This window comes from Cibotium barometz, chromosome 27, assembly GCF_041138505.1.
Source record: "Cibotium barometz isolate CiBa-2024 chromosome 27, ASM4113850v1, whole genome shotgun sequence".
Lineage (NCBI taxonomy): Eukaryota > Viridiplantae > Streptophyta > Polypodiopsida > Cyatheales > Cibotiaceae > Cibotium > Cibotium barometz.
In genome coordinates, this window is record NC_141072.1 from 1,353,403 (window position 1) to 1,497,581 (window position 144,179).

The 144,179-nt window shown below is 46.9% G+C and overlaps 2 protein-coding genes across 5 annotated transcripts; one reads left to right on the forward strand and one right to left on the reverse strand.

Annotated features, from left to right (window-relative positions):
- Positions 1–2,442: 2,442 nt before the first annotated feature.
- LOC147622983 (FAD/NAD(P)-binding oxidoreductase family protein) lies at positions 2,443–101,496 on the reverse strand. The gene is made up of 9 exons (XM_086821007.1): positions 100,636–101,496; positions 100,215–100,490; positions 61,236–61,362; positions 5,090–5,151; positions 3,864–4,097; positions 3,628–3,749; positions 3,345–3,483; positions 2,980–3,154; positions 2,443–2,883 (listed from the first exon to the last, which is right to left on the reverse strand). The coding sequence occupies exons 1-8, from the start codon at positions 101,494–101,496 to the stop codon at positions 2,996–2,998; spliced, it is 1,980 nt and encodes a 659-aa protein (XP_086677133.1). The 3' UTR covers positions 2,443–2,883; positions 2,980–2,995.
- On the forward strand, positions 101,432–117,953 carry LOC147622984 (S-adenosyl-L-methionine-dependent methyltransferases superfamily protein). 4 transcript variants are annotated; one of them, XM_086821010.1, is made up of 10 exons: positions 101,432–101,563; positions 101,761–101,827; positions 101,992–102,057; positions 102,545–102,593; positions 116,174–116,267; positions 116,409–116,534; positions 116,680–116,780; positions 116,881–116,955; positions 117,145–117,237; positions 117,355–117,953. In XM_086821010.1, the coding sequence occupies exons 3-10, from the start codon at positions 102,029–102,031 to the stop codon at positions 117,763–117,765; spliced, it is 978 nt and encodes a 325-aa protein (XP_086677136.1). In that variant the 5' UTR covers positions 101,432–101,563; positions 101,761–101,827; positions 101,992–102,028; the 3' UTR covers positions 117,766–117,953. The 4 variants fall into 4 exon arrangements, with proteins under 4 accessions (XP_086677136.1, XP_086677135.1, XP_086677134.1 ...); XM_086821011.1 differs by lacking the exon at positions 101,432–101,563 and adding an exon at positions 101,578–101,663; XM_086821009.1 differs by lacking the exon at positions 102,545–102,593 and having other exon boundaries at positions 101,436–101,563.
- Positions 117,954–144,179: the final 26,226 nt, after the last annotated feature.

The following is a 144,179-nucleotide window of genomic DNA, read 5'->3' on the forward strand; positions in this document are numbered from 1 at the left end:
GCTCAAAGATGAGAATAAAAAAGAATGAGGATCTATTTATAGGTGAGGGAGGCCACTAACTGAGTCTAACTAAGTTCTAGAATTTTTCAGCGTCACTGGATTTGGATAAGATTTAGACCAGTTTAGTTCCCATTTTGATCCAGTTTGATCCAGGAGAGGAGAGATAAAAAAATCACACCTTTTTTTATTTAAAAACACATCCACATGTGTGAAATAGACACCTACCTTAAAGTCTCTCCCCTCCTTACCAAGGTGTCAAAATGGTATAATTATTCTAAAATATCTCATTTTTTTAGTTTAATATCTCATAGTTTTTAACTAATAAACCTTGTACTCAATCAACTCTTCATCTTATGTGAGTATTTACCCATTTTTGAGTATTTTCTTTTATTCTTTGGATTTATGTGAGCAACTCTTCATCTTATGTGAGCATTTACCCATCTTATGTGAGTATTTACCCATTTTTGGGTATTTTCTTTTATTCTTTGGATTTATCTCATCCAAACACTTGGATTAATCTTATTAGCCCATAAGAATCTTAATTGGACCATAATTCAAAATTTTCAAAAAATCTCGACCCTTAGGCTAAGTTCTTTTAAATCATTTTTAATTGATTCCTAATGCACTTTGGAGAATTTATTTTGAACTTCTGTTTCAGGGAAAACCATTTCAGACACTAGGAGGATTTTTATATCCAAAGATATCTCAATTTTGGATTATCTCTCTCTAGATATTTTCTCTCTAGGACAAAACAGGGTAAAACAATATCTTTCTTTTATTTCAGAGAAATAATTACAAGAAAAGAAGGGGAGGTTCTTACACCTTTATACCTCAAAAGTTGGAGGGAGGAATCTTACATCCTACCCCACTTAAAAAATGCGAGATGAGGATATCTCGCAGGGTGGAGTATAATCTCTTTCATCTTCTTCTTCTTCTTCTATCACTTCCAGCGTTACTGCTTTGGAAGTGGACGGTCGATTCAGGAACTTCTCTCTTTGACTTCCCTTTTCTGAGGCGGAAGTCTTGCATTACTTTGAATTGAAACTGAGGGTTGGTTAGAGGGTCTACCTCTGGGATTTCCCTGATTTTGGCGGAAAGGAACCTGATTACTCTGGAAGGAAGGAGCTGGAGTCTGGAATCTTGGTCCTTGATTTCCGTGCCCCGAAGACCTTGATTCAAAAGGAGTTGGGCAATCCGTACTGCAATATCTAAATCCTTGACAGTTATAGCATTTCACTTTCTTGTTGAAGGGTGGAACTTCTGAAATTGAATTCCAGGGGATTGAGTTCCTAGAAAAGGACCTTTCTTTCATTTTAGAACTTCCCATAGCTTGAGCTTGATGGGCTGATGTGACTTGACTCCATGAGGAGCATACATTTCTTTGCTAACAACAGCGTGTTGTGCATGCTTAGACACACCTAGAGAGTTCCCACTCTTAGGCCTTACTAGGAAGCGTATGACAACACCCCCCCCACTTAGAGGAGGTTCTCACACTTGTATAGGAGGAGCTAGATATCCTATGTCTTTTGGACATATCTACACCGTGGGTTGCTCACCAATTAGCGGAGATCTTTTATGCATGGACCCCTCTACTCCTAGATGCCCATGTCCATCCACGACGATGTATCATAGATTATGGGAGTGCAAAAGCACACAGAGGATCTAGGTATCTATAGCCCAGCTCTTGAGAAGATCGAGGAGTGATCCTATCTCTATTATGTGCTAGTGCATGGTTGACTCTATTGGCTCGCATCTTCTTTTTGAGGACAAGAGGGCATTATGTGCTATTGCATGGTTGACTCTATTGGCCCACAACTTCTTTTTGAGGACAAGGGGGCATTACGTGTATGAAGGGGCATAACTCAGCGATGTTTGCTTCAAGATATCCCCTTGTTACGATACACACCACCTTCGACACCACCTAGGAGATTATTTCATCTAGAAGACCAAGTGCTCTAGAGGCCTTTTAGGGTATTGAGGTTTATGACACCTGAGAGTATGAGGGATCAGTTTTTAATGGCCTCCCTCCTTTTTCCCAAGTCCCCTAAGTGGCAGTGTCTCACCTAAGGATACATAAATAAACTTATCTTGATGACTGCTAACACAATAGCACGATGAAGACCCTATGCCTTGGAAGACAACCACACACAAACATACTCTCAAGCATGGTGATAACCATGCTTGCTTCATTCAACCCATAGACAATGGCCAAATTAAAAAACGAAAAAAGTTATAAACACCATCTTGTCATTGTGTTGTTCCGTGGGTTTCTCTTTACTAATTAAGGATTTAAGTCCTTTCCATGCCTATTGTAATCTTTAGGACTTGTAATGCACCTTTTTAGACTTGTTGATTCCTTCTGTCTTAGGTCCTTGAAACTATTCGAAATGTTGAAAGTGCTACTGGTGGTCTGTGACCAACAAAATCAGAACGCAAGAACCATTGAAATGACAAACATATCTCACAAGAGAGCTTTCATTAGATCTAAATTTACATTTCCAATGGCACTCTCAAAGCTTCAAGCTGCATGAGATTCATTGCTTGGTGAACTGGCCACTCATAAAAGAAGGGCCCAAAGCACATCAAAAGGCAACAAAGAGATTGCACTCCGCCTTCAAATTGAACTGCCAACATCATTTTAGGGAGGAGCCATGGCCACGATTCCAACCCTGTACAGGTCAACTTGGGTGCAAGGCAATGCATCATTCTAAGCATTAGCTACTTGAAGCCAGCAGATCTCCAAGAAGCTGTTCTCAAAAACATCTTACAGAAACAGACATGATCAATGGCCATATCTGGTTGGGTGCTACAGGATCACACCAATCACAAGCACATCGCCAAATTGCTACAGGCTTCTCTGCGCTCTCCACTTTGATAATGCGTCTATCCAAATCAAAGCAAGCAGTCAGAAACTAAAGCCCCCTTTTTTGCAAATACCCAACTATATACACATCATAATCCAAAAAATAATATGTGCACCTCTTTGTTGATTCCATTATACTGTACTCAGCAACTGTGAAGTTGCTGGTTGGTGTGTTGATTCTTGACCAGAAAACTGTCCTATATCATGGCCAATGATCGGTGACAGCTCGTGCTCCAATCCAATGCTGAACTCATCAGGATTTGAGCCCCTTTTTTCACAGAAGAGAGAAATCTGCAAAGAACCATCTGATCTTACATTGCCACATTTGTTTGTAACACACTTATTTCATAAGCTGGCCATGCAATTTCCAGGGCATGTGTGCATGTGTGTATGCACGTGTTTGCCTTAAAAGGCCAAACCTGACTCTTGCATGCATCTGAAGCTGTGGGTCAATTTCCTTAGAGCCAGAAATGAGACTTACTTGATTAGCCATGGCCATGCCACTAAGAGCTGCAGCCTCTAGATTGGAACCAAGAAGCCAGTCCCCACAAATTCCTACCCGCCCATAAGCATCAAAGATGCATGGAACATTTGGTGTGTTAAGTGGAAGAGCTGCACCCCTGTTCACAAATAATCAGCAACAAGGTTAGCTGATGTGTTTAAGTGAGAGTATGGGGTTGACAAAGGAGATATATATTACTATAAGATGAAAGAACTTTCAATAAGGAATCAAAGCCTTCATTAGGCAAGTCTGGGCATATCACCAGAGCTGGACTTTCATATATAGTGGGGCAGGCAATGACCCTTCTTTGAGACCGAAAGCTTTTTCAACACCTTGAATCATCTCTCTTTTGACTCTTTCTGCTCTCAATGTGGGGATGCTTTCCTGCAAAATGGATACCAAGAAAGCTTACCTTGAGATTTGAAACTTCAAGTTCCAAGTGGCATCCTTGTTGAGTCCCCCACTTTCATTACAAAATTTAAAGGTGTAGGATGTTACTTGGGGGACTTTGTTCTTTTTCCCATATTTAGCCGTGCTAAAGAAGGTCCAGCAATGTGGGCCATTTCTCTGTGAAGGCTGCAGCTTGGTTGTATTATTCCCCATCCATGATAGCGCATCAACACCTGTGACAAAAGCCCCGTCCACTTGTATATTCCCACTGTGTGAGCTAAGAGAAGGTAGAGGCTCATCAAATGCTGCCATCAGGGCCCATATCGAGCTAAGCTCAAGTCTCTGCATCGATAGAATCAAAAACAAAATTAGTACAAGCTAAATTAGGTACAAATCATTCTAGTGAGATTCACAATTTTGTACCAGCCTTGGTGAAACACCTCAACCATAGGTAGACAACTAAAAGAACTAAGTTCCTTCTAGTGAGATTCACAATTTTGTACCAGCCTTGGTGAAACACCTCAAGCATAGGTAGACAACTAAAAGAACTAAGTTCCTTCTAGTGAGATTCACAATTTTGTACCAGCCTTGGTGAAACACCTCAACCATAGGTAGACAACTAAAAGAACTAAGTTCCTTCTTGCAAATTAGCGGCTCTCACTACTGTAAATAGCGAAGTCACAGCTAATGAGGCGATAGCCCAAGTGGTGAAGGTGTTTGCCTAGGACCAGGAGATCGAGGGTCTCGGCGGCATCGCCTATGGGCAGTGAAAAACGTTAACTCAGGAGGATCTTGGGCCTTAGGGTAGCTGGAAAAAAGGGGGGGAAAAAGAGAGGAAAAAATAGCAAAGTCAAATATATATATATATATATATATATATGGGAGGGGGATAGATTTTGAAAAAACTTATTTGCAGAATCTATGGGCCACCACTTTGAGCAATAATTTCAGTAACAATGACTGCAGATATTACTCTTATGATTGTATGTTCCTTACTCCAAGCAAGCATTGCACCTCATGATGCTTTTTAGCTGAGCATGGTTGATTTACTTGCATTACCTGAGCATACATTGTGAGATAATAGTATGTCAACAACACTGCTTAGCACTAACTTATCTGGTTTCAACCAATGAGACAATGTAGTGCACCAATTGATGTTACCGTACGTGGCATAAAACCATTTGCACCACCCTTTCAGAATTCAGTTCAAAGATGTACAAGTGAAAGTAACTATAGATTGTACAAGGACAACTGATTATTGATGATGGCAAGAAACTTATAAAAAGAGAAGGGGATAGGTTTTACTTTGGAGGGAAATAAAAGTGATGCAATACCTTCATCTGTTTGGCAACTAGAGGAACTCCAATTGGTGTGAGTAGGCGATTAGCACATTTTCCTAAAAACAAGGCAAACCTTTGAATAAATATGAATCATCAGTGGGAGCTGCAATTCCATGTGTATAAAGACTCATGAAAATCAAAAGCCATTAGAAATGACTTATCTCTATCTCCACATTTAAAAGCATATTTATTTACAATCATTAGCTTAACCAACATAACCTAGGAAACATCCTACCTTGTGTTTCAAGCCATGTCTCCTTTAACATCATCTAATCTTCGAACATTCTTCTGTGCATACCGGATCCTATCAATATAGTTGCTAAGCACCTAACCTTGGGCTAAAATGGTTTGATGGTCATAACACAATACTCACATGACTCATAAAATGCTGGCAAAAGCCCTTAAAATCACATTGATCCTTCAGCTCTATTCTAAGCATACTAAATCTTCTGGACATGATTGTGACAAACACCATACCTTGGACCAAAATGGCATATGAAGTCCTCAAGTTACTTTATAGTGAGGCATAATGACTTCGTGTCCTAAATGTAATGGCCAAGAAGCTACAAGTTAAACTTCATGAGAAAATGCATATACCTTACACTCTATGATGACAATATTTGCATACCCCTTATAATTTTTAAAGGCTAGGATGAAAGTTAGCACTAGATAGAAAAATAAATCATATGTAGTTATCCTCATTCCCCTGAAACACAACTCGTTTGCTTGAAATAGAAGATACTTGCTTAACAGTAATGAGCATGTTGCATGATAGACTTTGACATTCAGAAGCTATGAAATCGCCCACAAAAAAATAAACAAAGCAACACTACCTGCATGGGCCTCCATATTACAGCCACATGGATACCTTGTAACTCTCTAGTCACATGATCATTTCTTTGTATGGGTAGCTAGTTTGTTTTCTTTTCCATAAGCTAGTCATTTCATGAATTTATTGTAACACTTTTTCGACCTCATAGACCCTTAAGATTACATTAATATCTCTCTGAAACTAGTTCCTTAAAAGTTTTAATTTCTTTTTCATGGTTCAGATTCATCATGAAAACACTGTAAACCTTTCTGATCTCATAGACCCTCTGGGTCCTTTGAAGACGTTAATCTCTCTCTCTCTCTCAAATGAGGATCATTCGAGAGGAGGAGGAGCAACATAAAGAGAAGACATCTTCATGGGCGAAGCGGAGAAATGGATCGAGGTCGCCAAGAAAAGGAAAGGTTAAGAATCGCCACCCATCCCCACTCCCACCATCATCAACATGACCCTTGAAGAGGAGCAAAGGAGGAAGACCCGGGCCTTACATGTATGAGTGTCCGGTCTAAAAGACCGTGATGATGCGGAAGGGGAAACCAAGGAGCTCTTCTCTATGATGGGCATTGAAGCCACGCACACAAAGGCATGGAGAGTGGGAAAGAAGAGAGAAGGTAGTGGCGAATCTTCTAAGGAGAGAGCACTTATCATTCGTTTCCCCTCCATGGAAGCCGAGGACTTCTTGAAGAGACGTCCTACACTCAAGAAGACGGGAATATTTCTTGGAGATGACCTCACACTCTCGCAACTTGCCCACATGAAAGAAGTTATGCCCGAGATAAGGGCAGCCCGAGAGAAAGGGAAAGTGGCCTTCTATAGAGATGGTAGAGTGGTGATTATGGAGAGGCGCTCTTGATGACGGCGCGAGACCTATGGGACTACACTCAAAGTTGCTACTTGGAATTGTAATGGATCTCTACGCCTTGATGTAGGGGCTTTTGAGGATAGTTTCACTGGGAGGGACATCATCTTCTACTGTGAGACGCATCAGGCTCCTCGACAGTCCATGCCACATGTTAGTGGATACCGATGGGAGACAGCACTGGGAGAGCATATGATCATGATGGTTTGGTAGCAGAGCACTTTATTCATGCCAGAGATATGCTTGCAGAGCTTATTGCTATGATGTTTAACCGAGCCATGTGTGAGGGTTTTCCTGAGACTTGGAATATGTCCACGATTGTGCCGATCTTCAAGTCAGGGGATTCCATGCTTCTTGGGAATTATCGTACCATCATGATTGGTCACACATTGGCTAGATTATATGCATCTATTCTTGAGCAGGAGTTGAGTAGATGGGCAGAGAGAGAGGGCATACGTGCATCAGGGCAGGCAGGGTTCAGGAGAGGTTTCTCCACTCTTGATCATATCTTGACACTCAGAGCTATTATTGAGGAGGGCAGATTATATGGCAGGAGGATTTATTGTTGCTTTGTGGATTTCCGCAAAGCTTTTGACACAGTACTGAGAGCCAGACTGATGCGCAGACTACAGGAGATGGGAGTGCCCACAGAGCTGATTTGGGGAATCATGGCTTTATACAGGACAGTTGTGGGGCAGGTACGTACTACCCAGGGTATATCTGAGATGGTTCACTCCACTATTGGGGTGAAACAGGGCTGCCCCCTTTCTCCCACCTTATTTGGGATGTATGTGGATGAGGTTTCGGACTATGTAGAGCAGGAGGGTGACAGAGGAGCACAGCTAGCAGGGACATGGATTCCGCTGTTATTGTATGCTGATGATATTGTGCTGATCTCAGATTCTCCAGAGGGGATGCAGCGTCATTAGGATGCATTGCACACGTTTGCACAGGACAGTGGATTGTCTGTTAACCTTGGTAAAACCAAGGTGATGGTGTGTAACACCACAACACAGTGGGTTAGGAGGTCAGTACCCACCTTTACATATGGTCAGGAGACAGTGGAGTACACAAATGCATATACTTACCTTGGTGTGGTTTTTAGTGGCCCACTATTTTCCTTGAGGAGAGCAGCGGAGACCAGATTGACCAGAGCTTATGCAGCATTGGGGAGACTAGAGAGGATAAGTTCGCAGGTTCAGTTTCAGGAACCTCGAACAAAGCTCTGGCTCTTTGACACTTTGGTCACTTCAGCCATGCTGTATGGAGTGGAGATATGGGGACCCTCAGTGGATCACCACAGCCGAGCTGGTAGCACTGATGGATGGAGACGTATGGAGAGGCCCTTGGTTTCTATGATTTCCCGGATGATTAGGGCCAAGGCCTCCGTACCACATGATATTATCCGTGCAGAGATGGCTGCCCCCCCATTGGTAGTAGAGGCACTCACTCGATCAGTCTCCTTTATACATAGCACTTGGGCTCTCCCTAGAGACAGATATGCTCGCTTAGCCCTGGAGTCTTCACGACAGTTGGCATCACAAGGAGACAGATCATGTTGGTATGCACAGATGACAGCTTGGTTCCAGCTGCATGGCTTTAGTATGGACAGGCTACCTCCATTTCAGTACTCCCTGGATGCACCCTCCCTCTCTCTCACACGGGCAGAGATTACTAGACTTATCAGGCAGGACTTGATTCAGCTGGACACTAGGAGGACATGGATATAGCCCACACACGAGCTTGGTACGAAGATGGCTTTCTATAGAGATCATCTTCTCCAGCTCACGGAGGATGGGTTTGTGATTAGACCTTGCTACATGGATACTCATCTTTCTCATGGGGTGCGGTGTGCTATTGGTCAGATGCGCACATCCGCACACCAGCTAGAGATTGAGACTGGCAGATTCAGAGGAGTACCAGCTGAGGCTAGGATTTGTCAGCTATGCCAGATGGAGCCAGAGACAGAGTTACATTACATATGTCAATGTCCAGTATATTATGAGATACGAGGCCGTTTTCACTGCCTGTTTAGAGAGGGTTTCGGACCACTTTCTAGAGTCATGAGATACCAGGATCAGAGATGCCTCGGATTATACTTGCTGGAGCTTCGTAGACATAGAGAGGGTCTCTTGAGAGGGAGGGGATCAGAGAGGGAGAGACACCTACAGAGGCAGATTACAGACTTCTTTCGACCAGAGATTGAGCAGTCAGGCCAGCAGGCATTGCAAATAGCCCCAGAGTATAGCCGCACCAGAGGTACACTGATTGATTGGGCTATAGAGCTGGGGCGGTCCAGGCGCCCCAAGATGAGAGGCCCATCTCGACATCGGCGGAGACTACAACAGAGGATTAGGACCATACTAGCACGGCATGGGAGACGTCCAGTCAGAGTACTCACCATGGAGGACATTGAGGATATATCCATCGACCGATGAGAGACATCTTTGGATAGTGATGTGTATGATGCTTACCTTTGTTGCTGGAGTTTTCCTCCCAGATGTTATCCAGTAGGAGCTCCTAGTACCGTACTTTTCCTCATAGTTGTTTCAGTTTCAGTTAGTTGTTTAGTTGTTTTTAGCTTTTCTTACACAGACATTGTATCAGATCCACCAATTGTTGTAACCTTTTTGGTCTCATAGGTCATTTTGGCCTTCTGAAGACGTTAATATTTCATTTCATTTCTCTCTCTGTGTGTGTGTGTGTGTGTGTGTGTGTGTGTGTGTGTGTGTGCAGTCCCCCCCCCCCTCGCCCGGCGCCCTCTTTCTTTCCCCTCTTCTACTTTTACAATGACCCATTCCGCCAAATGGAACGGAATGAGCAGGAAACTAAGCGGCCTTGAACGCCATGTCGCTAGTCCAGAAGAGAAAACAGGAATGGCAGCATTGGTCCTTGAGGGCATCCTTGCTATCAAAGACATCCTGACATACTAAAAAAACAGGAATGGCAGCATTGGTCCTTGAGGGCATCCTTGTTATCAAAAACATCCTGGCATACTAAAAAAATTATTACGAAGCCCATACTGGGGCGCTCAAAGGCCAAATCACAACATGGGAAAGGACCTCCTTAAAAAGGCTAACCAGGCATCCATCCACGAGGCCCTGAAGTTGAACTCAAGGAATTCAAGAAGGAGAACGACAATTTACACCCAACAGGCCAAAACAGAGATTCTCAGAGTTTTGATGGGAGTGTATGGGGCTCCAAGAGGAGATGGTAGCAACAAAAGAGGAGGTCAACGAAACCTCCAAATGGGTGGAGGTAATCAAGAAGCAGAAAACAGCCCATAACCCCAATGCCACGGCCATCATGACAGCCACGCTCAAGAAAGGGAGGCATCACCAATTTAGGCTTTCCACGGAAGGGTGATGGACCTACGAGGGAAACTCACCAAGAGAGCATGGTGATTCTTTATGTAGGCAAAGGGGTGTCACCAATGCCCCTTTGTAGATGCACCGTGAGCCAGGAAGGATTTGACTCAAGTGAGGCCTCTCCTCAAGAACGCGGAATCCTGTTTGGCCTTTCTGAAGAAGAGGGCCACCATCCAAGCCACCAAAATCTACCTTGGAGATGACCACACACCCCTACAGGTGGAGCATAGGAAAGTTAGGATGGCTCATGTCATGAAGGCTTGGAAGGCCGGGAAATGGGCGGTAGTCTACGATGATCGCTGCGTGGTTATTGCTTAGCACCGCCACAAAAAGGGGCATGAGGTCTGTGAGACCACTTAAGCTTGACGGATAGCCACCTGGAAATGCAATGGCACCTTATGGTTGTTGGGTATTTCAGAGCTAGTTGGTGTGAACACCGTCTTTGGGTGTGAACAGCCCTAATTAGGTTATGGTCAAAACATAAGGCTTGATGCCTATAGAAGCATGTACTTGGATGGTTCTAATGAGTATCATCTTGGTTGTGCAATCTCTCTCTTTGTCACATCTCTCTCTTTTTTTTTTCGTGAAATGGTGTTTTATATTATATGTAAAATGTACATCAGCCACATGGCTCACACAGAACCTATGGCCCCAAAAAAACCCCCACAAAAGATCCTCTAAAGGATCATGACCATGCAAACCTGTACACTAATAAGAAAGCCTCCTAGCCAAATAAGCATCCCAGATAAAAGCATCAAAGATGAGCCAGCCGAGCCGCCATAGACCATCACGAAATAACATCGGCATCCAGTAGTTGAGCTGAGAGAAGAGAAGAAAACTACCAAAGCAACAAACCGCGGATATGTAGAATGTGCCCATGTATTCCAGACAAGGAATCAAAGATGAACCCATTCCGTGTAGTCCAAATATGCCAAAGTCCTGTCCATCTAAGGAAATGGAATATCACAAGGTGACTGTGCGAAGTAATGACTTGAGGACGAATCCCAAATATCCACTGATGAGCCGAAACAGTAGACCTCTCTACTGCCTCCCAAACGCGAGAGACAAAAGACCAAATCTGACGGGCCACTGGACAACTCATGGACAGATGCATAACTGTTTCAGTCCATGTCGTGCAGAAGAAGCAAGAGGCCAATGTAATTTTACGACGGCTGAGCTGATCCCGTGTAGGTACCCTCCCACCAACATCCTCCAAATGAAAACCTTACCTTGGTAAGGGAGTTTAGACTGCCAACCACGCATAAGAGTTGTCTGCCACCATGATTTAGACTTGTGCAATCCCCACACCTTATTGGTCTTGGCTGAAACCCAATCTTTCTCTGATACGAGCTTATGATAGACCTGGTTAGCTGAAAGTGATATCAAGTCACCAGATTTACATAGTGCCCAATCAAGCCAAGGCTGATCTGCAAATGGCCGAGGCAATGGAGTAAAAGGCTCAACTGCATGCATGATGTCAACCCATAGTGGCTGAAATGTCCGAGGAACCTTAAAGTGCTGCCGAATACGACGAAACGAATATGGCCTGTCACGACCAAGTATCACAGCATCTCGGATTCTAACCAAGCCTAACCTGACCATGCGGTTGAGTCGTATGCGTGAAGCATCTCTGTCTGGCCAAACAATGACACGCGACTCCACAAATGTTTCGAATTGCAAAGAGTTCAAAAGTAGTCTTTCATGACCAGGATCCCACCGAGTCAATAGTAGAACTTCATGCCAAGAAAGGAGAATATGCGATAAAATGTGAGAAGAGCGAATACAGACAAGATGAGCCGCATTCACAATGTCCCACCATGAAGCCTGCACACGTGTCCGTCCATGTGACAATCCCTCCAACTCAATCAAGTCACGAGCCATGAATACCCAAGGCTGCTCCTGCAAACACATATCCTGAAAAAGCGCCCACCTACGCGCCACCATATGCAAGCGGACATCCAGTAAAGCAGCCCCACCCATTCTTTTGGGCGTCGTAATGTGATTCCAAGCTATCCATGTTTGACCCATAATATTTCCTTGCCTCTTCCACAGCATAAACCGAATGGGCAGTTAGCATCCCGCAAAGCATCAAGACGTGCAAGTAGTTTAAAGCGAACATATTGTGCTTCCTGCACCCTAGATAGCTCCTTTTTCAGCCATTCTATGGCATCCACAACTTCAGCATCCATAGAGTCAGTAAACATGAACGCCTGCAAGCCCTTTAAAAGCGACTCAAGAAGAGCCACATGCTGTTTTTGTATAGAGGCATTAGCAAGACCATAATGCCGTGCTAATTTCCGAGTGTTGGTAAGGAACACTGGCCAAGCATGATAATCAGCCATGGACACTCTTGTGGAGAAATGTCGTATCAACTGACGCATATAAACATCAAAAACTTCATGCTCCAAAAAAGTGTGATTTAAGCGCAACGGCAAGCGTCCCAACAAGCCTTTATATGCATCCACAGGATGATAGACCATTTCAAACACAAGCGGCCAATGATCCAAGAAAACCTGTTGCTGATCAACCATCATAGTAAGAACCTCTGGCAAAAAGAGATCTTGATGTAAAATATACATCCTACCCAATCTAGCATAAGTGCCCCGAAACTGTTGTGAGGCATAAGTGTAACCCAAGATCACATGTCTTGTTTTAGCGACCTTGCTGCAAAAGCTTCCCACGCCATTCTCTCCGGGCCATCCATTACAGAATGAGGCGACCTGGCTTGCTCCCTGGAGACACACATATTAAAGTCTCCCATCACACACAAAGCCTGGATGAGAGATTGAAAGAGCACACAAGTCATTCCACAGCAAACGGTGTGCACGAGCATTATTTGGAGCATACACCCCTAACAACCAGAAAGGCGTATCATCCCAAACAATCTGTATCACTAGAAATCTTCCATGAACATCTTGAATCACAAGAGAAGGCTGAAACTACGAACGAACAGCAAACATAATAACACCTGGCTTGCGAAGCAGGATGTCATCTGTAGAAAACATGAAACCCCTTATATACATAGGCTTTGCCAGCCAACTTATGCTGCTTATGTTCAACTGCACACAAAACATCCCAACCATGACAAAAAGTTGTACGCCAAAGCCTGAACTGCTTTTGGCGCGAAGAAATACCCTTTACATTCCATTGTACAATTTTCATAAGCCTTCCCAGAAAAGGAATCAACAAGGCCGTGTACTAGGCCCAGGACAATCTGCCAAATCACGAACCTTTTGAAGCATTGTATTTTTAGACATGGTAATTGTGATCTCAGACTGCCCTTGGAGTTCCCGAGCACGTGCCGAAGGGTAATGACCATCCCATGGCGAGATGACCTCACCCTTCGAACCAAACACAAGAGGTAATTGTTGTTGTGCTTCTTTTGTTAGGCGACTTCTAATAGGATAGCGTTCTACTCTATCCACCCCAAGAGCCCCTGTACCCTGAGAAAGTTGGCCTCCCGGCCTCTCAATCCTGGTCTGTTGGCTGGGCACCTGAGCCCAAAGGGCGACGAGCATATGTATGTAAGGGCCCCTGATGAGTACGCAAAGGCCCCCGCCAAACAGCATCTGAGAAATCCCCCCCGCGGGGCAACAAATCGTGTCTTTTTACCACGTACTTCCACCCATGGCTGCTCAACCTCATTCTGAACATCCACATGTACATCCATGTGCTGGGCATCATGTAAAGGAGCATCATGCTCATCTTCCACGGGCAACTGGCCATCAACGATATCCTTGGTAGCAACAACTTGTTCTTTCTTAGGACATTCGGAGACAAAGTGGCTCTAAGACAAGGCAACAACGGAATACACCCAGTAAAGAAGAAGATAGCAGCACGATCATGAAAATCTGCTAGCTGTTGTAGCAACAAAGGAGTCTCCATGCATACATCAACCACACCACCATTATCTACTACAGCCATTTGCACGCTATTTGCCTTCACATATTCTTGCAGAAGCTCACCAGTGATCTGCAGCAAACGTGCAAACTCCGGAGAAGGTACCTGAGAACTTTCCTCTGCATTCTCTCCAACATTCACCGGAGTGTAGCTTGCATCAACATCAAGCCTTTGACGTTTTTGTTGCTCCGAGGCATCTGAAGCATAACCCACATTCTTCTCGATCATCTCCTCAATAAGATCCATGTTAAGGCTATTGGCAGCCATGCCACCAACAGCAGCCGGGTCATCCAAATCCATGTACAAAAGCAAAGAAAACCCATTCTCTCAAACCCTAATTCAGCACCTGAAAACCCTAATTCAGCACCTGCAAACCCTAATTCAGCACCTGCAAACCCTAAATCAATAGCTCAACAAGCAACTCCGAATATGATTGTAATCATGACAACAGTTCTCCTTCAAGATATCTTACCCCTCTCCCTCTCTCTCTCTGTCTGTCTGTCTGTCTGTCTTTGGGAGAGTCCGATGCCCAGGAGGCTTGTCCGACACAGTTGCTAGCACCATTGGTGTGAAGCAGGGGTGCCCGCTCTCCCCCACGCTCTTTGGGCTCTATATTGATGAGGTGGTCGATTACATCACACAGGGAGGAGGCTCTGGGGTTGAGCTATCAGGTATTACTGTCCATGTTATGCTTTATGCTGATGACATCGTCTTGGTATCCGACACGCAGGTTGGGCTTCAAAGACACCTTGTGGCTCTTGATGACTTCTGCGCACAGCAGGGGCTCACAGTGAACCTTGGGAAAACCAAGGTTATGATCTTCCACACTTCACCCGCAGTCAGGAGCCACACTACTCTCACATTAGCAGGAGGGCGGGTCGAGGTGGTGAGCTCTTATGTTTACCTTGGCATCACATTTACTAGCTCAGCTGGACGCTTCTCCATGGCTCAGGCAGTCCGAGACAGAGTGACCCGGGGGTATGCAGCTCTTGCTGGCCTTGAGCGTCAGTGTCATCAGGCACATTTTCAGGAACCCCGCACGAAGGGGTGGCTCTTTGATACATTAGTGACACCAGCCTTGATGTATGCAGCGCAACGGTTTGGGCACCAGGGCTTGCAGCCTCCACATGGGTACAGCTGGAGAAACCACAGATCTTGATGCTCTCGAGGATGATACGCAGCAAACCATCCGTCCTGCACGACATTGTTCGAGCTGCACCACCTATGGCAGTGGAGACATTGTTCTAGACGATCTCCTTTATATACAGGATGAGGGAGATGCCCATGGAGAGATTATCCCGCCGAGCTTTTGAGGCATCCAGACAGCTGGCCGAGGCTGGACACACTGGATCTTGGTATGCACAGATGCTACAGTGGTTCTCACATCATGGTATAGACATTGAGCGGTTGCCACCTTTTCAGTATGATCAGTCTGCTCCACGGGGTTACCTCTCTCTCAATGAGAGGAACAGAGTGATGAGATAGGACATATGGCAGCACTACATACAAGAGACATGGACAGCACCAGAGAGCCCACTACCACCGAAGATGCTGTACTACAGAGACCACTTTATGAGCATCTCAGGGGATGGGTTTATACATCGACCACGGTACATGGATGTATACATGCCACACAGCTCTCGCGTTGCTATTGGACAGCTACGAGTCTCATCACATCAGCTAGAGATAGAGGCTGGGAGAGCGGCACGGATTCCTAGAGCTGAGCGGATATGCAGATTGTGCCGCGAGGAGGTGGAGACTGAGGATCACTTTGTATGTAGATGTAGAGCCCACCAAGGGGTCAGAGATAGATATGCAGGATTGTTTGAGGAGCACTCTTCACTACATCAGTTGATGGAGGCCTCGGACCAGCGACAGCTTGGCAGACTACTACTAGAGCTTCATAGTTCTCGAGAGAGACTCCTCCAGACACCCGCTCCCACTAGGGGTGGGAGACAGTCCCAGCTCACAGATTTCTTCCAGAGAGCTATGCCAGTGCCAGCTGATGTACCACGTGGGGTGACCACACAGAGAGCAGAGGAATTGAGAGCCAGGAGATAGAGATGCGAGCGAACAGGCGGGCAGGGGCGAAAAGGGAGAGAGAGACGGGGGGCGCAGGGGGGCAGCGGGAGGGGTGGGCGCAGCGGGAAGAGAGAGCGAAGACCACAGGAGGGCAGCGGGAGGGGAGAGTGAAAAGAGAGAGAGAGATGCGAGCGAACAGGCCGGCAGGGGCGAAAAGGGAGAGAGAGACGGAGGGCGCAGGGGGGCAGCGGGAGGGGTGGGCAGAGGAACAGCGAAAGAGAGAGAGAGAGAGAGAGAGAGAGAGAGAGAGAGAGAGAGAGAGAGAGAGAGAAATGAAAATGAAATGATATATTAACGTCTTCAAAAGGCCAAAATGACCTATGAGACCAAAAAGGTTACAACAATTGGTGGATCTGATACACGGTACTAGGAGCTCCTAATGGATAACATCTGGGAAGAAAACTCCAGCAACAAAGGTAAGCATCATACACATCACTATCCAAAGATGTCTCTCATCGGTCGATGGCGGATATCCTCAATGTCCTCCATGGTGAGTACTCTGACTGGACGTCTCCCATGCCATGCTAGTATGGTCCTAATCCTCTGTTGTAGTCTCCACTGGTGTCGAGATGGGCCTCTCATCTTGGGGCGCCTGGACCGCCCCAGCTCTATAGCACGATCAATCAGTGTACCTCTGGTGCGGCTGTACTCTGGGGCTAGCTGCAATGCCTGCTGACCTGACTGCTCAATCTCTGGTCGAAAGAAGTCTGTAATCTGCCTCTGTAGGTGTCTCTCCCTCTCTGATCCCCTCCCTCTCAGGAGACCCTCTCTATGTCTACGCAACTCCAGCAGGTACAATCCGAGGCATCTCTGATCCTGGTATCTCATGACTCTAGAAAGTGGTTCAAAGCCCTCTCTGAACAGGCAGTGAAAACGGCCTCATATCTCATAATATACTGGACAGTGACATATGTAATGTAACTCTGTCTCTGGCTCCATCTGGCACAGCTGACAAATCCTGGCCTCAGCTGGTACTCCTCAGAATCTGCCAGTCTCAATCTCTAGCTGGTGTGAGGATGTGCGCATCTGACCAATAGCACACCGTACCCCATGAGAAAGATGAGTATCCATGTAGCTGGGTCTAATCACAAACCCATCCTCCGTGAGCTGGAGAAGATGATCTCTATAGAGAGAGAGAGAGAGAAGAACGAGAGAGGCAGGAGGTGTTACGGTTCACTTCTTGGAGACCTCCGAATTCTCGTCGAGATGAGAACTCCTTGCTTGCTTGCCGAGGTGTTGAGAGAGAGAGAAAGAAAGATTTTAGTAACGTCTTCCAAAAGACCGAACTCGGCCTATGAGACAAATCAGTGTACCTGTGTGGGGTATCCTCTGTCATCCCAACAAAATGAAAAAGTAATGAACTAAAAAAGCTGAATCTGGGTGTGCAATAAGTACAATGAGTGGGGGAGGTAATGGAGCTCTACTACTAGGAGAATGCAAAGCTATATGCATGGAGTATACAATCATGATATGCAACCTAGCTAGCTCCATCCTGTACCATACTGGGGGTATAGAATGGTATACATCAATGAAGGGAGTGTCCACAGCTCCCTGAAGAGCATGCCTGGGTCCGCTCTTAAGCGAGCCAGTCGCTCCACACCCTCTCTCTCAAACTGAGCTCTCATCTCTGTCATCTCTCTCTGGTATAAGCGTGGTGTCCGAAAGCCAGGTGTCCTCTGTCTCCTGCGGGCTCTGAGTGTCTCTGCTCTCTGGAGAGTAATTCCTTGCTGTGTAGGGGCTGGGAGTGGGGTGGATCTCTGAAAAAATGTAGTAATCTGTGTCTGTCGTCCCCTCTCTCGAGCTGTCTGTGCCTGTAATAATGTCTCTCTTCTGTGACACTGTATGTCTAGAATGAATCTCCCCAGTATGTGCTGGTCTGCTGCCTCAAAGATCTAGCGTAGGGAATGTGGCTCTCTGAATAAAATGGGATATCTCTCTCTCATGGCTGTATATGCTCTGCATCTGCATACATAATGCTCCTCACTCTCCACCTCCTCTCCGCACAATCTGCATACCCTCTCCTCTCGGGGGATCCGTGCTACTCTGCCAGTCTCGATCTCCAATCGATGTGATGAGACTCTAAACCGACCAATAGCTACTCAGGAGCCGTGTGGTAAAAAGGCCTCCAGGTATCTAGGCCTCTCTATAAATCCATCATCAGTGATACTCATGAAGTGATCTCTGTAGTATAGCATCTTCGGTGGAAGAGGCTATGTAGGTGATATCCATGTCTCTCGTGTATAGAGCTGCCATAGGTCTTGTCTCAATACTCTGTTCCTCTCACTATGAGAGAGACGGCTATGTGGTGCATCCCTATCGTACTGGAATGGTGGTAGATGATCCATGTCTAGGCCATGCTATGAGAACCAATGTGTGACCTGTGCATACCATGATCCTCTGTCTCCTGCCTCAGCCAGCTGTCTAGATGCCTCAAAAGCTCCGTATGACAATCTGTCCTGTGGCATCTCTCTGAATCTGTCTAGCAGGCATATAGTCTGGAATATGGCCTCTACCATCATAGGAGGCGCAGCAAACTCTCCTCGGATAATGTCATGAGGTACTAACGGTTTGTTGCGTATCATGCGTGCCATCATGAGGGCAGATGGTCTCTCTATCTGTGTCCACTAATGGGTAGCAAGTCCTGGCGCCCATACCGCTGCTCCATACATCAGTGCCGGTGTAACTAATGTGTCAAATAGCCACCCCTTCGTCCGGGGCTCCTGAAAATGCACCTGGTGGCACTGTCTCTCTAGCATAGCCAATGCTGCATATCCCCATGTCAATCTGGCTCTGGCTGCTGAACCCACGGTGAAGCGCGTGGCTGCTGCAGAGAAGGTAACCCCTAGGTACACGTATGATATCACCACCTCCACCTGGCGTCCTACGAGAGTGAAGGTCAGCTGACTCCTACCCTGTCTCGATGTATGAAAGACCATAACCTTGGTTTTCCCAAGGTTCATAGTAAGACCCCTCTGTGTGCAAAAATCATCGAGTGCACGTAGATGCTGTTGTAGACCTCTTGGAGACTCAGACACTAATACAATATCATCAGCATAAAGCATAATATGTATTGAGGTACCTGCTAGATCAACTCCATCTCCGCCTCCCCGTGTAATGAAGTCAGCCACCTCATCAATGTATAACCCAAATAGCGTGGGGGAAAGTGGGCATCCACGCTTCACACCAATGGTGCTAGCAATAGTCTTGGACATACCTCCTGGGCATCTGACTCGCCCAAAACCTGCTCATATAATGCATAGATGCCCCATGTCATATCTGTTGGTATGCCAAGAGACTGCAGGCACTGAAAGAGCCTCTCGTGGTACTGTGTCAAATGCCTTGTGGAAATCCACAAAGCAGCAGTAGAGCTTGCTCTTCCTCACTTTGGCTTGATCAATCATACATCTCAAAGTGAATACATGGTCAGTGGTACAAAAAGCTCTCCTGAACCCTGCCTACCCTGATGAGCGTAAACCTGCTCGCTCAGCATATAAGCTAAGCTCTTGCTCCAACATTGCACCATAGAGTTTGGCCAACACGTGGCCAACCATAACCGTCCTGTAGTTGCTTGGATCGAGCATATCCCCTGTTTTTCGGATCGGCACAATGGTGTGCATCGTCCACTCCGCAGGCAAACCCTCTGCTAGTGCCCTGTTAAACAGGTGTGCAAGAAAAGGAGCCAAAGAATCTACTGCATATATGAGATGCTCACCCTGTAGGCCCATATGGTCGGCGGCCCGTCCATGCTGTAGGTGGGATAGCTTACTTTACCATCGAGTGGGTAAAGAAGCTAGCTATGGTAGGTCGAGGCTCCTGTGGCTGAGGTATAGGTGGCTGCTGTGGGGCGTGGTATAGGCCCTCTGCATATGTGTCATGTCTGTGGGTCTGCAATGGGTGTCGGTGTCCGGGGCTCTCTGAAGTGCCGCCATGAGATAGGGCTATCTCTACTCATGAAGAAATGAAAGATCTCTAGCTCCTGGATCTCTGCGAAGGCCCGCCTTTTGAGGCGAGTAAGTCTCCTCATCTCTCTCCTCGACTCCTGCTGTGTGATGGCTCCCAAGGCTCTCTGTATGCGGAGCCGTGAGTATAGGGTTCTGCACTCGTCATACCATCTGTTCTAGGGCATAGTCCCAGATCTCGCAGGCTCTCCTGAGTGGACACGATGTGGGAAGCTCTGTAATGCAGTCGTGTGTAGGAGTGATGCCAGCTGGGCTGTAATGGTATCCATAGGTGCCAGGGGATCCATGAGTAGGAGCCCATCCTATACTCTGCCAGTGTATATGTCTGCCATGTCATGTGTGAAGTAGATGGTAGTGTGTGGCGTCGGTATGTGGGGGACTGGTGATACAGGTGATCCGGCTAGTGAAAATGCCAAGTATGTATGATCTGCCCCAATAGGACGAGGTGGGATGGAGAATGAGGTGACAAGCTGTGATGCCTCCAAAGATCCCATAATGTAGTCCACCACCGTGCCTCCGGTCTATGTATGACCCCCATGTGGGAAGCATGTCAGCCCTCCTGATCCTGGCCACTGTAGCATCCCTTTATAAATAACGAGACGATGCCTGGCTCCCAACTCTAGTAAGTGGTCCCCATAATGTCCTCTGTCTGGTCCAGTGTCCTCTGATGCGCGACTAGCCCCTATCTCCTCTGGATCCACAGGGTGGAGGATCTCCATGTCATCATAGTCATACACCTCACACTGTCTGCTCTGTGTGTGGGCATTGAAGTCACCCGTAAGAGATACTTCCCCTAGTGTAGAATAATGCATAATCTCCTCTGACAGACAAGTGTATGGCGAGGCTCCTGTCCCCTCCTCTTGTGGCATGTCCTCTGTAATGACGTAGGAGGATCGTGATGGAGGAAAGTAACATAGGGCTGTGTATATAACCCTGTCCTGTGAGAGCTGTAAGCTGATCCACATGTATCTGGCCTCTAGATCCTCTACTACCACTCTCAGACTCCCCTATAGCTCCCGTCTGAATAGAACTGCTACTCCCCCTGACCCTCTCGAGGTACCCCGGCGTGTGGTCCTCCTGTATGGTGACTCCCACTGGAATCCCTCTACTCGAGGTAGCCCTCTCTCTGGGCTCTGATGTGTCTCTGTCAGAAGTATGATGTCTCTCCCCACCATACTGCCATGTGTATCTCTGTCAGTGGCCTGGTTTGTGTCCCATAGGCCCCAAACCGCTAATCCATGGGCCGGCCATCAGTGATGACCCGACCATCTCAATAGAAGGCCTTCTTGCCTTCTCTCCTCGCGTGTAAGACTCGTGGCATGCAAGCTCTCCTATGCTCTAGCTGCATCCTCGTGAGATCATCATCCAAGAAAATAGGAGCTCCCTCTAAGCCTCGTAGTATGACCCTCTTCCTCATGAAGGTGACCCTCTCCGTCTCTCCTGCAAACTGTAGGATGAGGGCTCGTTTGCGTGTTGAGTCTTTCCCGGCTCTCCACGCTTTGGTGAAGGGGAGAGGGTCCTCTTCCCTATAGCCTAGCTTCATGCATAGAAGCTGTCCATCTTTCTCGGGAGTGGAGTTGATCCTCCTCTGTGCGTGAATGCACAATCATATCATCAAAGAATATGCCCACAAACGCTCTATGAGGCCGGAAAATCCTGTTCATCATCTTGTTAAATGTGGCAAGAGCATTTGTCAAACCAAAGGGCATGACCAAGAACTCATAGGAGTAAAGCTTCTCAAAACTTCTTATTATAATCCTCAAGATTTTCACACTTCGATGCATCCAACTAATGCCATGCTGTCATTACATCCATCTCAAATGTAGATGTGAGCCACACGGAAGAGAACACCTGTTTAAACTGTATCCAAGTAGATGGTGCTATGCCCTGCAAAAGAAGAGTGGACCACCAGTGCAATGCATTGCCCTTGAGAAAAGTCGCATCTTTTCTCACCTTAGAGGATTCCGTGTAATTTCCACAAGAAAAAGCCGCATCAAACTGCTATAAAAAGATAAGTGCCTTTTAGCTTGTCTTTGGCCTCGCTGAAAGTGTCAAATTTCACTGCAGCTCCCCCTTCCTTATAATCCTTCGCCTTACCCATAGGCGTTAGATTATCCTAAGGAAGTGACTTCACAAGATTGCTACCCCCAGCATTCATGCCCATCATAGGGTCAACATTGCCAGTTCCCACACTTGGCATATCATACATCCCTGCTGATCCCCCCATGTTTCCAAACATACCACTATGCATACCGGGCTGCATGCCCCAATACATGTTTCCTTGCATTCCGGGCTGCATACCACCATACATATTCCCCTGCATACCAGGCTGAAAATTAGCTCCAAAATTCCCTTGCATTCTCATGCCTCCCTGAGGGTATCCCCCGGTCATTGATTGGAACACGAAACCACCACCAAAATAGCCTGGATGCATAGACTGTTGCGGAATAGGTGGCTGTCCAAAAAAGGAACTCTGTGGGTTTGCACCAAAAGTGTTTTGCATGTAAGGAAACGGTCCAAAAGCAGGATCCTGTGGAGCTGGGTTCCTAGAACGCTCTTTCTTCTTCTTCTTCTTAGGTTCAGAAGGGACTCTCATAAATTCAGCAAACTTCTCACTTTGTGTGAGCTGCATAGACTGTTGGAAATAAGTGCACACTAGGTGTACTCTTTTCCTAGTCTAGTTTAAACTTTTGTCTTGAGTCTTGTGTGTCTGCCATGTAGCATCTTATTTGTCCCACATATCAGCTTGGCTACTATCTCTTGTACTACACACCTATATATTGTGGGTGTCACATCATAAGAAGTATTCAGCTTGTGTCTTGTCTACACTCGTCTCAAGGTAACTCTTTGTCCTTCAATCTTGTTGTTATTTCATTTCTAGTCTTCTAGTTTCTAGCTCTCGCTTCCATATTTCTACATGGTATCAGAGCCATTGCTGCCTTGCTCCTAGAGATTGAGGAGAGGGAGGCCAAAAAGAGAAGCCATGCCCTCTCTCTCTTTCCCTAAGTGCAAGAGAGTATGCTCTCTTTCCTCTTGAGGACCTCTACTACCTACGTGGAGAAGCGACATCTTGAAGAGGAGGCATCTCCATCTTCTGCCCGTCTTCTCCACGATTGCTGCTATTCAGGCCGTCACCTCTAGTTGCTGCCGTTCCTGTTCAGGCTGTCTCTACTGCTGTAGATTTGCACGCCACTTCTGCCCCCTACAGCCGCTCTTCTCAAAACAGAAATCTGCCACCATTATCTTGCTCAGTTCCGCTCTTATTCTCAACCACCACTCAGCCTCGCAGGCCTGAACTTCTTACTGCACGCTGTTATTCGTGGAGAGAGAGCTAGAGCAGCAGCCGACCAGCATCTATTTGCTACCGACTTGCTGCTGCAGCAGCTCAACAAATTTCCGCCGTTTTTTTTGGAGCCGCCTCAGCTTTGGACGTTCATCATACTACCCTGATGCTTTTCTTTGGCTGCCTTCTTCATCGACTCAAGGGGCTGTCTCTGCCGGGGATTTATTGGGCTTGAAGAGTCTACAAGGTACTGTGCATTGTCTCCTTCAGTTTGCTGGGCAGTACTTTTGCAATTTGGATCTCTTCTTTCATTCATTTCTGCAATCTTGTAAGGGAATAGACACTGCCCTTGCATCTTAGCAAGAGGTAAGACCTTCCCACATGACCTCTTCTACTCATTCTCTCATGTCTATCGACAAATTCAATGGGTCCAATTTGGCAAATCAAAATCAAGTGCCATCTTATGAAAGGTCCTTGGGACGTTGTTCACCATGCTGCTCCCGAAGATTCCGACATTGAGCAAGTTATCACTTACGTTCCCACCACCAAGAATGACAAAGCCTATGCTATCATCTTGCTCGATCTTGGAGATGATTACATTCATCACATCTCCGACATACATTCTGCTTCTCAAGCATGGATCACTTTGGATACCCTTTTTGGACCCCGCTCTAAAAACTCGAAGATTGCACTTATGATCTCATTCTTTGATCTACATATGCAGGAGGGAGCTACTATAGCCTCTCATGTCAATTATCTTCGCAGTCTTATGGTTCAGCTTGCATCAGTGAAGTCCCCCGTCTCCGAAGATATTGCTATTGCTGTGCTTCTCAAGAGCTTACCTGACACCTATGCTACTCTTGTCACTACCTTTAAGTATCACAATAACCCTACTCTTGAAGGTATCATCAATGCTCTCCAAGAAGAGGAAAGAACTCAACAACAGAAGGTAACTGACACTGCATTTTTAGCAAAGAAAGGAAGTTCTAAGGTAAGAAAGCCTTGCACCCATTGTGGCAAAACTAATCATATGGAGAAGGACTGCTTCAAGGCTCATCCATGCACCATTTGTGGCCGTGATAATCACCGGGAGAAGGACTGCTACTCTAAACCCTCTACGTCAGCCCCTCCATCTACCTCAGCCCATGTTGCTGCAGCATCTCCATCAGTAGATCTTGCTGTTCATTCCTCATATGATGAGGAGTGGGCTTTCTGATTACTTCATCTTTCTTCGATGATGTAGGTCAAGGGGTTCTAGTGTCTTATTCATTCTGCTTTTGGACCTCTCTTGTCCCTACCCAAGAGGCAGAGATTGCCCTTGAGGAGGGGATGTCTTCAAGGTCCATCTGTTTGTCTATAGTCTTCTATCTATCTAGTCTTGTCTGTTTGTCTATTTGTCTATCAATCTGACTGTGTCTTGTTTTAGATCCATCTTGTCCCTACCCTTGTGGACCCATATGAGGATATCACTTGACGAGGGGTGTCTTACGATCTTGTCTTATGTTTCTGTCTTTCAGTCTTAGTCATTTTATCTTAGTGTCTTGTCTGTCTTTCAGTCTTGTCTTTTGTCTTCCTCCTAGTGTCCACTTAAGGAGGGTGTTGGAAATAAGTGCACACTAGGTGTACTCTTTTCCTAGTCTAGTTTAAACTTTTGTCTTGAGTCTTGTGTGTCTGCCATGTGGCATCTGACCAAGCCTCTCCTCCATATACTCCAAGCCTCTCCTCCACCACCCTCCATCTACTCCAAGCCTCAAGGACCAAGCCTCTACTCCAAGCCTCTCCTCCACCCTCCTCCACCCTCCTCCAAGCTCCTTCCATCCCACTTGAGCCTCTACTCCAAGTTCTCTTCCTCCAAGCTCTTCCCATACTTCATCTTCTCTACGCTCTCTCCTCTAGTCCACCCTTTAGCCCTTCTCTTATCCATCATGCCTCGGGAGAAGCATGAGGCTTTTGATTTGCATTGCCTCAATGTGGATAAGGACACCAAGAAGTCCAACTCCCATCATTGGACATGCCGATATTGCGGCAAGTCATACACCAGTGGAACAACAAGGCTTCTCCAGCACCTTTCAAAGATTGGGGGACAAGTTGCCCCATGCAAGGAGATTCCGCAAAGCATTGCCGATGACATTTCGTGGAAGATGAGCGGCGGCTCAAATTCAAGTAGAGCATCATCATCAACATACGCACCGGCACCACCACCAGCACCACCATCGGCACATGATGAAGCGGCCACCGGCTCTTTCATTGGTGTATCCTCCACTGCCACTTCCACGGATGCACGGTCGCCTCTGCACCGGGCAAAAGGCAAAGGGTGGTGGGGCGTGAAGGGGTGCAACCCTCTCTCCACCAAGTCACGGGTAGTGTGAGAGGTTCGGTTGCATTCCTTAAGGAGCGGCAACGCCTTGCGGAGATAGAGATTGCTCGCACCATTATTGAATGCAATCTTGCCTTCAATGTACTCCAAAAGGAGCAATGGAAGAAGATGGTGACAGCGATTGCGAATGTGGGCCCATGTGAGGGGTGGACGGGGGTCTCTTACACGGCTATGCACATGAGGAAGATTGATGAAGAGAAGGAGAGAATTGATCGAGCCCTTGACCCGATTCGAGCCGCATGGACGAAGTATGGATGTTCTATTCTCACAAATGGATGGAGTGATCAAAGGAAGCGTGGCATTATCAACATCCTTGTGTCTTGCCTGCTTGGCACATACTTCTTGCGTGCGGTTGACACCGGGAGAAGGGGGAGAAAGACTACCGGGAGTTTCATCTACCGCCATATTAGGCAAGCGATCATAGAGGTAAGCATTTTTTTTCTTAAGTGTGGCTGATTTTGTCATTTTTGCAAAGCCCTCAACTCATATGATTTATCTACCATGTAGGTTGGGGCTCAAAACGTGGTGCAAGTCATCATCAACAATGCATCAAATTGTCGACGCATGGGCCGCTTGCTTGAGGAGGAATTCCCCACCATTGTGTGGACTCCATGTGCGAGTCATTGCATTGACTTACTCATGGAGGATGTGGCGAAGCTCGGGTGGGTGAAGAGGATTGTGCAACAAGCTACATCTATTGTCAACTTCTTCATGCTAAAGGTGAAGGTGCTTGCTATGTTTCGTGAGCATAGCAGGCTTGACTTGAAGAAGCCATCGGCCACCCGCTTTGCCTACATGTGGCTGGTTTTGGAGCGTCTATACGATGTGAGGCCCGCCCTTCGCCAGACAGTTGTTTCCACCATGTGGAACGAATGGGATGAGCACGTCACTGAAGAGGCCAAAGCCATGCAACGCTTTTGCCTAGAGGAGAGATTTTGGACTAGAGTCCGAGCAATTGTCATTGCTATGACTCCATTCTATAGGCTCTTGCGGATGACAGATTGCGAGGGGTCCACCATGGGCCTTCTTGTCCACTTCTTTAGAGCTGCCCTTGTGGAGTTGGAGGCTTGCACAGACATTACATTTGACAAGCGAGCACAAATTATGGAGATTGCACAGAAGAGATGGAGGTGGATGCACAAACCAATCCACGGCTGATGCGCCTGCACATACAGCAGTTCTGCCCGCCTGCAACCCTCTCCAAAATGAAGAGAAGAAGTTCCACGCAGTCCTGCAGCTTGTCTCCGTGTATGCTCTTTCTCCCACGCCTTTTATCAGCGCTGTCCGCCTGTTTTCAGAAAGACTCCCACGCCTACAGTCAGCGCTGTCCGCCTGTCCACTATCCCTCCAAAAGCAGGTATCCAAGCGGCGCAGCCTGCAGCCTGTCTGCATTTTTCTTTTTTAGAAACTCCACGCTTTAGCCAGCCAGCCGCCTTGCTCTTTCTAAAAGCAAGAGAGAGAAAGAGGGGAGAGAGGCGTGTACTTCCAAAAATGGAGTAGCCCCTTCTCTCCATAAAAATCCTAAGGCCCTAAGGCCCTTTTAAATTTATTAAAACTTATGCCTAGGGGCCATCCAAGGTTAAAACATTAGAATATTAAATCCCTTGGTCCCCCTTCTTTTTTTTCTTTTTTCTTTTTTTGGAAAAACGATCCTTCTATTAGTTAATGAGAAGACGCCATAAAGCTACAAAGCTCACCTCACAAGGAGGGATAATAAATACAGTGAACACCGGAGCTCCACCCCCGTGGCTGGCCGCTCTCTGGGGGGGGGCTACCTAGTAGTACATGCGGGAGGTGAGAAGAGCCAAACTGGAGGCCTGTAGTGCCAAGTGACATCTTCGCCCCTCGCGGTGAGGAAAGGGCCAGGCTGCCAAGTGCGGAGGAACGCCTTGCGGCGATCTCTCATGCGATCCGAGTTGCCCTGAAGTTTCCCCCAGTGTCCTCTCAAGGTGTGAATGATGTCCACCCAGAGAGCCTGTATGACCTCCGCCGGTGGAGTCACCTGGCGGTCTATGGCCTCCCTGCATCGGGCTCTCCATATGTGCCAAGCCGTCATGCTGCTGATCATCTCCCATCTGTGCCCGTCCCCCTCCTCGGAGACTGCCGAAGAGAAGTCTGGCGTCGGAACCACCGCCATCACCCTGTCAGAGACCTGGATGGTCACACTGCCAGGGATGTCCTCGTATCCAAGGGCCGGGCCGCTGTCCGTGGCCCAAGCCACCGCAGCCCACGTCACCATCATCTCACCTGGCGAGCCTGCAAAAACCATCCTGAGAGCGCGCTGCCAGACCTACTGTGCCTGTGGGCAATCCAATAAGCACTGCCGCCGCTGCGACTCCTGTGCATGGCCGCACCGAGGGCAGGACGTTGGGTGTCTGCCAAAAGCTAGCCAAGCCCCCACAGCCAGTCCTCTATGCGCTGTAAGCCAGAGAAAAAGCGTCACCTTCCGGGGCCGGAAGCTGTCCCAAAGGCGCTGCCAGAAGTCCCTAAGGAAGGCAGGGGAGAGCCCCTGTCGCCGCCAATGCTCGGCCGCCGCCGGGTGCCCGCTATCCTGTGCCTCTGGATCCGCCGCCCCAGCCTCGCTGTGTACTGAAAAAAGGGGGTGCCTGGGCTGGCAGGGGCCAAATAGGGATCTTGCCAAAGCCACTCACCTGGATCCCACTGAAGGCGAATAAGAGGCCTGCTGTCCCAAGCCCATAATCTCCAAGAATAGTCCTCCCTTATCGAGGCCGGTGAGGGGTCTACATGCCACTGTCTCTGATGAAAGCCGACCACCCGCACCCTCTGAAAGATACAACCCTGGAACTCATCCAAATCTAGTCGGGTCCTCTGAAGCTGGCCTCCCTCTCCCACCTCGAAGGTGAGTGGGGCGACTCTCTCTGCTGAGCTGCAGACCGCTAGAAGCATCTCATGCCGAGTAAAGACGCCCATCCACTGTGGAGGTGGAGGGTCCTGTACTGGAGTCCGCCACTCCCGGGGGATGGCCGCCTCAATGTCCTGCCTCATCAACTCTCTGCCCCTCATCCCGCTGAGTCTCCTCTCCTGAACCTCTAGAGGCAGCTGTTGAAAACATATCCAGTCGTCTAAGGACCGGGCTAGGCCGGAGCTCAACGGGCCCCACGACACATGAGATCGCGATCCAACCATATGACCACTGGGAAGTCGGATCAAGGGGTTCCAGATCATTGGCTGCCTCAGGCGCTCCTCATCGGTGCCCAGGGGAGTCTGGAAGAGTGACGGCCTCAGATGCTCCCAGGCCCTCAGAAGGCTAGCTGCAAAACGCTCCTCGAAACTAAGGCCCACTCCTCTGGATCGCTGCTCTGTAAAGATCCACCTGATGCTGGGGGTCCAGGGGCCGCTAAGAGAAGGAGTGCGGCTGAGAATCCTGGAAACAAGAAACTCCTTCCACGGCTCAGCGCCTGGTAGGAGGCCACGAACCACCAACTTGCCAAGCAAAGCTCGGCTTTGACAAATAGGATCAACTATGCCCAGGCCGCCTCTCTCCCTCGGCTGAGTGATCACAACCCATGCCACCTTGGCCCTGGCGGGCCGCCCGTCGCCACCGGACCAAAGAAAGTTCCTGATGAGCCTCTGCACCTGGCCAATGCACGCCCGAGAGAAGGCCCAGCAAGAAGTGATGTACCACATGGTAGCAAGCAGAACCCGGTTGGCCACAACCACTCGACGAGCCAGAGATAAACGAGCGGTACTCCAATACAGAAGCTTCTTCCGAATGCTCAGAAGAAGGGGGGCTATCTGCTGCTCCGGAGATATGTCAATGCCCACATAGCATCCCAAATAGCGCACTGTAGTGCCGGGGCACAGAACTGACCCACAACCCACACGACTTGTGCCAGTTGATCAAAGCGCCCGAAGCTCTGCAAAACCTGTCCATGGCTGAGGCGAAGCGGCGGAGGTTCTCCTCCCCTCCCTGAAGATAGACAGCAGTGTCATCCGCAAACTCCGAGTCTAGGAGCTCCTCCGAGGTGCGGATGGGGAGCTGGAGGCCCCGCAAACTTGTATCCTGTGCCGTCAAGAAAGTGCTCATGGCCTCCGCCACAAAAAGAAAAAGAAAGGGCGCTAAGGGGCACCCCTGCCGCACCGAGCACGAGAGCTGGAACCTCTCTCCGCACACGCCCTGTATCAGCACCTGGCTGTGAGCCGATGTGTAGAGTGCAGAGACCCCACGGATCCACTGAGGGGGGAAGCCCATCCTCTCCATAGTGCCTTCCAAGAAGGCCCAGTCCACCCGATCATATGCCTTCTCGAAGTCGAGAAGGAGCACTGCCAGATCCTCCTGCCGAAATCTAGCCAAAGCCGTAGCCTCCCAGAAAGAGAAGATGTTATCCAGGATGCTCCTATCCTGGATGAAGCCTGTCTGCGTGGAGTGGATGATGTCCGGAAGGTGAGGCTGAAGCCGCCTGCTGATCGCCTTAGCTAGGACCTTGTAGGCCGTGCCTAGCAAGGTGATCGGTCTCCACTGTCTAATCTCCAGTCTGTCTCCTCCCTCTTTGGGGATGAAGTGAATCAACCCCTCTGCCATGCTGTCCGGCATGTCTCCCGACTCCATGATCTCCTGGAATGCCAATCTGAAACCCCTATGCAAGAGACCCCAGTACCTCTGGAAGAAAGCCACTGAGAGACCGTCCTCTCCTGGGCATTTGCCCCGAGGAAGTGCTTGAAGAGCCGCCTCCAGTTCCGTATCCGAGAAGGGGGAGAGAAGGGAGTGCTGCAAATGGGCCGCCACAACCGGTCTCGTGAAGCTCCAGACTGCCTCCCAAGCCTCTCTCACCCTGTCATCTGCTAGCTCAGCAGAGAGCAGATCCCTGTAAAAATCTGTGGCGATTGCCCGAACCCTGGGGGGATCCACCACTACCTGGCCATCAGCCTGCCGAAGACGCCTGAGACCCTCTCGTCTGAAGCGAGGCCCTGTCACCTCAAAGAAATCCCGAGTCACTCTGTCTCCAGCCTGTGTCCAAAAAGAAGCCCGAGCATGGAATCGGAACTCCACCCTCCTCTCCTCGATGGATCTGATCTCTGTGCGAGCTGACTCCATCTGCTCTGAAATCCAAGGGCTCGTAGGATCCCTCTCCTGAAGTCTCTGAAGGGAAGCTAGACTCCTCCGCAGGCTCCTCTCCTGCTCTCTGAAAGCCTCCAGACGGTCCAGGGCAGCCTGTCTGAGCATTCTACTGATCTCCTGCAAACCCCTGTCAAGATCGCTGGCTGCCGATCCTCTCCTGAACTAAAGCTCCTGCCAGACCAGCTCAACTCTGGTCGCGATCTCGGGCTCCTCTATGAGACAATCTGGAATCCGGACGCTCTGGCCTCGCTCTCCTCTCGTAGGGTCCTCGATCTGGAGAAGCACTGGAAAGTGGTCTGAAAAAGAAGAGCCTGCAAGTATACCCACAGTGCCACCTCTATCGCAAGCCCACTCATCAATGTAAAACCTGTCGATGCGGGAAAGGTTAACTCCTGTGGCCCGTCTATCGGAACGTGAGAAAGATAAACTCCCCTGCATCCTGCCAAACTCCGAGAGAGTCCACCGATCCTGGCCTCTCACCTGCAGCACTAGCTCCTCTATGAGACAATCTGGAATCCAGACACTCTGGCCTCGCTCTCCTCTCGTAGGGTCCTCGATCTGGAGAAGCACTGGAAAGTGGTCTGAAAAAGAAGAGCCTGCAAGTATACCCACAGTGCCACCTCTATCGCAAGCCCACTCATCAATGTAAAACATGTCGATGCGGGAAAGGTTAACTCCTGTGGCCCGTCTATCCGAACGCGAGAAAGATAAACTCCCCTGCATCCTCCCAAACTCCGAGAGAGTCCACGGATCCTGGCCTCTCACCTGCAACACTAGCTCCTCCCAGGCAGCGAGCTCCGGCCCATGAATGGTCTCCTAGCTGCCCCCCATCCTGTCCTCTGCATCCTCCAAGCATGTTGCGATCCCCCCCTAGGCACCAATGGTCTGCCATGGGGAGGGACTGCCTAATGGTGCTCCAGAACTCAGCTCTCCCGGTCGCCCCATTAGGGGCGTAGAAGCTTTTTTTTTTTCCGAGAAAAGATCCTTTCATTAGTTATGTAAAAAACGCCCGTAGGGCTACAAAAGAGATCTCTCCTGCTCCTAACAGAGAGAAGAGCAGTGAATACATCATGGCAGCCCGGGAGACTCTCCCTAGGTGCTGCAAAATACAAAAATCAGTCTAAAGGACTGAACGGCTAAATCATACAATGGGGGGGGGGGAAGAGCCAAACAGGAGGCCTGTAGTGCCAACGGGGGGATCCCGTGTGTAGGGTGTAGAACGGGCCGCAGCGCCAAGTGGTATGAAAGGCCTGGCGCCGTAAGATCGCCTCATCCGAGTCTCCCCGGATGCGGTCGTACTGTCCTCGCAGGGTGTGGATCAACTCCTGCCAAATCCCTCGAACAGTCTCTGCTGGTGGCTCCAATCTCCCCTCAAAGGCCGTGAAGCACCGGGCCCTCCAGGTGAACCAGATGGTAAGGCTGCTGAGGAGCTCCCATCGTAAATCCCTCTCCTGTGTCCAGCTGGCGGACGAGTAATCCGGTGCCGGAACCAGGCGAGGCTGGCCCCTAATAAAGCTGATGGCCTGACTGCCCTGCTCCATCTCATAGCCCATAGCAGGCCCTGACGAAGTCGACCAAGCAGCGGCACCCCACGTAAACATACCCTCTGGAGAGAGGGGGGCCAGAATACGCAGCATCCGCAGCCAAATCTGCTGAGCCTGAGGGCAGTCCCAAAGGCAATGTCGCTGTGTCTCCATAGGGTGGCCGCATCGGACGCAGGCCGCCGGGAGACCGCTGTAAACAAGCCAAGTGCCAACTGCTGAGCCCCTGTGGGCGACCAGCCACTGAAAAGCCGAGATCCTGCGGGCCTGTCGACTAGCCCAGAGCCGAGCCCAGAAATCCTCCAGGAACTCCTGTGATAGTCCCTGCAATCGCCAATGCCCCGATGCCGCTGGAGAAACCGTCCTCCTCGCCGTCAAGATATGCCGTCCCAGCCGAACAGTATACTGGAAAAATGTGATCTCTGTGGCCTCAAGGGATGCATAAGGATCATGCCACTCGTACTCTCCGGGGTCCCACTGCAGCCGGGCCAAGGGGCGCGCTGCATATGCCCATATGCGCCAATCCGGGAGCACGTCAGCAGGGTCGGGGTCAATATGCCACTTCCGAGAAGCGGCAGCCACTACCCGAATCCTCTGAAAGGTGCACTCTGCAACCAAAGGCGACTCCACCTCCACTCTCTGGAGTCGGCCCTCATCCTGAATCTCATAATAGAGGCATCTGCCATCCTCAGTGCTAGCTCTGACAGCAATCAGGATCTCCAACTGTGTGAAGGCACCCATCCACCGTGGGGCCACTGGCTCGAGAGGTGTGAACCACTCCTCTGTAAGTGCCTCCCGAATATCATCCCTCATAATCAACCCCCCTCTGAAGTGACTCAGCCTCTCCACCTGGGTCTCCTCTGGTAGACTGCAGAAAGCCTGCCAGTCTCCAAAACTACGAGCTGGGCCTGCCGCTAAAGGTCCCCAGGCTAGACGAGGCCGAGAACCCAGCATATGACCCTGCTCTGTACGAACCGCTGGGCTCCAGATGAGCGGCTGCCTGGCCCGCTCCTCAACACAAGACGGAGGCCGCTGAGAGAGCCCCGGTCTCAGTAGCTCCCAAGCTCGCAGGATACTCAAAGCAAATCTGTCCTCCCATCCTCTACTGAGGCCTGTCCTCCTCATCTCTATGAATATCCAGCGAATCTCTGGTGCCCAAGTACCCCCTGCAGGAGGCGCCCGGGCCTGCAGTCGCTGCAAGAGGAGCTCTTTCCAAGGCTCAGCGCCTGGAAGCAACCCCCGAACAATAAGCTTCCCCAATAAGGCTCTACTCTGATCGACTGGATCTATAATGCCCAAACCGCCCTGAGCCAACGGAAGTGTAATAACTGCCCATGCAACCTTTGCCCGGGCTGGCTGACCGTCCCGCCCAGACCACAGAAAGTTCCTGATCAGCCTCTGTACCTGGCTGATGCAAGAGCTCGAGAAAATCCAGCAAGACGTAATGTACCACATAGTCGCTAACAGCACCTGATTTGCCACCACCACCCTCCCAGCCAAGGATAGTCGAGCTGTACTCCAATACAATAGCTTCTTCCGAATGCTCAGAAGAAGCGGGGCAATCTGCTGCTCGGGTGACAAATCGAGGCCAATCTGGCATCCCAAATACCGCACTGCTGTGCCGGAAGGAATCCATCTAAAACCGGGGTCCGGACTCCATGCCGGAGTGGGAGCACTACTGATCCAAAAGGCCACTGTCTTGCGCCAATTGATCAATGCTCCCGAAGCTGCACTAAAAACCTGGAGCGACTGCTCTGCCCGAATAAGATTGGCCTCTTGGCCATGCAAAAATAAGCCCGTGTCGTCTGCAAACTCTGCATCAAGCAAATCCTCCCCCCGGACTGGGAGCTGAAGTCCTCTCAAACCAACCTCCTCTGCCGTCAAATACATACTCATAGCCTCCGCAAAGAAGAGAAAAAGGAAAGGGGCGAGAGGACACCCCTGACGGACTGATCTGGTCAGCTCAAAACTCGGCCCCCGACCTCCTGCAATCAGCACCTGGCTGCGAGCTGTGGAATACAAAGCTGCCACCCCTCTGATCCATCCTGGCTCAAAGCCCAGGCGCAGCATAGTGCCCTCTAAGAATCCCCAATCAACTCTATCGTATGCCTTCTCAAAATCGAGAAGCATCACGACCAAGTCCTCGCCAAGAAACCTAGCTCGGGCCGTCGCCTCCCAAAAAGTAAAGATGTTGTCAAGGATACTGCGCTCCTTGACAAATCCTGTCTGAGTAGCATGAATCAACTCCCCCAGGAAGGGCTGGATCCTCAAACTCAAGGCCTTTGCCAAGACCTTGTATACAGTATTGAGGATCGTAATAGGCCTCCAATGCCGAATGTCATCCGATACTCCCTCCCCCTTGGGGATAAGATAGATCAAGCCCTCTGAAAAGCTCTGCGGCATCACCCCAGTGTCCAAAACATGCTGAAAGCCCCTGCGGAGGCCTGGCCCCAAAAGGTCCCAATAGCGCATAAAAAAGGCCGGCGTCAGTCCGTCCTCCCCTGGGCAACTATGTCACGGCAGGACCCTCAAGGCCTCGGCAAGCTCAATCTCTGACAGAGGCGCACCTAGAACTGTGCGCATATGGTCTGTGACCCTCCTCTGCACATGGGCCCACACTGTCTGTCTGCATACATCTCGATCCTCAGTGGCCGGCTCCGCTGAAAGCAAGTCACGATAAAAAGCAGTGGCAATGGCTCTGATCTCCCCGAGCTCAGTAGCTATCGATCCATCCGGTCTACCAAGCTGGCGAACCCCTGCTCGCGCATGACGGGGTCCAGTGATCTCAAAAAACTCCCCAGTCACTCGATCACCAAGCTGCGTCCACTGAGAGGCCTGACGACGATAATAAAACTCATGTCTCTGCTCCTCTGCCTCTCTAACCTCCTGGCGTGCCTGGCTCAGCTGGGACGCCACCCACTCACATGCAGGCTGCTGCTCCTGAAGGCGCTGTAGCGAAGCAAGGCTGCGTCTCAGCCGTTGCTCCCGCTCGCGAATCTCTCCCAGTCGTGTCAAAGCTGCAGCGTGAAGAAAAGAGCTAAGATCAATGAGTCCCTGGGCACACTGGCCCGCTGCATCCTGGTCAGAGCACTGACTATCATGCCAGATCCTCTCAATGTCCTCAGCGAGACTGGGGTCTGCAAGTACCCTCTCTGGGATCCTCAACTGCAAGCTGGGCTCCCGTGTCCCCTCCTCCAAAGTCAGTATAACTGGCGCATGATCTGAAAATGAGGTGCCAGCAAGAATGCCGACGGAGCCCCCTCGCTCCCCCAACCAATCGCCCACATAAAAGCGATCAATCCGAGATAGATTAGTCCCTCCCTGCCGGCGATCCGACCGAGAGAAACTAAGACTGTCCTGAGACCGGGAGAAAGCCCCATGCTGCCATGCATCAGTGATCCTCAATGTCATACAAAACCGGTCCCAAGCTGCAAGCTCCGTGCCGTGCACTGTAACATGACTGCCTCCCACCCTATCTGCCGGGTCCTCAAGCATGTTGAAGTCTCCCCCAACACACCAATGTGCGGCCTCTGGCAATGCATCTGTAACCTGAGTCCAGAACTCTGCTCTGGCACTAGCATGATTGGGCGCATAGATGTTGAGCACACCCAATAGCTCATCATGCATCCTCAGAATGACATACTGTGCTCTACCAGGCACAATGATCCCTCGATCCACAATGGCCTGCCGCCATGCATCTGCAATAACCATGCATACTCCTCCCTGTCCTCCCAAAGGACCAAACCCTGCAGACCAGAAAGTATCCCATCTACCAGGCATCACCGAACCATATCTCCGGATCCTGCTCTCACCCAAGTGATGCTCCTGCATCATCAGAATGTCAATGCTGCCACCAACCAGGCATCTCTGTAGCTCCTGCCTCAAGCAGCCTCGATAGCGTATAAAGTGTGCTCCGCCAAGGCCCTGTACATTCCATGAGATGATCCTCATGGATGTCCTACTGAGGTGGAGGCTGTCTCAGCCGTGCGGCGGGCCTTCGCAAGCGGCTTGGATGGAGAGTAGTCCCCATCCGAACGGCTGCGAGTCTGCCCACCCGGTGTACTGCAAGTATCCCGGATCAGGCGCCAGTGGCTGTGACCCATGACGACTGCCTCCTGCTCGGACATAGTAACCTCGTGAATACTCACATATCCTGGGTCGCGTGCCAAATCTGCAACTATGCGCACGACCAAATGCCGAATCCCGGATGTATCCACTCCCTCGGGATCCAAGACAAAATGAGCCAACTCCCAAAGTCGGCCTAGCACATCTGTAACCTCCAAGTCGCTCATGTGGTGAGAAAACTCAACTGCCTGAGTCTTCAACGTGCTGAGAGCGAGCTCTAGAGTCCACTCCCGATCACAAGGTCCACATAGAGGGAACGAGAAGGCCACCGCTGAGTCTAGTGCCTCCTCCCCGCGGGCCGGGGGTATCACTACATGCACTCGGATGGGTGCTGGCTCATGGGGGCCCTCTGCTCCAAAAAGCCGTGTAAAGGTATAATCAAACGCCGCCGAGCGCTGTCGAATGCCGAGACGACTCAGCCGACTGCGGATAGATGAAATCCGTGAGGCCCTAATCGGCATAGGTCTCCTCTGTGATGCTCGAGCGAGGTCAGTGCTCAGCGCCCTCCGGACTGCAGGTGAGCGCCAGGGAGCTGCCAGAACCTCCCGGGAAGGCGAGGCGGGCGGAGGGGGAGGAGGGGGAGGCGAGGGAGGAGGAGAGGGAGCCGCTGCCGAGGCCGGAGCGGGGACGGGAGGAGGCGAAGGCGGAAGCGAGGCGGTGGGAGGGGATGGGTGTGGGGGAGGTGAAGGAGGGGGAGCTGGCATCTCCTGGTCCTCGGTCGCTGCAGGGGTCTCCTCCTGAAGGGGAGCAAATCTGTTCCTCACGGGAACCCAGTGAGGCTGAGACTGTTGCTGCTGCTGCAGCGGTACCGGGGCGTGCTGCTGTGGCTGTCTCCCTCGACGGCGCCCCTGTCCAGGCTGCCACTCCGAGGTCTCTGTGGCCTGAGCAGGTGTCCCTGAGGCAGCCTGCCGAGCCGAATCTGTGGGCGGGCCATCCGTGGCCTGCTGCTGTGGTGAGGGCCGAGGTCTCCTGCGAGGGCAGGCCTTGGCCAAATGACCGACCTGCCTGCAAATGAAGCACTGGTTCGGGAGCCCCGAGAACTCCACTCTCTGATCAATCCACCCCCCCCCCTATCCTAGGTAGCTGAATGACCTTAGGAAGGGAGGAGATGTCAGATACCAACACTCTGACCGAAGGTAGCCCAGCTGCTCTGGCCACCACTGAAGCTGCTGAGGGGCCCGTCTCAAGAACCGAGCCCACCAATGCTCCGAGCCTGGAGAGGAGCGGAAGATACTCCCGGCGGAGACCAGGGAAACAAACTGTAATATGGAAGAGGCGCTCTCCCTGCTCCGCCGCAGCTGGGTCAAATCCATGCTGCCAAGGCCTGAAGAAAGCCCGAGCACCCCTGATATCCAGAGGACTCATGGCAAGGACCTTGGCAACGCTCTGGGCAGCCTCGAACTCGATCTGATAATGTCCCCGGCCCAAGAGCTGTACATCAAGGATCTTGCCCACATCTGCAAGAAGGCGAGCCTGAAGTAGATCCCTGATCTCCCCTCTGCTGGGGCGAGTGCCGACTATACGGCAGATGGTGGAGTGAGCCTGAAGGCGTTCCACCTCTGCGGTGAGGCTCGCTTCCTCTTCCGGCGAAAGAGAAAGCCTGATGGGGATGACCTCGGGGGCGGGCGAGGGGGCTGCGGAAGAGTCCCTCTGAGGCGAGGCGGGAGGAGTCTCCATCAGAGTCTGAAGCTCAAGCGAAGGCGAGGCGAAAGCGAAAAACCCCAGCAAGAAGCGGGCTGCACACCAAGAGGCGGAAGACGGATGACGAAGAGGAAAAAAAAACCACAAACCCCCAAGGGGGGGAAGGCAGCGCGACAGAGGAGGGAAGGGGGGGGGGCGGCGAACGCGAGAAGGAGAGGGGGGGGGGCGCTGCTGAATGGAGGCGGGCGAGATGAGATCGAGGCGGCGGGTGGGTCAGCAGGCGGAAGCGGGGGGGGGATGGCGAGCAGGTGGAAGCGGGGGGGGGATGGCGAGCAGGCGGAAGCGGGGGGGATGGCGAAAAGGCGGCAGCGGGGGGGGGGGGAACAGGCGGAAGCGGGGGGGGGATGGCGAGCAGGCAGCAGCGGGGGGGGGCAGGCGCAATGGCGCAGAGGGGAAGGGGGCGAAACAGGCGAGAAGGGGGGGGGCGGCGCAGCAGCGAGGTAGGAGAGGGGGGGCGCAGCGGCAAAAGGGGGGGGGGGGGGGGGGAACGAAGGTGCGCAGAGCTAGGGGGGGGGCGGGAGCTTCAGCGAGCGGGTTCAGGGGCGTAGAAGTTGAGGAAGCCAATGCGGTCTTCCCCAACCCGAAGGATGATCCACTGCGCTCGACCCTGAACCAGAGTGCCAGAATCCACAACCTCGGATAGAAACTGCTCGCTGACTGAGATGCATTCTCCACCCTGGTTCCCCTGGGAGTCATATGCCGGTGACCAAAAAGTGTGACTCCTGCCTGGCAAGATCTTCCCGCAGGTGCGGGTGCGCCCGGCACAAAGGTGGTGCTCCTAGATGAAAAGGATATCTATGGGCCCTCCAACGAGAGCCCTCTGGATCTCCTGGCGAAGTCTGCCCTGAACAATGTAGCAGCGAGGTCCACCAAGACCCTAGATGTTTCATGAGAGGATCCTCATGGATGAGCTATGGCAAGTGAAGCAGCCGCCACCCACTGGCTCACCACTCTCAGCCGGCCCGGATGAGCTGCCCTCCACTCTGTGAGTCTTGGGCGCCAGCTTGGAGGGAGAATAGTCACTGTCTGTCCGGGTGCGGAGTCTCTCCAAAAAGAGGGTGACCTGTCTCTGTGTCCAGCCCCACTCCACCTTCGCCCTGTCAAGGGCATAGGCGTGAGACCAATCCTCTGCATATATGTATCTAAAGGTAGGCTGCATCCTCGGGGCGGCGTGGAGGAGAATCAGCAGCACCGCCTCAACTGAGGTGTGGACCGGATCCGCCCGCCAATCTCCTATACCAAACAAGCTCATGCGGGCTGAGGTCCGTGAGTCCCAAGTCACTAAAGTGGTGAGAAAACTCCAGTATCTGAGATCACGCAAAACTTCCTCTATAGAGTTGCAATCCCATGGTGTGTCTGGGGCAACACTGAGAGGAAAGGAGAAGGCCACCGTGCTACTCACCTCTGAAGGAGGACGAGAGGGATGGCACACCACGCATACCAGTGTCTCGAACGGGCCAGCATCCAGCTGGAGACACCTGAAGAAACCGTAATCCACTGGGAGCCCCATCACTCGCGGGGGCCCCCCTGGAGAGAACTCTGTGGCAGGCGAGGCTAGGATCGCCATCTCCACTGGCCCGGAGTGGCGGTGGAACAGCCGCTGAACTGAACTCTGGCCTACCCAGCTGCGCTGCCCCGGGGCAGTGGGTGGTCTGGAGGAGTATCCTGGAGAGGCCGAGGGAGGGATGGTGGCTCGCGGAGAGGAGGGGGGAGAGCAAGGAGAGGATGGAGAGGCATCTGCCAGAGGAGAGGTGTCAAGGGGGGCTGCCGGGGGAGGCGGGAGGTGGGGGCTGGGGAGGAGAGGGGGGGGTGGAAGGAGTGCTCTCCAAGAGAGGGGAAGAGGGGCTGGGGGTCGCGGAGTGCGGCCCGGGATCCTCAGGAATCTGCTCCATGGAGGGGGCGGGGCCCCCCGTGGGGGGAGGCGGGAGCAGGGTCTCCACATGGGGGGCTCCACCGACGGCCTCAACGGGCACTGAGACTGAATCCTCGTCCATCGGGGTGGGACCTGCTGGCCGCCTATCCCTGACTGGAGCATAAGTGCGGGTAGGTGCCTGGGCGCCAGCCGGAGTCGCCTGTCCGCCAGCCTGTGCTGCCTGCTGGCATCTGCGACGGTCCCTGCAGGCCGGGCGTTTCAGCTGGCGAACCTCCTGCCATCCGCCAGCCTCCTGGGTCTGCGCGGCATCCTCCGCCTGGGCCTACTCGTCAGATGATGGCGCCTGCTGACACGAGCCAGGGATGTCCGGTCTCTGAGGTGGATGGCCATCCCTCGGGCCTCCTGAAGGGGGTCCAGAGGCGGCAGAGCGTGAAGGATGAACCCCCTTGCGGGGACAGGCGTGTGCGAGGTGGCCCATCTACGGACAGATGTAGCACTGGCCGGGAAGGCCCGAATACTCCACGCGTTGTATCAAATGTCCTCCAGAAAGACAAGGGAGGAGGATCGTCTTCGGGAGGGACTCCAGTGACGGAACCACAACACGAATGGCCGGGAGTCTGCTGCCCGAGCTATCACTGAAGCCGCTGTCTGAGGCGTCTCCACCACCTGCCCGAACGCCTTGCCAATGGATGACAAGAGGGGCAAGTACTCCCTGCGGAGTCCAGGAAAGCAGATAGTGATGGGGAAACCTGTCGCTCCTGCTAGCGGGTCAGAAGCGGGGTCGAAACCGTGAGTCCATCGCGCCAGGAACGCCCGGGATGAGCGGAGGGCAATGGGGCTCCGAGCCAGCACCGTCTGAGCTGCCTGGGGGGACTCGAAATCCACCTAGTAGTAGCCACGTCCCAAAAAATCGACGCTGACGATCTTGGCAGGCACGCCAACGAGGCTGCCTTGCAGAAGGTCGCGAAGCTCTCTCCGCATCGGACGGCTACCCACTAACTTGCAGACCAAGGAGGAGGCCTCAAGAGCAGATACTGTGGAAACAAACAACTGATGATTTGCATCTGTGAACTCCAGACGGAGACCGGAATCGGCAGGGGTAGTCGGAGCGGCTTCCATGGAGTCCTCCAGAGGGAAAAGGCCAGAGACCGGGGTCACCAACGGGAGGGACACAGCCCTACGTGGAAACGGCGAGGCGGAAGGAGAGAGGATAGCGGGGGCGGAGCGGGGGGAGGGGGGAGGGGGGAGCTGAGGCGGGGGAGGAGAAGGGCTTGCAGCGGAAGGAGAGAGGATAGCGGGGGCAGAGCGGGGGGGGTGGAGGGGGCAGCTGAGGCGGGGGAGGAGAAAGGCTTGCAAGCCCTTCTCCTCCCCCGCCTCAGCTGCCCCCTCCACCCCCCCCCCCCCCGCTCCGCCCCCGCTGTCCTCTCTCCTTCCGCCTCGCCGTTTCCTCGTAGGGCTGTGTCCCTCCCGTTGGTGACCCCGGTCTCTGGCCTTTTCCCTCTGGAGGACTCCATGGAAGCCGCTCCGACTACCCCTGCCGATTCCAGTCTCCGTCTGGAGTTCACAGATGCAGATCATCAGTTGTTTGTTTCCACAGTATCCGCTCTTGAGGCCTCCTCCTTGGTCTGCAAGTTAGTGGGTAGCCGTCCCATGCGGAGAGAGCTTCGCGACCTTCTGCAAGGCAGCCTCGTTGGCGTGCCTGCCAAGATCGTCAGCGTCGATTTTTTGGGACGTGGCTACTACCAGGTGGATTTCGAGTCCCCCCAGGCAGCTCAGACGGCGCTGGCTCGGAGCCCCATTGCCCTCCGCTCATCCCGGGCGTTCCTAGCGCGATGGACTCACGGTTTCGACCCCGCTTCTGACCCGCTAGCAGGAGCGACAGGTTTCCCCATCACTATCTGCTTTCCTGGACTCCGCAGGGAGTACTTGCCCCTCTTGTCATCCATTGGCAAGGCGTTCGGGCAGGTGGTGGAGACGCCTCAGACAGCGGCTTCAGTGATAGCTCGGGCAGCAGGACTCCCGGCCATTCGTGTTGTGGTTCCGTCACCGGAGTCCCTCCCGAAGACGATCCTCCTCCCTTGTCTTTCTGGAGGACATCTGATACAGCGCGTGGAGTATTCGGGCCTCCCCGGCCAGTGCTACATCTGTCGGGAGATGGGCCACCTCGCACGCGCCTGTCCCCGCAAGGGGGTTCATCCTTCACGCTCTGGCGCCTCTGGACCCCCTTCAGGAGGCCCGAGGAGTGGCGATGGCAGGAGGTTCGCCGGCGGAAACGCCTGGCCCGCAGGGACCGTCTCGCAGACGCCAGCAGGCAGCACAAGCTGGCGAACAGGCGACTCCGGCTGGCGCCCAGGCACCTACCCGCACTTATGCTCCAGTCAGGGATAGGCGGCCAGCAGGTCCCACCCCGATGGACGAGGATTCAGTCTCAGTGCCCGTTGAGGCCGCCCCCATGTGGAGACCCCGCTCCCGCCTCCACCCGCGGGGGGCCCCGCCCCCTCCATGGAGCAGATTCCTGAGGATCCCGGGCCGCACTCCGCGACCCCCGGCCCCTCTTCCCCTCACTCGGAGAGCACTCGTTCCACCCCCCTCTCCCCCCCCCAACCCCCCCCTCCCGCCTCCCCCGGCGGCCCCCCCTGACACCTCTCCTCTAGCAGATGCCTCTCCATCCTCTCCTCGCTCTCCCCCCTCCTCTCCGCGAGCCACCATCCTTCCCTCGGCCTCTCCAGGATACTCCTCCAGACCACCCACTGCCCCGGGGCAGCGCAGCTAGGTAGGCTAGAGTTCAGTTCAGCGGCTGTTCCACCGCCACTTCGGGCCGATGGAGATGGCGATCCTAGCCTCGCCCGCTCCAGCCTCCCCTGGGGGGCCCCCGCGAGTGATGGGGCTCCCAATGGATTACGGTTTCTTCAGGTGTCTCCAGCTAGATGCTGGCCCGTTCGAGACACTGGTCGCGCCCTTGCGAGTATGCGTGGTGTGCCAGCCCTCTCGTTCTCCTTCAGAGGTGAGCAGCACGGTGGCCTTCTCCTTTCCTCTCAGTGTTGCCCCAGACACACCATGGGATTGCAACTCTGTAGAGGAAGTTTGCGTGATCAGATACTGGAGTTTTCTCACCACTTTAGTGACTTGGGGCTCACGGACCTATTGCAGACCCGATTACACTCAGCCCGCATGAGCTTGTTTGGTATAGGAGATTGGCAGGCGGATCCGGTCCACACCTCAGTTGAGGCGGTGCTGCTGATTCTCCTCCACGCCGCCCCGAGGATGCAGCCTACCTTTAGATACATATATGCAGAGGATTGGTCTCACGCCTATGCCCTGGACAGGGCGAAGGTGGAGTGGGGCTGGACACAGAGACAGGTCACCCTCTTTTTGGAGAGACTCCGCACCCGGACAAACAGTGACTATTCTCCCTCCAAGCCGGCGCCCTTGGTCCTCCTTCACACTTGGGGATGTCCACACATGTTACCATTTGTCCGGGCACCCAAGTATGAATCGTGAAATATTTATCTTGCTCACCGACCACCATGCTCACACTTATGCTGTACCAATTTTACAGGGTCATGACACAACCACCCCTTCGTGCGGGGCTCATGGAAGTGTGCCTGGTGACACTGTCTCTCTAGCATGGCCAGTGCTGCATACCCTCGTGTGAGTCTATCCCTGGCTGCCTGTGCCATGGTAAATCTTCTTGGCGGAGTCGTAAATGTAATCCCCAGGTCCACATATGACTCTACCACCTCTACCTGTCCTCCTGCTAGTGTGAAGATGGCCTGTCGTCGAACCGGCCCTGAGGTGTGGAAAATGATGGCCTTGGTTTTCCCAAGGTTCACTGTAAGCCCTCTCTGTGTGCAGAAGTCGTCGAGTGCATGGAGATGGTGCTGTAGTCCCATCTGCAACTCAGAGACCAGAATAATATCATCTGCATATAGCATAATGTGGATTGTGGTACCTCAGCTGTCTACCCCGTCCCCACCACCGTGACCAATGAAGTCAGCCACCTCATCGATGTATAGCCCAAATAGTGTAGGAGAGAGTGGGCATCCTTGCTTCACACCTATGGTGCTAGCAATAACATCAGATAGCCCCCTGGGGCATCATATGCACCTGAGGACCTGCTCATATAAAGTATAGATGCCCCAAACCATCTCTAATGGGATCCCCAATGACTGTAGGCGCTGGAACAGTATCTCTCGTGGCACCGTGTCAAATGCTTTGCGGAAATCCACAAAGCAGGAGTATAATCTCTTCTCCCGCGCCCTAGCCTGGTCAATCAGACATCTCAGAGTGAATATATGGTCAATAGTGGAGAAAGCTCATCGGAATCCAGCCTACCCTGGTGCTTGCAGTCCCTCCTTCTCTGCATATGAGCTCAACTTTGCCTCGAGCACAGTGCCATAAAGTTTGGCCAATGTATGACCAATCATGATAGTCCTGTAGTTGCTTGGGTCTAGCATGTCTTCCGCTTTGTGGAGAGGCACGATGGTGTGCATCGTCGACTCAGCTGGTAGGCTCTCCACTAGTGCCCTATTAAAGAGGTGAGCAACAAAGGGTCCCAGTGTGTCAGCTACATAAATAAGATGCTCACTCTGTATACCTATGTGGTCAGCCGATCTTCCATGCTGTAACTGGCGGATAGATCTCTCTACCATCGAGGCGGTAAAGAAAGTAGAGGTGGTAGGGCGGGACTCCTGTGGCTGTGGTATGGGTGGCTGCTGAGGGATATGGTAGAGGCTCTTTGCATATGTGTGTGGATCCTCAATCAGGGTACGAGGGCGAGGCTCTCTCATCCTGCACCATGCAATGGCTGCATCTCTGCTCATGAGTAGGTGGTATATATCCCAGTACTGTGCCTCCTCATATGCACGCCTCTTACAACGTGTGAGGGTCCTCATCTTTCGGCTCACCTGTCTCTGTGTAATGGTCCCTAGTGTTCTCTGGGCACGGAGGTGTCTATATAGGTCTCTGCACTCATCATCATACCACCAATTCTGGGGCATGCTCCCAGATCTATCTGAGTGCAATGTGTGTATGATGGGGGAAGCTTCCGGTAATGGCCGTATGTAGTAGAGATGACAGTTGGATGGTGAGTGTGTCTAGAGGTGACAAGGGATCCATCTTGAGTAGCCCGTCATATACATGATGCTCATACATGTCTGCCAAGTCATGGGTGAAGTAGAAAGTTGTATGCGATGCCTGTGTGGGTGCTGGTGTGGAGCTCACCAGTGACAGTAAGAGGTACGTGTGATCCGCACCAATAGGACAAGGGGGGATGGTGAAAGATGTCACTGCCTGTGTGTTCTCCATGGACGCCATGATGTGGTCCATTGTGCTACCCCCCCTGATGGTGGAAAGCATGTCAGTGCTCCTAAATCCTACCACTGTCTCATCCCGTTATAAATAACGAGATGGTGTCGGGCTCCCAGCTCAAGTAAGTGATGAGTGACCATATCTGGTGTTATCCGGCCCCATGTCCTCTGACACCCTACAAGCTCCCGTGTCCTCCACCTCTAGTGTGTGCATCACCTCGGGGTGCTCGAAATCATAAATGTCGCACTGTTGGCTCTGTGTCCGTGCATTGAAGTTCCCCATAAGGAGGAGTTCCCCCAGGTTGGAGTAGTGTATGATCTCATCTGAAAGGGCTGCATATGGTGACTCTCCCAATGGCCCTGTGTCCTCCTCCTCCCCTCTACTCTCCTCCTCTGCTGTCATGGCATATCTCGATCCTCTAGGAAAGAAGTAGCATAGAGCAATGTATAACACCCTGTCTGTCGAGAGCTGCAGTCTGATCCACATGTATCTAGCCTCCTGGTCACGTGCTACCACCTATAGGCGCTCCTATAGCTCTCACTTGAAGAATACCGCTATACCTCAAGATCCTCTCGATGTGCTCTGCCGTGTGGTCCCCCTGTATGTAAACTCCCACTAATAGCCCTCTACTTTGGGTAGCCCCCTCTCTGGGCTCTGGTGCATCTCTGTAAGTAGTATGATGTCCCATCCCTCCATGACCTCCTCCATCCTCCCAGGATGTGTCCAAAGTGCTCCATTGTAGTTCCAAACTACTACATGTATCTGTGAATCTCGATCCTCCATAGCCAATGTCCCATAGGCTGCCTGGCGCTAATCGGTGGCCTTGCCATCGATGATGACACGGCCATCGTGATAGAATGCTCTCTTGCCCTCTTTCCGGGCCTATAGGACTCTCGGCATGCATATTTTCCTATGTTCTATCTGCATCCTTGTAAGCTCGTCATCCAAATAGATGGGATCTCCATGTAATCCTCGTAGAATCACCCTCTTCCTCATGAAGGTGACCCTCTCCGTCTCTCCTACAAACTGTAGGATGAGGGTTCGCTTGCGTGTTGAGTCTTTCCCGACTCTCCATGCTTTGGTGAAGGGGAGAGGGTCCTCTTCCCTGTAGCCAAGCTTCGTGCATAGAAGCTTTCCATCTTTCTCGGGAGTGGAGTCGGGTGTCTCGGCTATACCTATGACTTGAATGTTGAGGTGGCGGGCCTGCCTCATCTTCTCCTCCTCAATGGTGGTGTGAATGATTTGATGTTCTTCCCTTTGAGTCTCCTCCCTCACTTCTTTACGGATGTTCTTCTTCACCACTTCAACCCATCCTGACTGCTTGGCTTTGAGTTTTCCCTCCATGTCCTTTGTGATCTCCTTGGAGATCTCTTCTTTGATGGCCGTGAGAGTGTTGTCATTGATCTCCCCTTCTTCCTTCTCGGTGTTCTTGACCGCTACCAATTCCACTTTCAATGCACTCACCTCCTCCTTGAGTGCCGTGTTCTCTTGTTCAAGGTCCGTGACCCATGCTTCAAGGGCCATGATGTGCCGGTGTAATTTGTTCTCCACCTCATTGAGGTTGGAATCGGATGTCTTCTTGTTCTCCTTGATTAGTGCCTTCAGAGCTTCAATTGGAGAGTCGGAGCCATTCCTCGAGATTACTCTATAGCGCTTCCCACAGGTAGGGAGTAGCGAGAGAGAGAGAGAGAGAGAGAGAGAGAGAGAGAGAGAGAGAGAGAGAGAGTTATGTTGCTGCCTTGGGGGCCTGACGAAGGGTGGGTGGGATAACGGAGGCGGAAGGGAGCAGCACACAGGTGAGCAGACAGGGAGAGAGGCAGGCAGCGCAAGTGCACATGTGGATACAAAGCAAGCAGGCAAGGAGGGAGACGGGCAGTGCAACGTGCAGGTGGGTGCAAAGCAGGGAGGTGTGGCAGCGTGCGAGCAACGAGGTGCAAACGCGAGCAGCGCGAGGCGCGAGCAGGGGTGCAAACAGGTTCACGCCATTGATGAGGCGAAGGGAGCAGCACACAGGCAAGAGAGAGAGAGAGAGAGAGAGAGAGAGAGAGAGAGAGAGAGACTTGAGTGTGTGCCGGAGGGAGGGAGAAATGAAATGAAATGAAATGTTATATTAACGTCTTCAAAAGGCCAAAGTGACCTATGAGACCAAAGTTACAACCATGTGACATCTGATACACTGTCTCGAAAAGAAAAGAAAGAACTGAAGGTAAGTATCTAGCCCCACAATACATCAGTAGGGGGCATCCGGAAGCAGCAACTAGGGAGAGTGGGAAGCTAATGCTACTAGTCAAAATGGGGTACATGAGTACATGGATACATGAATACATGAATATGGGGGAGTACAAAAGTGACAGTGAGTACAATAGTATATGGCTGGAGTCGTAATCATCCTAGGAGCTCTAGCATGGGTCTCTGCCGGATGGCCTAGATATCTACCATAGTGAGATGCCTAGTCGAACGAGCTCGATCCCTCACAATGATGCTCTGAATCCTCCGGTGTAGGCACTGTCTCCGATGTGAGGATCCGCGAACCCTCGGGCATCTAGATCTGCCCAACTGGATAGCTCTCTCAACTAGATTCCCACGGAGTGCCCGTTGCTGGGCTGTCGGCTGTGTGTCCTCCCGGGTAGTCCCTCTAAAGAAGTCAGTAATCTGTCTCTGTGTGGACTCCCTGCCAGTCGAGCGTCTGCTCTGCATATAGCTTGGCCAGCGAGTGACCAATCATAATGGTGCAGTAGTTAGTCGGCAGGCTCGGATCTCCAGACTTGAGTACCGACACAATCGTGTAAGTACTCCAAGTCCCAGGAAACCCCTCACACATGGCTCTATTAAACATGAGAACTAGCAAGTCTACAATCATCTCTCTAGCATGCATGAAATGCTCGGCTACAATGCCCTCATGATCCTGTGCCTTCCCTGTATGCAATCTGTTGATGGCCCTCCTCACCATCTCTGCTGTGAAGAAGGTAGAAGTGGGTGGACAAGGCTCTAGAGGATTCAGTAGTGGTGGCTGCTCTGGTACTGCGTAAAGGGAGGCTGCATACTCGCCCCATGTATCTGGAGAGGTAATGGCCAGAGGCGGGGAGTACTCTCTAAGCAATCTGCAGGCCTCCCAAGAATCTTGACTCAAAAACAACTGATAGATGTCTCTCTCCAGCCAAGCTAAGAAAGTTCTCTTCTTTCGCCGAATGAGGGATTGGAAGATGACGCGTGACTGTCTATATGTAGTAACACCTGTGGCCACCTCTCTCTGTAGCCGGGCTCTGAGCTCCCTACAGTCATCAAAAGGAGAGAGAGATTGGAGCGTGTGCGGGCGGGAGACAGAGAGGAAAGAAAGAAAGTCGCATTAACGTCTTGAAACGGCGAGAGAGAGAGAGAGAGAGAGAGAGAGAGAGAGAGAGAGAGAGAGAGAGAGAGAGAGAGAGAGAGAAGTGCAAGAAATGAAAATGAAATGAAATGAAATGATATATTAACGTCTTCAAAAGGCCAAAATGACCTATGACACCAATAAGGTTACAACAATTGGTGGATCTGATACAATGTCTGTGTAAGAAAAGCTAAAAACAACTAACTGAAACTGAAATAATTGTGAGGAAAAGTACGGTACTAGGAGCTCCTAATGGAAAACATCTGGGAGGAAAACTCTAGCAACAAAGGTAAGCATCATACACATCACTATCCAAAGATGTCTCTCATCGGTCGATGGCGGATATCCTCAATGTCCTCCATGGTGAGTACTCTGACTGGACGTCTCCCATGCCGTGCTAGTATGGTCCTGATCCTCTGTTGTAGTCTCCGCCGGTGTCGAGATGGGCCTCTCATCTTGGGGCGCCTGGACCGCCCTAGCTGTATAGCCCGATCAATCAGTGTACCTCTAGTGCGGCTATACTCTGGGGCTAGCTGCAATGCCTGCTGGCCTGACTGCTCAATCTCTGGTCGAAAGAAGTCTGTGATGTGCCTCTGTAGGTGTGTCTCCCTCTCTGATCCCGTCCCTCTCAAGAGACCCTCTCCATCTCTACGAAGCTCCAGCAAGTATAATCCGAGGCATCTCTGATCCTGGTATCTCATGACTCTAGAAAGTGGTCTGAAACCCTCTCTAAACAGGCAGTGAAAACGGCCTCGTATCTCATAATATACTGGACAGTGACATATGTAATGTAACTCTGTCTCTGGCTCCATCTGGCATAGCTGACAGATCCTGGCCTCAGCTGGTACTCCTCTGAATCTGCCAGTCTCAATCTCTAGCTGGTGTGAGGATGTGCGCATCTGACCAATAACACACCGTACCCCATGAGAAAGATGAGTATCCATGTAGCTGGGTCTAATCACAAACCCATCCTGTGTGAGCTGGAGAAGATGATCTCTATAGAAAGCCATCTTCGTACCAAGCTCCTGTGTCGGCTGTATCCATGTCCTCCTAGTGTCCAGCTGAATCAAGTCCTGCCTGATAAGTCTGGTAATCTCTGCCCATGTGAGAGAGAGGGAGGGTGCATCCAGGGAGTAAGGTGCACAAGTGGGATGATGGCAGAAAACAGGCTGTGAACACAGAGATGGGGGGTACCAGAAGAGAACAGACGACAGAAGAGTACAGACATGTCACAAACCCTACATTAGTTTTTTACTCTGTGTGTGTGTGTGTGTGTGTGTGTGTGTGTGTGTGTGTGAGTCAGAGAGAGAGAGAGAGAGAGAGAGAGAATCAGGCGGGCTGTGCGAGCGAGGCTTCTGCGGCATCCAAGGGTGAGCGTGGGCAGCAGATCGGGTGGCTGGCTCATTTTCTACCGATGCTAAGGCCTCCTTCCTCGACAAAAAGGAGGTCATTGATCGCCTCCTCCAAGCTTCACCTGACAGTTGGTGCTGATTTAGGGTTTGCAGCTGCTGAATTAGGGTTTGCAGGTGCTGAATTACGGTTTTCAGGTCTTGAATTAGGGTTTGAGAGAACATGTTTTCTTTGCTTTCGTACATGGATTTGGATGACCCGGCTGCTCTGCTGTTGGCGGCATGACTGCCAATAGCCTTAACATGGATCTTATTGAGGAGATGATCGAGAAGGATGTGGGTTATGCTTCAGATGCCTCGGAGCAACAAAAAACGTCAAAGGCTTGATGTTGATGCAAGCTACACTCCGGTCAATGTTGGAGAGAATGCAGAGGAAAGTTCTCAGGTACCTTCTCCGGAGTTTGCACGTTTGTTGCAGATCACTGGTGAGCTTCTGCAAGAATATGTGAAGGCAAATAGCGTGCAAATGGCTGCAGTAGATAATGGTGGTGTGGCTGATGTATACATGGAGACTCCTTTGTTGCTACAACAGCTAGCAGATTTTCATGATCGTGCTGCTATCTTCTTCTTTACTGGGCGTATTCCGTTGTTGCCTCGCCTTAGAGCATGGTTGGGCCGCTTGGTGTCACTTGAGGCACTTGAGGAGATTTATGATGGTCCGAGAGGCTTTTATGAAATACTTTTTCGCACTTCGGAAGCCCGTAGGGTAGTCTGGGAGTAGGTGCCACTCTTTTTCGATGGGCAGTTGGTTCATATGGTTCCATGGAAGCCTATGACAAAGTACCAAGATATGTTGCGCCAGGCTTGCCCAGTTTGGGTTGAAGTGAAACAATTCCCACCAATGTTTTGGCGTGTTTTACCAGGTCTCATGCGAGGTATCGGTGATGTCTTGGTGGTGCCTCGAATGACATCTAGAAACCGAAATCGTCTATGCATGTTGTGGGATGCTGGGAGACCTAGGCCGACACATTTGCGTGTCAATATCGCTGGGCTGCAGCCTTTAATGTATGAATTGAGGTGGGATACATTTGCTGGCCCACTGTTTAAAATGTGGTGAGATGGGCCACTTTGTCTCCGAATGTCCTAAGAAAGAACAAGTTGCTACCAAGGATATCGTTGATGGGCAGTTGCCCGTGGAAGATGAGCATGATGCTCCTTTACATGATGCCCACCCAGCACATGGATGTACATGTGGATGTTCAGAATGAGGTTGAGCAGCCATGGGTGGAAGTACGTGGTAAAAAGACACGATTTGTTGCCCCGCAGGGGGATTTCTCAGATGCTGTTTTGCAGGGGCCTTTGCGTACTCATCAGGGGCCCTTACATACATATGCTCGTCGCCCTTTGGGCTCAGGTGCCCAGCAACAGACCAGGATTGAGAGGCCAGGAGGCCAACTTTCTCAGGGTACAGGGGCTCTTGGGGTGGATAGAGTAGAACGCTATCCTATTAGAAGTCGCCTAACAAAAGAAGCACAACAACAATTGCCTCTTGTGTTTGGTTCGAAGGGTGAGGTCATCTCGCCATGGGATGGTCATTACCCTTCGGCACGTGCTCGGGAACTCCAAGGGCAGTCTGAGATCACAAATACCATGTCAAAAAATGCAATGCTTCAAAAGGTTCCTGATTTGGCAGATTGTCCTGGGCCTAGTACACGGCCTTGTTGATTCCTTTTCTGGGAAGGCTCATGAAAATTGTACAATGGAATGTAAAGGGTATTTCTTCGCGCCAAAAGCAGTTCAGGCTTTGGCGTACAACTTTTTGTCATGGTTGGGATGTTTTGTGTGCAGTTGAACATAAGCAGCATAGGTTGGCTGGCAAAGCCTATGTATATAAGGCGTTTCATGTTTTCTACAGCAGCGGACATCCTACTTCGCAGTCAGGCGCTATGTTTGCTGTTCGTTCGCAGTTTCATCCTTCTCTTGTGATTCAAGATGTTCATGGAAGATTTCTAGTGATACAGATTGTTTGGGATGATACGCCTTTATGGTTGTTAGGGGTGTATGCTCCAAATAATGCTCGTGCACGCCGTTTGCTGTGGAAGGACTTGTGTGCTCTTTCAATCTCTCATCCTGACTTTGTGATGGGAGACTTTAATATGTGTCTCCAGGGAGCAAGCCACGTCGCCTCATTCTGTAATGGATGGCCTGGAGAGAATGGCGTGGGAAGCTTTTGCAGCAAGGTCGCTAAAACAAGACATGTGGTCTTGGTTGCATCCAGATGAAAGGGGTTACACTTATGCCTCACAACAGTTTCGGGGCACTTATGCTAGATTGGGTAGGATGTATATTTTACATCAAGATCTCTCTTTGCCAGAGGTTCTTACTATGATGGTTGATCAGCAACACGTTTTCTCGAATCATTGGCCGCTTGTGTTTGAAATGGTCTATCATCTTGTGGATGCATATAAAGGCTTGTTGGGATGCTTGCCGTTGCGCTTAAATCACACTTTTTTGGAGCATGAAGTTTTTGATGTTTATATGCGTCAGTTGATACGACATTTCTCCACAAGAGTGTCCATGGCTGATTATCATGCTTGGCCAGTGTTCCTTACCAACACTCGGAAATTAGCGCAGCATTATGGTCTTGCTAATGCCTCTATACAAAAACAGCATGTGGCTCTTCTTGAGTCGCTTTTAAAGGACTTGCAAGCGTTCATGTTTACTGATTCTATGGATGCTGAAGTTGTGGATGCCATAGAATGGCTAAAAAAGGAGCTATCTAGGGTGCAGGAAGCACAATATGTTCGCTTTAAACTACTTGCACGTCTTGATGCTTTGCGGGATGCTAACTGTCAAGCTCATCGCTTCTATGATAAGTTGCATCAAAAACATATGCGTGAGAATATTGTTAGGAAATGGATGCCCAAGGCAACCTTGTTACTCAACCTTCTGAGGTTATTCAGCATTGCATCAGCTTTTATGAAGATTTGCTTGCCCCTCGAGAGGATGTCTCGCCGGCTGTCCTGGCTGCAAGGGAGGCATTGTTTGCTGAAGTACGATATCAAGTTGACCCTGATGTGGTGGTTCAGCTTGATGCTCCTGTTACTCAAGGGAAAGTGGAAGCTGTTCTCACCAAACTTCCCATGGGAAAGAGCCCTGGTTGGGATGGCTTGACAAATGAGTTTTTCCGAAAATATGCTGATCAGCTTGCAGAGCCTTTGACGCTTATTTGTCAAAGGGTTTGGGATGAGAGATATATGCCTGCCGATTGGAAGTTGGGCATACTTCGTTTGTTGCCCAAAGTCCCTTCGCCTACTTCTTTGGCTCAATGGCGCCCGATCTCACTTATGGGTATTATGTATAAAATCTTTACAAAGATTTTTGCCAATCGCTTGCAGAAGGTGCTTCCTACTCTTATTCATCCATATCAATATGGATTTGTGCATGGCAGGAATATTTTGCATAATATTCTTAATGTTGAAATTGGAGTGGATTATTCCAAGGCAAAGAAGCAAGAGATTGTGATGGTGCAGCCGGATCTTGGAAAAGCTTTTGATCATGTCAGCTGGTCTTTCCTTTCTCAGTTAATGACAGCCATGGGCTTTGGTCCCAAAATGGCTAATTTGGTGCATTTACTTGGCTCTGGCTCTATCACGTGGATTATGCTCAATGGAGGACTTTCGGATGGTATTTCTCTTACCCGTTCTCTCCGGCAGGGCTGTCCTCTTAGCCCTCTTTTCTTTGCCATTGCTACTCATCCTATGTTATCTCGCCTAGATGCTATGGCATCGCATGGTGAAGTGGTTGGTTTGCATCTCCCTCATGGCAAGCAATTGGTTGCTCAAGCCCTTGCGGATGACACTTTTATGTTTCTCAGGGCCGAAAAAGCCAATATAGATCGAGCAATGGAAGCTTGGAATAATTTTGCATTAGCTTCTGGGCTGAAAATAAATTCAACAAAATCAGCCCTCATTGTATGCACGGAATTTGATCTTGAGGCATTAGGGTGGCAAGGCCGTGTGTTGCATACAGGAGACATTGTTCGTCATCTTGGGTATCCGGTGGGTGTGGATGTGCACCCCCAAGCGCTTCTTGCTTGGATTTCTGCTCGGATCTCGGATAAATTTGTGTATTGGAAAGCTCAAGGGTGGCCTATGCACGTGAGGGTTAAGGTAGCTCAGGTTATTATGCTTAGCATGATTTCCTATTTTTTGCCTTAGCTACCTTAGACGCACAAATCTCTTCTCCGTTTGGTTGCTCCCATTCGGTTTATGCTGTGGAAGAGGCAAGGAAATATTATGGGTCAAACATGGATAGCTTGGAATCACATTACGACGCCCAAAAGAATGGGTGGGGCTGCTTTACTGGATGTCCGCTTGCATATGGTGGCGCGTAGGTGGGCGCTTTTTCAGGATATGTGTTTGCAAGAGCAGCCTTGGGTGTTCATGGCTCGTGACTTGATTGAATTGGAGGGATTGTCACATGGACGGACACGTGTGCAGGCTTCATGGTGAGACATTGTGAATGCGGCTCATCCTGTCCGTATTCGCTCATCTCACATTTTATCGCATATTCTCCTTTCTTGGCATGAAGTTCTACTATTGGCTCGGGGAGGGATCCTGGTCATGAAAGACTACTTTTAAACTCTTTGCAGTTCGAAACATTTGTGGAGTCGCGTGTCATTGTTTGGCCAGACAGAGATGCTTCACGCATACGGCATGGTCAGGTTAGGCTTGGTTAGAATCCGAGATGCTGTGATATGGTCGTGACATGCCATATTCGTTTCATCGTATTCGGCAGCACTTTAAGGTTCCTCGGACATTTCAGCCACTATGGGTTGACATCATGCATGCAGTTGAGCCTTTTACTCCATTGCCTCGGCCATCTGCAGATCAGCCTTGGCTTGATTGGGCACTATGTAAATCTGGTGACTTGATATCACTTTCAGCTAACCAGGTCTATCATAAGCTCGTATCAGAGAAAGATTGGGTTTCAGCCAAGGCCAATAAGGTGTGGGGATTGCACAAGTCTAAATCATGGTGGCAGAAAACTCTTATGCGTGGTTGGCAGTCTAAACTCCCTTACCAAGGTAAGGTTTTCATTTAGAGGATGTTGGTGGGAGGGTTACCTACACGGGATCAGCTCAGACGTCGTAAAATTACATTGGCCTCTTGCTTCTTCTGCACGACATGCACTGAAACACTTATGCATCTATTCATGAGTTGTCCAGTGGCCCGTCAGATTTGGTCTTTTGTCTCTCGCGTTTGGGAGGCAGTAGAGAGGTCTACTGTTTCGGCTCATCAGTGGATATTTGGGATTTGTCCTCAAGTCATTACTTCGGACAGTCACCTTGTGATATTCCATTTCCTTAGATGGACAGGACTTTGGCATATTTGGACTACACGGAATGGGTTCATCTTTGATTCCTTGTCTGGAATACATGGGCACATTCTACGTATCCGCGGTTTGCTGCTTTGGTAGTTTTCTTCTCTTCTCTCAGCTCAGCTACTGGATGCAGATGTTATTTCGTTATGGTCTACAGCGGCTCGGCTGGCTCATCTTTGATGCTTTTATCTGGGATGCTTATTTGGCTAGGAGGCTTTCTTATTAGTGTACAGGTTTGCATGGTCATGATCCTTTAGAGGATCTTTTGTGGGGGTTTTTTGGGGCCATAGGTTCTGTGTGAGCCATGTGGCTGATGTACATTTTTACATATAATATAAAACACCATTTCACGAAAAAAAAAAAAGAAAGGTGCGCAAGAAGCTGTGGTGGCATCATCTTTCCTACAAAACGCAACGTGCGTTGGCCAGCTAGTCGTGAGAGGAAAACGGAAAGAAGAATCTTTTTTTTTTCCAAAAAAAAACCTAAGGTTAACATAACCTTATGACTTTGAAGGCTCAGTGTCAAAAGTTTTTGTGCTTCATGGAAATTTATTGTGCTACACCACATGCTCATGTGACACCAGAAGAGGCATCTACACTAGGACAAGCTACTACATCGACTTTTTGTTCATCATTATCCCTACTGGGGTCCCAACATGCAGTACCATAGAAACGCTATCGTAAAAGGGCATCTTCACTAACTTTCCCGAAAGGGGGGATCTAGAAATTCCCATCTTTATTTTTTATTTCGTGTTTATGTGCGTGTGTATGGGTTTGTTGCCTAGGGTGTCCCCCAAAAATAAAAATAATCTCTTATGTGTTTTCTCGTGTCATTTTTTTTATGTTTTTTCCTGTTTGTAAAAGGCAATGATCTTATAAAAAGTTCCATTCCCATGTTATTCCCTGGTTGTAGCCAGCCGGGGGGGAGGGATGGTGAGGGGGTTGGTGAACAACGTGTCGGCCTCCCTACACTCGGTCTTACCCTGATAGGCGAAACTTTGTGACCATGGCATGGGAGGTGCTGATCTTTGAGGCAATGTGGATGAAGTAGGTGCTAGCAACTTTTTTGCGTGAGGGTCTCACCTCCTTCGCTCCGAAGGGGAGTTTGTTGGGATGTCGGAGCTTCTATGTGTGAATCAGCCCTTGTAGTGTTTTCCTGTGTTCAGGTGAAGAACCACCTTTTACGATTGCGGTTTGAGCACATTCTATAAAGGCTGAGTTTGTTAGTGTGTGTGAACCCACTCTTAGAGTGGTTCACTAAATATCTAGATATTTTATACTTCTTGACATAAGCAATGATGTCATGTGTCTTCTCCCCCCATCTCCCCTCTTCTTCTCTTCCCCCCCAGGCCTTAAGAAGGAATACCTTCCTCTTCTCCCAGTGGATTGGTGGTGCCATTGGGAGAGTGATGGAATAGCCCCCCCACTGCTGCCTCGACACTCACGCGGCAGCCGGGATTCCATCCTTTCACATCTATGTTGCCTCACCGGATTGAATGCCTCATGCTATATCTATTCCATGCCTTCAAAGGCGACCCCATCATTCAATAGGTGGAGTATTCAAGCCTTCTGGGCCAATGCTTCATTTGCAAGCAGATGGGACACAACCAGAACTTGCCCTCGGCGACAATCCAATAGACCACCTCTCCCTTCCCCCTTTATCCTCGCCACCAACTCTTCCCACCACGACAGTTCCTTCTGCCCCGTCCTCCTCTTCAGATCCCGCCCTCCCCCCTCCCTCCGCCTCTCAAAGCACTCTCATCATCCTCCAGCAGCCCCCGCCCCCTAGCAGAGACAGAGAGCAAGTTCCGGTTGCCGCTTGATTCATTGTTTATCTAAGCCAATCGAGATGACGATTTCCGCTTCCCCGATGAGGGCTCTCCTAGGTGGGCCCCGCAGGATCTTGGGGTTGCCTATGGATTATAGTTTCTTCCGATGTCTTCAAGTGGAAGGGACAAATATGTTTGAGGAGACAGTAGCCCCCATTCGGATATGTGGTTGTTTTTCACCATTCTAGACCTCTACGCCAGAGCATGGTGCGATGATCTTCTCTTTCCCTTTGAGTGCAGCCCCAGGGACAGAGTGGGACTCGGAGTCGGTGGCTGCCGCCATCTAGGTACACGCTCTCCCACCATCTTCACGACCTTCGCATCACCGACGTACTCACCCATCTATGGCCACTGGCTAGGATGGAGCTTGGAGGCTCAACCCCCCACAAAGACCAGGACGAGGAAATGGTGGCCTCCAGTGTTGTTGTTGCAGTACCTCTCCCCCCTTCTTATAGGTACCTCCATTGTGATCGATGGAGTTCAGAGTATGCATACTTTCGCGCTCAGACACAGTGGCGTCACATGGAGGACAAGATTCGTGCCCACTTGGTGCGCCTTCATCCCAGGACGGATTGTGATTATTCCCCGTCAAAACCCTCGCCCAAGACTCTTCAAGTGGAGGGTGAGGGTATTTCTGATAGTTCCGCCTCCCACAGAGATTGATATGCGGATAGTCTCATGGAACATTCAAGGTTTAGGGGGGCCTTAGTGCTTCTAGAGACAAGGGTATTTCTGATAGGTCCGCCTCCCACAGAGATTGATATGCAGATAGTCTCATGGAACATTCAAGGTTTAGGGGGGCCTTAGTGCTTCTAGAGACAAGGCCTCCTTAGAGGAGAGCTTCAGAGAACTACAGTTGGGGGACTTATCAACATTCTTTTCCTCCCGGAGCATCACCTTCCCAAGGGGGCACCCGCCGATGCAGGAAGATTTTACCAAACAGAAGTCACACTTTCTGGCCCCCATCCTTTGGCCCCTCACAGATGCAGGGAGGAGTTTGTATTTCTGTCGGTGAGCAGTTTGTGCTAGCAGTGACAAGCTCAGGAGTCATAGTTCCTGGGCGAGCACAATGGGTTACCATTTTGATTGGAGAGGATTGCGTTGGCTTTCTCAATGTTTATGCCTCGAATGCTACTGCAGGTAGAACTCTCTTTTGGAGCACAGGATCCTTGGCATCTTCCAAAGTTTGGGCATAGCCCTGGGAGCCTTACCTTCCCGCGATCAGTGGATAGGAGGAGCACCAGCCCCAACCTCTCTCGACTTGACAAGTTTTATGTTGATGAGTGGGCTTGCGAGCTGAGGGGGCATGATCGGTATCTTGGCACGCACTACTTTTTCAGATCACGCTCCGATTATTTTGTCCTTAGAGGACCCCTTGAGGCAGGACAGGCATGCGAGCTTTAGGATTCCGGACAGCATCATTCAAGACCCTGAGATCTGCAGGATAGAGGAGATATGGGGAGGACTGAATTTTATTTCAAGCTCTGCTGCGTCCGCATTGGATGTGGGCCTGGGGGAGATCAACAGTCTCTTACAGGAGGCAGCCCAGAGCAGATTGGAGGGATTTCGGGAGCAGGAGAGGAGTCTGAGGGGGGCCTAGCTTCTCTACAGTGGTTTCAGGAGAGTTCCCAAGATAGCCCTTGGATTGAGAGTCAGAGAGATCCGAGCATCCCTTAGAGGATTTCAGTGGCTGCACCTTACAGAGGGTGAGGGTGATCAAATTTCAGGCATGGGAATGGCACATAGACCCACCTCCGGCCAAGGTGGTCAAGGAGAGATTCTGGCGACTTTGGATATGGGAGTGCTGACCTCTCACGCGCCTCCAGTGGGACCCGGGCGAGTGGACTTAGCATGACCCCGCTGATCGGGAGGAGACTCTAGGTGCCCCTTTCTTTGCATACACAACGCGGCTAGGCCGCAGGTTCCAGATGCCAGAGATTGATGGTACCCTGGCAGCAGCAGCATTGTCAGTCTCACACGGCCTCTCATAGCGTTTCCTTTCAGATTTTTGGAAGAGGCTTTGGGACAGTTTTCGGCCTAGAAAGATCACCCTCTTTCTTTGGCTGATGGCACATAGGAGTTTGGCAGTCGGCACTTGGCTGGCCATTGGAGGTCGGCCAGCAGCTTGTCCGAGATGTGGCCACCCGCAGGAGTCTTAGCGACATTGTCTTTGGGATTGCCTGAAGGCTCAGCAGGTTGGCGGAGGATTCTACACATCTTCACTATGGACAGGACCTCGACCCGGATCATCACATGGGGCAAAGTCACTTGGGACACAAAGACTGGGTGGTCCAAGCTTACGAGAAGGATGGTGGAGGACTAGCCCTTCAGGTCTCTCACCACTGCATTTTGGCAGTACCAGTCACAGCCCCACCTATAGAGCACTGGCCACCAGGCTCATGCCAAAGATGGGAGATTTGCAGCAGCATGGCAGCCTAGCACATATGGCAAGCTCAATTCAGCGAAGCCATTAAGGGTACCCACACTCCGCCAGCAGAGTCTATTAGGAGCATTTGGCTCGACATCATTCATACCCTCCGCGATCAGTGGGGGTAGCTGTAGGGTGACCGCATGCGGAAGCGGCGGGGAGCCCTTTTTTCACTGATAGACGTGGTGACCCCACTTGGCATGACAAACCACCTGTGTGGTTGTTGCCCCCTCCTCCCCCTGTATGAGATAGCCTTCTCCTCATAGAGCGGCCAGCTGGAGGAGAACCGTCTCTTTCCCCTCTTTCGATTTCTTGTTTCCCACCCTATACATGAGGCGAGTTTGTATGTAGCCCTTCATGGTTGTTTTTAGCCCTTCGTGGCTAGTTTTTTCAGTAACTAATAGAAGCATCTTTTCCCAAAAAAGAAGAAAAAGAAAAAAAAGAAAAAAAAGAAAAAAAAAGCAATGATGTCATGTAAATGAGCCTACATGGCTATAAAAGCATTGTACTTGGTGAACTATCACACCAATCAAATCATCATTGAGTCATGCAAATATTCTCTCTTAAGTTCTTGTGCAAGTGATTATGAGTTGCTTAGTACTATGAGTTAATTAGTTTCTTAATCCTCACTTAGTCTTAGTCTTTTTCTCACATCATGGACATCTTCCATCCCCTTTAGCTGTGTTGTAAATATGAGCCCAGACAGATGAGGTTCTTCTGCTGCCTTCTTTATTGTACACACAGGGTTTTATCTAGTACATTGACCCTGTCTATCCTTTCAGGAGCTAGTCTTTTACTTTTTTCATGTTGTACTCTCTCCCTCTCTCTCTCAACCCCCCCCCCCCCCCCCCCCCCGCCCCCAAGGGTGGATCCCACACCATTGGATTTGTCAATAAAATCCGCAAGCTCATCTGTATCAAGAGGGGACAACCTTCTCATGGCCAAGAAATATAAATCACCAATACAAGTACATCTAGGTGATTGGGGAGAGCCATACGCTCTAAGCAATAGAATTCTGTGAGCCATTCTGCAATACACCAAATTTTTACACTTGGAGCCATCATTGAAGAAGCCAAACACACACAACAAAAGCTGTACTTTTGTTTCATGTATTTTCACAAGCCCTTTGACACAGTCCCATGAGCTCTGCAGGATGAGATCATATGGGCCATCTTCACACTGTATGAGGAGGTCAGTGGATGACAAGTAGGCGCACAGCAGCAGCTTTCATAGCCAATATACAACATGATTAGGGTGAAACAAGGCTGGCCCCTCTCTCCTACACTCATTGGGCTCTATATAGATGAGCTCATAGAATTTATTGACAAAGTGGGTGGTGAAGGATCTATAGCTCAGACTTTCGTCTCTATCCTCTTTTTTGCAGATGATTTTGCTCTATTGTCACATGCAGCGACAACCATCGAAGAAAGAATTACTCTCAACACTAGCATACACAATAATCAAAGAAACATTTGCTCAGAAAGTCCAATACATACCATTATGTGCTATAACAACAATATCAAAGTCTCCATGATCTTTCTCATTCTCAGTGAGGTGCCATATACCATCAGCTTCATTCAATCTGCTTATCCAACAAGGTCTTCTTATCTCAATCAATTGCCTCTAAAATAGCCAAAAAAAAGAAGATTGCATTAATCTCTCTCTCTCTCTCTCTCTCTCTCTCTCTCTCTCGTAGTTCTAAGGATATGGGCCATTACATCTTCTCAGCCTCTACACCCACTACACGTGGCACATGCACCCTACATTGTGGGGCTATGTGACACACTAGCTCAACATTCTATGTAACATCGTACAATATTAATACCCTTTATAGGATTATTTGTCATATGCCGTGGCCCTATTGTGAGCCCCAGTACAAGTTATGTCAGGCACGAGCTACGTAGATCAGTCTCCCAAGCCTTAGGCAACACCTCTGCCATGGCATAAACCTCAACACGAATAGCCTAATCCCTGTTTAGGACAGCAGTTAGGACAGCATCCAAAGCATTAGCAAAGGCTAGGACATGATCTTTTGAGCCAGTCGGCAACATCAAGAGGCATTACCGCCACCGGCAGCATGGATTGCATCAAGGCCACACATGTGACGCTGCCAGCATTTAATGCTGATCACCTCATCAACTCCAGATCCAAGACATGCTCCACAACCATTGAGCTACCTTTCCACGTGACATAGCTGAGGGAGACTTCTCGGCCATACTCGTTAGCCCCATGCTTGATATTTTGGAGAGTGGTATACCATCTACATAGAGCTGATGTTGCTCTCATGTTTCTATGTTCTTAGTATTCCATGATGAGCTTCCATGGACAGTTTTCTATCACCCCAGTGAGATAGCTATGTTTATGTTTTCTTTCTGTTTTATTTTCCATTCCATGATGAGATATGCCATGGACATTATTGTATCAATTGGTCTCATAGGCCCATTGGGTCTTTAGTAGACGCTTAATCTCTCTCTCTCTCTCTCTCTCTCTCTCTCTCTCTCTCTCTCTCTCTCTCTCTCATTCATCAATCGTTCTCTTGCTCATCCCACCAGGGACCAAGATTTAGTATCAGAGCACAATTGCACAACTGATCCAAGCGCCACAGATCTGAATGCCATTGCTGCTGCCATCTGAAAGGCGAGAGCCACTGTTTGAGAGCCAGTTTTGCCACCCATTTCCCGCTGGTGGCACTAGTGTCGAGCTCTCCTCCTTTGCCCAACTACATGGCCATTTCCACCGTTGTTTAGCCCATCTCTGCCTCTACGACTTACACCCCCCCTGCCCGCGCCTGCCTCTGCCACCGCCTGGGCAGTCTGGAGGGACAAAACCTGCTGCTACCTAGGTCTTGGAGTTCTTTTGCACACCTGTTGTCTGTTGGTCAGACTTGCATACCTGCTGCTTTATTGTTCAGAGGTCTCCATCATCTCTCAAGCCAATAAAGTCAGAGGTGCTGTTGCTTGAAGATCTGCATCTTCTGATGCCTACAAGCATGTTGGGTATTCGGAGCCTCGTGTATGTGTGCGTGTACCACTGTTTGTGTACCTGAAAAAGTGTGTGTGTGAACAATCCCTGAAGGGGTGTGAATGCTTACTTGTGTGCAAGTGTGCTTAGTATGTGAAAACTTACTTATGTGCAAGTGTGCTTAGTGTGCGAACCCCCTAAGAGTCTAGAATTGGTATCAGAGCGATCAACTTCTCCACGTTGCTTTTGTCAAAATGGGCAGTGGAAATGAGACAAAGTACTGAGAGCAAAAAGTACAAAAACATATGAGAGGAGAAGGCTGTATAAACTCTGCTTTATACACCTGAATCCAGTACAAAACTGGTGTGGGGGGATGATATGTTATATATACATGTAGAGGCAGCCAATCGGCCAGTAGGAACTGGGCCGACAGCCCCTGAATGGATCCCCCCACGACTGGATAATATCCAGTCGGCCAGCACCAGATCAAGTCGGCCAGCAAAAACTCAGTCGGCCAGCCAACAGATCAAGTCGGCCAGCAGTCCCCCTCGACTAGCAAAACTGGGAAAATATAGACAATGAGGAAAAATGGAGAAACTCCTACACGGGCGGGCACACCCACAACAATGGCTCTCACTCCCTACTGAGTAATATAGTAGGAACAGGAGATGATTGCTAATAGCCCCTCTCAGCTCCTGGATGTGGAACCAACTCTAGTGAGCTAGAGTGCTGATGGAGTATCAGCTGAGGTAGAGGCTTCGTGAAGAGATCCGCCGCAATGTCCTTCGTCGAAAGCAAGATGTCACCAACCAAAATCTTCTCATGAACAAAGTGATATTGTATCTCTATGTGCTTGGTCTTCGGAGACTGACTCGGTCCTTTGTTCTCCCTCCAGTGTTATAAAAGAGTCCAAGATCCTTAGTACCCTGCAGATACCCCAAGATCCCCAATCCTCCGTCCCAATGAGTCTTCAAAGTTTTCTACATAAATGAGCTCAACAGCCCCACTGAAAAAATCAAGTTCAATCTGATGTTCAGCAACCAAATCAATGAACCAACAAGCTTCCGATACAAGGAGGCATCAACCTGCTCACAAGGATCATGTACATTAAGTTTGGTATTCGAGTCCATCGGAGATGGAATAGGCTTGCAGTTCTCCATCCCAAAGGGCCAACAACTCATGAACATACCGCTGCTGAGAAACAAAGAACCCCCTTTGGGTGCTGAGAGTTCGAGAATGCCACAAATCATCGAGCTGAGTACCTGGAAGAGAAGAGAGTGCTGAGAGTTTGTAAATCCCATTCTCCACTCCGCCTTCCCAAACAACCTGGCTTGTTGCTTTGTATCAAAGAGCAACAAAATGCTCATCAAACTCCACCCACATGCCAATCTTGCAAACCTCATGCACTGAAAAAAGATAAAAGCCAAGCGATGGGACAAAAAGAACCCGGGAGCAATGCTTCCCCCCTCTGCCACATCGAGAATGATCTCCAACCTGCCCTCACTGTGAATCGAGATAGTGGATTTGTCACCAATAAAGATGTGACATGTTTGCCTTCGAAGATCCTGTAACAACTCTCTGGACGGAGTCATGTGCCCGAAAACACCACTGTCTAGAATCCACTCTGGAGTATCCCCAACAATGAGACCAACCACCTCCCTGCTCGAAGAAGATGAAGCTCCAGTGTCCATAATCTCTAAGTGCACAAAAGCTGGACTCGTCACGGTTGCAGCTGAGGAATCTGCACCTTTCTCTGTGCTCCACTGAGCACATTTCCTCCAATAGTGACCCTTCTAGCCACAATGGTTACATGTCCGCTCGGCCTTCAAGGCATCACGATCCGAGTGGGGCTCCTGCTCAGAAGACTTTGCCTGTGAAGACTTCCCTTTGCCCTTCTTGTTGTTGTTGTTGCAGCCTTTCGACCGCTGGTTAATCAAAGCCTCAGAACCTCCGCCCTGTGGAGGGTTCAAAAACCGCTCTTCTTGGTCCAATACCATCGGCACAAGCTCCTCCCATGTAATGGTGTTGAGCCTCCCACTGGTGGTCAAAGAAAAATAGAAAGCTGAGTATTGAGGGGATAGATGAGACAGCAAGGTGATGGCCATGTCCTCTAATGATATCTCCTTCCCAGCTTGAAGAACCTCTTGCTAAAGAGCTTGATGTGCTCTCGCATCGTTGAAGACTTTGCAAGATTCATCACTTGCATCTTCACTTCCAAGGAAATCCTTTTCATGGGCGATACTTGATTGTACAAAGAAGCCAAGTGCTGCGAAATCCCTCGAGCCAGCATCATGTGTTTGATGTGGTTGATCACTTGGGGTGTCCAATTAAGGAAGATGAAAGAACGCACACGGGCATTAACACGATCCCGTAACTCTGTCTCATCCTCCCGCTCTTTCTTGGTGGATAGTGAAAGCTCCTCCTCTTCCAACTTTGGCCTTGGAACTCCAACCACAATGAAATCAGCCAAATTATAAGACTCCAAAACAAATTCCATCATTACCTTCCGATGCCAGTTCCCATCCAACTGTCGGTCCATCGGGAACGTCGGGAGGGTGGGGATCTTCCCATGTTTCTCTGCCGTCTCGAGCAAATTTGCCATCTCAGGGGTTTACTTGGTCTTGTGAAGGGAGGCTGGGTGGGAAAAAAAAAATATAAAGAAGAGGCTACAAATAAACGCAATGTGGTTGACCAGCAATGATGCCGTCTTCTACCTTCTTCTCCATGTCCCGTACAGCCCAGAAATACTCCAATCAGCACCAAACGCAGCAGTCCCGAATGCTCTCACCGTCTCTCAATCTTCAAGCCACCTAGCGCTCTGATACCATGTTAAAATGGGAAGCAGAAATGAGACTAAGTACTGAGAGCAGAAAGTACAGAAATGCAAGAGAGGAGAAGGCTGTATAAACTCTGCTATATGCACTTGAATCCGGTACAAAACTGGTGTGGGGGGATGATATGCTACATATAGATGTAGGGGCAGCCAGTCGGCCAGTAGGAACTGGGCCGACAGCCCCTGAATGGGCCCACGACTGGATAATATCTAGTCAGCCAGCATAAAAGCCAATCGGCCAACACCAGATCAAGTCGGGCAGCAAAAACTTAGTCGGGGCACTAGTCGGCCAGTAGGAACTGGGCCGACAGCCCCTGAATGGGCCCACGACTGGATAATATCTAGTCAGCCAGCATAAAAGCCAATCGGCCAACACCAGATCAAGTTGGGCAGCAAAAACTCAGTCAACCAGAAACAGATCAAGTCGGCCAGCACATACAGTCCCCCCACGACTAGCAAAACTGAGAAAATATGGACAATGAGGAAAAATGGAGAAACTCCTACACATGCGAGCACACCCACAACAATGGCCCTCACTCCCTACTAAGTAATATGGTACAGACAAGATAGGAGATGACTGCTAACAGCTTTTACTACAGACCTCCAGAAGCGAGCTATTAAGGCTTTATACGCCCGATGCTCTTCTAGTGTTCAGCTCACTGCCTTTGCAGAGCCTGCATCCACATCGTCTTACAGACGTGCAACTCCGCCACTATTGTCGCCTGACAAAGCTTCTACGTGGCCATCTGCTCGTTTGCAATCGCATGTCCTCAAACGTGTCTCTGACTATTGCTGTTGTGCATGGCATGTTGGAAGCAACGTGTCGTTGTTGGTTGATATATCCCACATAGTGAATTTTGGGGTTCAAATTGAATATATATATATATATATATATATATATATATATATATATATATATATATATATATATATATATATATATATATATATATATATATATATATATATATATATATATATATATATATATATATATATATATATATATATATATATATATATATATATATATATATATATATCCCTTCATCCCTCCAACACCCTTTACGGGTGTGGACTCAAGGGATCAAAAGGGTGGAGGGGGGCCCTTATGCCATGTCTGAGGCGTCCTTGGGTGTGTGTCTTGCTGCACTGAACTCTGATCCGACATGGTATCAGAGCCGTGTGGGCTTCTTCTCCTTGCATGGTGTTGGCGCTGCTTGGTGTAGGTGCTGTAGGTCGTGCAAGCGAGCAAGGCTAGGCACTGGTTGGTGGATAGGGCTACTGTTGGTATGCCAGGCAGACTGAGGCGTGTCTGAGGCGTCCTTGCCGGTGTGTCTTGCTGCACTGAACTCTGATCCAACATGGCCTCTAAGTCAGAGTTGGGCACCAGTTACATGAACCTCTAAGCCAAGCATGATAAGCCTCTGAGCCATGCAAGTGTTGAGCATCTGAGCCTGTTGAGGCCAAGCTCACCAGCCTCTGAGCCAAGCTTACATGAGCTTCTGAGCCTGAAACTAGAACATGCCAAGTTTGGACCAAAGTTGGAGCATGTGTATTCCTGCCTAGTGAAGGTTCCTCATCACACTTCCAACTTTGCTACGAAGGGGGGTTTGTTGGGTATTCGGAGCCTCGTGTACGTGTGCGTGTACCATTGTTTGTATACCTAAAAGAGTGGGTGTGAACGCTCAGTTATGTGTAAGTGTGCTTACGTGTGTGAACCCACCCTTAGGTGGATAAGGTATTATGTGTGAATAAAGACAGCAGTGATGTCAATGGCCATGCCATGTGTCACTCACCTAGTGCGTTTGATTGACTGAAAAGATAAGGTTTACAACCTACAAAAGGCATGTACTTGGTGTAAGCTCTACATCATCAATCAATATCATTGAGTTCATGCAATTTCTCTCTCTCTACATCTCGTTTTATCTGTCCGTCCCACATCTCCACAGAAGATGAAGTGCTTCAACCCTCCATAGCATGCACCTACGCTAACCCTAATAGTCCACTAGGCATGTACTCGTACTCTTCTCTAGCTTGTGGTGGTTTCTCAGTTGCCTGCACAGTCACAAGAGGAAAAGCAAGGTGGGAACTGTGTTGGTTATTCAAAGGCTTCAGTATCTTTATGGCTTTGTGGTGAGCATAAAGAAGAGAAAAGAGGAAGATCAATACACACCAGCATCTTTTTCGCAGAGGTAAACACAATTTTGGGCCTTCTTTGCATATATCAGTTTCTTGGGCAAATCAAAGGCATGTCTTGTTTGAATTTTGGGGATTCTTGTTTATAAGGGGAAATCAATGGACTGGGAGCATCCCGGGCACTCTTGTTTTAGTGCAATCTTGGTGCTCTATAGCACACTTCCTAGTGCTAGTATATCACACATGTCGGAGCAGCTAGTTTCAGAGCAGCCAGATGCTCATCTTCCGGAGCAATGACACTCAGTTAAGTGCACATCTAGACCTTGGTGCATTTTGGTCCCGACATCTTAAATCTAGTATATTATCGATGCATTTGGTACATTCCCAATGTACCTTACACATTCCAGGTGGTGTTAACACATTCCAAGTCTTGTGGCATCTACTTCCGTTTCTTTCTTATTTGCATTAATGGTGTTTTGAAGCTCTCATCACGAGGGGCCTCTTCCTATACGCACTAAAAACTTGCAATAAGGAAATCCAGTATGCATGATAGTGTAGCATTCAGGCCACGTGGTGTTCATAAGCACCAATTGCCATCATCATACCATTCGCCACCTGCAAAGCATACCTTCTGATATCTTTTGGATACAGGTTCTCGTGGCAAGAGAGTAGCACATGCTTGGAGTGGTGCACGTACATGAGGGAACCTTAGAAGAGAAGATCCTTGTGGAGCTGAGTACAAAGCAAGTGCGACACTCAAGCATGAAGATGAAGCCAGTGCTGGACATGCATCCTTTGACTCGTCAGTAGCAACAAGCCAAGCTTCAAGGGCAAAGAATAGTGGACTTTATGTATCTGAGAATCCGTCTAGCCACATCCAAGTGTGGCTTCTTGGAGCTTGCAGAAACTGACCCACGAGTAAACTCCAAAACTTTCGGCCAAGTCTTGGACTTCCTATCATTTGGGACATAACTATATACATACCCCCGTCACCACATTACCACTACAGGGGATTGTTGAAAATATTCACATTCATAGTAGTGAAAAAGTGTAATGGGTTAGTAAATAAGCAGGCGCTACGTGGTTGTGTAAACTAGCACTTGTTTGTGTGTGAACTAGGGCTTAAATAAAGCAGTTCTAGTGTGTGTGAACAACTGCTAGTGTGTAGGTTCATTTATGTGTGGGAACAATCCCTTAGAAGGATCTTATGTAAGCAATGATTTGTAAAGGTGACACCTCTTAGGGACACTTGGCATCATGCCTTGGCATGTGGCATGTGGTGGGCAACATATGCACACCCCTTGAAAAGGGGGCCTCTCCTATGAAAAGGACCAAATAACATAATACAAATATGCTTCCCACGACTCTTGTGCGCTCCCCTTAATCCCCTTGCTAATCCTCCGGAGCTCCCCACGAAGATGCACTTCTACAGATATCACTTCCTCACACTCATTGAGGATGGATTCATCCAGCAGCCGAGCTACTTGAGTGTTCACATGTCCCATGCCATGCGGATTGCGATTGGCCAGATACGGGTTTCATCCCACTGCCTCAGAGTGGAGACAGGTAGAGCTGAGCGCATCTTCAGAGTCCAGAAGCTCATACGGAGACCCAGAGAGGAGAGGATCTCCGACTATGCCACACAGAGGTTGAGACGGAAGAGCATTACATATGCCGCTGCCCAATATACTATGAGATCCGCGGGAGGTTTCACTGTCTATTGCCTGGGGGATTTGGTCCACTCTCCAGGATCATTGACTCCCAAGACTAGCGTTGCCTAGGCCTCTTCCTGCTTGAGCTTTGCAGACACAGGGACACCTTCTTGAGAGACCTTCGGCCCCAGCCACCCCGCCCCCTCCCTTACCAGCCAACCATCACCAGTTTCTTCCGGACCCAAGAGGTGGAGGACACCGACATAGTGGATCTTGTGGACCCTCCACGAGCTGGTCTGGACCTACCTCGCCCGAGAGGAGTTACCTCGGACCGAGCCTCTACACTCCAACGTGCTCGACGCCCTCAGCCCCCTCATCGGCCACGATCACCTCATCAACTCTACAGATCTAGGACATTTATTTTCCATTCCATGATGAGATATGCCATGGACATTATTGTACCACTTTGGTCTCATAGGCCCATTGGGTCTTTAGTAGACACTTAATATATCTTTCTTTCTTTCTTTTCTCTTTCTCTCTCCGAAGAATTTGCATCATCTATATGGGGAGGAGGTGCAAGGAGCAGCAAAATTGCATTGCTTCATGTAATCACTCTTACTCAGCTCAGACAGGAGCTTCAACGAGACCACATAGTCACCTCGCCAAATTTTGGGGGATTGGGGGACTCTCAAGCGGGGGCTTAAAGTCCGGGCCTTTAGTAGACACTTAATATATCTTTCTTTCTTTCTTTTCTCTTTCTCTCTCCAAAGAATTTGCATCATCTATATGGGGAGGAGGTGCAAGGAGCAGCAAAATTGCATTGCTTCATGTAATCACTCTTACTCAGCTCAGACAGGAGCTTCAACGAGACCACATAGTCACCTCGCCAAATTTTGGGGGATTGGGGGACTCTCAAGCGGGGGCTTAAAGTCCGGGCCTTTAGAGAAAAAGATAAAAATACAAAAATATGCACCGTCTTTCATTTGTAACGGGTTAAACACTGACCTTGCTGATGGCTATAAAGCAGGATTAAGGCCTCCCGTGATTATTTACTATCTATCACTATGCACATAGATCATTTTCCAAGGTGCATACACTCAACCTTTGGTTTCAAAAGCAATTGACGAGGGCGTCAATTCCATAAAGTGGGCGTGTATGTGAGCTGGGAATACTATCCAAGGCCCTTGGTGGGAATACTATCCAAGGTCCTTGGTGCCTTGGGGGTACGCTAGCTCGTGCCAAAGAATTTGCATCTATATGGGGAGGAGGTGCAAGGAGCGGCAAAGCACGGACCCATGTTAGGCAGTTTAAAACGCACTCATGCACCAGGTAGGCACATTAGGCCTCCCGTGTTGCCGTGGGGGTTCCTAGGTGCCGAGTGCCCCGGGGGATGCCCTCCCCACCTTGACGGCGATCGGGCTGAAACGTGGAAACGGGACCAAAAACGGTGGAAACGGCAGACCGATGAGCCGTACCGTGCCGACGGGCCGACACGTGGCCACGTCGGCGGATCATGGATGGTTGACCAATCTTGAGGTGAGGGTGTGCCTCCACAAACTAAGTATATAACTTAGTTTGATTCACCTTAAGAAACTAAGCTCGAAACTGATCATTTTTCATATATAGCATGTGCCCAAATTCCATCGTTCGGGCCCCCGTCGAGAATTGCATTGTTTCGGGACGCCTCGCGTTGGCAGGTCGAGGTCCCCACGGGTTCGACCAACCACACCATCCTCTGCCTTGCTTCCCACTACTCGAGATAGGTATAAGCAATCATGGGCAAATTCCTTCATCTTGAGGCTCAAATCTCAGTCGGCAACTTTGGTGCCATTCGGATCGTGGCCGTCACATAGTCTCCCCAACTTGCCGTTTTTGCCATTTTTTGACGTTTCCACCATTCTTGCCGTCCTGGCATCACACGCCTTGCATAGGCTTCCAAAACAAACCATGCTCTGATACCAAGTGTCACAGGGCCGAGCAGAGCGGGCCCGTGACGTCTAGCCTCGGGGCGGCCTTCCACAAACCATAGTCACAAGGGACGGAAGGGACGGACTGTTGGAACGGAGGGACGCCGAGTCGGGACGGTTCAGCAAGGGACGCAGCAAGGGACGGTCGGACGTCCCCCTAGAGGCGGCCCTCACAAGGGACGATGAAGGGGGACGGCACTGTGGAGGGACGGCAAGGAGCCGTTGCGCGCAGTCAGACTGGTTTTTTTTTGCCTGTTTTTGGCCGTTTACGGGGCCGTTTCTAGCCGTTTGCCTTGGCCGTTTCTAGCTGTTTGGGGAGCCCTTGAGCCTTTGAGGCTTGGCCCTTGGCCCTTGCCTCTCTCTTGCCTTGAGGCTTGGCCTTTAGGCTTGAGACTTGGGGCTTGTACCTTCGGCCTTGGCCCTTGAGGCTTGGCCCTTGCCTCTCTCTCTCTCTCTCTCTCTCTCTCTCTCTCTCTCTCTCTCTCTCTCTCTCTCTTGCCCTTGCCTCTCTCTCTTGCCTATCTAATATCTATATAACCATGAGCATTCACCATCACCAGCCATTACCTCCACAGAGATTTGGGGTGAGTATCCAGCATCCCTGTACACCACACTAGGACAACCGCCCTTGCCAGACCCATCGGAGCCATGCCCAGAGACATGTGCTTTCTTTACTGCTGAGATGGTGAGGAAAGCTATTGACAGGATGAGGACTAGGAGAGCATATGATCATGATGGTTTGGTAGCAGAGCACTTTATTCATGCCAGAGATATGCTTGCAGAGCTTATTGCTATGATGTTTTAACCAAGCCATGTGTGAGGGTTTTCCGGAGACTTGGAATATGTCCACGATTGTGCCTATCTTCAAGTCAGGGGATCCGATGCTTCCTGGGAATTATCGTACCATCATGATTGGTCACACATTGGCTAGATTATATGCATCTATTCTTGAGCAGGAGTTGAGTATATGGGCAGAGAGAGAGGGCATACGTGCATCAGGGCAGGCAGGGTTCAGGAGAGGTTTCTCCACTCTTGACACTCAGAGCTATTATTGAGGAGGGCAGATTATATGGCAGGAGGATTTATTGTTGCTTTGTGGATTTCCGCAAAGCTTTTGACACAGTACCGAGAGCCAGACTGATGCGCAGACTACAGGAGATGGGAGTGCCCACAGAGCTGATTTGAGGAATCATGGCTTTATACAGGACAGTTGTGGAGCAGGTACGTACTACTCAGGGTATATCTGAGATGGTTCACTCCACTATTGGGGTGAAACAGGGCTGCCCCCTTTCTCCCACCTTATGGATGAGGTTTCGGACTATGTAGAGCAGGAGGGTGACAGAGGAGCACAGCTAGCAGGGACATGGATTCCACTGTTATTGTATGCTGATGATATTGTGCTGATCTCAGATTCTCCAGAGGGGATGCAGCGTCATTTGGATGCATTACACACATTTGCACAGGACAGTGGATTGTCTGTTAACCTTGGTAAAACCAAGGTGATGGTGTTTAACACCACAGCACAGTGGGTTAGGAGGTCAGTACCCACCTTTACATATGGTCAGGAGACAGTGGAGTATACAGATGCATATACTTACCTTGGTGTGGTTTTTAGTGGCCCACTATTTTCCTTGAGGAGAGCAGCGGTGTTAACCTATGACGGACATTGAGACGTACTATGTTTTACGTCATGTAATTAATTTAAATATTCTGAGTCATGGGCCGGACTTGTCGGCACCATATGTAAAGGATAAAGGGATTGGGTGATCGCCGATGAGAGGCGCACCTTGAATGTTAGCAGGATAAGGGTTAGGATCGGCCGGCCATGTATGGGCGCCCATGTGTGAACGGCCAAGTCACCTATAAGAGTCAAATGTAACCCTAAAACTCTCATTCTCAATGTGTTGAATACAAGAGTGCTCTTGCCTTATCCTCTTGGCTTCCTTCTCCTGCGTGTGTGTGTGAGAGAGAGAGAGAGAGTGAGAGAGCGATCGAGCACTGTGTAGTGGCACGGCGGCGGCGAGGCGGTAGAGCGGCGGCGGCGGCTCCTCCTTCACTACGACGCGGGAATCCTTCACGGCGGTGGTTTTAGCGGTGAGTGACACATCTTTGCATTCTGTTTGAGCTTGCTTTCTTGGTTATATACTTGCAGCCATTCGTGGCTCGCATAAGGTGTTCGGCAAGTCCCCAGCTACGACTCATGCGGCAAAAGCGCACATTTTTGGCGCCGCTGCCGGGGAGATGCCCTGCACCAAGCTCCAGTTTGCAGCTCGAGCTGCTGCGTGAAGTGAAATTTACACTGTAGGAAAGACGACTGTGTGTTTGTTGTCGAGGTGTTTTCATGTTCTGCAATCTGTTTCTACAATTCTGTTTCTTTTGTTTTTTTTCCGCTCCGCGTGCGGGCGTGCGTTCTGTTCTCTGGTTTTCTAAGTTGGGAGGGAGATTTCTGAATCCCCAGGCCTGCGCTGTGTGCGAACTGCGCCGCGGCTAAGTCTAAACCCTAGAAAGAAACCTTAGAAAACTTATCGCCAAAAAAAAAAAGAGAAAAAGAAAAAAAATAAAAAAAAGAAAAAAATAATTTTTAAAAAAAATAAAAATAAAAAAATAATTCTTTTTAAAGAAAAAAACCAAACATGTGGAGAGGAAATATTTTTTATTTGGAGAAAAAAATTTTGAAAAGAAAAACCTCCAAATGACCCCGACCCCGGCCTCGGTCTCGGTCTCGGTCTTTTGATATATATATATATATAGGAGAGTGAGCCTCCATAGCTTTCTTTCAAGTGAGAGCTTAAGGGAAGTGGAGCTCTATATGTAGCCCACCCCCCAAGGAGTGAAGTGAGCATGTGGGATAAAGCCTTCACCCTTTCCTCCACAAGCAAATAGGCCTGCACCCCTTCCCCCACAAGAAAACAGACTGTTTTGAGGACCACAGGAGCTCTGGATAGGCGAACACTGTACTGTAAAGCATGCTAGGACCCTTTAAATGATACGCTCGTTTCGAGCTATCACACACCCTAGTTCAGGTTCGACCATAAGTAAGGGGGTTAGAAACATATTAAAAACAATATAAAAACAAGTAAACACGGGGTGCGAAACACCTAAGAGACCACTTGGGTGGGCTTCAAAGATAGTCACCAACGCCCGTAGGGTACCCACGTCACATGCATCTACGCTCTGGTCGTGTACTAGAGCCTGAGCCACTAGAAAGCGTTTCAGTTTACACAGGCTCACACAATCCCTCCACGTTAGCATCCTGGCCTTCAGTTGGAACCCAGGGAAGTGCAACCCAAGATCCACGAATAGCGGATAGTGACTCGTCCTCTGACTCAGAAGACAGGGAGGGACACCCTACCAAGAACCCTGAGGAGACAAGCCAAAACATGCCAGTTTGGGCCCCACAACCCGCATCTAGCATGTTTAGTCGTCTAATAGAGACCTTTAGTAGAGCTACACACTCTGAACATGCGACAAGCGAAGTAAATGAAGAAGGAGGGGTAGTAGATTCGCCATTCACATGTTATGTAGACCCTACCCTCCCAAAGAGTGTCCATGTGGATATTCTACCCACTTCGTTTAATGAGGGTCCTACTGAGCTACCACCTTCCGACGCGCTTCCTAAAGTAGAGGTCCCTAGAAGTCAATCCATAAGAAGTGACATTGCGTCCACTTCAAGAGAACCGTTTGGCACTCCAAGTCTAGATGGGATATTTCTCAATGAAAATTGGGAATATGATCTACACACAGAGACTCTAACTGACCTATACACGGGTTACACATACCATGTAGGTTGTGGATAGAAGTCCTACGATCTACATCTAGCGCCACTAATCTAGAGGAGCAACAACAAATGATATGTGAGGTTATTCATAGAATTATCCAAATTGAGAGGCAAAATAGGGGAGTGAACTTAGTTTCCACTGGCCCTATGAGATTTTTGGATACAGGCAAGGCCAAACAACCAACCCTATCACAATTGGAGACTCCCTCGGTGAGTCCCATAGACCGTTCATATGTTGTTTCGCCTGGAGTCTCAATGCAGGTTGAGCCCACGAGCAGTAACTTTAGCTTTCCAACCTTGGCTCAACTTTCCATTAAGAAATCCACAATGTCTATCCCAATGATGAGCATAACGGAAAGTGCACCTCTTACCGCTGTAGTTAGTACGACGCCGCTACCTAGTGGAACAGTACATACAACAGTGCGTGCCAGTGCCTATCGACCATATGTATCATGCTCATGTAGCTCCTACGCCTCTTAGTATGCCAATGGCGTATGCTCCACGACCGCCTTATCACAACCCTTATCCAAGAGGAGCTAGGCCTAGTCACATATCATATCCTACGTCGGCTGCCTACATACCCAGACCAACGTCAACTCCTATCAACCAGGCTATCCCAAAAGTGCCTCCACCAGCTATACCTGCTCACCTAGGTGATCTCGCAGCGTTTGCTCAGACGATCGGACGATCTATTGCGGAAAACATGCGGGGCATGCCTGCGAGGGAACCTAGAAGCAAGGCAGTACAAGTGGCTAAGCTCACTCAAAACTTCAGTGGTAACGAGGATGTTAGGAAGCACATTGAAGTCTTTGAACACGTGTGTGATTCCTTGGAAGAGCACAATGAGCTGCATAAGTGTAAAGCCTTAGGCTTAACCTTGAGTGGGAAGGCCGGAGATTGGTATCGAACCTTAAGGGTTAAAGAGCGCACTCACTATCCCACTCTCAAGAGATTGTTCTTGAAAGAATACATACGTGAGGGTGTGCTTTGGGGAGTAGCATCTCAACTCCAAAAAGTTGAACGCGAGGAAGGGGAGTTAGTGAGAGACTTTATTAGTCGATTGAAGCATCTAAATTCTCGTTGCACTCCCGATGAGCGCTTCAATAACAACCAACTGCTCGATAGATTCATCCGCGGATTGCGCCACGAGGACATATACAATGGCTTAGTCATTAGAGGTCTTCCAACGTGGGAAGCAGTCACTGCCAATGCAATCCACTTAGAAGACAACTTGATGATTGCAAGTAAAAAGGTGTCTTCGGAGACAAAATCCGTTAGTTCGCAAGTATCTGGGCACGAGCCAATGACAGTAAAACCTATTGCCAAGGAGTCCAAGATATCCGAAATGTCTGTGACCGACCTTACTAAGACTCTCCAAGAATACTTTAGGAGTAATTGAGCCCCTCAAAATAGCCATATGTATCCAAGAAGAGAGCAACAATGGTGTTCGGTTTGCTTAGGACCACATAGCACAAGTGAATGTCCCACATTCAAAGTCAAATTCAATGGGAATTGCAATGCATGTAGTAAGTATGGCCATCAATCTAAGGATTGCCTAGTACTTAAGCGAATGTTTGGCAAATCAGGCACCACTAGCGTGGTCAAACACACCTCAAGTACCCGCGCTAATGCCTGCGCAACCTGTCGAGCAACCGTCACAGCACATAGTTCCAAGGAACCCGAATGCAGTCCAATCTGTGCCGTTACCACCGCCAGTGCTAGGACCACAACCTCCACATCCAAGGATTACCCCTATGAACCAGATGGGTTGTGAGTCACATAGTGCGTGTGGGGATTATGAAGAGGAGATAGACCCCACTGCTCCATATGGGATTGATACGTTTGAAATGACTCCCCAGTACTACATGGAGGATCATTTCGGGCAAGTCAAGCCTGTATATCAAGCGGCTGCTCTCGCCACAAGAGGACAAAACCTTAATACCTTGGCGAGGAGACCATCTCTTCAATGCTACGATTGTGGTGGACCGCATCGTGTAGTAGAGTGCCCTAATAGGCTACAGAAGATCGCTACTCAAATGCAACCAAATCAAGGGAGCACATTGGGAATGCCCGTACTTACATGTAATCGTTGTGGCATAGATCATTTGATTGCTCAATGTCCACATAATCCTAGTGCACCCAAGATTACGCCATTGAATTTGGTTGAGGTCACCAACCAGGCACGAGAAACCACACCCGTTGTACCCGTGAATGTAGTTACACGGTCAATGCTTCAAAATCAAAACTACATTCTCGAAGAGAGGGATACTGCATCAATTGCTTGAGCAAAGAAAAAGAAAACGCGGCGGAAGAGATCGCTTAATGCCACGAGCTCCAAGCCTAGTTCAAAGACTAACATAGGGACAGGAGACGACCCCGTGTATATGAATGATCTTGAAGATGATTCTGATTCAATACAAACCATGGGGACCAAAGCCACTACCTTAAGGGAGGAACCCACTCGGGAGCTCAATGAAGGAGAATCAAGCGAATACATAAATCAGGGGAAACAGAAGGAAACTTCCTCGGCCCAACCAAGTCAGCTAAGGCCCTCTCGAACACCCAAACTGACTGAGACTCCCCAAGACAAGCCACGTGGATTAAAAACCCTCAAGAAAAAGATTGGAACCTACCCAAACCCAGTTGAGGAGATTGAACAAGTGCAACAATTAAGGGGTTTGGTGGAAGAAACACAAAGAGAACTGGAGCCAAACCCTAGAAAAATCCAAATTCCAGACACAGTGTTTCCTACACAAGTTCAGCCTCACAGGAGCCATAAACCGTTAGCTATACCTAGTATCATTCGAGAAGAAAGTGAGGATAGGACATCAGGAAGTGGGCAACCACCCTTCTTGCTGGAAAGAATGTTTAGTGAGGGAATGCCTGACTCCATCGAAGAGGAAGTGATTCCATCTTCACCAGTCCTCCCTAGTCAAGGGGCGATATCTCGAAAAGTACCATTGAATGTGTCCAAGCTAATGGATTTCATGTCCTCTGAAATCAGAACCACGATCATATCCAAGTTATACGGAGATCCTGAGCTATTCTTAGCTCTGCGGGCATTTCTCAATGGAGAACTAAAGGCGGGGTTGCCACAATTTGCAAATATGGATAGATCCGACACGCTTCAAGATGAAGGGGAACATTGGGATCTACAACCCAACCTAGATGAAGACTCGGTCGTTGAAATACATGTTAACAAGTTGGGACAGTACTTTGAAGGTGACGAATCTAATGCAACTCTCCCCATTACTACCACGGGATTAACTCTAAAGGGAATCCTTGATGGTGGTGCTGGAGTGAGCATTGTGACTAAAAACTGTTGGGAATCTATGGGAAGACCTCACCTTGAAGTCACAAACATAGTAGATGGCAAACGGAACTATTGATAAACCTATTGGAATGTTAAGGGACCTTAAGATCAAGGTTCTGGGATACAAGGTAAGACATACCTTCATTGTAATGGATTTCTCCAAGCATCCTATGTCATATCAAATGATCTTAGGACGTCCTTTCATGAGGGAAGCACAAATGGTGCATGACTGGTCGAAAAACCATGTCTACCTACAATTCCAAGACTGTGTCATTCGAGTTGATCTTGAGAATGGTCGTGCACATCCTTTAGGAAGCAAGGTTATCATTGATAATCGATCGGATACCACTATTCACTCCGCCCCATTAAGGTATTGCTATACATGCAAAAAAGAGATTGATGATGGAAAAGATTCTCCTTATATGGATGTCCTACCGGGTATGACTGAGTCGGATAACGTGGATTGGGTACACCTAGCGGCAACCATAGACCATGGTTATGCACTTGACTCCTGATAGCGAGAAAGCGGCTCCTCCTTCACTGTGACACGGGAATCCTTCACGGCGGCGGTTTTAGCGATGAGTGACACATCTTTGCATTCTGTTTGAGCTTGCTTTCCTGGTTGTATGCTTGCAGCCATTCGTGGCTCGCATACGGTGTTCCCCAGCTACGACTCATGTGGTAATCCCTTAGGAGAGCGTCTATATATCCTTGAGCGGCTAAACGAGGAAAGACAATTGGCTATGTACAATGCCCTTGTGGAGAAGGATAGAAGGAAAAAATGGTTTGATTGGCACCTGAAAGACAAGGACATCAAGGTTGGGGATAAAGTCCTTATGATGGAGTGCGTAACGAAAAGAAGAAGCTCAAATATGCTGGTAAGGGACCGTATAGAGTATGTGAAATTACCCCGCAAGGTACCATCCGAGTGGAGACTCTCGACGGAGTTGAAACCATTGGATTCCTTAATGGGAGTAAATTCAAAAGATACTATGATCCCCTGAGCCAAGAGGAGTTACATGCAATCCATCAAAAGAAGACAGCTAAAGAACAAGCTGAGCTTAAGAAGATACAAGCGAGAGTTGAAGCCAAAGAACGTCAACAGCATGCTAGGCGCCAATGAGAAGCCAACTTGGGAATTACGCAAGTATTTTTCGAGGAGGCAGAGGAGGATTCACTGGAATGTGACCCGCCTCTAAGATACCCAATTGAGTTACAAAGTCCTTACGAGGAGGTGCTGTATAATGCATTATTGGATACAGGAGCTCAACACAATTTGCTATCATATGGCGTGTGGTGTCAACTTGGAAAACCACCTTTATCCAAGAGTGCTATCCAAATTAAAGGTATCAACAAGAAGAAAACCCCTGTCTCAGGAATTCTGCACACTCCGGTTGCCTATGACAAGGGGACCGTAATTCAAAGCTTTTTGGTTATGCCTGCTAGTACCATGGAGGGAACCGTAAACTTAGGGCGCAAATGGATGTTAGCCACCAAGTGCGATATTGATTGGGTAACCAGGCAAGTTACAACGCAAGAACCCGCTCTCGGTCTGCTGACCGCTCAAAATCCCGCACCTAAGTCATCAACTCAAAAGCTAGATAATGAAAAATCACAAAGTCCAGTGGCAAAACCATCTTTGATTGTTTGCCACCCCTCTAACGCTGCAACGCCAAGAGTGGAGACATGCAGGGTGGTCTCTAAAGCTCCACTTACTATGCCAAAGAAAATATACAAATGGGTCCCAAAAGCTTCGTTAACACCTACTTCCCCTGCTCAATCTCGTTCAGACAAGAAGCCTCGTAGAAGGAAAGCAGCTACCCATCCGAGAAAGGGCAATGTAACATCACGATGGATCCCTAAAAAATTATTAGTAGCCCAAGGGTACTACGAGGGGAATGACCAGATTTGGGTCCCTAAACATAAGCCGAATCCCTCTACATCACCTGTAAAACCTTGCACACCAAATGTTACCACCCCAACGACAATTCAAGACCGTGGTAAAGGAAAGGTAACAGAGTGCTCCGCACCACTTCTTCCAGAGCTAGTTTGGATTCCCAAACGATATCAATCAATACCACCTAGCTCAGGAAGGGGGGAGCCACATGAAGCTTCTAGCTCCTCATGCCAGGCACACGTTGATATAGAAGTTTCTTCATGCTCTACACCTACTCTTGTCAACACCCAACAAGAGACCAATGAGTCTATGTCTCCCTTTGTAAAAGTATCGTTGGAAACCATTTCCTCCATTCGTCAATGGGAGCGTACACTACCATCTCTGCAATTGGATGTGGCCACAAGCGTCATAAAAAGCTATCTGCCCACATCACAACCTATGATCCGTTGGACAAATTGGTTCCAAGAGGCTGCAACATCATTGCAAAAAATATGATCTACCCAAAGAAAGGGGGAGCATGTACTCACGCTTGACATTCTAATGCTTCCTCCCTAACCTTCTCCCCTGACCATGTAATTGCCAAATTCAAGGGGATGTATATATGTAGCTTCATACACAGAAAAGAAAAGCAAAAAATAGTAAAAAGAGAAAGAGCACATTAAGAACAAAAATATCCGTATATACAATCAAGAACTAGATTGACCTGTCATAAACCTACTAATGCTATATCTGTGTTTGCAGATATGGCAAATGCCAGAGCATCACACACTTCATCCACCTTTGGTGAGAGGTATCATCTGTACCTTTCTCAGATATTTCACATGTGCTATCCTGTAATTGAAACTAAATGGGATCATATAGAAATTGTCACGTGCATAAAGAAATAAAGACAAAAGGCTCCTGTAACTCTAATGTTTCGTGTGTCCTTAGGCTCGTGGATCAACTTGATCTTAGAGTAGACACATTGTAGTCATCTGTTTATTTATTAAGCTTGGTTATTTTCCTTGACTTAGGCCAGTAATAAACCTTGATAACCTTTGACACCTTGCTAACTCTTGATTTACTTTCAATAATTTTAAACTCCTGTTAATTGGCTACACTAGCTCATTCATGTGACCCCGTAAACTAAGTTCTCATAGCAACATCCATTGTGGTCTAACATGCTTGAATTTATTACACTTTATATCTTTTGAATTCCAGCATACTTTCACTCTACTTTCTTGTTTTGCAGACGGTCTACCACAACAAACCCTATCGAGCTTACCATACCATAGCTTCCGAGGACGGAATCTACATCAGGAAGGGGGGCATGTTAACCTATGAGACGGACATTGAGACGTACTATGTTTTACGTCATGTAATTAATCTAAATATTCTAAGTCAAGGGCCAGACTTGTCGGCACCATATGTAAAGGATAAAGGAATTGAGTGATCGCCGATGAGAGACGCACCTTGAATGTCAGCAGGATAAGGGTTAGGATCGGCCGGCCATGTATGGGCGCCCATGTGTGAACGGCCAAGTCACCTATAAGAGTCAAATGTAACCCTAAAACTCTCATTCTCAATGTGTTGAATACAAGAGTGCTCTTGCCTTATCCTCTTGGTTTCCTTCTCCTGCGTGTGTGTGTGAGAGAGAGAGAGAGAGAGAGTGATCGAGCTTTGCATTCTGTTTGAGCTTGCTTTCCTGGTTGTATACTTGCAGCCATTCGTGGCTCGCATACGGTGTTCGGCAAGTACAGCTACGACTCGTGCGGCAAAAGCGCACAAGCGGAGACCAGATTGACCAGAGCTTATGCAGCATTGGGGAGACTAGAGAGGATGTATTCGCATGTTCAGTTTCAGGAACCTCGAACAAAGCTCTGGCTCTTTGACACTTTGGTCACTTCAGCCATGCTGTATGGAGTGGAGATATGGGGACCCTCAGTGGATCACCACAGCCGAGCTGGTAGCACTGATGGATGGAGACGTATGGAGAGGCCCTTGGTTTCTATGATTTCCCGGATGATTAGGGCCAAGGCCTCTGTACCACATGATATTATCCGTGCAGAGATGGCTGCCCTCCCATTGGTAGTAGAGGCACTCACTCGATCAGTCTCCTTTATACATGGCACTTGGGCTCTCCCTAGAGACAGATATGCTCGCTTAGCCCTGGAGTCTTCACGACAGTTGGCATCACAGGGAGACGGATCATGTTGGTATGCACAGATGACAGCTTGGTTCCAGCTGCATGGCTTTAGTATGGACAGGCTACCTCCATTTCAGTACTCCCTGGATGCACCCTCCTTCTCTCGCACACAGGCAGAGATTACCAGACTTATCAGGCAGGACTTGACTGAGCTGGACACTAGGAGGACATGGATACAGCCGACACACGAGCTTGGTACGAAGATGGTTTTCTATAGAGATCATCTTGTCCAGCTCACGGAGGATGGGTTTGTGATTAGACCCAGCTACATGGATACTCATCTTTCTCATGGGGTACGGTGTGCTATTGGTCAGATGCGCACATCCTCACACCAGCTAGAGATTGAGACTGGCAGATTCAGAGGAGTACCAGCTGAGGCCAGGATTTGTCAGTTGTGCCAGATGGAGCCAGAGACAGAGTTACATTACATGTCACTGTCCAGTATATTATGAGATACGAGGCCGTTTTCACTGCCTGTTTAGAGAGGGTTTCGGACCACTTTCTAGAGTCATGAGATACCAAGATCAGAGATGCCTCGGATTATACTTGCTAGAGCTGCGTAGACATAGAGAGGGTCTCTTGAGAGGGAGGGGATCAAAGAGGGAGAGACACCTACAGAGGCAGATTACAGACTTCTTTCGACCAGAGATTGAGCAGTCAGGCCAACATGCATTGCAGCTAGCCCCAGAGTATAGCCGCACCAGAGGTACACTGATTGATCGGGCTATAGAGCTGGGGCGGTGCAGGTGCCCCAAGATGAGAGGCCCATCTCGACACCGGCGGAGACTACAACAGAGGATCAGGACCATACTAGCACGGCATGGGAGACGTCCAGTCAGAGTACTCACCATGGGGATATCCGCCATCGACCGATGAGAGACATCTTTGGATAGTGATGTGTATGATGCTTACCTTTGTTGCTGGAGTTTTCCTCCCAGATTTTATCCATTAGGAGCTCTTAGTACCGTACTTTTCCTCATAGTTGTTTCAGTTTCAGTTAGTTGTTTAGTTGTTTTTAGCTTTTCTTACACAGACATTGTATCAGATCCACCAATTGTTGTAACCTTTTTGGTCTCATAGGTCATTTTGGCCTTCTAAAGACGTTAATATATCATTTCATTTCATTTTCATTTCTCTCTCTCTCTTCGCTTCTCTGCTGTTCGCTTCGCCTCTCTCTCTGCGCCGGTTTCCCCACCTGCACTCTCTCTTCGCCCCCTTTCTCTTCGCTTCTCTCTCTTCCCACCCGCCCTCTTTCTATTCGCCCCCTTTTTCTTCGCTTTTCTACTGTTCGTTTCGCCTCTCTCTCTACGCCCGTTTCCCCACCCGCCCTCTCTCGCTTCGCCTCTCTCTCTGCGTCCGTTTCCCCACCCGCACTCTCTCTCTCTTCGCCCCCTTTCTCTTCGCTTCTCTCTCTTCCCACCCGCCCTCTCTCTATTCGCCCCCTTTTTCTTCGCTTTTCTACTGTTCGTTTCGCCTCTCTCTGCGCCTGTTTCCCCACCCGCCCTCTCTCACTTCGCCTCTCTCTCTGCGCCCGTTTCCCCATCCGCCCTCTCTCTCTTCGCCCCCTTTCTCTTTGCTTCTCTCTCTTCCCACCCGCCCTCTCTCTCTTCGCCCCCTTTCTCTTCGCTTCTCTGTTGTTCGTTTCCCCTCTCTCTCTGCCTTCATTTCCCCACCCGCCCTTCGTTTCCCCAACTGCCCTTGCTCAGGCCCCTAAGGCAGCAACATACCTACCTGCTGCTACTTGCCTCCCCACTTGCAGCTGGCCATCTATGGGGGCCACCAGCTGAGGAGCAAATTCAGTACTAGAAGGGGGACCCCTACAGTCCAACATGGACAGCTCGCCGACAACAATGATTAGAGGTGAGAAGGAGAGGAAATACAGCTCGATTTGGGCGAGCTCACAGAAGATCGGCAACCCCCATATCAAAACATGCCTGACCACCATGAGAGAAGTATGCAAAATGCAGGATACTGACATTGAGCACCTACAAAAGAAGCTCGGGGAGAACAAGGATAGTGATGACCTTAGGCATGAGTTGCATGCCTCCATGCAAGAGGAGATGGATAGGTGGAAGGCAGACATGCAGGCATACATGGCAACTCAGCTAAGCAAGATGCACGAGGAAATGGTCCAAATGTTGGGACGCAAAAACCAGCCACCACACCTCACTAATCACGGAGCTGGAGGCCCAAGTCGCCACCCTTAGAGTGGAAAACGAGACCTTGAGGGCACATACTCAATTCGAAGAAGGAGAGATTCAACTATCCCTCAATGATGAGTTGAATACACTTAGAGTGCAATTGAAGACCCTCCAAGAACAAGAGGAGAAGAAGGCAAACGAGGCAATTGCATGGGCCAAGGTGATTAAGAAGACACAAAAACAAGTGGAAGCAGGCAGCTGGATTGAGGTTGCCAAGAAGCAACGGAACCCACCATCATCCCCAAACATCATCAATGGCACACTTGAAGAGGAGAAAAGAAAGATTAGGGCATTGAATGTGAGAGTGGTGGGATGGAAGGAAGGAGCCTCACCGAAAGAGGATGCCATAGCACTATGCAGAAAGCTGGAAATCGCTGATACCCCCTTCGCCGAGGCATGGAGGGTGGGCAAAGACACCACCAAGGAACGCACACTCATCCTCAAGTTTGCAGGGTTGGAGGCCAGGCAAGCATTCCTTACCAAAAGGCAGGCACTAAAAGGAGAAAAGACTTACCTCGAAGACGATCTCACACTAGCACAGGTGGCACACAGGAGGGAATGCATGCCACGCAACTTGGATGCACAGAAGGCAAGGAAATGGGCAGTGTACAGAGATGGGAGGGTGATCATCACCGAGCGATGTGCCCAATGACGGTGCGAGAAGACCTATGAGACCAAGCTAGAGATTGCGGTTTGGACGCCTTGAGGACAGATGCAGGTCTATTCGAGGAGACATTTAAGGGGGAGAGACTTGGTCTTATACACAGAGACTTATCAATGCCAGGGGAGTCGGCTTCCAGAGGTGGTTGCTCTCAGCCGCGCAGAGAGTGGAACAGGGTTATCAGGAAGGACATTGTCAGACTGGATACTCAGAGGACATGGAGTTCACCTAGTCATCCACTGGGGACAAAGATGTCCTACAGAGATCACCTCCTATGCTGCCTAACAGAGGATGGGTTCATCATCCGTCCACGCTACATGGACATACACCTATCCTTTGGGGTGAGATGTGCGATCGGCCAGATCCGCACCTCGTCCCACCAGCTGAGAGTGGAGACTGCCAGATATGGGCCTAGGGCGGCCGCACCAGAGGACAGGATATGCCAGCTCTGTCACACAGAGACCGAGACAGAGGACCATTACATATGCAGATGCCCCGTGTACTATGAGATTCGGGGGAGGTTCCACTGCCTCTTCTGAGCTGGGTTCGGACCACTTTCCAGGATCATGGACTTCCCGGATCAGAGATGTCTAGGACTTTTTCTTCTAGAACTCCGTAGACACAGGGAGTCCTTAGCGAGATCCACATCAGCTGTACTTGCTCGAGGACTAGCACAGAGAGCTCTCACTGACTTCTTCTTCCATACCAGCACTCCAAGGGCCGATCCACCCATCATACCCAAACCACAGGCTAGTGTAGGAGCTCAGCCGAGAGGTGTGACACTCGACAGAGCCACTGAGCTATGCAGAGCTCGACGCCCCAGAAGCAATTGAAGTGTTATGGTGCAAAACATGGGTTTAAGGCTATGGCTTTCGACAGTTTGTCACCGCTGGTATCTTCATAGAGGCTTCATGGGTTCGGATGAAATCGATCCCGTCAAGTGGGAAAGACTCCGTTGGACACCCACACGCTTAATAGCACAACTTTAAAACCACAAATTTGAAATGGACAACTTAATACAACTTGAAATTTAAATGAAATGAAATGGAAAGATGGACACCAGCACTGGGGCCGGAACGGGCCGACCCCCCTTCAATATATGATATATTTATTGGGAGTATTTAATGAATACAATGCTCCACGGGTTCCAAGAACCAGATAATGTCCATGTACATATGAAAATAGTACCAAACAAATAGGCTCGAACTTCGATGTAGAAGCTCGAAGCAGAACGACCACTAGTGTGGTCCAATCTCTACGGTCCTGTGCTTTCACTGGACTCCGCGGAGAGCGCCTCACTGGTGTTCCGAGACCACGCACAAACACGCGCTCTCGTACTAACGCCTGGCTCCCTCGATCTCAGCACCTTTGGACCGAGGTTCGCCAATATAGCTTGGACAACCCGGCACCGAACGGGCGTTGGCCGTAGAGGGATGAATCCCTTATCAATTTTAAACATAAAATACTTTACTGGAATCTGAAATTCACTTACTTGTAGATGGTTGATAGAAAATCAATACTCGTGGTGTTTGTGTAGAAGATGAAAACCACCCAAAAGATGTGAAGTCTTCTTGTAGCCGCCAATGGAAAAGAAGTACAACCTCGTGCAAATAGGCGATAGAAAAACTGCCTTGGGAGAAGTAAAGTCTCGCTGCAGGAACACAGCCACCCGTTGTATAGGAGAAGGTGGCTCAGCCTCAAGAGGTGTGGAAAAACAACCAGTATAAAGTTGCCTGGCTGCAGATGAACGCTCTGACTGCAAAGAGGAGATGGAGGTAGTGTAGGTGCCTGCAGTGGAAAAAGGTAACCTGCTGGAAGAGATGCGCAGGAGAGCACACAGGCACCTACAAAGGCAGCTCCGTCTGCTGGCGGCAGTCTACTGGGGGCACCACACGGCCTGCTAGTCCAGGAGGAATCGCCGGCTGCAGTACAGCCTGTAAGAACAAGAGGCGTCTGACTGCAGTTTGTATCGCCTGTAGCGCAGGGAGAAGAGCCGCCAGTTCAAGGTGGGAGAGGCAGCCGCCTGAGCGAATACAACCGGCCGCCGTTTTCGTGAAGATGGCGCCGTTTGTAAAACAACAAAAATTACAAAGAGATGATCGCCGGCATACCTTTGATGGAGGTGATGGCTTTCTTTTATTAAGGTTGGAGGAGGAGTAAAACTAGAGATTTCCCACGCATGCATGTGGGGGGACTAGTGTGGGTAGGTGACCATGCCCACCCCCACACTCACTTAAAAGTGGGGCTCCCCACCTTGGCCCCTAAGTGGGTGCCCACTTTTAAATAAATGTGAACACCTAACCTTATAAAATAAAAGGTTAGAATATAAAGCATTAAAACAACAAGTGTGACATACTTACCACCTGTTCACATGCACCAAAACTTGTCAGAATACAGAGCAGACTTCACGACTCACTGGCAGGCGTCCCCGCTCAGTAAGTAACACGTCAAGCAGGCAAACACACAAATACATGTCATGCGAAAACAGTTTCAAACATGCAAAATATGTGTGCATTGTGCAAATAGTAACATGGACATATCTCCCGTTCATGGAACAAGTACAAAATATCTGTCGGCACAAAACTGGCATGACATAAAACATAAAAACCACACAAAGGCGAGGCACTCATCTGGAAGCCAGGCAACGCTGGACGCGCCTTGACCTATGGGAAGACCTACGACAGAAACAAACCACAAACCCAACGATACAAGGCATCTCGCTTCTTACAGCAACAACAGCTCCTTCACGAGTCATCAAATTTGACGCCCCCCCCCCCCCCCCTCTTTCTGCAACGGAAATCAGCTGATTTCAAAGGTATTTACTTCAAGTTTTTTTTGGGATTTGCAATTGAGCAGCTACAATCATCAATTGAGCATGTACAGGTCCAAATTGCTCAAATTTTGAGCAAAATTGGCAACAATTAGGTGACATTGGTCACATTCCCCGTCAATTTGCAGGAAATTGGATGTCAAAATTTGGGGCTTTTGATGTAATTGTGCCATTGGGCATTCATACATGCTGTATGATATGAGCAATCTCACATTTGGGGCAAAATTGCAGGAAATTGCAGTGCAAATCAAAGGGCTTTTGTGTCAATTGGGTTGATTTGCATGCAGGCACTGGCATTTGATGCTTTGGGCAATGTGTTTCAAGCACTCAATGTGCCTGTAAATCAAGGGGCTTTTATGTATTGGATGTATATGTGGCCAGGGGGAAGCATTGTGAAGACTCTGGATGCCTTCATGTGCGTTAATGTACCATGTATGATCAGAAATTGATCTTGACTCAAGGGGCTTTTCAAGATTTTATGCTTGTTGAGCTTGGCAAAGCAGCAGTGAAGACTTTTATGCCTTGAACCCTCAGAAATCCACTTGCAGTCAAGGGGCTTGTACAGTTGCTTCAACCCTAGACCCTGAGTTGAGGAATCAGTCCTAGATGTTCACTGACTCAGTCCTAGACCCTCACCTTAAGTCAGTTGTGATGCTCAACTGACCTAAACTGACTCTGTACTCTCTCATCTAACTGATGTTGGCTGACTCAGTCCTAGACCGTTAAGACATTTAAACCTCACAAGAATCCATCACTATGGAAACTCAACTGACACAACTGACTCTAGATCACTCATTAGTCCACTAACTCATCTGACTACTACTGAATAGACCTGATACAAAAGCACTTCCCTCAAACCCAAACAAGCCAATCCAAGCCTTTCAAACCTTCAATTGACTTCATCTTATGATCAGACCTAAATTGACTCTGTACTCTCTCATCTGATGCTAACTAACTCAGTTCTGACTCAGCTAACACTCCTAGACACTTAAGACATTCAAACCTCACAAGAATCCATCATTATGGACACTCAATTGACACAACTGACACACATATGACTCTGGATCACTCATCAGACCACTAACTCATCTGACTATTACTGACTCTGCTAATTTCTATTTGCTGACAAACCTGATACAAAAACACTTCCCTCAAATCCAAACAAGTCAATCCAAGCCCTTTAAACCCTTCAGTTGACTTCATCTGATGATGCTAGAGCTAACCTAAGCTCCCTTTTGATTTGGTTTGATCCAAGAGAGAGGAGAGATAAAAATATCACAATATTTTTGAGTTTAAAACTCCACCACACATGTGAAATAGGCGCCTCCTTGAAGAGCCCCCTTCTCCTTACCAAGGTGTCAAAATTGAATCATTATATCCAAATTATCTCATTTTTTTAGTAATATTCATAGTTTTTTACTAATAAACCTTGTACTCAGTGAACTCTTCATCTTAAGTGGACATTTACTCATTTTTGGATATTTTTCTTTTATAAATTGGATTTATCTCCTCCCCACACTTGGATTGATCCTATTGGTCCATATTGGTCCATAGGAACCTTAATTGGACCATAATTTAAAAAAAATCTGAAAATCTAGACCCTTAGGCTAAGGTCCTTTATACTTATTTTCAATTAATTCCAAATGCACATTGAAAAGTTCTTTTTTCAGGGGAAACCATTTTAGACACTAGGATGCTCAATTTCTGTCCGGGACTGTTGTATGCAATGGTGGGGACTGTCAAGGTCTGATTTTCACTCATTTGGACAGCCAGGAGAGCATTTATTGCTACTGTACTTGCTGGTACAGATTTGGTATAACTTTGTACAAGTTTTGGCATGGCTGTACATTGATTTGAGTGAGGAAAAGGTTCATTTTCAGCTGCTGTACTTGCCGGCACAGATTTGGTACATCATTGGTGAGCACTTAGTACTGTTGTACAGTACTTTGGAAGGGGAATAGAGCACATCTAAGGTGCTGTCCTAAATCTGCAGCAACCAGATTTTGGTGATTTTACCACGTACAGTGGGAGTAGAGTTGCATTTGTGCTTCCGCAGTGGGAGATAAACTTTGGGAGAACAACTGTGAGCACTTTGTGTGCTTTTGGTGCAGTGTTTGCACATCTTGCAGGGAGTCAGGCATTGACTGTGTGACAGGTTGCATATTGCTATGGCAACCACAGGTGAGAGCTCTTCATTGCTTCATATCAAAAAGCTTGAAGGCTCACATAATTATGACATTTGGCAAACCCAGTGCTATAATGTGTTGCTCCAAAAGAAGCAGCACAAGCCCATCAAAGAAAGGGGTGTAATGCCCGCTTCTCTTACTGCTGAAGAATGGGAAGATATGGATGAGCTAGCAAGATCCACTATCATGTTGTCTATGTTAGACACTTTACTTTTCAGCATACATGAAGAGAAGACAGCTTGGGGAATGTGGCAAAGATTGCAGGACCTGTATGCCCAGCAAAGTGCCTCAAGCAAAGTGTATTGGTTGAAGAAACTCATAGGTCTTCAAATGAAGGAAGGGGCGTCTATTGACAGTCCATCTAAATGAGTTTAATGGTGTTGTCAGCCAGGTAATCAATCAAAAGTTGGCAATGGACGATGAGTTCAAAGCCACCTTTCTCTTATGCACTTTGCCAGAGAGTTGGAACACATTCAGGACAGCCACTAGCAATTCAAATGCTATGCTGTCATATGCAGATGTGGAGGGTGCTCTCCTTCAAGAGGAGATGAACAGGAAAAACAACTCTGTTGGAAAGTCCAATGCAATGAATGCACGTGGGAGATCCCAGCAAAGGGGTAAAAGCCAAGAACGGGGAAGGAGCAAGTCCCGCTCCAAAAAGGACTTGGAATGCCATTATTGTGGTAAGAAGGGACATATCAAAAAGCAATGCTACAAATGGAAGAATGATCAAAAGGAAAAGGGCAAAGGAAAAGACAAAGACAAAGATGAAGCCAAAGATGCAAAGCCAAAGGGCAAAAGTGGAGTCAAGATTGAAGAAGTCAATGTGTCACATGCAGGTGACAGCGAGGATGAAGTCCTATTCACGTCTTCACTTGATGCCCCTTCACTTCTTGCAGGAGATGGTCATGGTATGCACCCATGGATCATTGATTCAGGTGCCTCCTTTCATGTCACAGGTTGCAGAGACTTGTTTGTCAGGTATACTGCTGGCAATGAAGGAGTAGTTTATTTGGGTGACAACCATGCATGCAAAATTCTTGGCAGAGGTGATGTGAGGCTTGTGTTTTCAGATGGCTCACAGCTTATGCTCCATGATGTCAGGCATGTGCCTGAGATCAAGAAGAACCTGCTTTCTACTAGACAGCTTGATGATGCTGATTATGTTACCACATTTGGTCGTGGAAAGTGGAACTAGTTGTTGCCAAAGGCTCTAAGGTGGACACTCTTTACTTCATGCATGCTAATGTTTGTCATCATGCTAATGTAAATGCAACCGAGCTGCCAGAAATCTCTATGTGGCATAGCCGGTCGGGACACATGAGTGTCAAAGAAATGGAGCAATTGTCTCGTTTTGGTTACTTGCCTTCTCTAAAGTTCTCAAGTTTTCAGTTTTGTGAGCATTGTATATATGGCAGGCAACTCGAGTGCCCCCATAAGAAAGCTCTTGGACAGAAAGATGCTCAGTTAGAGCTTGTGCATACAGATGTATGTGAGATGCCTCAGCTTTCTTTTGGAGGGGCAAAATATTTTGTCTTTTATTGATGATGCCACACGCAAGGTGTGGGTTTATCCTCTTCGTTTGAAGAGTGATACATTCTCAGTGTTTGAGAAGTTTGTTGCTCATGTTGAGAATCAAACTGGCAAAACACTGAAGGCTTTGCGTTCCGACAATGGTGGAGAGTAAATGTCCAAACAGTTTCAGGATTTTTGTGATGCTAAAGGCATCAAGAGGGAGCTCTCTACTCCTTATGATCCTCCACAAAACGGGACAACAGAGAGGATGAACAGGACCATTCAGGAGAAGGTCCGTTCTATGTTGTCACATGCTGCATTACCTCATGGTTTTTGGGCTGAAGCTGTTATGACAGCCGTTCATCTTATAAACAGGTCACCTAACACGAGACTTGGTGGGAAAGTGCTAGAGGAAGTATGGACAGGGAAGCCTCCGTCATACAAGCACTTGAGAGTGTTTGGTTGCATTGCGTACGTGCACATACGCAGGGAAATACGCACCAAACTTGATCCTAAGTCTCACAAATGCATATTCCTAGGATATGGTGACAGAGGTGAAATGGGGTATAGACTTTGGGATCCCGTGAATAGAAAGATTATACGCAGCAAATGATGTCATTTTTGATGAAACATGCATGTATAAGGAGCCTGCAAGGCAACAGGAGCCTGGCACAGTCATCTTTGATGATGATGGACATCATGGACAACAACCAAGGGCTGTAAATCAGCCATTACAGCAACAACACCAGCCCTTAAATGGTGCTGAAAATGGACAGCTAGAGATGGCAGAAGATATCCGTATGGATATCCCACAGTTAGAGATACCGAGCATGATCTTTCAACCTTATGGCATGGAACAGGAGCCACCAATAGGTGATATGCAGGCTGGACAGCAACCTGCAAATGATGATCATTGGGTACGGAGGTCCACAAGACCTTCCAGACCCCCTGACAGGTTTGTTCCAGGGGTTGACTACTTGATGTTCACTAACTGTGGGGAGCCCTCATGTTATAAGGAGGCTTTACAGAGGGCAGACAAGGCTCTTTGGGAGCGTGCTATGAAGTCAGAGATGGATTCTCTGAACAAAAATGGATCATGGAAGTTGGTGCATTTGCCTACAGGCAAGAAGGTTTTGCCATGCAAGTGGGTTTACAGGCTCAAAGTTGCACCTGTGCAAAGCCAAGATACAAAGCCAGGTTAGTGGCTAGGGCTTCAAGCAAGAATATGGTGTGGACTTTGATGAGATCTTCTCTCCAATGGTCAAAATGACCACACTTAGAGCTGTATTAGCTTTGGTTGCTCATGATGATCTGGATTTGATTCAGATGGATGTGAAGACTGCTTTTCTTCACGGTGATCTCCATGAGGAGATATATATGCAACCGCCAGAGGGTTATGCAGTGAATGGAAAGGAGAAGCTTGTATGCAAGCTGAAAAAGAGTCTTTATGGGCTCAAACAGGCACCAAGGGAATGGTATCATAAATTTGATACATTCATGAAATCCCAGGATTTCAGGAGAAGTGACATAGATCACAGCTTATACACCAAGAAAGCTTTGGATGGCAATCTATTGATCCTCATCTTGTATGTTGATGATATGTTGATTGCCGGGAAATCTCGTAAAGAGATGGATGCCTTGAAGAAGAGGCTGCATCAGACCTTTGATATGAAGGATTTGGGTGATGCAAATCACATTTTGGGTATGCGGATACTTCGGGATAGAAATCAGCATGTGTTGTATTTGTCTCAGAAGGAATACATTGGCAAAGTTTTGCAGAGGTTCAATATGGATGGGGGGAAGAAGACTAGTACTCTTTTGCCTCCATATGTGAAACTCAGTGCTATGGACAGCCTGTCAGAATACGCAGCGGAGATGATGACCAAGCCTGGGAACACAAGAGCAAAAGCAAAAACGCAGGCAGAAAAACAGCACAAAAAGAGAGAGATGTAGGCGTGTAACTCTGCTCTGATATACACAAGAAGATCCCGAATATGATACAAATAAGGCATGGGGGCTGAGGACCTATATATACTCCCCTAGAGGGCAGTCGGCCAGCATCAGGAAAGCCCACGACTGAGGAATATGTCCACGACTGCTGAAAATAGCAGTCGGCCAGCTACAGATGCCTCCGCCTAGTCAGAACAAGTCGGCCAGCACTCTGACAGCCCACGACTGATGTAGATCCAGTCGGCCAGCTTCAGAGTGCTCCTGGCATCACCTGGCAGCCCTCCCAAGCCTCAGAAAAATGGGAAAAAATAGGGGAAAAATACGGAGTGTGGGGAAAAATGGGAAAACACCTCATAAGGGCGGGCACACCCACAACAAAGGCCCTGGTGTATAAAACTAGACAGGAGATGACTTCTAACACCCCCTCTCAGCTCCTGGCTGTGTAACCAACCACTGGGAGCTAGGGTGCCGCCTGAGCAAGTCCTGAGAGAGCGACTTCGTGAAGAGGTCCACCGAACTGTCCTCCGTCGAACAGAACTCCAGCAAGATGTCATCAGCAACAATCTGTTCACGAACAAAGTGCCTCTAGATGACCAAGGAATCCTCCAGTGGAAGCCCAAACCTGCCATGCAACCTCCTCCTGCTCCGTAAAACTGCTCCTGGGCCATAAGTAGATCCCCTCGTGTCCGGATCTCCTCCCCAAACCGAGTCACTCCAACCGCGGAGTCGGACTCCATCCAACAATCCCCCTCCTGTGTACAAGAGTCCATGATCCTTCGCATGCCGCAGAAACCACAGGAAACGCAATCCTGCCTCCCAAAGAGACATCTGCAACCAAGAGCTCAACTGCCTCATCAGGAAGCTCCCGTCCAATCCGGTGTCCATCAACCAGATCAATGAACCATCCAGCTTCTGAGTCACAGAGACATCACACTGCTCACAAGGATCAACACCTGTTACGGTGCACAAACAAGTCCTGGAAACCTGATGAAACCTGTCAACCACCCCCTCTGAATCCGGAACCACAAAGCCTGGAGAAACCACCTCCTTCTACAAGTAAGCACCTGTCACCTGCCTGGCTTTCCGAAAGGTCCCCGTGGAAAAAACATCCTCAACTACTGGAAGGTCTATGTCCCGAACACGACGAGACATCAGAGCATAAGTGACCTGTTCAGCTTCCTCCGACTCACGAACACAAGAACTACCAACCTCAGTATTGGAAAGTTCCTGCCAACTGCTGCCATCTACTGGCAAGCTATCCACCACCTGGTCTCGGAAAGCCCGCACCTGCAGCATATCCACACCTGAGTAGCCATTACCACACTGCCACTCATCACAATCCTGAGGACCTGGGAGAGAGAGTGCTGAAAGCCTGTAGACTCCATTCGCCACTCCACCTCCCCAAACCACTTGGCCTGTTGCTTTGTCCCGGAGAGCAACAAAATGCTCATCAAACTCCACCCGTACGCCAGTCTTGCAAACCTGATGCACTGACAACAGATGAAAACCAAGTGCCGGAACATACAACACCTGGGAGGAATGCTTCCCTCCTCTGCCATCGGGAACTATCTCCATCCTGCCCTCACTGTGAACTGGGATAGTGGACGTATCCCCAGTAAGAATATGACCAGAAAGCCTGCAGAGATCCTGTAAACCGGAACGGGAAGGAGTCATGTGCCTGGAAGCACCACTATCGAGAATCCACTCCCGAGTATCCGTTGCGGAGAGTCCTCCCATCTCCTCCCTGCCTGAAGAAAATGAAGCATCGGTGTCCATCACCTCCAGGTGCACAAAAGCCGGAGTCTTCATGATTGCTGAGGAGTCTTCACCCTTCTCGGTCTTCCGCTTGGGACACTGCCTCCAGTAGTGGCCTTTCTCGCCACAATCATTACAGGTTCTCTCTGCCTTCAGTTTCTCGCGGTCAGCGTCGGACTTCTTCTCAGAAGACTTCTCCGATGAAGCCTTCCCCTTGCCCGAGTTACGGCCTTTCGACCGTTGGCCAGTAAAGGCCTCCGAACCTCCACCCTGAGGAGGGTTCGTAAATCGTTCCTCCTGGTCCAGGACCATGGGCACAAGCTCCTCCCATGTGATGGTGCTGAGCCTGCCACTGGTAATCAACGACGAGTAAAATGCTGAGTACGAAGAGGGCAAATGTGACAGCAACGTTATGGCCATGTCCTCTGACGATATCTCCTTCCCAGCCTGAAGAACTTCCTGCTGAAGAGCCTGCAGCTTGTTAATATGCTCCCGCATCGTCGCCGACTTTGCAGGGCTCATAACCCGCATCTGTACTTCCAAAGAAATCCTCTTCATGGGTGATACCCTATTGTACAGAGAAGCCAAATGCTGCCATATACCTCTGGCCAGCGTCATGTGCTTTACATGATTGATTACCTGTGGTGTGCAGTTGAGGAAAATAAACGAACGGACCCTGGCGTTGACGCGATCCCACATCTGCGTCTCGGCCTCCCGGTCCTTTCGGGTTGACGGTAACTCCCCTTCCTCTACTTCCGGCCGTGGAATACCAACAACGACAAAATCGGCGAGGTCGTAAGACTCCAAAACGGATTCCATCATCACCTTCCATATGCCGTAGTTGCTCCCGTCCAACTGACGGTCCACCGGGAACGTGGGGAGTGTCGGGATCTTCACATGTCTCTCGGCCATCTCTAACAGATCTGCCATAGCGGGGATGTACTCTGAAAAGGGTGGGTGGGTGGGAACAAAGAAGAACTGATACCTGCAAGTGGCTGTCCAGCAAATCAGCCCGCCTTCCTCTTGCTTCTCCTCTTCCCGATCAGCCCAAAACAGTCCACCAATCAGCCACAAAAACAGCCCCCTCTTGCTCACACAAATCCCAAGACCTATCTAGAGCCTAGGCTCTGATACCATGTCAGAATACGCAGCGGAGATGATGACCAAGCCTGGGAACACAAGAGCAAAAGCAAAAACGCAGGCAGAAAAACAGCACAAAAAGAGAGAGATGTAGGCGTGTAACTCTGCTCTGATATACACAAGAAGATCCCGAATATGATACAAATAAGGCATGGGGGCTGAGGACCTATATATACTCCCCTAGAGGGCAGTCGGCCAGCATCAGGAAAGCCCACGACTGAGGAATATGTCCACGACTGCTGAAAATAGCAGTCGGCCAGCTACAGATGCCTCCGCCTAGTCAGAACAAGTCGGCCAGCACTCTGACAGCCCACGACTGATGTAGATCCAGTCGGCCAGCTTCAGAGTGCTCCTGGCATCACCTGGCAGCCCTCCCAAGCCTCAGAAAAATGGGAAAAATACGGAGTGTGGGGAAAAATGGGAAAACACCTCATAAGGGCGGGCACACCCACAACAAAGGCCCTGGTGTATAAAACTAGACAAGAGATGACTTCTAACACAGCCCACAGTCGGATAGTGACAGGGCTGATATGGCCAAGATTCCGTATGCTTCAGCTTGTGGCAGTCTCATGTATGCCATGGTTGCTACCAGGCCAGACATTGCATTTGTAGTGGGAGTGGTTTCTAGATACATGGCCAAACCTGGCAAGAAGCATTGGGAAGCAGTGAAAGGTGTCATGAGATACCTGAAGGGCACACAGGATATGTGCATTTGTTTTGGCAAACAAGATGCATTACTGCATGGTTACACGGATTCGGATTATGCCGGTCATCCAGATAACCGGAAGTCTACTACTGGTTATGTGTTTACATTCATAGGAGGTGCTGTGTCATGGATATCCAGGATGCAGAAGTGCACTGCCTTATCTACTACAGAGGCCGAGTATATTGCAGCCACAGAGGCTTGCAAGGAGGCATTATGGCTATCTCGGTTAGTGGTTGATTTGGGTTATACAGGGGATATTCCATTGTTGCATTGTGACAGTCAGAGTGCCATCCAGTTGGCAAAGAACCCTGTCTTTCATGCAAAGACGAAGCATGTGGATGTGAAGTATCACTTCATCAGAGAGGTGATAGAGAACAAGCAAATTCAGCTTGTTAAGATTCATACGGATGACAACCCGGCTGATCTGTTGACAAAGAGTTTGCCTCCAGAACGATTTGCTCATTGCAGACACTTGATGGACATTGGATGAGGCCAGTTTCAACCTTGATATGGCCTTGTATATTATCATGTACATACTGATTTTTTCTTTTCCTTCATTTAAGGGCACTTTGCCTTTAAGTGGGAGGTTGTTGGGGTAAAGGCATTATGCCCACCCTTATAGTGTGTACTAGCCCATAAGTTGTATAGTACATAGTACACTTAGTACTTTTAATGTACTAAGTGCACTATGTGTACTAGAGCAAATATACATGTGTGATAGGAGAGTCACACGCTCACACTTGGTGAGTTGACTTATCCCCACATATGTCTTTTTCATTTTTTGGGTTTTTTTATCCAGACATTGTATCAGATCCACCATGATGTAACTTTTGGTCTCATAGGTCATTATGGCCTTTTGAAGACGTTAATATAACATTTCATTTCATTTCTCTCCCTTCTTCTCTGTGTATGTCTCTTGCTATGGCTCATTCAGGTTCAGCAGAGCTGGAGCTGGGGTCTAGAGCATTGCCTGATGCTCAAGAGGGGGGGTAGCACCTCTACTCCCTTGTTACAAACGGGCTCAATTGTTATCTAGGAGTCGCTTGGTGACATCTTTGTATTCATTCGAAGGTACTAGAGGCTGACAGTACATCTGCTTATGGGACTTCTATGATATTGTGTACTATCACATGAGGGTATGGTTCACAATCGGCCGCACCTTGGACTATAACTGCATCTATGGATAACTCTAAGGAGGGCATAAGTCTTGCGAGAAGTACTAGAGTTGGTTTGGTTCATGTATATATGGATCGAACTCTATTTGTGCATGTATGCACCATAGTCACATGAAACCGCGTTTCTGGAGTGAGAAACCCCGAAACGCAAAAAATGCAAGAAACGACCTTGTACGAGTAGGAGTCTAGGTCTAGGAATCAATGGCCGGGAATACCGTGTGTGTGAACCCATATTTATATGGTAACAAGCAACACCAATAAGGGAATTGTGGACCAGCTATAGCTTGAGGACAAGGTGTGGCACCTTGGGCAGCCTTGGAGGCCCATTGGGGACCCACAGGGGCAGCCAACGCTAGGTGCCTAGATTTGGGGGACCATACATGAGAAAACGCATCATTAAATGAATATTTTGTCCTCTTTTTGCTGGTCAGCCAGACCTACAGCAGGTCGGTCTGTTTGGGATGTTGGAATGGATTCTTGCCCTCCACTTCTCATGCTGCCATGTGGCAGTCTATTATCCCACATAGTGGGTTGGGGTCAACTTAACTCCTCTATGTAGGGCAAAATGCCCTTTGGTCTCCCCCTATCCCCCACCTTTATCGGTGGTATCATGGGATGTTTGGGTGGGGGGAACCTGGCCGGTTGATGGCCGTCTTCCATGTGTTGCGCTTCCATTTCGCTTGGTGCTCCGCGCTCCATCTTCTTTCGTGGTATCAAAGCCTCATCGGCTCCTGCTTCTCCGCTTTGAGCTTTGCATCTAGGGGAGTGTTGGAATGGGTTCTTGTCCTCCGCTTCTCACGCTGCCATGTGGCAGTCTATTATCCCACATCGTGGGTTTGGGTCAACTTAACCCCTCTATATAGGGAAAAATGCTCCTTGGTCTCCCCTTATCCCCCACCTTTATTGGTGGTCTCATGGGATGTTTGGGTGGGAGGGACCTGGCCGCGTGCTGCACCTCTATTTTGCTTGGTGCTCCGCGTTCTTTCATGGGACAGCCCCATATATAGTGCTCCAAGGTCCCTAGGGTGAGGCATTGGCATTTTGCAAGTGTTGAGGCTCATACACGTGCTCTAGGCAGCCCATGGAAGCCAAAAACGCAAGGTACAGGAGCAGATCCAAGGCATCCAGTAGGATGGAGTGAAAAGCAGCCTTCAAGAGATCGTGGGCAGAGAAAACGCCAGCAAGGTGCTGTCTAACACGGGAAGAGGGAAGCCCCTTCCAAGGCTCGGGGTGCTCTCAGGTGTCATCTACACTGTTTGAATCCAGACGGAGTGTGCATGTGTTTTGGTGCTTGTGATGTAGGAAGATCCTGGGAGAACAATGCATGGTTGTTCAAAATAATCATTCAATCTTCAGATGAGATGAAGAAATCGGAGTCCCCATTTACGTGGGCAACTGAGAGACCTTAGTGAGTAGCCCTAGCATACCATGAATGGAATTCCAAGTGGCACCAACAACAGCAAGATGGAAAAAGAAAGACGTCTTGTCCAAATGCTGATGTCGTATGCTTCCTAGGCTTTCATGATAAATCACACCAGGCTAAATGCAAAAACAATGCAATTACATTACAAACGGTGAAACTATATCTTCAAGAAGAGTCATAAAATGTCATGTCTTAAGATTTGGCTTACCTTGGAAAGAAGGTGATCTGCAAGGAGGCGCATGCCATCTGTTGCGATATACTTAGTACAAGGTTGCAATTCCGAAAACTTGCCTCCCTTTTCCAATGTCCCAACAACACCATTCCACTCTTTGACAACACCTTCTGCAATCCATTGGTTCACATATTTTTGGAACCTGGGATCTGTGACTGTGAAATACTGCGCTGCATGATCAAAAACCAAGGAAGCACCATTGGCGTGAGCGATGTGGCGTGTTCCCATGCGCCCTCCTAGACCATGTTTGCCCTGTAGCAGCATAACAAAGCAGCAATGGCTTCATGATCTTGTGAAAACACATCTGTATACTTAGAGCGCTATTTTGCATGGCAGACTGCAACTAAAAGTACAAGGTGCGTGCATGCACACTTGCACACACACAGAGCATACTGACCGTATCAAAGACGGTTGATCGAATGCCTTTTTCTTGAAGAGTCAGTGCACAGATGAGACCAGACATGCCTCCACCAAGGATGGCTATGTTTGGGTTTTTGTTGAGGGGGGAGAAGATCCGGACTTGTTCCCTTATCTTGGGCGGTTTCTTCCTCTTTCCTTCAGAGGTGCCATTCTCTGAAGAGCTTCTGTTCTTGCTAGTCTCATTCTCTAAAGAGGAGCTCCTGTTCTGTGAAGAGCTTGTGTTCTTGCGAGCCCCATTCTCTGAAGAGAAGCTTCTGTTCCTGTAAGAAGCCCCACTCTCTGAAGAGCTCTTGTAAGAACCATTTTGTCTGCTTCTTCCTTGCTCTTGTCTGTTTGCAGAGCCTGCATCTCGCCTTTGTGGAAAGCTTCTGGTGTACACCTTTTCTTCTTCACTCGTCCTGCTGCGAGAAGAAGGCGACGGCGATGGCGATGATGAACGAAATAACTCCACATTGTCTGACTTCTTTCTCCATTGTAACCCGCCTTCTACCTTGCTGCCATCGCTGGAAACAGAGCTCTTCGAAGCAGAAACTATGGAGAAGCCCGGTTCTAAGTGGAGAAAACTTCGTCTGCTAGAGCTTGCAGCTCTCATGGCCTGCTCCGAGCTATGGCGGTGTCCTTGAGCATCATCCGCCTGCACAACGTTGCTCTTGAAGGAGAGGTTTAGGGTTTGTACAGAAGGAGAAGGGATGGAACAAATTCTGCCACTGGCTATGAAGTGATGCCTTGTCGAGCAAGGTTGTAGGCGGAAAGGAGAAGCAGAACTCAGAAAAACCGTGGTGGGGTGCGAGGAGCACATTGGAAAGGGGTTTAGGAAAGAGTATGGCCAAGTTTTCATTTATCAATATAAAGGCATCCTCTCTCTCTCACTCTTATAAGCTTTTCCCAACGGCCATGGATGACAGGTATGAACTCTTGCCCATCTATTGTGCTCTGGTTTCCTGCATCGCAGATCGTCTGCGCACCACCCTTGCGGCACAACAGACTTTGGCTCAAAATAGCACAGTTGGTTTTCTTCAGCATTGATTCTTGGTTCTTGCACACAGCAGCCCTTTCTACCCTAGAGTTGCAGCCTAATCAAGTTTTCCTGACCTTCTAACAGATTAAATACTCCCCACACGGACAAGATAGAGCTAGATTTTCTAGGTCACAGGCTTCGACTTGCCCAGGTACCATCCGAAACCGGGATTTTTCTCACCATTTTCTGTCCATAACGCAAACTATTAGGTTTTACAGGCTCTCCGACGGTTTCAAGACGGAGGTTTGCTTTACATATAGTTTAATTGTTTAGCTTTGCTACCTTTAACACATGAGAAAGCAATCTCTGTTGCAGGATCCGAACTCAAAGCATCTGGGAACCACTGTGTGGGATGCATCAATGGTGTTCGTTAAGTTTTTGGTAAGAACCAAATCGCAAGCTTCCTCCTCCCCACCCCCACCCCCACCCGCACACGCAGACTCTCCACCAAATGAGTAAAAATGCTTGCATTTGAACTTTCTTATGTAGGCATCTGCAAGCAGAACATTGTCTGTTGAACAAAAACAAAAAGGAAAACAAAAATCTATACAGAAAGGGCCTTGGTTCTTTTTCTCTCTTGTTTCTTTGACTCAATCTCTACATGTCCGTTTGAGCTCATGTGGGCTTTGCCTTTCCTAACTTTAGCTCAGAGTCCCACATGTTTGGTAACCTCAATCGGTCCTCTAATTGATTTTGGGCAGGTGTTTCAATTGCTAATAATGTTTTTGTGCATGGCTAATCTTGTGTCATTCCTTTCGAGGGTCGTTTCTGTACTTAATCGATATGATATCTTATGATCTTCACAACATTATGAAGGCTTATTTGAAGTGAGGATCCAATAATTTGGACAAAGTGTGTCTGTGTGCAGCAAAGGCTTATCTTGCAGTTTGTTCCAAGGAAGGTTGCAACAAGTGCATGTAAGTAAACATCATGACCAGTCTTTACAATGGATTATGCATCAAGGTGTTATAAGAATGATGAGGTAAGCCTATCAATAAATCTTACCGTGGCCAGTTGAGCATCTGAAGGGTTGCGTAAGAGACCAATACTCACAAAATAAGCATCAATCCTCTAGTTACCATGTTCATGGGACATGTTTCAGCCCATAGAGTGCCTTCCGTAACGTGCAAACTTTGCTTTTAGAATTGGGAACCACGAACCCAAGTGGTGGTCATGTGCACACACATGGCCATGTCTAATCCCCATCTCTAATCCTTGATTAGGTAGCAGTTTGGGGAAGTCAACAAGGCATTTGCAGGGGTCACATGTAACTATTTGGCCCTCCTACCTCGGTTTCACATGATGAAACCCATACCCGGACACCAGACAGGTGAAAGAAGACATGGGGACAGGGTTCATACGGTTTGATTAAGAAAAAGCACCATTCTTGGTCAAAAAACAAGAAAAAGCAAAAAGTCAAACAGGGTTGGCAGCGAGCCAAGGGCACCATTGGAAAGAGGAGACTGAGCCGGACCAAAAAGGTAAAAGCTTCTTTTTCAAAAAGCAGCTCCAGGGCCAAAAAGCAAGGCCCTGAAGTTAGAAAAACAAACAAGAACTTTTGACTAAAGTTGAGTAATATTTTACTATTAAAAAAACCAAAAGTAAAGCGAAAGCATCACTTTCTGGCAAAAAGCAAGGCTTCTCCAAGTAAAAAAAAAGCATGTGCCTCTCTTGAGCATCAAGATAAAGAAGAACCTCTTTATCATGTTGCCATCTTTGTTGAAGCATGGAGATCATCTTCTCCATCATCATCTATGAACCAAATCATGGAGTTTTTCATCATCACTGCCCGCTAATTTTAGAGCGCCTCCACCAACTACAATGCCACGTCATCATCTGTCCATACTAATGTACAGATCCGTATAGCCGTATGGACTGTACGGAGTGAAAATTTCAAAAAACCTACAAATTTTGCAAACCCTAAAATCGCTCCAAAAACCCTAAAAACTACTTTTTGGATGTTTTTATCGCCCGAAAACCATTAAAACGGGTTTTATATTAGTTTTCTTGCCAAAAAGAGCTTTTCCATGGTTTCCTTCATTGACAAGGTTGTAGGAGGTGTGGAGATTACTCATGGGATGAGCGAGTGATTTTTGGACTTGGATTAGGATCTTGGACTTGGATATGAACTTGGACTTGGATTTGGAGTTGGACATAGAGCTTGGACATGGAGAACTTGGGCATGAAGCTTGGACATAAACATGGAACCTGGACATATAGCTTGGGCATGAAGCTTGGACATGAACATGGAGAACTTGGACATATAGCTTGGACATGAACATGGAACTTGGTTATGGAACTTGGACTTGGATTTGGATCCAGACTTGGATTGGGATCTAAACTTGGATTTGGACTTGGATCTGGTACTAGCCCGGTGAGAGAGACTTGTGGGTCATCCCCGTGGTGTGCTCGGCATCAGAGACCTTGTGCCTCGATATATCGACATCGACTTGGATATCCTACATCGGCTTATCGATTTGTTTTGTATTCATTGATTGTATTGATCCTAGCTAGCGTGCTCGTGGATTGTTCCTGAATAAATTCCTAAAAGGGGGCGGGGCTTGTTCCCCGCTCAATGTGGTGTAGTGTGCAAGATCCCTATTCCCTTCTCTCTCCCCACTCTCTCTATATCTTTATCTCTTGGACAGGTGGTTAAGTCTGTCACTGCACGCCCCGCTGAGCTTAAGGTTTAGCCTTATTTAGGAGATACCCACGCATGGTATAGGGCCATTCATGGGCTGGAAATGCAGTCCCATGCTTGGCCGACAGCAGTAGCAAGGTGGTCTCCACCCATCTCAGTAGGCTGCCAGCATTACACCCCAGCAATCTTGGCATTTTTGGGAATTTTTTTCAGTCCTGGACATATATGAACAGCTGACTACTGTCTACAAACCATCTTGCATAAAAGGGACCTACAAATAGCTAGGCCAATAATTCAGCAAAGTCATCTAATCCCCCTTAGGGATTTGATCAGTCATCAGTAGGTCTTTCATTCCCCTTTTGGGCAGACCAAAGGCCTCAGCAGTTGTACATGTCATAATCTTTTTGTACCATATAATACATTGAACACACAGCAATCTCTCTCTTCTTTCTTTGTCTATCACTGTTAATGTGCATTGACATTCTTAAGCAGGCTTAGGGCTGAGCATCAGTACAGCCAAGGCTTCCGCATGCAACATTGGTATCAGAGCATTCATCAGGCTCGGCCATCAAAAGCAGTGAAGGTCCCAAAAGGCATATATCAGCATGTGTGAAGTTTCCATACCCGGACTAGTAGTCATGCCTTGATTATAGCCACACCCACCCTACCTTCATCGCGTGAGGACCAACCTCCACCCTAGGGGTGTCATACTTGCACCACAAGGGCATTGAAGGAAGGAAAAATGCAAGCAGTTAAGCATTAGGTGAATCCTCATCATTTAGCCCATGGAAGTTAGGTTCTCAAAGGAGTACCTCAGTGGCTTCCCGGGAACAAGATGTGCAACCTCAGTTAGGTGCCATGATCAACCTCAGTCATAAGTCGTCAGTGCGTTAAGGGACGCAGGTATGCAAGCAAAAGAGATAGCCATGGAACAAGATGCACAGTTCTTAACCAGACTTCGAGTAGATTTGAGAAGTGGCAGGAAGTGGCAGTGTTTTCAGCCAAAGTGTCAAAGTGAAGCAATCAAAGTATTAGAAGAAAACAAATAGTCAAAGTTTAAAGTCAGAAGTCCAGGGAGGAAGGATGACAAGTTTCCAACCCATCATCAAGTTTAGCAAGAGGGGATGTCATGTGCACACATGGCCATGTCTAATCCCCATCTCTAATCCCTGATTAGGTAGCAATTTAGGGTAGTCAATAGGACACTAGCAAGGTTCACACATGCAGACCCAAGTGTTTAGCAAGATTCAGCCTCATTTGGGAGATACCCACGCATGGTAGAGGGCCATTCATGGGCTGGATATGCAGTCCCAGGCTTGGCCAACAGCAATAGCAAGGTGGTGGGCACCCTTCTCAGCAGGTCAGCCACATTATAGTTAATGTGGGCACACCAGAAGCCTAGCCGACCAGCAGTCTTGGCATTCTTGTATTTTCCTCGGTGGACATATGAACAGGTGGACTGCTGTCTACAAACCGTCTTGCATAAAAGGAACCTATAAATAGCTAGGCCAATAATTCAGCAAATTCATCTCTTCCTCCTTAGGGATTTGGTCACTAGTTAGTCAATAGAAGGTCTTTCATTCCCCTTTGGGCAAGCCAAAGGCCTCAAAAGTTGTACATATCATAATCTTTTTGTACCATATAATACATTGAACACAGCATCTCTCTCTCTTCTCTCTTTGTCTATCAATGTTAATCTACATTAATGTTCTTGAGCAAGCTTAGGGCTCAGGATCAGTACAGCCAAGGCTTCTGCATGCATCAGCAGTTGTTCCACATATATCTCCTCAAAGTTGCCCTTGAGGAAAGCAGATTTTACTTCTATTTCAAGAACAAGCCATCCCCCTTGCGTTGCCAATGCAAGAACGGTGCGGATTGTAGTTAACCTGGCTGTAGGAGAAAAAGTTTCCAGAAAGTCGAAACCTTCAACTTGTGCAAAACCTTTCGGCGACAAGTCGTGCCTTGTACTTTTCCAAAGTATCATCAAATCTGTATTTTGCTTTTTAAACCCACTTAGTGTCAATTACCTTGCGTCTTAGAGGACGATCTACAAGGTCCCAAGTGTGGTTTTTCAAGATGGAGTCGTATTGCTTGCATGGCTTCCATCTACTTTGAATCCCCTTGTGCTTCAACAAAGGTTATAGGCTCTTGAATTGTGATTGAATCTTGAACACCTCTATCATAAGAGCAAAATTCACAAGATTCTCCTAAGTCCTTTTTTTTGCTCCTCTTACCTTCTGGACCTGCAAATATCTTGAGGCGCATCCTTGATAGCCGGAGGCTATGCTTCATCCAAAAGTTGCCTTTATCACTTAGGGAATGGCTTACCTTTTTGTGGTACAAGCATGCTCTTGTTCTTCATCTTCATAATCCATCTCCATTGGAAATGTTATGGGCTTCCCTCCATCAGAATGCGAGGAATCCCGTGTTGCATGTGGAGGTTATGTTGCTTTGGTGATTTCCTTGTTGCATGATGAAGGAGAAGGAAGCTCCTCCTCCATCCGACGTGGTGGTTCTCAAAATCCCGCATCACGGATCACTATGATCTTCTCTACCTGAGGGTCATAGAGTCGATATCCCTTCGATTCCATGCTGTAACCCAAGAAGATGCATTTCTATCTTTTGGCATTCAATTTGGTCCTATGAGCATCTGGGACATGTACATAATATTTACACCCAAAAACTTTCAAGTAAGCAGTTGAAGGTTTCTTACCGAGGTAGGCTTGTAATGGAGTCATCCCTTTGACGGCCTTTGTTGCAATTTTGTTAAGAATGTACACAGCCATGTTAACTGCCTTAGTCCAAAAGCATTTTAGTAGATTCCTACCATTCAGAATACTCCTTTCCATCTCAACAATAGCACGATTCTTGCGCTATGCAACACGCATTTTACTGCGAAGTGTGAGCAATAGTGAGTTGCCGCTTTATGCCTCTTTCCTTGCAGAAACCCAAAAATTTATCAAACATGAATTCTCCTTAACCTGTTTTAAATTGCTTCAATTTTGCTCCTGTCTCAATTTCGACCAATGCAAGCCATTCTTTTAAACTTCCCAAAATCCTAAGACTTTTCCTTAAGAAAATACACCCAAATCTTTCTATTGTAATCATCTATCAATGCAAAAGAATAGAAAGAACCTCCAAGCGTAATTATATCATGCAACAATGCATCGAGACTGTCAGAAATTGGTGGCAAATGCTCCACTACATCTCTGAAAGAGTTTGCATATTGAGATGCCCATATCTCTCATGCAAAAGTTTGATGCTACTCAAGTCGATCAAGACTGCAAACGCTGGCTAAAAGCTCATACAAGTTGTTCCTCTGAATACCCTTGGCAATGACCTTATTAACTCCATCAGGAATGATTGCACCATTTCTTGTTGAAGTGAACATGCACGTCACGGCCGGTAATGGGCGAGATAGAAAGGAGGTTTCTCTTCATATCTTGTTGAAGTGAACATGCAAGTCATGGCCCGTGATGGCCGAGATAGAAAGGAATATCCCTTTGTGCATTCTTCATTGCTTCGGTGATAGTAACCCTTAGCATATCCAAAGTAATATGCTCCAAAGAAACTTGTGCACTTCCACTTGTGTACCCTGGCATGCCCTCATTCACTATGTGACCACTCATGTCATGTAGAGGCATTCCCTCTTGTTCACGATCACCCATGGTACCAAATTAGAGTTTTTTGGTGCTACCGATGTCAAAATTGAATGTCAAAGGCTTGCGGCGCTCGTCTTGATGAGAGGAACACTCCTACCACCCTGAATCACCACTTTGAACACCCCTATACCTCTCTGCTTTGACTTTTAGCTGAAAGTTAACTATGTGAGGTTGACCATCCAAACGGTAATGGAATTGGGATCTTGTTGGCTCATTTGGAGCTCTTAGATAGTACTCTTAGGCTATGTAAACACTTTGAATTCAGTCCACACTGTTTTGGACTGAATTGGAACTTTAAGTCAGACCAAACTAGTCCCCTTTGCACCCTAAAATGCATTCCAAATCAACTACTTAACGGCTTGTTAGATTTGCCTTAAGATGCCCTTTTAAGACTTTCCAATGCCCTTGAGAGATCTTGAATGGTTTGGGACTGAATTGCACTTTTGTATTCACTGCAGAGTGTAGGAAAATCACAAAAAACATTGGCCATTATCTCCCCGCAATACGGACCAAATCTCAATCATAATCCACTAGCATTTGCCCAATGTCCAATCATCATAACATAATGTCCCAAGTAATCACCACCAAAAGCATACACTTGCCTATGCAACTCTTATACTTCAAACACCACCGAGTGTCAATGGCATGCTCAATCAAGTAACATTTGGCTTCCATAGCCTCGGCATGCTTGCAATGAAGTCAAGTTGTGTGTCGAAGGAGTGCTTTATGCTTGCCGATCTCCCGGCCAAGCATTCCCACCCTCGTACCTAGTCCGAATCTAGGCACAAGTTGGGGCCAAGTCTTCGTATCCAATGTACCTAATCCCCCTCCTTGCCACTTTTCCAAAAGCAAACATGACAAGGAGAGTTCATGCCATGCTCCCCCCGGGCCTCTCCTCCAATGCCCGAGGCACCCTCACAAGCATACTAGATGCTAGGAAATTAAAGTGAAAGTACAATTGAGGTATGTGGATGTAACTTCAAAAGAGAAGATAGGAGCACTTACAATGTGTTTAGCATGACTCATGCTATTTTCATATTATCCATTACAATGAGCATGTACTCATGCTTTCCTTCAATCACCATAGTAGCTCCGATACACCAAATCACATCCAAATAGCATCCAATACCATGTGAATCAAAAGGCATACGATTTGCAAGAATTTTTCCAAAGTAAAGGCTCCCAATGTTAATGTAATCATAGGCTCATGTAGGCATATGCATGCACTTGCTTTAGCCCAAGTTTTGGCACTAATGTGAAATCGCATACCACTGTTTTCATGAACAATACTTCAGCCCTTTGCCTTCACTCCATGGCCATCATTAAAGAGCAAGACAATCAACCAAATGGCAAATAGAAGCTTCAATGGATCAATGGCCACATAAGATGTGATGCTTGCTTAATGCCAAGCAAAGCATCCTCAAGCATCCTCAAGAAAAGGCCAAAAAAATTTAGAAATTATAACCCTAGCTGTACCATACTCATGCATCCTCAAATCACCTCAATGGTAGATACATTGACCATGCAAAGGCCTCCCACTCAAGGCAATGCATACATCATTGCATGTGGCATTCAAGAAAGTAAAGTAAGAACATTCAAGAAGCTAAAATGCAGCCTTCCAAGAATTTTTTTTCAAAAAAAGACTTCTATTAAGTATAAAAAAGACATACAATAATCACAGCTATAAGCCGGAAAAGAATAGAACCACCCCAATATGTAAGGTGATTACAATCACTGAGGAGCATCATGATGCCATGAAAGACTTGTGGGACTAGAGGAAAAGAAAATTCCATGGTCCCACTCCCGCATAAATATAACACGCTTTGCCTACCCAGCACAAGAGGACCCTTGAATACGAGCCCAAGTAGCCATAAGAGTATGGATAATATCACCTCATATAGTACTAATGCGCTGAGACCCAAAAATCTGGACACCCTCAATAGCCTCCATGCATCTAGCTCTCCAGATCTGCCATGCTGTAATACTGGCAACAATCTCCCAACTGGTGTCAATCCTCTGTATGGGGGGCATATAATCAGAGTGAGGGACATCCTACAATAAACCATGCTGGGCAATACCTCTACGAATTAAAATAGCAGAATTTGTGCCACTGCCCTCATAAAAGAGCTACGGACCGGACTGGAAGAGCCAAGCAACTGCCCCCCAAGTCACATGCATGGCTTGACCACTCAATTTGCCATAAGTTGGGCTACAAAATCGCAAATCTGTTGTGCAGTGCTGCAGCCCCATAAACAATGTTGTACAATCTCAGAATCTTCCGCACACCTAGGGCAGGAAGGTGCTACACCGAAAATCGATCTCAACCGATTGGTGGGGAGACCACCATGTAAGAATAACCAAAAGAAATGAGAGATCTGGCTCCTTCTGTATGAGTGCCAAAGTCTATGCCAATATCTACACTGTATCACAGGAGAAATATCATAGCTCTCCCAATGAGGCCTGAGAGTAGGGATCCTATGCATCTGTCGAGTGAGGAGAAGCTTGGCATTCCAAACGGTGAAACTGAAAAAAGAAAGGCTTTTCAAAGGATCGAAGTCATCAATCCACTCCCACTCTATTGGATCGCAATGAAGATATCTGATAGAACTGCCACGGCCCACCATATAACCACAAACACCAAGAGCCATGAGTCACTATCTGAGAGGAGAAGGGTCAATGAACCAATGCTTCCCCGAACGACCAACAATCCTCACTGGACTGAGCCTAGTATCTGGGATGATCTCCTCCATACTACATCTCCTCAATCTCCCTCCAAGCATGATAGAGTAAATGATGCAATCTGCAACCTCCTTGCCTGGGAGATCAATTACCTGCAGAGGTATGCCTATCCTCGAAAAGACTCCCAGCCAACTCGGATGAGGTCCCAGAGAGCCACTCATGCGGAATAGCTGCATCAATTTGATCAATACAAATGCGAGAGCCCCTAAGATGTTGAATGGATGCAACTCTCTGATCCTCCGAAAGACTCTTAAAGGTCTTCCAAGCAAGAACTGTGTATACACATCTCTCCCATCCTGACCACTGCATATAACGAGATGCACCAAGTGGCTGACCAGCCTCATCCCTCATAAGCTCATTCCACATAATAGGTTGTCAGTCAGTCAGTCTCATCCAAAGACCTAGGAGGCCTTTGTTGCAAAAAAGATCTCATGCTTCTCCATGCTTTGACAATGGTTGCAATAAGAGGGGAAGATGGTGCCTTGATATCAGCCTCTGTAAACAAAAATCGTGTGTTGGGCATCCAGTCTCTCTCGACCCGAGGTGTACATCCGGAAATCTGAGACAAGAAAAAATCATTCCAAGGCTAAGTGCCTGGTAGGAAACCTCTAACCACAAGTTTGCAGATCAACACCTTGCACGGAACATCTGGATCAATAATATTCAAGCCCCCCTCTCATTTGGGCTGAATAACTGTGAGCCAAGCTACCCTGGTATGAGTGTCTAAGGTGCCATCCAAACCTGACGAGAGAAAATTGCGAATCAATCTCCGCAATTGACCAATGCACGCACAAGAGAAGCACCAACAAGAGGCAATAAACCAAGCTGAGGCAATCAATACCTGATTAGCCACCAAAGCTCTGGAAGCTAAATCTAATCTCCTGGAGCTCCAATGAAGGAGCTTTTTCCGGATACTCATAAGTACCGAAGCAAACTGTTGTGCAGAAGAAATATCAATCCCAACCTGGCATCCCAAATATCTAGCAGTGCATCCTCTGCTGATCCAAGTAAAACCAAGTTCTACACCCCAAGCAATTCTCGGTGAATCACCCAAAAACCAACAGATTTGTGCCAATTAATGAGTGCCCCTACTGCCAAACAAAACTCCTCTAGTGCTACCCGGAAGGAACATAAGCATATATGTGAAGCCTCCAAGAACATGGCTGTGTCATCAGCTAACTCAAAGTCAAGGTTGTTAGAGGCGTCAGAGGTGTTTGGTACGAGGTGGGTATGGTACGCGCCTCGAAAGACTCGTATTTTTTAGAGACGTTAGAGGCGTGTTAGAGGCGTCTGTTATATATATATATAGTGATAGATAGATATAATATATATATATATATATATATATATATATAGTGATAGATAGATATAATATATATAGTGAAAGTTGAGAGAGAGAGAGAGAGACTAGAGTGTGTATGTATGAGCCTTGAGGGAGGGAGAGAGAGGGTGTGTATGAGAGAGGGAGAGAGAGTGTGTGTGAAAGAAAGAAAGCTGTATTAAATGTTTGCAAAAGGCCAAAATGACCTATGAGAGCGAAATAGTCCATCCTCATCATCTGGATACGTCATCAAGATTCAAGGGTACAAAGTAAAATGAAATGAAATGAAATGAACCGGTAGAGTATAGAGAGCTCCAAAAGTGGGTATAAAAAACATCATTATCCTAGTGTGTTTGAACTTTGAACTTTGAACTTTGAGTCTTGAGAAAGGCTCAAGGGAGGGAGGGAGAGAATGAGGGAGAGACAGTGTGTGTGAGAGGGGCTGCCTTGGGCCCTTAAAGCCCCCGTCTAAAGACTCAAACCAGCAAAAATAAATAAATAAAATAAAATTTGTGGACGCCTCGATGAGGCAGTCGTATGCCTCGAACGCCTTAAACTATTAGAGGCGTGCCTCATAACAACTATGCTCAGAGTCAACCAATTCCTCTTGACTACGAAGAGGCAACCTCAATCCAGAAATACCAGCAGTGGAGCGGAGAAAGATGCTCATGGCCTCTGCAACTATGATATATAATATTGGGGCTGAAGGGCGCCTTCCAAGAAATTTCAAACATGCATAGTAGGAAACGGATAGAAAAGAACATACATTGTTGTAGATCACCTCCCAACCACGATTATAGATATTTCAAACATGCATAGTAGGAAATGGGTAGAAACGAACATACATTGTTGTAGATCACCTCCCAACCATGATTATAGATGTATTGTGGCTTGATTAAGCCTGTTTCTAAGCATTAGCCATGCTTAAGGCTCTCAAAACCCCACAAATCTGCAGGCGAAATCAGCGTATTCTGGCGGCAGCCTCATGATGGCGCATTCTCCATGAAAGCTTGCAAAATTAAGCTTGCTATGTAGCCTTGATCATTCTCAACCAAACCCCCAAGATTTGGTTAGCATTCTACTAAAGATTGAAGCTCATAAGCTCCCAAGATAGAGCAAAGAGAAAGAATACAGTAGAAAACGTTTTGATTAAGGAGGTTAATCATGATTAGCAAAAAACAATTCTCCCAAATTTGGTCATGCCATTCAAATTTTGGAGTGGCTACCCCAAATTTTTGGTCCACACTGACCATAGTCTCCCCAAAGCTTAGAACAACCAAAAAATCAAGAGATTTCCAGCATCCCATAATCATCATGCCCATTTCTTGATCAAGAAATCAAGAAAATCAAGAAAGCAAAGAAAATTTTCAAGAAACTCAAGAAAATCAAGAATTCCAAGAATCTCTCAAATTTTCTTGAATCTAAGATGGAAATGGATCAAAGACGTGGCTCTAATACCACCGTAATGATGGGGAGAGAGAGAAAGAGAATGCACTCATGATAGAGTACCACATGCACTCATAATGGAGTACCACATGCACTCAAGGGAGTACCACCATAGCCATGGAAGTTTGGAGCTCCAAAAAAGTATAATTTGATTAGTCAAAATGATTAGATCCCCTAATTACAATTTGTTCACTTATATACTTGCCCACCTTTTCACACTTATTAATGTTGGGCCCCCATACTTGCCCGACCATATCCATGCCCATGGGCTTCCTTTATGACCAAGCCCCCTTCATTACAAAAGTGTACCTACTCCATGTGTGGGCCGTTATGAGATAACGGTCCAATGTAGCATGTTGCCCATTTGAGAGTGTGCCAAATCTAATCCAAGCCATCTCTAAACCATCTGGCCTCCTAGGCCACATTCCCATGTGAATACGGGGATGCCAAGCACCTAGGCTGCTCAACCATGGGGGCTATACAAACATGAGCTAGCCGATGCCTGGAGCATTGACATCCAACAAATAGTTGACCACTTCAATGGTGGTATAGGACCCCAATGAAGCAAACAAAGAGATCCCATGGATGCTTCTTTGAGGAGAATCAACTAGCTAGATTGGGCTGCGTTTGCACAATAGATGTTGAATCTCACTGATTCCCTAAATGCACAATAGATGTTGAATCATCATGTTCCCCTCCACATATGTTGGTCCCAATATGGGGGTTTCTATGTTTTAACTTGTGTGGTCTACCGTCTTCCATCTCTTCATGGCTTAAGGTGCCCAACCGGTGTGGCTGTCATAACATGTAGTCTATGTTCTGCATGACGGAATTAATTTGAAGCTTTGTGAGTAGAGTCTCATGGACTCAAGTTTGCACTTCAGTTCTTGTCAAGTTTTGGGAAGTATATCTTTTTTCCATATCTCTTTTGAAGTCTTTGTCCAAGCTAGCTAGTTTATATTGATTCTTTCTATCTAAAGCAGTGCAATTTCCCAGCTATCGTGCATTCACGTGCAAGTGTGTGTACCTAGGTATGTGCTTCACGTGCAAGTGTGTGTACCTAGGTATGTGCTTTATTCATCGTGGCTGAGTTACCCCTTCACCTCTGGAAAAGTGATAGAAAGGTAGTTTGATGGACTACCTATGAAGATTTGTCTACTGCAGTGACATATCTTAATGCATGAACGTGCACCTACTCTTGAGCATTCATAATGTGAGTGGGGATGTCATAGCACGTTGTCTATGTTATGCATGATTGATTTGAAGCTTTGTGAGTAGACTCTCATAGAGTCAAGATTGCAGTTGGTTTTTATTAGTTTTGGAAATAGCCTGAACTTTCCATCGGTACATATATTAGGGGTTAGTAGGCTTGAATTCATAGTAACAGGAAACGGCCATTTTCTAGCCAAACTTGCGGAAACTCCATTTCTCTGGAGGCGCGTTTTCATTTTTGTTTATCATTTCCTAATCTTACCTAACGATTTTTCCCACACTTTTCCCCTTGCTAAGTTTTGATTTCTTCCAATTTCTCTCTTTTAAATTATGATTTATCCCAAGTGTCTCCCTCTATTTCTCCCCACTTTTCTCATCATGTCTATTTACATCTTCTGTATAATGTTAAAGACGTGTGGTTTCCTCCTGTTTTGGTTTCCTAGTTTCACGCCGTTTTGTTGCAGACATCATCAGTTTCCATTGCATGCAACTATGCCTGAATGGCTGCTACCCTGCTACCAGGGGATGTGAACATCGGCAGAGAACAGGCATTGGCAATTATTGGTGATGGAGCAGCTTGTTTAGTGTAGGGGTCACTCTATTGGTTAGGGCCACTCTCCGAAGTGTTGTTTCTAAAGATGTAGCTGCTGCCCCTGTGGTGTTGACCAGGCAGAAGCACCAGCACCAGCACCAGCACCATGATGACTGCAGGTATTTTCCCTAGAAAAAGCTTTCCTTGGTTGGTCAAGCAAAAGAGCATGAGTGTCCCTGCTTTTGTAGAAGCATTGTGGATGCCACTGTAGCACTGTCACCTTTGCCATTTGCAGCCTACATTTATGAAGCACTGTTAGGCTGAATTTGACTAAAGCCTTGCAGCAGCAAGGTGGCATCTGCTGCACCTGGAAAGAAAAGACAACAATCATGTCAAGCTTTTCATATAGTTTCTGGCCGGTGTCTAGACGCATCAAGAACCACCAGATCTGTCAACTGCACTCATCATCAATGGGCCTCAATCAGCCATGAACCTCTCTGTCTCTAGCTCTAGCCAGCAGGAAGCTGCTCAATCCTGAAGCCAAGGAAAGAGAGAGATTTCCGGTGGACATTCTTTATTGATCAATAGAGGGACAGTTTAATCATTTGTGGATGAGCACTTGACTAAGCTGCCATGGGGGCTGAAGAATTTCTTTCCCTGCAAAACCTATTTTTTCTTTAAAGAACTTTAAGTCCACTATGTCATTGGCTCTGTTGAAGTCCAGAAGTGGGTTGGGCAGGTCTTGTTCCTAAAGTTGAAGATGCTTTTATTTAAAATCAGTCCCACTCCCGTGAACAAACTTTTCTTTCTTTTTCCTTGGTCTTGGCTAGTTGTCTTTTGTGATTCTAATATAGTCTTTGAAAGTGATTGACTTCTAGTGCTAATGACAAGAAGGGAGCTATCCAGTTCTTCCTAACTGTCTGGTGACACATGGGTTCATGCAGGAGCAGAACTGCAGGAAGGGAGAATTCAGCCACTCAAGACTTGCGGGCAAAAGGGTCGTTGAAGTTGGAGCTGGATGTGGACTGGCTGGTCTAGGTGGGCACCCAAAATGCTTCCTTAAGTTATCTCATGAAGCATACAAAATGACTACATATGTTGTTTGCCATACTAAGTTTTAAAGTTTCAATTTGGTCCTACGCACCATGTGACTCAGGCCTTTATCACTTGCTGAAACAGGCATGGCATTATTAGGCTGCCATGTAGTAGCCACGGACCAAGTTGAGGTGCTTCCTCTTCTAATAAGAAATCTAGAACGAAACATGACCCGAGCCAAGCATTCACCTTCAGAAAGTCCTTATTTAGGTCTGTATCATATCAATGACATGCTATGTTTGATTTATTGAAGATTAAAGGAACAGTTTTGAACTCTTTTGAATTAACTTTTTTAGAAACAGGTTCTTTGCTTTCTAATGCTGAAGGTTTAACACACTGCTTGGCCATTATCTAGGGTCTTTTGGAACTACTGAAGTTGCGGAACTCAATTGGGGTGATCCAGTGCAGATCCGGGCTCTGAATCCCCCCTTTGACTACATTATTGGCTCAGATATTGTGGGTTTTTCTTATGGCAGTGTATGTAATCGCAAGTAGCCTGGCTCCATGTTGCAACATTTCACTTGTCTGTTTCTGCTCTATCTTTGTGCTCATACAGGTATACAAAGAGCAGCTATTGGAGCCACTCCTTACAACCTTGCTTGGTTTAGCAGGGCCAAAGACCACTATATTGGTGTGCCTCCGGCTTCTTCACTACTAACTCCACTCTATAATATCTGCCACACTTTCTAGACCCTTTCTTAAGATTTAGTTCATATTAACCATAACTACGCAATATATTTTACTTGGAGAATTCCTTCTGATAAGTCTGCTTCAGGTTTCCAAGATCTTTACCTTACACTTACACGTCCGTATGCTGTAGCTGGCAAATGAGTTTCGTTCTAGCAGTGTACATGAGAGAATGCTACAGCTATGGAAGGAGAACTTTACCATGAAGATTATTCCTAGATCAAAGGTATCATGTCAAAGCCAGGCTTGTCACACTCCCTCTTCATTCTAATTAGTACCACAGCTTGGGCACTTCCTCCAAACCTCAAATATATCCCTCACTCTTTGCTCTGGCTTGGTGTAGATGGATTCTAAATATCAACACGAGAACATACAACTATTCATCTTGAAGCCGAAGCTGTTTGGGTCTGTGTTGCAAGAAGAATGCAGTAAACAGACAGTCCAAGGACTTGATGGGGGCGAAGAGTGCAGTGAGGATACTGGGGAGTTACTACAAGAAAGCTTCACACCTGCAGAAAACTTTGTTTCTTCCAATGCATCGGAGAGTAGAAAGGAAATGAAGCCAAGCAGCAGTATGCAATCAGTTAGTGCAAATGTGCAAGCACTACAGATCCAGGAGGGAGATGCAGCCCCCTCTGCTAATCTGGATACAAACAACAGCAGGGAGGAGAGTAGCTGCTGCAGTAAACCAAATGACTGGGAGATTCGTAGACTAGGCTCTATGGCAGCAAGACTACTTCACAATGTCTTGTAGCTTTAGGATATGTGCCAAGCAGGCTCAACTCTTGTAAGTCAAGCATGCTTAGAAGCCTGGTTGTGCAGCATACATTCACTTGTGTATGGTACGACTGACGTTCATGCTTGCCCTCAATATTATAAGGACCATTTTTCCAAAACACTTGTGACACGTCTGAAAATTAACCGAGTTTTGGAGTTCTCTTATGTATGTCATCATAGCCACCTCGTCACTCTTCTGGATATTCTCCACAAGATCATGAATAACTGTTGAAATTTAATGATCTGTGTAATTATAATCATAAGACCTTAAATCGCTGGAAGCGTGTGTGTGGGAGAATGGGCGGCCAATGCCCTAATTTACTTGAAAAGCTACATATTTGGCAGAAAGGCTGGTGAAGCAAAGGGCTCTGCAGAAGACAAATTGGAGGTGTCCAGCAAGTTAATATATCTTTACCTTGTAGCTGTGTTTTGTTTTCATGAAATTTTCTTGATGAGCCATTTTATAGGTTGCTGCGCTGCGTGTGAAAAGAGAAGTATATTTGTCGGTACTGTTGCAGCTTTGTGAGACTGAAACATGGGTCTCTCCTAAGACAAGCATCTGGAGAAAGGAAATGTATTGCATCTACATGCTTTTGCAGCCCCTCTACTATTTGTATGAGTATTCTACATAGAAGAATAGAGACCATCTATCTCGATCGCCATTAAACCTTTTTACTGGAGCACATGGGTTAAGTCTTAGAATCTTAGGTTTAATGGCGATCGAGATAGATTCTAAGACAGAGGATGTTATACACTAGCAAGGGCGCACAACGTAGTGAAGAGAGATCTCAATATGATAGAGGAGGTTGCCAAACTCATCTATATATAACACCAAGGTTGGTACGGTCATATCATAGGTCGACCAACCTACGAGTGGTCCAAATGGACCAAACCAACCACATCCTCCAGTTGGGGTGACATTATACTAAATAGGTGACCGTAAGTCTACATCACCAACAAAGATGCATGAGTCACTAAGGTCCGTAATTTTCAAACCCTTCGATTGCAAGGCCTCAATTTATCAATGTAAATGAAGAGCCAAGATGTGGGTGCACTTAAGTGTTATAGACCCTTCAAATAAAGCTTTCAATAAAATTCAAGTACTTGGAAATCTACAAGTTAATAATGAAAAATAAGTAGCCCCCCACAAGCATTAATAGTGCTCAAGCGCAGAGCACATAAGTGGGACTCCCTCACTCTCTCTGATGAGTTGAAGGAAGAATAACCCCTTTCTGTTATATATAGTGTTCAGGGAAATGTATTGAATTGCCCTATCAGGGATGTGCTTTTAGGGTTTCTGTATTGGCTACCACGTCATATTGAGAGGCCTTGCCATAACTTTCCACAAGCTCAAGTCATAGCAAAGGGAAAATTAGGGAAATTTTTGAATAGACGTATCTCAAGATTTATAAGGGCACCGTTTTTTAGGCATACTAAGGGGTGGTTAGAAGATGATTTTAAGGTGGTTACAAGATGATTTTGGGGTGGTTTAGAGACTTAAATTTGTATGAAGTTAAATCTAAATTTACAAAATTTAGGGACCCAAATTGGGGTTTTTTACATGCATATCTAGATTCCTCAACAGGAGATAAAAGAAGGGTGAGGTGGAGAGTTTACATCAAGTAAATTCAATTCCTACTACAAGGAGCATACGATCAAAAGACATTTGACAAAGGTAACTTTGGTAAATTTGGAAATATAGAAGACAAGCTTGAGGTTTTCCATGTGATTCTTTTATTGAACATAATCACTCTCACATATAGTACCTTTTGGATTGAGATAATTTTGGGGAAGCTTATCTTACTAAGGGGTAAATAAAAGAATAAAATGTGTGGAACCCAACACCATGATTATGGAGAGGAATGTAAGATCTATCAAGAGCATGATTGTAATGAGAAGATTGAGGAATCAACACATCAAGAAAAATTCCCCAAACCTAGAAGATCTAGGATAGATTCTAGAAATAACGCTCCAAGAACTTATATTCAGAGACAATAGACTAAGAGAGTGAAACAATCCAATAGACAATAGACTACGGTAAAATGAAGGCTGGGTTGACTAATTCATTAGTTTGCTAGGATTCTTATCCTAGAAAGAAAGATTCACTAGGCTTTTTTGGAATAAATGTTAGGTGCTGATATATTTGATATGCATAACGTGTTTGAGCATGATGTAAACATATATATGAAGTATTGTTTAAAAATCTCTTTCTTGAATGGATGCAAGGACTCTCTAGGGTTGATTTGTATGTTTTGACCCCATGTAATAAGTGATGATCTCTCTGTGTAGATCTCATACTTCTATGGAAGTTGCACTCTAGGGAGTGAGACAAGTTACCACTATGGTGGGAGACTTGGGTGAGGACTCTAGGACTCACTACTATCTATCATTGACCCTTATATACGCACACCACTTCAAGGGTGATGTGATTGGAGCTCGGGGGTGGTCGTGTTATGAGTTCTTCCTGGAGATGGACTCATCTTATGTATAAATCCATCGATAGTGTTGGTTGCATTTGAGGTGAATTACTTGTTGCTTACATATTGTGGTTTTATTATTGTCATCTATGGTTATAAGAATGTTGTTATGTTCATGGCATGATGATATCAGCATGGTGATGTTAGATGGTGATAGTTAGTATTTGTAATGAATTTGATGTTGCACATGATTTTGAATGTGTGAATAAGGCTTCAAGAGTGATAAAATATTCTCTTATGTCTATTTTTTTTATTTTTCTTCGTTGTGAATAGTGTTAACTATAATAGCCTTAGTTGAGTAATTTTGAGCCTTACAAGTGTTTTACCAAAGAGGTACTATTTTTCTAGAAATTTAGAGGGAAAGAGTAGAGTAGAAGTTCAAGAATTAAAAAAAGGTGGAAGGGATTAATGTCAAAGACCTTATTAACCTAATAAATGAACACAAGTCTATTGTTAAGGACTTGATTGACCAAAATGAAAGACTACAATAGAAGCCTAGAGAACTTCCTCTAAGACCACCATTAAAAGAAGAGGCTTTAGAGGGCATTTCAAAAGAAGACTATAAAAATAATATGAAAAGGGAAGCTTTGAGCAATAGATCTTATCAAGATATGAGGGGGATATAACCTTCACTTTAAAAATGAAGAAGTTCACGGTGTTAAACTTAATGAACCTACACTAAGAAGCTAGATAAACCATTGCTAAAGTACACTCCAGCTCCAATATACAACAGAGTCTAGGAAAGAGAGGATCTAGATGTAGATGTAACTCTTAATCAAGTATTTAAGAGCCAAAATTTTTAAAATTGATAGGGGGGAGAAAAATTTAAAACTTTGAAAAGATGCATAAGTATCAAAAGATGAAGTAAAACAATAAATATCTTAGGGGAGACAAAAAGTACCAAAATTGGAACAATAAAGGACCATATGGGAGAAACCAGTTGTAATGTGGTGGAGACCATATGGGAGAAACCAATTGTAATGTGGTGGAGACCATAGGCTCATAGACATGTTCATATATGGGGATTTGGGGCCTAGGCTTATGGGCATGGGCATAATAAGTGAGTGTGAAATGGGCCAAAGTATATAAGATAATGGCTCATAGTTGTTGAGGTATCTTTCGACTCTTTGATCATAATACAATTACCTTGATGCTTATGGCTCAAGATTTCATTGTGAGCTTCTCCTTTTGAGATGCTAGGATGGTGACCTACACCCTTTTTGTCTAGTTGTTGAGGTATCTTTCAACTCTTTGATCATACTACAATTACCTTGATGCTTATGGCTCAAGATTTCATTGTGAGCTTCTCCTTTTGAGATGCTAGGATGGTGACCTACACCCTTTTTGTCTACTCCAAGTATTGAGTGGACCACTATCTTACAATGGTATCAGAGCTCTTGTTTGATCCATTGTTTTTTTTCCCCACCATTTGTCATCATTTTCTTGTTTTCTTGATCAAGAAGATGACTATGGTGATCTTAAGTGGTGAACATCCCATTTCTATGGTTAATTCCTAGAGATTTTGGGTTTTGGACTTACTGTGGACCCAAAATTGGGGTTACCACGCCAAATTTTTAAATTTACAAGACCAAATTTGGGGTAAGTTCACTAATCTTGATTTGCTAATCACCACATTTTTATTAATACTAATTTTTTGAAAGATTTCCATGGCCAAATTTGCTTGTTTCTTAGCTCGTTTACAAGCCTAAGCTTGGGAAATGCATTGGGGGATCATTTGCTTCAGGTAGATATCCATTTTCGGGGTGTTTTGAGCCTTGAAAACCTTGGTTTTCTTGCCCTCCTTTGAAACCTTCAAAGCCTAGCAATCTCCAATCATTTTCTTCAAAGGTCTTATCCATGCTTATGACAAGAACTCAAGCTCAAGCTTGTTGGGGAGCAACAATACCAACGACTTGGCATGCAACAAGTGTAAGAAACTACTACAGCAGTAGGCGACGAATTCCAACAGGGTAGGAAGCCTTTTTTATCATCAACAACACTTGGAGAATTATTTCTTGCCATTGGTGCTTTATACCTCTTATAGCAATGGTCTATTTCAACTGTTTTGGTACCATTTGGAGCATTCTTGTGTGGCTCTTGGAGCTTGGTGAAGAAAAGGGAAACCTGAAAATTGTGATTCACAAATCTTCAACATAGAGCTTCATACTTCAACATTCTCAAACATTGTATTAGCATCAGATTCAACAACACAAGCACTGATGGTGTCCCAGATGAAAGTGCACAATCCAAGAAGCTCTACTGGAAGGCCATTGGTGAGTGGCTATTGCCATTAGTTCATGATTTGGTTCATTTCTTGAAGATTTTGGAAAATATTTAGGTTTGTGATTGGGAAACCCTAATCACTTGACATTGGCTAATTCTACAAGTAATTAATGTTGCCTAATCATTATTAGAGTCACTAATAATATCATTATGCAAACTAATGCTCCACATAAGCCATTGATCAAACCCTACCTATCAACCTTGAAAGTTTTTAGTGAATTTTCAAGCAACTTTCATATAATGGTGATTACCATGGCTTCTCACATGCCATTGGAAGTTCCACAGGCTTGAAGAACAATGGCATTTGATACATATTGATGGTTGAATGCTATTTGGATGCTATGAGCATATGTGGCATATTCCTGGTGTGATTCAATATTGAAATTGGTGTTGGCCATCATCACTTGGTGGTTTGTTGGTTGTTGCTTTGTGTTATTGGATGTGATGGGATATGGAGAAGTACATATAAAGCATGAGAAATATGATATTGTAATGATGAAATGAAAAGCATGAGGCATGCTTAAAATCAAATTGTGAGTTATCTCAACTATCTATCTGAGATTTAATCACTCTCCACATCACATTGCGCTGGTGATATGTGAGGGTACCATGGTATGTGGAGGAGAGACCGGGGGAGCATGCCTTGAACTCACCATGCCGTGAGTGCCATGGTAAAGCGGTACAGTGAGGGATTAGGTACTTGGTGGGGAAGACATAGCCCAAACCTTTGCTCTTGGATTTCAAACTTGAGTAAGTGATTTAGAAGAGCTTGGTCAGGAGATCGGCAAGCTTCCACACACTTCGCCAACTTCCAAATGTAACAATTGATGTATTTTCATTTGACAAAGTTTTGGCACATTGGAAAGTGGATGCCTTGGAAGGGGCAAAGTGATATGCTTTTGGATACATTTTTTGGACACTAATTGGATGGATGTGGATGCCTATTGATGCATTATGGATGCTTTGTGATGGCAATGGCAAGAGGTGTTTGATGGGAATTTATGATTTTGCTTGGATATATTAAGATTCAATTCCAAAAGCAAACAAAATATTGTCAAAATTTTTAAGATTTCTTTGCATACCTGCAATCTAAACCCTAGATTCAGTCATTGGGGTTTTCAAGTACTATCTACAGGCTTTATACTCTCTTGTAGTGCTCCATAAGGACTCTGCATCAAGCCTTTAAACTCTTGATTCCAACATCATTTGGGAGTTAAATTAGGGTTTATCAAAAATTATAAAACCTTAATTTAGTCATAAACCCTAATTTATGTCGCAAGTATTTTTATACATCCTCTTAGTACTCCATTATACCTTCTAAAGAAGCCTTTAACCTTTCGATTCCAATATCGTTTGTTTTGTCAAAGTGGCATAGTTGTCTTTTTGAAAAAGTCAAAAAAAAAGATTTTACTATCACTTTTACTTTGGTCAAATTTTTTGGGGGGATGATAGTACTTGCCAAGACAATCCCAACAAGCCAAAGAGCATCAAAATTGGGTTAGTTTTAGTCATTTAATAGCCAATTTTCTATTTTTCAGCAGTACTTTAAAAATCAACATAGAGTATATGCCCCATCCAAAAATTTATTGTTTTCACATATTGTGTTAGTACACATCATTAGCTCTCCACAGAACCCTTTAACACACAATTTCGATCTTATTTGACCTTTCATCCACTTAAAACAAACATTTGCAGCAATGCTAAGAGGAAAACCACATAAGATTGTGGATGTGACACAAGAGATGTTGGAACTTGATCAAGGGGCACTTGTGGAAGATATTGATGTTGCATTTGACATTGGAATGAGGCACATGTTGAGCAAATGCCAGTACATGGGTTGGTTAGTGACAAAATGCTTGGAGACGACAAATACAAGAATGCATGTGAGGGCGTCACCTATGCAAATATGGTTACATCAAAGGGAAAAGGAGCATGTAATGATGTCACTAATGCAAAGGTAGCACCTCTTAAAGCCAAAGAAGTACCACCCATTTTCAAAGACATGTATGAAATGATGTACATGATGAGGGCAATGTTGGAGAGTTTTAATGAAAAGCAATCCCAACTTCAAAATCAACTCCTCAACACACAAAATAAACTTCTTAACACTTTCAAAGGTGCGATGGCTTTGTTGAGAAGTGAGTCAAGAAATGGTGTTTTCCATCCTCCTTGTCAAGATGCAAGGATGCATACCTGACTATGCAAGGATGCATAGTCATGGTGATGAGACTCCTTTGCACAAGGATTAGTCAGGACTATGCAAGGATGCATAGTCATGGTGATGAGACTCCTTTGCAAGGTGCTTATATGGATCAAATTCCTCATGGCAATGGGATGAAACAACACTTATCTTTTGGTGATGGGATGCCAAGGCCTAGAAAATGAGTAAACATTAGATATGGGAATGACATGTATTTTGGCAACAAGGAGAATGTCCCTTCTTCTCAAGGGAATATGCACTATGCTAATACATCTCGTGGTTCTGCTTCTCATGCATCTACAAAAGGGAAAGGATTGGCACATGGTTCTACTCATTATTCGGGTTTAAATCATGCCGAAAAAGCTCCCAAGATGCAAAGGGAAGAGTTGCATGAGGATGATTGGCACATGCAAGGTGATTTGCATGATGGTTGGTAAGGGGATTTTGATCATGAGCATGCAACAAGGCATGATGAGTTCAAAGGAGTTAAAGACAAAATAGTGTTACCAAAGTTATATGGAGAGAGTACTTCCAATAAAGATTTTGGCTCAACAAGATGAACTTCTACTTCGAGATAAACCCTAGAAGTGAGAAGGCCGAGGTCTACTTTGCGACATTACATTTAGAAGGGTATGCACATGCTTGGTGGAGGCATTTACAATCTCAAGCATATAAAGTTATTATGTGGAATGCTTTCAAAAGGATGAAATGAGAGACACCTTTATGTCTCAATTACATCAAGACAAGCTCATATGCGAATGGGATTATTTGCAACAAAGGCAAAGTAGCATCAAAGACTATACCCATAAGTTCATGAAGTTTATGCTACATGTGAATGGGTTTGGTAAAGAATTCAAGAAGACAAAGTATATCAAAGGTTTGAGGACCAACATTGGTGTGGATGTCAAGGCTCGCAGGCCCACTACACTCAAGGAAGCCATGCTTTTGGTGGAGATATAGGAAAAGTATTCAATTGCATGGTCAAATTGAGGTAGTTTCTGTAATGATTCATCTCACACTGAGGCAGTCCGGGGCAGGCAACAAGAAGAGCGGCCTCTAAGCACTCCTCAAGGCTCCCGTGTTGCTCAATGGGCTTGGGGCACAATGCAACACAAACATAGGAACCCCAAAACCACACACTCAACAAGAATGGGGCACCACCTAGTTATGTGTGTGAACTAGGACACCAAAGATCTTTCCTTGTAGCCAATCAATACAAGCTAACCATATACATCAATCAAAAGATACACACACCCTCAACAAACACTCATAACATATGGTATTATGTGTGGAGGAGACTAGTATAACACAAATATATGCACACCAAACTTGGAGAAGAACTTAGAGAGACACTATAAGCTTGATTTTGTTGTCGGTATACACATGGTCTTAAGGTTACGGGAGCCCTCTCACCATACAACCCTCTTACCATGGAATGAAAGGCAACAAATCAAAAACAGGCCCTCAAGCCGCCAGGCATAAAATCACACCACAAACTACAAGGATCGAATTTACCTTCAATCAAACATCGGACCGCTTTGCTAAATCAACTTTGGAGATGTAGGAGTCCAAGATTTTGTACACAATTGCACCCAAACTACTAATCTTATTTATGCAACAAAGGCAAGATACAATTATGATAGGGAGTATGGCATCACTCAAGCCCTCATAATGACATGACTAGCTTCAAGCTTCTCTATGCAATCAAAGGTATTGATGTATAGAGAGAGCTCACAAGTTCACTATCTCCTTACACACTAGAGTTGGGAGTGGTGTACAATGTGTGTAATCTCCCTTTACAAGGAATGGAGAGGGCTCTATTTATAGGTTTGAGAAGCCCCAATTAGGATTAAGCCTAATCAATCTTATTATGAAAAATCATAGATTATGGATTTTTTATTTTGAAATGAGAGTGGGCCTCTTCTTATCCCTTGAGTCACATGGATGTGGGCTCAAGGTGAGAGAATTATTGAAGATGAGAGGAGAGTGTGATGTAGAGGTTTGAGCAAATAACTTGTAGTAATGCCTACTCCAAAAGTAGTAGAGTGGGTGCTTATTTACAAATGTTAGTGGTTAGTAGTTAGTAATAACTATAAAAGGTTAGTAATACAATGTACAAATTGAGTGAGAGGATTAAAGATTTGGAAAGATCCTTTGTGTGGTTGAAAGCTCGAAGAAGCTTGGATTTTCCCATGTGTAGATCTTTAAGTTAACCTCCGGTCTCCTTCTTGCATTTGACGCCACAAAAGTTGATTGAGGTGAAGAACATGGGGGTTTTTGTAGATGGAAACACCATATTTGCAGAGGTTAATATGATACATTCATGCTGAATTTTTATGTATTTTTTGAGATTGGGAAAATAATTTAGTAATATGGGAGTAGTAGGGAGAGAAATGGAGATGAGGTATGGGTGTAGAGTAGATATGAGAGCAAATGGAGAGAGAACGAGAGGGAAAAGGTGGAGAGGGTGAGAGAGGACATGAAGTTTTCAGGTTTGATGGAGTGAGAAAGGAATGAGTAAGTGTGTAGGTGATGAATGTGTAAGGGAGGTGAGAAGAGACTAGGTGTACCTTGCCAAAAAGTGGGCAAACTGGGGTCCAATAAAAAATTCATATCTCACCGCCATTAGCTCCAAAAATTCTCAAAAACATTGAGCATATTCTTGAGCTTGCGAGCTAACTTTTGTCTCTTGATGACCAGTCCAAATGTGGAGTGGAGGTGGGCGCGAAAAATTCAGCAGAATCATGTGTTTTCTAAATTTTTAAAATCTTTGTGTGGGTCCCCATTGGTGGAATTTCTTGATAGCTCCAAGAGTGAGCCCCCTAATACATCATACCCTGACCTTAGAGACTCAAGTGTATGTGGACACTTGCATGGAGGAGATTTTTTCCATATTATAAAGGATTTACATAATAAGAAAAAACAAGCTATTATTTAACTAGTCAACATATCATGACAATATGGTTATTATGATAGGAAAATAAAATAAACAAAGAGATCTAATTGTGAATAAAATATATAAAAATAATTGATATATGAAAAAGTATTTAATAAAAATATATAAAATATTTAATAGTAAAAAATATATACAAAAATACTAAACTATGGAAGTCAAAAGAGAGGGAGACCCTCATTATTTTAGGGTAGATGAGAGAATAAAAGATGAAATAGTCTAAGGAAAAAAGTGATTTGGGTAGTAGGCTTTCTACATGGTGTGGGTGGAAATGTGAGAGCATAGGAGTTACTTATGCATGGTGAAGTTGAAGCATATGTACAATGATGGTCCAAAAGTATTATGAAGAAATAATAATAATAATAATAATAATAAATAAAATATACTTAAGTTTTGTAATACACACACCTAATAAAGTATTTAGATATTTGAAAAAAATAGAGACCCCCATATTTAGGCCCTTATATGAAATGAAATATTTACATAAAATGGACCGTAATAATTTTATTTATTTTTGATGAGTAGCTAGCAAAAACTTTTTATATATATAAATAATATAAAAAATATATAAAGATATGGGTAAAGTCCCTAACGCGCACACGCCTATTTACAGTGAAAAGGTATTCATGACAAAGAGTTTATGTGATTTTCCTTGGCCGAGGTAGCTCCCTGGGGCAATGTGAATAGTCGAAAAAACGGCTATCATTTAGCCCTCCCCCTAGATGATGGTATATTCATGTACCATCATAATGTAGGCCTTCTAAAGCAAGTGGTTTAATGTGGTTCTCTTGTCCATCTTTCTTCTGTTCCTTGTGTTTTGCACCACATCCATCACTCAAACCACAGAACTTACATGCCCTTTTATCTCCTTTTTGTGGTTGCTTTTGTAAGTCTGTCGGTAGAATGCGACTCAAGTATGGCTTGAGTCTGTAGCCATTAACCTTCTTAGAATGTTCTTTGCCATCCAAATCCATGAGCTGATAATAGCTAGAGTTGAAAACCTTCTTGACAATGTATGGTCCCTGCCATCTAGTTTCAAACTTGGCATCAAACTGATTATCAAGTCGATTGTCATACCTTAGCACAAGATCTCCTTCTTTAATGTCCTTGTCGTTCAAAGTTGCATTGAACTTCTCTGCTGCTTGCATGGCTTTTCTTCTATAACACTCGTATGCAGCTTCTCTTTTCCACTCTAGCTCAACTAAAGTGAGAAGTTGATCTACCCATGCATCTTGATCTCCTAGTCCACCTTTTCCATGTAGCTGCATTGTTGGAATGTTGAGCTCAATAGGCTGCAATGCTTCTTGACCATAAACCAAGTGAAAGGGCGTAAACCCCGTTGCTTCTCGGCAGGTAGTCCGGTATGCCCATAGTGCTCCATCAAGGAACTCATCCCAAAGCTTCGTCTTGTTCTCCACCATCTTCCTTATTATTCCTGCAATGACACCATTAGCCTTCTCTACTAACCCATTTGATTGGGGATAGTAGGGTGTGCTATGATGATGTGAAATATGAAGCTCTTCACAAACTTCAGTGAGCAAACCTTTTCTAAAACCTGGATCATTGTCAAAAACAATCTCCAAGGGGGTGCCAAATCTGCAACATATATGAGTGTAAACAAATTTGCTTACAGTCTTTCCATTCACCCTTGCCACACTTTGAGCCTCCACCCACCTAGTCATGTAGTCTGTGGCCACTAAGATGTACAATTTTCCATTTTCAGTTCTAGGTGGTGGACCCATAGCATCAATGCCCCATTTTTCAAATGGACCACTTGCAATGACTAATTGGCGTGGACCATGTAGCAACCTCTTATTACCATTTACTTGGCAGTTATGACAGCTCCTACACCAATGTTGGACATCCACATGTAAGCTTGGCCAAACATACCCAGCAAGCAAAATCTTTTTCACAGTTAGTTCTTGAGAAAAATGGCCACCACATGCTTCTTCATGCAAACCCTCTAAAATGGCTGGAATCTCCTTGGTTGTTGGTACTCTTCTACACACTTGATCTTTTTCTTTTTGGTAGAGGTCACCTTCTACGAACAAGAAAGAACTTGCCCTCTTCATGAGCCTCCTTTTTTGTGCCTTTGTGAAGTCTTGTGGGAATTCACCTTCCAAGATGTAGCTCACTATGGGAGCCAGTGCCTCCATTCCTTGGTACCGTGGTTGCTTAATAGCCGCTGCAGCCAAGACTACTACTTGCATTTCCTTCTTAACACATGCAACAGCTTGTTGTGCAAGTAGATCAGCATCCTCATTTTGTTTCCTGGGAATATGATACAATTGCACCTCCTCAAATTGATTAAAGAGCCTACGGATAGCATGAACCTTTTGCCTTAATCTTTCATTCTTGCATGCCCAAATGCCTAAAATTCGCCTTACAATAAGAAGTGCATCCCCTTTTACCAGGAGACGTTGTATCCCTTGATTGATGCACACCTTCAAACCATGAAGTAGTATGTCGTACTCTACTTCATTGTTGCTAGTAGAACTTGGCAAGTTGACCTTCTCCTTCATAACCACCTCTCCATTTGGGTTGAGCAGCACCAGCCCTCCCCCTGCTTTACCTGTGGCTTTTCTAAAAGCTCCATCAAAGAACAAGGTGAATGCATTAGGTATAGTCTTGGTTGGTGGCAATGGTAGGGTCTTTACTTCAGGCACCTTAATCTCCTTTTCATGCACTCTATAAGTGAGAATCCCTGCCAATTGTGCACGCACACTATCTTCTACCTTGAAAGAGTATTGGAATTCTTGCAATTCCATAATCCACTTTGTGATTCTAGCACTGATAGTCATTTGAGAAGACACCCAAGGAAACAAATTTTCTGTAGTGAGAATTACAAAAGGTTTTGGTAACAAGTAGGATCTAAATTTTCTCACCGCAAAGATGAGAGCAAGCATCATGAGTTCCGCTTCCGTGTAACCTTTCTCCAAGACATTCATGACCCTACTAACAAAGTAGATGGGCCGCATCCTAGTACTGTGGGGATCTTGCTGTAACAAAACTGCACCTACTGTTTCCTTTCCAACACTAGAGCTAACAAAGAAAGTGTACTCCCAACAAGGAGGCATGAGTGTTGGTAGCTCTGACAAAATGACTTTAATGTTACAAAAGTACTCCTCAAGCTCATTAGACCATGCAAACTCTACTTGTTGAGTCAATTTTTGCAAGGGGTGAAGTAACTCTGAGGCTAAGTGAATGAAGCGTGACATGTACTTCACCTTTTGAATGAATGAGATGGCCTCCTTGAGACTCTTTGGAGATGGTAGGTCGATAAGAGCCTTTGCCTTTGTAGGATCCACCTCAATGTCTTTGGAAGAAACCTTATGACCAAGCAAGATTACTTCATCCTCACCAATATGACATTTGTCGGGATTGAGTTGGCCCCCCATGTCGTAGAGTTTCTTCAAGCCTTCTTCCACCCTCTGCACATGCAATGACTTAGAGCTATAGATGCAAAAATCATCTATGAACACTCTAATGGATTTCCCAAAGAATGCTTGAAACACCATGTTCATGAAACGTTGAAATGTCACTGGAGCATTGGTTAAACCAAACGGCATGACTCTGAAAGCATAACAACCCTAAGGAGTGATGAAGGTTGTTTTCAATTGATCCTCCAATGCAATCCCAATTTGAAAGTAACCCGAGTAGCCATCACATATTGTATACTTCTCATGACCTACTATCTCATTTAGGATCTCATCTTGAAATGGAAGAGGAAAGTGGTCCCTTTTTGTCGCCTCGTTGAGTGGACGATAGTCCACACACACCCTCCATTTGCCGTTCTTCTTGGAAGTGACCACGACGGGAGAGACCCACTCTGAATTTTCTACAGGATATATGAACCTCGCTGCTAGAAGCTTCCTCACCTCTTTGAGTAGTGCTTGCTCCTTGATGACTCCTAGTCTTCGTAGCTTTTGTGCCTTAGGTTTGGCTTCTCGCTTTAGCTCGATCTTGTGTTGAATGGCCTCTACGCCACGCACATCTGTGTAATCTTTAGCAAAAAACCTGGGAAATTTCCTTAGTATACATTTAAACTCCTCTCCTTCCTCTGATGTAAGCGTTTTTGAGAGCAAAGCATCAAACATTTCTTCATTATGCACAATTTGGTCTTCTTGAGAGCCTATCTCCTCCAAACCTTGACAAGGTGTCTCTTTGTCTTTTGCTCTGAATCTTACCCCCATGACTTCAATGGAAGACTCCTCGTCCATAGTGCTATTGCTGATTTCTTCCTCTGAGGCGTCATCGGTCCAATCCTCCTCTGTTTCACCTTGAGAAGATTCTTCATTTATCTCCTCTTGTCGTTGCTCCTTCATGTCAAAGATAATCTTCTTACGATTTTCATTCCTGCAAATTAACTTTCCATTTTCCCAATCCTGCAAAGCTCGCATTCTCATTAGCCATGGTCTACCTAGGATAAATGGATAACCACTTCCTTTGGTAGACATAACATAAAAATCAACAACCTTCTTAATGCCAAAAAATTCCACAGAAACATTCTTACAAATCCCAAGACACTTTGCTTTGCTATTGTTTGCCATTTTCACCTTAATTTCAGGTGTTTCATGAATATGCATGCCTAGTTTTTGCATAAGGTCCTCTGTCATGATGCAAATTTGTGCACCCCCATCTACTAGACCCTTCTTAACTAGCCTTCCTTGGATGTAGCAATCTAATATAGGTATAATGTCCTCATCCATCTCGGCTTGTGAAATTTTTATAACATGCACATTCTCTTTTGTTTTTCTCCTAGTGTTCACGGCCTTTGTTAATTCCCTCCTAACTTGTGGACATAAGGCTAGAAATTGAGGCCACGAGATATCAGGACCCTTACCTCTCATGTCTTCCAAAAGGTTGTATGGAGCCATACCATGTCCAAGGGGGAAATCTTGGAGGTTTATACGACGTCGTCTCCTCTTGACTTCCTTGTTTTCCTCCACTTTCTTTCCTCGTCCATGGTCACTTTGTGATGCCACACCCTCCTTTTCCTTCTCTTTTCCATGCCCTCGTTTGATACCATTTGCTTCAATGTCTACCTCCTTGGCCTTTGTTACCTCTACCACATGTACATTTGGGTCCGGCAAGGGTGGCATTCCTTCCACTCCTTGTGGAGGTGGTCTTGTTGCATTGGGCCTCTGCAAAATCATCGGTTGTTGTTGACTAGTGCCTTCACCTGCATTCATCACTGGATAATTCATGTTAGGCTTCCCTGGTTCCCCCACGAGGCCAAGGACAATTATACATCCCATGCCCTGACTCTCCGCAATTCCAACATTGCTAGGTCATTGCTCTCGTTCTTCAACCCTTTTAGCTTGGCCCTTCTGTTCCACAGCTTGTGCAAAGTGGATAGACAAGTTATTTAAAGACTCATTTAACTTTTCTATCATCTCGACTATGACCTCAGTTACTTCTCTACGAGTGCAAGATTGTACCTCTTCCCTAGGCTTTGAGTCATCAAAGATGAAGCCCCCCCCAAGCATACACCTCATCTTTCAAAGTTTCTTGGTAGCCCTGGCCTCAGCAACATCAAATGTTGTGGGCTCTCCTGACTCTACTTGCAGTTTTAGTGATGGGTACATCCCGATAATAAATCTCTCCTTCTTCAAGAATTTTGCACTATCTCCAGGGTTAGGAAGACTACGCAACCAAAGAGTCCAAAGACGTAAGAATTCTTGCTTATAACTCAAGTAGTCCTCTAGATCCTTTTGCTTATGAGCAACTATTTCTTGCCATAGCTTTTGTGTGTTCAAAGGAGTGAAGTAATTGTCTCTAAAAAGTTGCATGACCCCCTTGTAATCTACTCGTGCGGGTGCAGGTAGAGATTGAAACCAAGTGGAAGCATCTCTTCATAGAACCAACTCAAACATGTCTAAGCATTCTTGGTCTCCTACCACTCTCTTTATGTGGAGTGCCATTCTAAAGTTTGATAAGAACAACTCGGCATCCTCACCGGGCTCTCCAAAGAATAAGGGGTAGCCACTCATTTGCCTAGTTGTATCCATGCTTAAGAAGAAGAAGCACAAATATGATTGCACAAAGGTCTTCCTTCACTCTCTTTCTCTCTCACTCCTTTTTACTTTTTCTTTTTTTCTTTTTTTTTTCCTTTTTCAAAGTAGAATGAAAATGTAGACGTCAAAGCTTATGTCATAACGAATCAAAGGCAAAATAAATGGATTAACTGAGGCATTAATGGTTGCTACTTGCCTAGGTCCAAACATACGACGAATGACACGCTGAAATTGTAACTTACTACCAACAACTATGTGTATTTCTTGCCTAGCATAAGAGATTGGCCTACGGTGTAAGTCTTCTTGATTCATAAAACTAAGCTAAAACAAGATGAAAATATGCACATCAAAGGAAATGGTGTAATCTACAATGGGAAGTATGATAGGATTAGGTGATGCTAAAATCTCACTTAGTCTTTCTGGACCAAAAAGAAGAACCATGCGTTGTTGGTAGAAAATTTTTCTATCAATGCAAACATTCACTCTAATGGAGTGCACCCAATGAAACTGGTTGAATTGAATCCCAAGAGGATTAAGAGGAGGTGGATTGTTCATGAAAGATCACACAAAAGTACCAACTTTCCTTCTTAAAATATGATACCCAACAAGCACACAAGGAAATTTATATGTTAAAGAGATCGATGTACCTTTAAACACCCATTCAAAAACTGCTCGTCCTCAGTGGGGGCACCAAAATTGAGGCAGTCCGGGGGGGCAGGCAACAAGAAGAGCGGCCTCTAAGCACTCCTCAAGGCTCTCGTGTTGCTCAATGGGCTTGGGGCACAACACAACACAAACATAAGAACCCCAAAACCACACACTCAACAAGAACGGGGCACCACCTAGTTATGTGTGTGAACTAGGACACCAAAGATCTTTTCTTGTAGCCAATCAATACAAGCTAACCATATACATCAATCAAAAGACACACACACCCTCAACAAACACTCATAACATATAGTATTATGTGTGGAGGAGACTAGCATAACACAAATATATGCACACCAAACTTGGAGAAGAACTTAGAGAGACACTATAAGCTTGATTTTGTTGTCGGTATACACATGGTCTTAAGGTTACGAGAGCCCTCTCACCATACAACCCTCTTACCATGAAATGAAAGGCAACAAATCAAAAACAGGCCTTCAAGCCGCCAGGCATAAAATCACACCACAAACTACAAGGATCGAATTTACCTTAAATCAAACATCGGACCGCTTTGCTAAATCAACTTTGGAGATGTAGGAGTCCAAGGTTTTATACACAATTGCACCCAAACTACTAATCTTATTTATGCAACAAAGGCAAGATACAATTATGATAGGGAGTATGGCATCACTCAAACCCTCACAATGACATGACTAGCTTCAAGCTTCTCTATGCAATCAAAGGTATTGATGTATAGAGAGAGCTCACAAGTTCACTATCTCCTTACACACTAGAGTTGGGAGTGGTGTACAATGTGTGTAATCTCCCTTTACAAGGAATGGAGGGGGCTCTATTTATAGGTTTGAGAAGCCCCAATTAGGATTAAGTCTAATCAATCTTATTATGAAAAATCATAGATTATGGATTTTTTATTTTGAAATGAGAGTGGGCCTCTTCTTATCCCTTGAGTCACATGGATGTGGGCTCAAGGTGAGAGAATTATTGAAGATGAGAGGAGAGTGTGATGTAGAGGTTTGAGCAAATAACTTGTAGTAATGCCTACTCCAAAAGTAGTAGAGTGGGTGCTTATTTACAAATGTTAGTGGTTAGTAGTTAGAAATAACTATAAAAGGTTAGTAATACAATGTACAAATTGAGTGAGAGGATTAAAGATTTGGAAAGATCCTTTGTGTGGTTGAAAGCTCGAAGAAGCTTGGATTTTCCCATGTGTAGATCTTTAAGTTAACCGTCGGTCTCCTTCTTGCATTTGACGCCACAAAAGTTGATGGAGGTAAAGAACATGGGGGTTTTTGTAGATGAAAACCCCATATTTGCAGAGGTTAATATGATACATTCATGCTGAATTTTTATGTATTTTTTGAGATTGGAAAAATAATTTAGTAATATGGGAGTAGTAGGGAGAGAAATGGAGATGAGGTATGGGTGTAGAGTTGATATGAGAGCAAATGGAGAGGGAAGGAGAGGGCAACGGTGGAGAGGGTGAGAGAGGACATGAAGTTTTCAGGTTTGATGGAGTGAGAAAGGAATAAGTGTGTAGGTGATGAATGTGTAAGGGAGGTGAGAAGAGACTAGGTGTACCTTGCCAAAAAGTGGGCAGACCAGCTTTCGAGATAACTTTTGTCTCTTGATGACCAGTCCAAATTCGGAGTGGAGCTGGGCGCGAAAAATTCAACAGAATCATGTGTTTTCTAAGTTTTTAAAATCTTTGTGTGGGTCCCCATTGGTGGAATTTCTTGATAGCTCCGAGAGTGAGCCCCCAATACATCATACCCTGACCTTAGAGACTCAAGTGTATGTGAACACTTGCATGGAGGATATTTTTTCCATTTTATAAAGGATTTACATAATAAGAAAAAACAAGCTAGTATTTAACTAGTCAACATATCATAACAATATGGTTATTATAATAGGAAAATAAAATAAACAAAGAGATCTAATTGTGAATAAAATATACAAAAATAATTGATATATGAAAAAGTATTTAATGAACATATATAAAATATTTAATAGTAAAAAATATATACAAAAATACTAAACTATGGAAGTCAAAAGGGAGAGAGACCCTCATTATTTTAGGGTAGATGAGAGAATAAAAGATGAAATAGTCTAAGGAAAAAAGTGATTTGGGTAGTAGGCTTTCTATATGGTGTGGATGAAAATGTGAGAGCATAGGAGTTACTTATGCATGGTGAAGTTGAAGCATATGTACAATGATGGTCCAAAAGTATTATGAAGAAATAATAATAATAATAATTAATAAATAAATAAAATATACTTAGGTTTTGTAATACACACACCTAATGAAGTGTTTACATTTTTGAAAAAAATAGAGACCCCCATATTTAGGCCCTTATATGAAATGAAATATTTACATAAAATGGGCCGTAATAATTTTATTTATTTTTGATGAGTAGCTAGCAAAAACTTTATATATATATATATAATATAAAATATATATAGAAGATATGGGTAAAGTCCCTAACGCACACACGCCTATTTACAGTGAAAAGGTATTCATGACAAAGAGTTTATGTGATTTTTCTTGGCCGAGGTAGCTCCCTGGGGCAATGTGGATAGTCGAAAAAACGGCTATGAGCACTTATGGGAAGTCTATGAGAGAGATGTCAAATCTACTTCTTTTGTGCCCAAGTTTCCAACAGTGTATGGAATGGAGGAAAGTGAAATTATAAGTATGGAGATGAGGATGATGAGAGTGTACTACTATTATATTAATAATATGATTAATACGAATCTAAACTAGGGAGGATGATACCTAAATACAATCATGATGAATATCCTAAACTAATTAAGGCTTTAGACTCAAGCATAATTAGGTTACAAGATTGAGATTTGTACTTATAAAAAAGAGAGTTTGCTTCATATTTCAGTGCTTAAAACGGCCCCCTTTCATATGAGGAGGTACACTATTGGGCTTGTATATCAGTGCTTAAAACGGCCCCCTTTCATATGAGGAGGTACACTATTGGGCTTGTATATCAATGTGGGATAATTCTTGACTCTTCTCTCTAGCTCACATGTCACCTCAAATCTCAACAATTAAGAAGTGGCATCATTATCTCTATGGAAGTAAGTTTTATGTGAGAAGGACTATAGGTTTCTTAAGTACTTCCTCTCTCACAACAAAATCTCTCACTCAAGCAAAGCGGTGGTTTGGCAACCCTTCAAAATTATGATTTTAAAATCAAGTACTTATACGAAAGGGAAGGATAATGTGGTGCAGGCTAATTCACTCTCAAGAAAGAATGTGGGCTTATACATTGTTTGCCATCAATGTGGGCTTATACATTGTTTGCCATCATGGAAGTGCATAATGTTAAAATGTGCAATGTAAAATTGCAACGCGTGCTACAGTGAGTTTATATTTGTGTGGGAATACAAAGTACAAGGTAGCTTAGCGCGGTGTTGAAAGCATTAGAAAGAAAGACGACAGGAACGGATGTTGCTTGGGCACAAGAGTTGCAAGTCTCAACAGCAGGCGGCCATGGAGATGATGACCCAGAGAAGGTGGCAGTGTGTGTACCCACCACTAATCGGAAGAAGTAAATATTAACTACTTAAATGTGCATAAACAACCAGCGCAAAGAATAAGCTAAGTCGTGCTCCAGTTCTGATTATGGTGTCAAGAGCAAAGCAGTGGGGATTATTTACAATGTTGCTGAAGCCCATGTGTTTGGAAGAGAAGTGCTTGGAACTGTGACAAAGGTAGAACTTACCAAAGATGCTAAGAGCATATGCCTACACGTGCCGAGCATCAGTAGTCAGTAATCTGATCTGATCACCCTAGAAGCTATGGCAATTGTCACGTGCCCCTCGCGGACATCGAGCCGCAATGCGACCCGTGATGCATATATGTGATATAGCTCGGCTCCATCGGCCGTTGAGCGCGTCATAGCGCGATATAACCTTGTCGGGTCACACCCGTCTCATGTATCCCCGGCCCGACTCCAAGGCCTTGTGGTCTCGGGTCTATCCATCCATCTCGAATCCATGATCCAACTGGCCCGGCCTCATCGGCCCATCGGCTCGGCACGGCTCGTCGTCCCAGCGGCTTCACCGTTTCCACCGTTTTTCCTTCCGTCGGTTCCGTTTCCGCTTCGGCACGATTGCCGTCAAGTGGGGAGGGCATCCCCTGAGGCACATGGCACCTATTAACCCCCACCGCAACCCGGGAGGCCTAATGTGCCTACCCGGTGCGTGAGTGCGTTCTAGTGTGCCTAGATATGGGTCCATGTTTCGTCGCTCCTTACACTTCCTCCCCATATAGATGCATGATTTTCAGTGCGGTCAAGTATCCCTCAAGAGAGCACCATGTGAGGCCGGATAGAAATCCCAAAAATCCCATGCCTCACATACACCCCCTCTTTATGGAATTGACGCCCTCGTCAATTAATTTTTGAACTAGAAGGGAGTGCATTTGTATCATGTTTATTATATTCTCCAACAAGTGTGTGCCTATAATTAAGACAAAAGAAAGCGGGAGGTCTTAACCTTGCTTTATAGCCATGAGCAAAGTCAGTGTCTAACCCGTTACAACTATGCATATTTTTGTATTTTTATCTATCTGTGTGGCCTGGACTTCAAGCCCCCGCTTGAGAGTCCCCCGAATCCCCAATTGTGTGAGGTACCAAAATGCTGCATTGGACCCCGCTTTACTCCTGTCTGACCCAAATGTAGATATCGTCAAGACAAAGCAGCACTTGCCTGTTTCTCCTGAATCAAGTATGTTTTGGCCTTCTTGATCGTCGCGTACTCAAGAGTTCCCAATGATATTCCCATCTTCAAGGAGGTCGACTTCATTGATTTTCATAACCCTGTTTCCACTTGGTGTCTCATCTCACCAATCAAATCATTTGCCATTCCAATCCATGTTGTCGACATTGTTGAGGACAAGGTTTTCCTGGTCAAGCCAAGCCCTAGCTATCTTGAAACCAAGATAAGCTTTGCGTGTTTTTTTTCCATTGATCCCTTGAATCCCTGGGCAGTGATGAGCCTATAACTCTAGTATTACCCATATGCGCTACGGTGCTGAATCCTTCTGGGACATGAGTTGCAGTACCTGACCAACACTAGCTCGGCCTGCAATGATTCTTGTCCTTTCTGTCTCCTGCAACCATGTGTAGGTTCATTTGACCATTGTGTCATGATTAACCTATTCGGATCCTGGCCATACCATCCTTGAGTTTTGAGTTTGCTCTAGCATTCATGACACCATGTTGGCCTTTACATAATCTCTCACCTTTGGACGTTGCACCCTTGTAGCTGCTGTGAGCCTTGATGCTCAGATGTTTGTTTGCTCATTCTACATGAGCCTAGTTGCAAGCTTGAGGACACAAGTAGCTTAGTAGGCTAATCCCAAGTCACTTGTTGTGTTTTGTCTTCGAGCCTTTGAGTACATGTTATGCATCCTGTTTGCCCTTTGCATGGCTAAGTATAGATGCTGCCAACAAAAAAACCAAGTGTCGTGTTGGAATCCAATGAACACTCTGCCACTAAGCATTCACCCGTACATAACACAATTGCCACCTTGTGCATATGCAGTTTTCATCTTTAACTTCACATGGCCCAAGTCTCCTCATCTGATTTCGATGAGAGCAATTGCCACCTTGCTGCTACATCCAACCATAAGTACATTGCCACCTGCACTCTTAGCTGTTTCCATCTTCAAGTTCCCCTTGGTATGCATATGTGCCTCCATGGTCCTAACTTGACCTCATGTAGCACGTTGTATTCCAAAATCTATTTGCCCTCCCTAGATTTCTCTAGTTTGGGCGGAATGGACCTCGAAGTGTTTGATACACTAAGAGTCCATGGATTATAGCTCCGGTTTTGTGACCTTTTGTGCGATACTGGTTGCATAGCCACTTTGATATGACCACTATGTTGGGTCCTTCAGATGATATGATATATGTGAATGGGGAATATTGGTGCCATGATTGGACTCACCCTCACCCGAATGATAATGTCTCTTGCCAGCTTTACTTGCTCGGCTTCTGCCAACTCTGAAATGGGGGTTCAAGCCCCGTAGATGCTGCCAATTGCAGCTGACAGGGGGTTCAAGCCCCTTGGATAGGATTGCACCAGAAATGGGGGTTCAAGCCCCTTGGATGCTGCCAACTGTAACTGATAGGGGGTTCAAGCCCCTTGAATATGATTGCATCTGAAATGGGGGTACAAGCCCCTTGAATGCTGCCAAATCACAGCTGACAGGGGGTTCAAGCCCCTTGGAAATGATTGCCTCTGAAAATGGGGGTACAAGCCCCTTGGATGCTGCCAATCGCAGCAGCTGACAGGGGGTTCAAGCCCCTTGAATACAATTTCCTCTGATATGGGGGTTCAAGCCCCTTGCATATATTCACATATCCTTGTGCGCAGCTTCATTGAGTTTCCTCTTCAATCTGATACCTTCATGATCTCTGAAAAGAATGTGGTGGCTTCACGGCCACAAGGCTCATCATGGCCTTAGCGGACACCTTGCCACTTAGCAGGTACAATCCCGCTTGATAAAGACATGGTGGTATATGTATTCCCAAATGATTCCTCTTGGTGGTTTTGCATTCATTGCTCTTCCATGTTGTATGATATGTATGAGGGTACCATGCTGACACAACGGTCCCATACCCACCGATGCATCAATCTTCAAAAGATCAACTTCCAGTCCCACACCCGGTCGCTTTCATGGCCCCTTTGTTTTGCTTCCTTGATAACCATATGCATATGCTTCATGATTCCATCTGTCTGCACAAGAATAAGCCTTCTCCGCCAAGGGTTCTTCATACTTGCCTCATGCTAGTCTCCAGCTTCACAACTACAAGCCTTCTCCTCCGAGGGTTCTTCGGTCTTGCATCATGTCACTTTCAACCCAATACATCTGCATTCTTGTAGCTTCACAGTTTTGCCTTTCGGTGGCCAATGACTTGATTTCAAGTTGATTCGGCTTCCCACACTGTTTCTTCTTGGCATCCGTATGGCCGTCTATTCCACATGCTGATTTTGCTCAATTCCCATATGTTTATGCATTTTAGGATTCCGCCAACGCATTAGTTCATATCAATATGTATCTTCAAATGATGCGCCTCCCGGATCACACCGTTCGGCTAACTCTCCATGATTGTCTTGTTTCCATTCACAAATGATCTTAATGTGGCGTCTCCAGCCCGCAACCACGAAGTTGGGTGCTGCTGGTCCGAATGTGCCATCATATCTGGATTACCGTTTTCTTCAAATCTCCACCTTCCATTGTGGTAAACCCATGTGAGGTCCTAAGCCTGCTGTTCTTCTGACTCGAAGTGCTGTCAGGCCCACCAAGACCAAGTTTCATATATCTCTGACTCTCTTCATATGAATGATATGGGCCTCTATTAGAGATTGGCCCTTGCCAACAACTCAGTTGGACTTGCACCTTGATACCTTCCCTTATATCCATACCAATCCTTCCACAAGCCAAGTAGCTAATTGGTCAACTATGGATTTTCACAAAACAGACTGCATATCTGCATTCTACTCGGAACACTGATCACTTTTCATATATAACATGTCTTCAAATTCCATCATCTGGGCCTCCGTCCAGAGCTGCCTTGTTAATTAAGCTTCCATATCTGCAGCCCGGGTCACCGGCGGTCCCAACCAAGCATGCCATCTTGTACCTTGCGTCCACACGCTCGTGATAGGTATGGGCAAATTCCATCGTCTTGATGCTCAAAAATGAGTTTTTCTGCTGTCAGCTACTTTTGTGCCGTCGGCTCTGTGGCTGTCATATAGTCCTGCTCAAATTGCCGTTTTTGCCGTTTTTCGGAGTTCTTCCATCTGGCATCACACGCCCCCATGTGGGCTTCCCAATGATCTCTGCTCTGATACCAAGTGTCACGCGCCCCATGATCGGGGTCGTGGACATCGAGCCGCAATGCGACCCGTGATGCATATATGTGATATAGCTCGGCTCCATCGGCCGTTGAGCATGTCATAGTGCGATATAACCTTGTCGGGTCACACCCGTCTCATGTATCCCCGGCCCAGCTCCAAGGCTTTGTGGTCTCGAGTCTATCCATCCATCTCGAATCCATGATCCAACCGGCCCGGCCTCATCGGCCCGTCGGCTCGGCACGGCTCGCCGTCCCGGCGGCTTCGCCATTTCCACCATTTTTCCTTCCATCGGTTCCGTTTCCGCTTCGGCACGATCGCCGTCAAGGTGGGGAGGGCATCCCCCGTCGGGGCACATGGCACCTATTAACCCCCACCGCAACCCGGGAGGCCTATTGTGCCTACCCGGTGCGTGAATGCGTTCTAGTGTGCCTGGTCCATGTTTTGCCGCTTCTTACACTTTCTCCCCATATAGATGCATGATTTTCGGTGCGGTCAAGTATCCCTCGAGAGCACCACGTGAGGCCGGATAGAAATCCCAAAAATCCCACGCCTCACAGCAATGCTGAAATTTCAACTGCTAGTAGTATGGTGAAAGAATGAAGAAGAAGACTTTGTGAAAGCGGGTCTTCACAAAGTCTTCCCAGAGCTGGCGACTTGTCATCAGAGTGTTTGGCATGTAGTCAAGAATGTTGTAGGTGGTGCAGATTTATTACAGAATGTCAACGATATGCACACTTATTAAGGGTAGATACACATGTACATACCCACATTTCATAACTTATTGTTCACGTGCTTGAAGAGCATAGTGATTATCACTCGTGATTTTGTGATTATCTCTAGAGCTCTATCTACACACACAATGTTGTATCGTCTTGAAATAGCGGGAAAATATTGGCTTGTAAAAATAAAACCGTGGAAATTGTTTTTTTTTAACCAATTGGATTTGACGAGTGCCCTACCCTTGTCTCGATGCATAAAAAGGATTGTATTTTTTCTCACCCATATTATGAGGGTCTCTTGTCCGAGCCTACAGCTACTCAAAATGGATGTATTTATGGTGTGTGTTAAGTCGTGTGTACACATAGGCGATGCACTTTATGGGTTGGTTTCTTTTTCCGGGCACATGGGTGTCCAATTTGTATTTAGGTAGCTCCGCCGAAGAAAAATGGTGCTCGAAACAGACTTGAGGTGCCTAGGTTGACTAGACACATGCACACACACTTGTTGAACAGTGCATTCAGGGGGAGTGTTAAGATTGGCAATGCCAAATTTTGGGGGTGAGAGGTAAGTTGGTCAAAAATGTCTGGAGAGATTGTGAACACCCAATTTAACATTGAGGAGGGGTGTTGAAATGTGCAATGTAAAATTGCACAGGTTTTGATGTGTGAGTTTATGTTTGTGTGAGAACACACCTTATGGATAAGATGAGATATTATGTGGGATGTGATTTATGAGAGTCACACAAAAAGATGTGGAATAGAGATTGCCACATGACATGATGATGTGTAAAGGAGATTGGGTCGATCGCTATCTATATTAGACGCCAGATGTGGAATAGAGATTGCCACATGGCATGATGATGTGTAAAGGAGATTGGGTCGATCGCTATCTATATTAGACGCCTTTCATTGTATGGATACATCATATGCAATAGACATTGTGTGTTGAGTGTGCTACTCTCTCTCTCTCTCTCTCTCTCTCTCTCTCTCTCTCTCTCTCTCTCTCTCTCTCTCTCTCTCTCTCTCTCTCTCTCTCTCTCTCTCTCTCTAGCAATGGAGTTCTTCGTGTGGTTCAACCCACCATAGTTTATGCTTAATCTTTTGTCTACCACCATGATGAATCCCGTATTAGGATTTTTAACACATACATATTGGATTATAGACATTAGAGGAGACTTCATAAAGACATCTA

Bases quoted from the DNA above. Each gene is read 5' to 3' on its own strand.
- LOC147622984 (XM_086821009.1), top strand. From the start codon at position 101,481: ATGGCCAAGTTTTCATTTATCAATATAAAGGCATCCTCTCTCTCTCAC. The intron at 102,058-116,173 runs GTAAGAACCAAA...GGGTTCATGCAG, and splicing joins TGGTGTTCGTTAAGTTTTTG to GAGCAGAACTGCAGGAAGGG. The intron at 116,781-116,880 runs GTGGGTTTTTCT...GTGCTCATACAG, and splicing joins ACATTATTGGCTCAGATATT to GTATACAAAGAGCAGCTATT.
- LOC147622983 (XM_086821007.1), bottom strand. From the start codon at position 101,496: ATGAAAACTTGGCCATACTCTTTCCTAAACCCCTTTCCAATGTGCTCC. The intron at 5,152-61,235 runs GTATGTATTGGA...CCTTGTTTTTAG, and splicing joins TGTTGTTATAGCACATAATG to GAAAATGTGCTAATCGCCTA. The intron at 3,155-3,344 runs GTAAGTCTCATT...GGTTCTTTGCAG, and splicing joins GCATGGCCATGGCTAATCAA to ATTTCTCTCTTCTGTGAAAA.